The sequence below is a fragment of the Leuciscus leuciscus genome (genome assembly GCF_965113295.1).
Source record: "Leuciscus leuciscus genome assembly, chromosome: 25".
Lineage (NCBI taxonomy): Eukaryota > Metazoa > Chordata > Actinopteri > Cypriniformes > Leuciscidae > Leuciscus > Leuciscus leuciscus.
The window spans coordinates 15,400,960-15,528,147 of record NC_138724.1 but is presented as its reverse complement, the minus strand read 5'-3'; the positions used below and the strand labels follow the sequence as shown (position 1 = coordinate 15,528,147).

Here is a 127,188-nt window from a genome sequence, read left to right as displayed (position 1 = left end):
CCTAGCAGGGCGGCTAAAGCCTATTGCACACTGTTCTTCTAAGACTGCACAAATCAAACAAGAAAAACTACCATATGTAGCTAACATTTTACTTTTTGGCAAGAATTTACTATTTCCTGCAGATCTCAGCAAGAAAGACCAGAATCAAGGTAATTTCTTCATCTTCTGTCCATTTAAAATGGTCTAGACCGATCTGAATATTTGTGTCCATCTAAAAAAACACATTAATATACCTAATCAGTGAAAAACTGCAGCTTTTTTCAAGATGTAGAGGTAAAAGTATTGCAAAAACAGAGATGATCCATGCTGTTACAGTCAGTCCTCTTGTTTTAATTGATATGCTTGTCGGTCTTGGCAAAAAATAAGCATACATATTTATTAGAAGCTTAATTTCCTCTGGTCTCATCATGTCAGAGCCAAAACAGACACCGCTGTTACCAACATAAAGATGATAATTAGTATTTCTGATAAGAGTTTTTGTTGGAAAATTGTTTCCATACAAGTGGCAACACAGATCACAGGGTGTGTCTCTATCTCAGGGCTTCTCCGGTCTCTGCCAAAAGAGCAAAAGCTGTTGATGGTTTCAATTGCAACCATAAATCTTGTGGACACACACACACACAAAGAAAAGTCTTTCTCTGTCTCACTGTCTCTTTCAGAATAACCAGTGAAAAGACACTCCCACCAGTGAGTATTTTGGTTGTTTCCTTTCTCTGCTCATACACCGCCTACACAGGCTGGGCTGATTCACCTGCACAAAGACCTTTATGTTCTCCTCCAATCTTTCTAACATCTTGATCTTTTTTTTTTTTAATGGCTACACATAGACAATTAGTGTGCAAAAAAGGCCATCAATAGAGAAAGAAACTAATAAGAAGCATAGTTGGCATCAGCTTACAGGCTAATGAGGCCATGCAAACCTGCTAAACTTTGACTCCTTGCTGTAAATAGTCTACAGAAAAATGACAAGAAAATGTGTTAGTTTGCTTTTAGAAAATGCTTTTAGAACATGTTTTTTATGGAAGAGATACTTTAGCCTTTAGTATGCTAATCGGGCTAATATAGCCATGCTAACCTGCTAAACCTTGAACCCCTTCCTGTAAACAGCCTATAGAAAAATAAAATGGTTGGGGACATGGTTAGGACAAAAGCACATATTTGATGGAAGAGATGAGCTTTTAGCACACAAATGTACATTTACATTTATTAATTTAGCATAAGCTTTTATTCAATGCGACTTACAAATGAGGAATACAACATACTAACCTGCTAGCCTTGACCCCTTGTTATCCACCTTATTTTGCGATGCGGAATTAAGCAATTTTTTTGTGAATGTGCAAGACTTCAGATTGATTTTCTGATACATGACTTGACATAAACTTTTTTGCTAACCAGACACTGTGGCTAGTGGTTTTCTAAAGTTACTAGCCATTCAGAATTTTCACTGGTCACAATTTTGACATCGATAACATGGGGAAAAACGGCCATATAGATATTTTTAATATTATCTCATAATTTGGCAGCAGGTATATTAGGCTGGTGTCACTTTAAGATCTGACGTACGGATCCAATATACTGTTACACATGCGTTTTCTTTCTCAACCGTTCACTTAAAACATAACATAACACACACTTTGGGTGTGAGCACAAAATCTGCACCGCAATCCCATGCTGAAATTCAAGCCCTGTAACAGAACAATATTCATCCGGAGCAAATGAAACGAGTGAGTGAGGTGAGGATGGTTTGTGTGTCAACTTGCTGTCGGAGAGATAAGAGAGCGAGAACGCGCAGCTGGTATCATGTATCTATTCTGTGTAAATCGAGTATTGGAAGCGTTTCAGATATTCAATAGCCTATATATTGATACGTACGTATTTTTGACAACACTACATTGCACTTAGTTTATTATTTCAGATGCCTTTTTAAAAGACTACTATTGTAAAATGTATATATTATATAATTCAAGCTGCCAAAGTGGCAAGTAGGAGTGACTGTGTTACACGCCACTGTTGAAATCCACCCGCATTTGGCAGGTGTTAATGTCAAGCCTGGCTATAGGGAAATAAGGTGATAAACAGACTACAGACTAACGTGATAAACGTTAAAAAAAGGTGGATAAACAGACTACAGTAAAAGAATACACATGGGGGAAAAGTCAGCACAAAAATAGATTTATATGGAAGATCCTTTAGCTTTTTAGCATGCCCACCAGGCTAATGTAGCTATGCTAACCTTCTAAACTTTACCCCTTGCTGTAAACAACCCACAGAAAGGAGAGAGAAAAAACACACACACAAGAAAATACTTGGGAAAATGGATGGACTCAGAATTACATGGAGGAGATGTTTTAGCTTTTAGTGTGTTAACCAGGCTAAAATAGCCATGCTAACCTGCTTAAAGGGATAGTTCACTTTGAAATTAATTTTTGGTATGTTTTAGCTTACCTCAAGGGCATCCAAGATGTAGGTGTCTTTTTTTCCGCAGTAGTTTCAATTTTGATATTTTTAGGTCAAACCGTTCTTGTCTGTCAGTCATATAATGCAGGTCTATGGTCACCACCTCAAAGAGCATGCACAGAGTCCAAATTAAAACAATTCCCCGTCGTCCAAATTAAACAATTCCCCATCGTAAGTACACATTGATGGCCTAAGACACGAAACGAGCGGTTTGTGTGAGAAAACGAACAGTATTTATATCGTTTTTACCTCTATACACAGCATGTCCAAGTGATCTGATCTGACGTGTACGCAGACTGGTGCATAGATATATACACTAGATGTCGCCTTGTCTACGGCAGTTCATTGGAACGAATGTCTTTAAGGCGACATCTAGTAACTATATTATTTGACACAATTGAACTAAATTAATTGTTTATGCTGAATATTTTTCAAAAGAACTGAATTATCCGCACTTCTTTTCTTGTTTTTTATTATATTTCATTACATTTTCCAACACCGCACATACATAACAGACATTTTGTTTTTCATTCTGATTATTTAAATGAATCATTTTAATTATTTATTGAACATTTGTTCAACAAATAATACAAATGATTCATTTAAATGATCAGAATAAAAGACCGAACATCTGTTAGACCTATGTATGTACTGCGTTGCATAATGTATAATTTTATACATTAATTATAATATTTATCCAAATTTTTTTTATTGAACATTATTTATTGAAAATAATGAACACTTATTTTATTGCTGTTGTTGTTTTTATGATTTATTACTATTTTTAAAAGCAATAAGCCATTCAAGGCTGCATGTCACCATAAAATTACCACAGGCAAGCTTGTTTTACAGTAAGTACTCCGCTTCACATAATGCCTAAGAACCCCTCTTTACCCATGTTAAAGAATGGCTTATTGCTTTAACAGTATGAAATCTATTTGTGGTATCAACAGTCAGGAGAGTCACGATTGTAAAGTGTTTCCGCCGGGGACCGCGTACAATGGTACACTATCGCTGCCTCGTGCTGCTACGTACTGTAAGGCACAATAAAGCATTGGCTGCCGTGTCACAAGACCTCTTAACATTCAGTCCAATAAACACATGACGGCATGCCATGCCCAAGTTGAGCACATTCTCCGTCTTCCTCTCCACCAATGCAGGAAAGACATGGATCACAAACAACATTTTAGCAAAGAACTGCATGACCTTATACTGTCTCTCCTGTTTTTCTTCTCAAATTTTTCACATTTTTTTGAAAAACTAAGCCGTTGAAGAGAAAGTTGGATTATTGACAAGAGACTTCTGAGAAAAAAAAAAATCAGAGGCTGGGTGATGTTTTGAAGAGAGCTGTGCACAAACGCAAACTAGGTCATGGGAGAGCCGAGATCATGTGGCCTGCTTGAAAAGAAAAACATCTTTCCCCTTCTGCTTACCCCTCGAGAGGTCAAGGCGCTACACGTATGTCAGTAGTATTTTGGTTTTCGCATTCAGGAAAGGTCTCAGAGTTTTCTAAGAAAAAGATCTAAGTAAACTCACATGTCTCTTTGAGAGGTTCAGAAGAGATAACAGATTCTCACACTGCTTGAATTTGCCAAGTTTCTGATCAAAAGTCAAAGCAGTGGTGTGCACAGGGGGGGCTTGAGCCCCTGCCCCTTTAATCGCTAATAGTAAAGTGCCTTTTCGGTCGTATTGCGGTCTGTGCACGCCACAGAGTCAGAGGTTTTAATATGAACTCAAATACTTACATTTAATTAATTTGAATCATGATTTCAGAATTTTTTACAGTGCAAGTTCCAACAATCGGGAGGTTAGGAACGCACGTTATGGGTAATTTTATTTCATATCCACAGAAGCAGTGGAACACTAAAAGATTGTAGATAGATGACCTGGCGAGTTCCGACAACAATCCCATGAATTGTCGCAATTGTCGAAACAAAGACCAAAATCTCATAGTTAAGCTGCCCTTTCTTTTCTCCGACAACTGACAGACCAGAAGTAATTCATATACAATGGAGTACGGAAGCTGCATGAAGTTCTGATCTGCGTAAATGGAATTTTTTTCCAGGTGCATTGAAACATTTTACATTTTGAGGCTAAACTGTATGAGACCGGCAGTCCAGATGTGGTGTATTCTAATCAAAACGTCTACTGCCATTTCACAAGTTCACGAGGTAAATCGGCTCTATATATATGCCTGCTCTCGCACTGATTGGGGAGATAATCTGAATGTGCTCCTCCCTAACTTTGTTAATAACACATCATTAAGGTTTGATGCGACAATTGACTTTGCAAAGACCCACCCTCTTTAGTTACCGTTGCGTCCGACAAGCTTTTATAGCATCAAATAAACATCAGAAGGAATGTTGTTTCAACCGCGGAACACACCGTTTTTCAAGTTCAAGTCCACCGACCTTAATCTACTAAAGCCCTATTCGGATGGGACTAGTTTTCTAAACAATGTTTGAGTTACAATTCTGTTTTGGCTGTTTATAGTAAACCTACATACGTGAGCAGAGAAATCTAGACAAGTATTTTACTCTTACCTGATATTAAAATGGGCAGTCTTCGCAGTTTCTGCGTTTTGGCTCTATTTATTAATTGTATATGTTATTTTTTCATCGGATACCATCCATTTTGAAACTAAATGAAAGCATGCCAAGATTGGTGCGCAAACGGTAGCTTAGGAAGTCAAAAACACTCAAGGAAAAGCATTAGAATAATACAACATCAGCCATCACAGACATTCGCATTCGGACAGGATTAGACCACTATGTTTGCCGAAAAACTCAAAAGGTAATTTGCTCTGCAATTTTTACTGGGGTTGTGTGAGAAAAAACACAGACTTGGCAGATTCGGATGGGATTAAAATCGCAAAGTACGTCTGTGAAACACGAATTTCTCTAATGACCCCCTGGAAAACTAGTCCCGCCCGAATAGTGCTTTACTCTCCTGACTGCTTTGTCAGACAAAATGGTGGATATGGCGGAATATGATTGGTCAGATCACCTGTCAATAAAACTCCCGGCGAAGGTTGACTTGTATGCGAATGTCAGAGATAATGTATAGTCGTATTCAGTTGCTAAGCCGTGACGTAACCACTCTCCGATAATACTCTTTCCGGGTCCAAAGTCCAGGTCCTCTCTACCTACCTACCGCTTTCGCTAGTGTTTTGGTTATTATTGAGTGTTTTTACAATGCCGCAGTGCTGTGTCCCGTGTCCCGAGCTAACTCACTTCAACCTCGTAAATCTTCTTTTTCATTGATGCCTGGACTCTACCCTTAATTATGCCACCTGAGTGATGAGCTACACTAACCACTCTGTTGTGGTTAAAGGAATTTAAACCCTTTTTGACCGCCAAAGGTGCCTCACTAAGAAGGACGTGATCGTAAATAAATTTACAGGTTCCACCATTGTTATTTCTGGACGAGAGGAGCGCTTGGACCCGGAAAAGGCTAAACGTCACGCGTGACGTCAGACTTGTACGATTATAAGGTAAAAAAACCCTGACAGTCCACCCACACGAAGACCACAATGCTTTTAAATAAAACATAAATGAGATTTCCATTATTACTAAATTTAAATTTGTATTGTTTATTTTATCATCATAAAAGTATATAAATTAAAAAACCTCGACTCCTTGATACTAAGTACCTCTTTTTAAATTTGAAATCCACTGATAAAACTACAGTGGACAGGTTTGCTGAATGCAAAGTCATTTTTTACATCTTTATGACAGCTGGAACAGTTCAGTTCTTGGCAAAGTGACCTAGCTTCTACATCAGCAAAATTATATCTTCCCTTCCATGTGCCATTAGATCAGCTCTCAGTAAAACGTGTGGGTGTGTCTATGATACTTTTGCAAAAACTTGAGAGTATCTTATTTCAGACAGTTGTAAAATAACTCACGCATGATGCAGATGACATTTGTCAATAACAGATAAGCCACCGGTATATTTCGCAATTCATAATATCTCAGAGTCTCAAAGGTAAAGGGGCTTAAAATATGCATGATTAAAATTTTAGGGGTGACCCAAATTATTAAGCTATTTACCTCCCGTTCTTTAAAGTGACCTGATTTGTGACTTAAATCCCAGGCCATTAAAATCCTTCTATGTACAGTATGTGAAAAATGTTCATCTTAAATTAACGTACAACATAACAGAGAGTTCACTGTCAGGGCGAGGCTTTTCTGGCAGATGTTAGACAGGTGACCTGAGGGGCAGCTGTTTGGTGCTGTGTTTCATGCTAAAGCCATGTTCCACGACTGACAGCAAATACTGCAGGGATATGGAAGCTGACCACCACAAGACGTGCAGTTTTTATACTGGATTTTATTCCAGTTTCAAGGCTCAATCCTATGAGAAGGCAGACAGTCTAATATGGGTGTTGTATGCTGTAGCCTGAAACAACAGCCTAGGGCGCTGCTCAAGTTACAGAACGTTGAGGAAAAACACACACGCAGGCACGCAAGTCTGCTAGCACTCAAGCACACACCTTTCTTCCACAATAACTATTAAAAGAACCACACGGACACCACAGTTAACAACTAATCTTATTTTGTCTCTTTTTCTCCTGCTATTTACATCGGTACCTAATGTGCAAATTAATAATTTAAAGTAGTGTAAAACTCTCAAATGAATACAAAATCATATTTTACAATTCTAAGACAGTGAGAGTCCATGAGCTTGTCCAATATAAAGGAGGCAGAGGAAAAGCAGGAGGATGGGAGGCAAAAGACACATAATTGTGGAGGTGTAGAAATGTGGGAAGAGAACAAAGCAGTGGACATCCTTGGCCAGGAAAGACAAAACACTCACAGAGACACGGAGTTGGTTACCTGGACACTGCCACACAACAAAACACAACAAGCGCTGCTCTTATGATAATCTTGTCCATTGAGTAGAAAAGCACTTGGTGGGGCCTTTGCTTAGCAGAGGCACACAAAGTGGCTAACACGCTAGTCATGCTAGTTAACTTGATTGGTGCAGCTACCTGTAACATCCTGATTTTCTAGCACACAATGAGAACTAGCACTGTGAGCTGTGGTACATTTGTTAGCTAGTTAGTCAGTCAGTAGCTTAGCATGTTGTTGTATGTGACTGTTTTTGCACTGCCGTGAGCAAAATCTGGAGTGATTTAAAAAAGAAAAGAAAAGAAAAAGGTAGGCTTGTACCATTAAATGTCCAGTTTTTACATGTAGAGATTTGGTTAAACAACGTATACTACAAATTGACAAAGAGTAAATTAATATGAGCTTATGTCAAAACTAAATATTACTGCACCAAGCAACATATGGAAATGTTGTCCATAGCTTGGTTTAACTGGGCAGCGCCACCCAAAGTGCAATCTAATTGGTCTATTAAACGTAAAACATGTTCTGATTGGCTATGAATTTGTTGTGTCACCACATTTTTCATTTCCATTGTAGACATGAAAATTGAAGTTAAATATATATATATATATATATATATATATATATATATATATATATATATATATATATATATATCACACTGCCTTGTCAGAACACGATTTTACGCTGTTGTGTAATATACAAGTCAAAAATCTAAAATGCTTTTCAGAGGTAGATTTGAACCTTTAAATAACCAATTTTACATTTATAGATTTAGTTGCTTCTATGTATATGATCATCACAATTGTGTGGTTAAGACTAATATACCTGAGGACAAATTAAATGGAGGTGAGGGACCTTTTTGGCACATGAGAGGCAAGCATGGCAGTGTTAGCATGAGTTAGCTACAGAATGTTGATGACCAGTTGCCAGTTGCTTGTAGCCGAGCTGTGCCAACAGGTATTAAACAGTTTACACATACACAGTTTCATAAGCTTTCCAACTTCAGTCCACTGCTGAAGTATATACTGTTAGGGTTTGCATTTCATACTTATATCCTCAGATAAGGTGGTTCTTGTAACTTAGCATTCGCTAGCATGACTGTTATATATTGCAAATACAGACAGCAATGAGTGGAAGTCAAATGCTTACTGTATCGGATGTCAAGTAGCACACAATAGTGAGGTTTCATTTGATATCATCATGATGGAATGCAAACCCTCCTATGAAAAGGCTTTAAATTACAATATAGTGCATGATGGAAAGTCACAAGGTCAAGTTGAGAGCACACTTTGATATGCCACATATTGAATATTTTCCACCATAATAATCCTTGTACAGCAGACCTTTTACAATCACATCGATATCCCTTAGAATCATATGGTGAAAAGTAGAATATGGCTGACGTCATGAATGCATAGATAAAAGGGGGGAGGGGTGGCGGTTGTTAACAAACTTATTGCTTTCAAAAAAATCAGAGTGCTGAACAGTGGACCTCCCTCCCTTGTAATTATTTGCAATGCACAGCAAAAATCAATGTTATTCGGTATTAAGATTCCAAAGAGCTATGCTGTGAAGTATTGCATTATAATGACCTCTAAACTGAGTTTTCCTTTCTATGATTTGGGAAACTCCATTAGAGACTGACATATGCTTTTACATCTCTTTCTGCATGTACAAGGAGTTTTACAACACAGATTGAGCAAAATGCACAGACAAGAGCTTTTACTCTAGAACAAGTAAAAGACTGATTTCAATTGGACATAGAACAAACAATAACACAATCTCTGGCCAAAGCTGTAAACTGATTCTGGTTGCACTTCCTGTCATTGTAAAGCAATGTCTGTTCGCTATTGAGAGTAAAGTAACAAGAATACAAGGAGGCCGATCTTAAATATAGTAGGAAAATGTTATGCCAGTTCTTTGTATCACTTGCAAAGTGCAAAAAAGGTGGTGGTGTTGCTGTTCTTTTCACGCACATTGGGGGGTGGCTATATATGTGTGCATGTTTGCAGGGCTATCCAGGTCGGTGCACCTTCAACTCTCGTTCCCTGCGTTTCAGCTCCTCTCTATAACAGTAGGAGCAAAAGTTCTCTGTCTCGGGTCGGCCATAGAAGGTGCAGTTCTCCCTCCTGCAGCGTTTCTGCTGAAAACAGTACATTGGGCAAACACCACTCTGCCCTTTGGTTTTGTCCTGCCCAAGCCAGGCATTGGGCATCGGGTCTTCATCTGCGAACTCCAGACAGTCCCGGATGTCGCCAGTGTTGAAGCCGTTGGTATAAGTGTGGGATTTATGTTCCCCAGGCATGTTGTATGGTAGGGTGTCTACGGCATTGACAGTACGGATGCCAGACATGCGGGCTGGGCTGTAGCTCTGAGAGGACAGTGAGCGGTTTTGCTGGGGGTAGGTGGCACAAGTTTTGAGAGTGCCTATCATTGGCTTGTAGGACTCATCTTGATAGCTGGATGATTGCACATTGACATCCCTCAGGTGGATGACACTGTGCCTCTGGATAGGTGGTGTATGGCTATAGTGAGCTGAAACAGGGACTGGTCCAGGTCTCTTAGCACCGTTACTAGGGGAGGAGAAAGGGACAGGGGACATGGAGGATCCTGGTATGGAGACTGGGATGGGTATCGGGATGGGAGAAGCAGCAAGCTTTGGGCTTCCCCTTTCTTGGATCTTCACAGCCTGGGAAAGATTATGGCTAGGGTGCAACACCGGTGAGCAACTCTCAGGTGGAGAGCTATCTGAACGCTCCCTTTGGAAAACACTCTCCTGCTCAGGCTTCTTTAGCGCCACCCCATTGGTCTGAGGCTTCTTCTCAGCCTCAGCCTTTCTCTTCTGTTCCTGCTCAGCACTGAAGCGTTCTTGGGCGCTGCTTAGGTAGAAGCTGATCATCTCTTCATGAAATTGGTGTCGATGGCTGGTGAGCAGCAACCCAGCAAAGATGAATTTGCGCTCACCCTGCATGGCTGCTCGAAGGATGTTCAGGCTGAGTTTGACATCTGTGCTGTACTTCCAGTTGTCCAGTGTCCGATCACCCGAGATTTTGCCTGATCCTGGCGGTCTCTCAACAGGTGAGCTACCAGAAGCGCGGTCTGTAGGTGAGGGACTGGTTGTCTTCTCTGAGGAGGATGTGCTGGCTGACTGGCCTGACTCCTCTTTGCTCCCTTTTCGTGTTTTTGAGTCCTTTTTCTTAGATTTCTGCTCTCCGTTCTCTACCGTTCTACCATTTGTTGAGGTGGACTTGCTGATCTTGCCATGGACAAGTCCTCCAAGTCCACCCATATTCTTCTTAAGTTTGATACCCAGAGTCTTGCTGAAACTGCCCAGTTTGTTGGCCACTGAGTCTGCCCGTGTTTTGTCTTTGTCCTTTCGCTGCTTGTCCTTGTCTTTCTCCTTCATTGACTTTCCATTATTGAGGTTGGAGTTACTGCAAACAGACTCCCGGTCCGAGTCCATGGATTCTGCCAGAGACTGTACATCCTCACCTGCAGAGGCAGTTGGCGACTCGGGCTGAGCCAAGGGAGCCTGTAATACACAGATCTGTCATAAGGACTCAAAACTGAGATTACCTTTAACAAAGTAATGTTGTCAAATATTACAAAACATGGGGGAAAAAAACTTCTCCTGGAGGGCTACCATCCTGCAGATTTTAGTGCCAACCCTAATCAAACAAACCTGAACCACCTAACCAAGGTCTTTAGGAATATGTGAAAAAAACAGTGAAGTGTGTTGGAGCAGGTGTGGAACTTAAGGGGGTGGCCTGAAATGCCCCTCAAAATGTGCATGGCCCTGCCTCCAGGAGAATTTTTGTCAACTAATAAATGGATGACCACTTACCCTTGTTTCAGAAGGAATTCGAATCCATGTTACATTCATGTAGTTGTGCAGAAGGTTTAGTTTAGCTTCCAGTGATAGAATAAGACTAGAGTGAGAGGAGAACATAGTCAAACATCTTTTCTAAAAACCTTATTTGTAGCACAAAAGGTTTTTTATCAGCTCGAGTGAGGCATGCTGCAATTTCTTGTCATCTCTTACGTGCCAGTGAAGGAATGGTAGAAATTACAAACCATTTGAGGCATGCAACTAGGAACTCAATCAGTGCATAAATCTAGTTTCCAGAGAATGACAGCAATTAGTTTGTATTCATCAGTCCATTATGGAGCCAATGGAGTGGGGGCCAACTCATTACAGTTGCTTTATCGCAGATGTTTGTTTTGTGTCTCAGTTCTTCCTTCTGTAAATCATAGCTGGGGTGGTGCTGCTGCAATTTATTTATATGCTTTAATTGGCTGACCTCTGGAAAGTCACTGGAAACATCCTGCATAAATCTTTTCAACCATAAGACAAAATGCAAGAATATGCAACTGATAAAAGTTTGGAACATGCACAGGCTTTAATTGTTGAATGAGGCTTTAAGATGAGTCATTCAAGTTTAGATTGACCTCTGTGAGAATAATGTGGCCTGGTGCCATGTGCTGGGACCTTCTGGACAGATTTAACCCTTCTATAATCCCTCATATGGTAAAGATAACATATAGATAGATGCCCTCATTTGGCCCTACCTGACCTTTGTCTCAATTACCTCTCATTCAAGCTAGAGCATGCTCACAAGTTATTAATTTAATTTAGCTAAGCTTGCTGTAGTGGTGGATGGAGGATGAGAGAGAGAAAAAGTGGGGTCTTACTTTGCCAGCTTAGCATTGTCATTGTCATCCCTCCCCCACTCCCAGTCCCTCCCAGGGTCCACCGCGAAGTGCAGCGCTAGCAGCTTGTGCTCAGAGTCAGTCAGTGGGATGACGGCTGAAAGGGAGGGACATAAAGAAAACATGAAAGATTTAGATGTAACATTCAGAAATGGGATGCAAACCAGGTTGCAACTAGTTTCAAAACAAACTAGTTTCAATTTTTGAAGCAAATAGGTGGATATTACGACTAGGGAAAGAGTGTTCTTGCTCAGATTAATGACTACACTGCTTAGCTTCTCTTAAAGGGATAGTTCACCCAAAACTTAAGGTTTTGTCATTATGTTTGATTAAACTGACGTCCAACCTGTATCATAGGCACAATATTTAATTTAACAGGTGGAGATTATCAGTGCATAATGTTGTCTTTCACATAAATAATGTAAGATTTTCCATTTTTAGGGAATTATTCCTAAAAACTGACTCAGTGGGCTGCTCCTCACAAAGAATCATCCATTACTCCTTCACTACTTGGTATAAAAAAAACTTGTAAGAGAAACAAAAATCATATTTCAATGCTTCCAACACCCATTTGACAGGAAAAACATTTCAACATTAATCAAGGGGTACGCGAGACATACGTGAACAGGCCTGGGTGCGGCACTGTTTCCTAAAAAGAAAATAACACAGCCTTCCATCCGTTCTAACTACTTCCATTTCCCCCCCTTTCACGTCACTCTATTCATCACTGTACCTGACTAGTCTTTTCAGACCACAGGCATGGAATTGAAAAGAGAGAATGGGTTGAAGCAAAATAGATAAAGAGAGAGATTCAGTTCTCATGACTGTTGGAAAATACAGCATGTTTGAACAGAGGACATTCCAGCCCCTTCTGGTTGTGACCATCCTCTCACAAACATGCTCTCACTGATAGAACAAACTGTCTCCTCTCCTCATGAACGGGCTGCCATTTGCCAGGTGACTGCTGGGTAGAACTCACAGTGAACATAATGCTCTTCAGTGACTCATTTAAATGACACTATGCAGAGTAGGAGTGAGAGACATCGAGTCACAGTACTGAATGAATGTGTGTGTGTGAAAGAAAAGGTCAAGGAGAGATACATTTTGTGTAGTAAGGCAGAAAAAAAGTTTTTAAAAAATCAGTTAATGATAAATACATATATGATTATTTTACCACAAAATTTACACTCAAGATTTGCGCTTATGTTCAGGACACACATTTATAACAATTTATAACAAGTTATTATACAAATCTAATAATATGAAACAAGATCACAAACGGAGAAAAATACACCAGTATTTCACAAGACATGGACTGAGGAACATTTAAAACCTATTACTTGAAATTTTTTTATTTTTTTTTATCTTAGAGCAGTTCAAATCACAATATTTCAAAATAATCACAGTATGTTTTTTTGTCAAATTATGAATCTATGGTGTGTAGAGAAGTCCTCCCTGTTAAATTTTCTTCCTCCCTTCCTCCCTGTTAAATTTTCAATCAGCACACGACTTTGCCTCCCACTCACGTCTTTTAGTTCACAATCCTGGCAACAACAAGCGCCAAAAATGTCCAGCTGGTCTACTGAACATTCATATAATCCAAAATCTCAGTCCACCCTCTAAGAATTCCCAACTTTTTCACTTCAGCAAGACATTTTGTCTTTAATGTCCAAACATGCCTACTATTAAACTACTGATTTGTACTCGTTGATTATAAAGTAAAAAGTAAAAAAGTTTTTTGCAAAATTCTGATAGAAATATGTTGCTTAAGAGTATAGAGAGACTGCCATTCACACTATTTCATGGGAGTGGAAGGTCACTGCTGAGCTGTTATGACGTGGTTCTAGTTTTCATAGTAACATCAACTTCTCTGATTGGTGGATTAAAGTCGGATCTCGTGGGATTATGGGTAGTGTAGTTATACAACAGAAATTTGGCAATTAAACAAAAAACTTTGAAAATAATGTCAGAATAACACTGACTAACAGAAACATACATCATTTCTACACAATCTCAAAGCTCATACACAACTATGTTTCTTTGAAAGGAATGTAGTTCCAAGACCAACAAAAAATTTTGATCCAAGAAAACATCAAAGCTGCCAAAATCATTTACCCCAACCATCACGTTCTGTTCAATATTATTGAAACACAAACTGCTGGCGCATGTGAGGCTATGATGTTTCTTCCAGCATTTTGTGGGTCAAATTCTTGGGGAGTCACACCAGGACAAGAAAGAGCATCCAAAGTCCAAACTGAAAGAAATGTAGGTGGAATTCCCAAAGTAGAGCACACACTGTTCGGAATAACATACAATTCATACACATGGGCCAACAAGTACCCCATTGTGTTCCCCGTTGCACACACATAGATACAGTTTCCCACCAGAGTGGGGTCAGACGGTGAACGCTGGAGCTATGTGGGGTTGTGTCCCCACTCCTACACTGCAGCTGTCCTCCTTTCTCTGGCCTAGCATACACACTCACACGCTTCAGCTCGCACTGTTGTTACCAGTTGGGCTTATTCCAGGTCTAAACACCACCACTGCCAGTTCTACCCTGAGGGACAGGAGCATAATGTATTTTGTATCCCTTCTGGCAGTCATGCAGACCTGTCCTTGACTGACCCACTTGAAACGCATACGCTCGAAAACTGTGACGTCGAGGGCCGCTCTCAAGGAAGAAGGGCCGTTGATTCCTGGAATATTTGTTTGTATTCGGTACTGTTATTATAACCCAAATACACTGACTGAATAAACAGGAGACATCAGTGCGAGTGATAATAGACAAGTAACCAGAAGACGACGAGACTGTAAATAAGGTCTTTTGCCGAGCGCTGCCGTGATAATACAAACAGAAGTTGTTGACAGACAACATTGCTCATGGAGTCTGACATGCTACATTACAAGCGCATTACATGCAGAGTTTATTCTGTTGGCAGGATGTGGAGGTTGATGTATACCGAGTGGGTCTGGCTGCACGACATGGCACCGCCTGAGGAAAGTTAGACAGGCAATGAGCGGGAATATCTGTCATGTGCGGCATGTGTGATATAATCCTTTTGAGAATGATCCCAAGGCATTATTTCCTAGGATCGTTGAGGTTTTCTTGACTCTCCCCCCTCTGGTGGGTGATATCAATCACTGCAGTTGCGCCCACTAAGGAAAACAATTAGTCCTCTTTAGTCACGCAAACCGTGCTTGTGCTTGATGAGGTGTGAATTCAGGAGTTTCGTTCGCAGCTGTGTATTTTACAGCCATTGTAAACAATAATCATGCAGCTAAACAAAGCTTCGACATGAATCTCAGAGGGAGATTCTGAGAGGGAATCTGATTCCCTAACATATTTTCCAGGGCCACATAAACCACGCAAACTGTTTACAGAAATATCCGAAAGTCTCCTGATAATTACTGCTGATGGAATCTGCAGTTTGGATGTTTTTAACCCAAGCATGGTGTGAGCTGGTCATGGTACAAGAAGGTTTTTCATTCTTACAAGATGAAACTTTAAAAGCTGCCCGCCAGATGCCAAAGAAAATAGAGGTCTTCATAAAACTGGAGAGGCGTGACTCAAAATAGCAACACAAGTTTCCTATTGGTTGACTGGTGTCATATAAAGTGTAACCACAGAAAAATGAAGGTGCATTAAAGCATTATGGCACATCACAGGGAAGCCATTTAGTATGTCTGTAACCCGCAGGAAAAGTGCCTCTATTACAAAGATTCTAAAGGGCCTTTAAACACAAAAACAGCTTAAATTAATTGACTTTAAATCAATGACTAAAATCAATGAGACCAATTGCCCTGTGGTTAAAGAATGATTACACGAGTAAAAAGAGAAAATTGGATGAAAGGTATAGGACCACATTTTGTTCACCTTGACTATTATTTTGTAGCTTATGTCTAACCATAAGGAATAGGTAAAGGTTCTGCTATCTGTATAGTGCCTATATGATGATTTCATGAAAACATCTTAATAAAATAACTAAATAATATTTACAAAATTAAAGGGCATACATGCTGAGGTAGGGTTGAGGTATAGCTACTACAATTAGCTTAACATAGTCAATGGGAAGTCCTCACCATGATAAAATAACAAATGTGTGTGCGTATGTGTGTGTGTGTGTGCATGGGTGAATAAGAGTCTGAGGATTTGTTTTTATTTTTAGGAAGATTGACGACAGCAAAGAGAGCCAAAAGTAGACTACTAATGTAAAAACCCCATGAACTGACTTGACACAATTTTCTTCTTTTTGGTGACGCATTTTAAAACAGGAAGTTTGAGCTATAGACATACTGACAGGCTTGTCCCTTTTCTTTTTTTTACAAACAGCTTTAATTTACATCACAGCTGTTAACTATGCTACTCTGTATTGCTAGTCAGAGGAATGTGGTCTTAAAGGGATAGTTCACCCAAAAATGAAAATTCGGTCAATAATTACTCACCCTCATGTCGTTCCAAACCGTAAGACTTTCGTTCATCTTCTGAATGAAGATCTTTTTTAATAAATCGGAGACCTTTCTGTCCCTCCATTGACAGCTCCGAGACAGCTAAAGAGATCGTAAAACTAATCCATATGAATAGAGCGGATAAGTAATTTTCTGAAGAGATACGATCGCTTTATATGATGAACAGATTGAATTTATGCTTTTATTCACATTTAAACATTCATCAACTCACATCAGTTGTGGTAAACGGAAGCTCAAGCATGTTTGCTTGATGTGCGAGAACAATGATGTTCATTCTCCTGTTACGCAGCACGTTTGAGCTTCAGCAAGAACCAATGAGGTTCATTCTCGTGTTACGCAGCACGTTTGAGCTTCAGCAAGAACCAATGAGGTTCATTCTCGTGTTAAGCAGCATGTCTGAGCTTCAGCGAGAACCAATGAGGTTCATTCTCGTGTTACGCAGCACGTTTGAGCTTCAGCAAGAACCAATGAGGTTCATTCTCATGTTACGCAGCACGTTTGAGCTTCAGCAAGAACCAATGAGGTTCATTCTCGTGTGAAGCAGCATGTCTGAGCTTCAGCGAGAACCAATGAGGTTCATTCTCGTGTTACGCAGCACGTTTGACCTTCAGCAAGAACCAATGAGGTTCATTCTCATGTGTTACGCAGCACGTTTGAGCTTCAGCAGGAACCAATGAGGTTCATTCTCGTGTTACGCAGCACGTTTGACCTTCAGCAAGAACCAATGAGGTTCATTCTCGTGTTACGCAGCACGTTTGACCTTCAGCAAGAACCAATGAGGTTCATTCTCGTGTTACGCAGCACGTTTGACCTTCAGCAAGAACCAATGAGGTTCATTCTCGTGTTACGCAGCACGTTTGAGCTTCAGCAAGAACCAATGAGGTTCATTCTCGTGTTACGCAGCACGTTTGAGCTTCAGCAAGAACCAATGAGGTTCATTCTCATGTTACGCAGCACGTTTGAGCTTCAGCAAGAACCAATGAGGTTCATTCTCATGTGTTACGCAGCCACTTGAGCTTCAGCAAGAACCAATGAGGTTCATTCTGGTGTTACGCAGCACGTTTGAGCTTCAGCAAGAACCAAGCGGGTTTGGTTGAGCTTTTGTTTATGTGAATAAAAGCCTAAATTCAATCTGTTCATCATATAAAGCGATCGAGTCTCTTCAGAAAATTTGGACTAAACCGCTGAATGAATATGGATTCGTTTTACGATCTCTTTATGAACTTTTTGAAGCGTCAAAGTGCTGGTTGCGTAGCTGTCAATGGAGGGACAGAAAAAATATAAAAAATATATAAAAAAGGTCTTAATTTGAACGACATGAGGGTGAGTAATTATTGACAGAATTTTCATTTTTGGGTGAAGCATTTTCATTCTAAAGAATTTGATTGGACAAAAAATTGACCCGCCCACGAGTGCAGAATGAGACATCCACATTTTTGCTTTGCTTTTCTGCAAGAGAAAAAGTGTAATTTTTTTATGTGCATATCTGCCAAATGCAAATTGTTTTATAAACTTTCAGACTAACATATAGATGTTCAAAGATAGCAAACACCAAAAGCCACAAAACTCGTGAAAAATGTCACAGAGTCTTTGACACACAACTCTGACTCTCTCTCTTCTCTCACTCTCTCTCTCTTTTACACACACACACACAAAAGAGTCTCAGTGTTCTCGGGAAACCGCTGGCACCTGAACACACACTGGGCAGACGGGCACTCCCTGGCAGACCCGAGCGGAAGATCCGGGAGGGGGGGAGGGAGGGGGTATCACCCACCAAGACAGCCACACAGAGACAGACTCTCTGTCGGGAAGTGGAAGAAGGGAGGTAGGGGTTTGGGAGGAGCAGATTAGGGCCTAAACCACATGTAGGGGTTGGCCTGGACTGATCTGCCCTAAACGGCAGAGACCAAGTGGTTCTTTAGGGACAGAGAGAGAAAGAGGGAGAGGGATCGGGTAAGAATAGAATCCGGGGAAATGAGTCAGAGGGAGATGCCCTGTTGTGTGTGTACATTTGTGTAAAGGACTGGTAAATGTGTATGTGGAGCCTCATGGTACTAACTGTCTCCAGACACGCTGCATCATTTGACCTAATTTGGCTCAGAAGGAACCGAGGCAAACGCTCCTTCACGTCTCTGCATAGCACAAGCACTGATTCCCAACTAGGGTTACTTTTATTTATTAATTTAATTTTTAGATCATTAAAAACATAAATTAGAGTTCAATTTTAGGGTTGTTGATAGTTAAAAATTGCAATCTCATGCTTTTTCTTCAATGCCTTTTTTTTCCATCAAAGGAAAGAAAACAAAATAGTGTATGTTGTCAGTTTGTGTGGATGGGACTTCTGTGTGATTTTCCATACTTGTTGAGATAATTTAATTCCACCACACACAACTGCAAATGACTTTCCCATCTGGATTTCATTTATACATTAATTTGCTATTAGGTCATTCTTGAGGAAAGTTTCTAACCTGTCAAAACTTTATCAGATAAAGTAGCTCAGGTGTCTCATTAAAGCAAGAGGAAACTTCTTGGTGAGTTATTTAATCAATTTTGTTTATCAATTGTGCAAGAGGAAACTACTTGGTTATTTAATCAATTGTGTTTAGTTTAGTTTAAAAGTTATAACTGTAATATAATATAAAATATAATATATGAATGAATGTTAAATGATATCCAGTATGACACGTTTAAAAAAAAAAAAGATTGGCAACCCACCAATTTCCTGTATTCCAGACGGGAGTGAGCAAGGTGTTTTTATTTTATTTTCAGAGGAGTCAGTCATTCATATCCTGGAGAAATGGGACTACAGCGAAGACCTCTAATCTGTCAACAACCCGCTGCTTCAAACCGACCACATGCTTTTGGGGTCATCGGGTACGTGCAAGGAGGTTTCTTGCGGTTAACAGAAGGAGAGAGCGCCATCTAGTGGGATAAACACTCAACCAATCCGTTCTCTTATATATATATAAAAAAAACATCACCCAGACATGTTATTTACATAAACTACAGACAATGCAGTGTCTATCCATTTTTATGGCACAAAACTTCATCAAAAATGTTCTTTAATTAAACAAATCAGAGTTAACTTGGCAAACTTACATTTGGGGGCTAGTTGTCAAACTTTTACTTTTTTCTAATCAGGGTTTACTGAAAAGCAATTGAAATTTGCAGGTATTTTTGTAGGCCAAAACCCAGAAATGAGTTAGCATTTTAGCTCTTCTGGTTCCATTGTCCTGAATGGGTTTTTTGAAAGGGTTAAATGCTTGAAATAAGGTCTGTGGTAAGCACAAGCTCAAGATATTTTCATGTTTTATTCTACAGCATAAAATACACCTGTAATTTCCTCTTGTCATGTTTTGAAGCTTTTGGCAGTTGCTAACAAGTGGCTAAATGGGACTACAGAGGTTAAATTGGGTTTTGTTGCACTCTATTAAAGGGCATGTTATCACACGATGTGGGGCAAGTTGTCACAACTGCAAGTCATTACATGACTTTCGGACATATAAAAAAAAGAAGAAAAAAAAAAGAATGTACGCTATAAGGCATTCAACATGTGACTACTCCGTCCATTAAAAAAGTAAAATTTTCACAACAATTCACAAAACATATTCTGATTTAAAGGATTGTGTGTGTGTGAGGAGAACAGCTTTTACTGTATTGACAGCCTCAGTGTGTCCGTGAAATGGGGGTTGGAGAGAGAGAGAGAGAGAGAGAGAGAGAGAGAGAGAGAGAAGCATGAGTGGATCTCTGCCTGCATTCCCATTCAGCCCTAGACAACATCAGCCTGTTGTGTGTTGTTTTTTTACCTCACACTGGAAACACTGCAGTGTACAGACTATACTTCTGAGGGGGCACATTGTATTGCACATTACACCATACTATACAGATTACAAGATAAACCATAATGGTCTAGAATGGAGGCTCTAATTCAGACAGACATCGAATTATGTACTTAACTGGCAGCCAGACTCCCTGAGAGAGTCTGAAACAGTATTAAACAATATAGTTCCTTTTTTTTCTGTTTCAGTCTCTGATCGACTGGAGTCTACGAAATGTGCTTTTAATAATTGATCAAAGGTAATTAGATTTCAGGTCTGCATTATTCATTCAGCATGTGATGGATTCGAGTCGGTTCTTTGCTAAAACTACTAGCTTGAATTGGATGAATGAATCAGCAAATAAAATAATTAAATCTCACTGACTTCAGGTTCCCACACATTTAGTATTGCATACCAACAGGTTTTTCATACCATTTCTACAGTATGCAGTATACAAAATGTGCACTGTGATTTTTAACATTTTGGGCCAGATTTACTATTAACTTGAGCCAGCGCAAACCCTCTTTTGGTGTTAAAAAACTACTGTCAGGATTTACTAAAGACGCAGTGAAAAAATTGCGCTGAAAAGGCGTGGACAGTTATTTTTGCGGCTGACCTTATTGCAACTGCATTTGTAGGAGTTTCCTTTTCAGAAGCAAAATTTATGGGAGGAAAATATTTACATGAATCATGCAAGGTGATTTACTAAGGTTTGACCTCGTATTTAAACTTCTAACACTATTTAATCACTAAACATTCCTTCCTAAATATCTGGCTGGAATTAACCACTAAATCTGGAGAGTCTAGATTTACTTTGACCCTTAAACGCATACCTCAGGTCTTTAGTGACCAGGGATGACATTCACCACCCTCCCCCTCATTCATTTTTTAAAGTTAGACATCAACCTTCTTAGTATTCCTCAATAAATTCAATATAACAACAAAAAAAAAATTTCCCATTCATTTTTTGTACAAATTGTATAGGGTCGTTAACGCTAACGACCCGAGGTGTGTAACAGTGTAAGTATATTTTTCTGCACAACAATAATTGAATCATTGATTACTCATTGACTGAATAATTGCAATTCAATGTTTGATATACAGTGAAGTCTGACACAATGATGAAGTGACATTTCACTAATAGTTTTGCGAATATGTTTGAGTTCGAGAATATGAGGCAGATGCTGAATGTACAGGGAAATGAGCTCTGATGAGGGCAGTGATGATAAAACATCTGCTCAAACTGAACCCTTCCAAGCTCCAAAAGGTAACAAAATATGCTTTATTTTATTCTTCTGTATTCGTTACTCTAATATCAGGAGAGTTTTATATAATCGCGACAGGTAGAGATCCATCAGTGTTAGATATAGATCCGGGTCGCTAAAGAGCCGAATATGTAATAATGATTGGCGAAACATTCATGCATTTAAGGGTTAATATCAATTAGACATACCTACGTAACCACTGCTGTATCATCTCATTGTGTCATTGTTTAATTCAATCTGCTGAGATCGGTTGATGGTTTTGGTGTCTACCTTGCTCTCTCTGCTGGTCTCTCTGCTCCATGGACACCAGGGCGGAGAAGTGGGCCTGATCGTAGGCCAGTACCAGCGGGGAACAGTGACAGCGGTTGGGAGGAACCTCCAGCGGCAGGTACAGCCCTCCAAAGGGAATGGGGGCAAAAGCTGCAAGGTAAGCACAACAAAAATGGTAGAAGTTAATTTGTCTATATGAAACTTCAATTCATCTACTTTTAATTTAAAGACTAAATTCATACTACAATGTTTCGTTGACACTGGTGGAACTGAATCTTAAAGGAATAAGTTCATACAAAAATTAAATTAAATCGAATCTTCCGGGTCATCTTTGGATCATTGAAACAGCGAGTTGAAGGAATTAGTCCAAATTTGTAAATGAATGGAACCTGATGGAGTTTGGGTTCCTTGCCATTGTTGCCTTTGGCTTGCTTAATTGTGGACAATTAATGTTCTGCAATATTCTTGATCCAACTGCACTACACTATCGGATGAGAACAAAACTTGAACTGAATTGAGCTGAATAATGACTCTACTGTTTTCTGTAGAGCTGCTTTATCGCTGAATTTAAGTTGTCTCATAATGAATGAACTTTACATAGTTGTTGAACTGAAAAGGTTTGATTCAAAAGAATAGTTTGTTCATGAAACTACTCTCATTAATGTAACATGGAAACCTAGGGCAGAAGACAATATTTTCAGTGAAAAATGAAATAATTTCAAACTGTTTCTAACAAAGTTTTCATATAAAGACTGGTGCTAGTGCTCAAGTCATGTAAATAACAAGCTTTTGTTTCCTTTTTGAAGTTTTAAAGGTGTTTTTTTTCACAAAAGAAAGTATGGTAGCTTGTTTTCGCCATGAAATAAAAAAAATGTAAAAGATACTTTTTACCTCACAATTCTGACTTTTTTTGTCACAATTGCGAGATATAAACTCGCAATTGTGGGTTATAATGTCAGAATTGCGAAATATAAATTCGCAATTGCAGGTTATGTCAGAATTGCGAGATATAAACTCACAATTAAGAGTTATAAAGTCCAATTCTGAGGGGAAAAGAACTGTGCGTTTCTTTCTCACAATTTTGACTTTATAACTCGCAGTTGCAACTTTATATTACACAATTCTGACTTAATAACTCGCAATTGCGAGTTATATCACAATTCTGAGAAAAAAAAGTGAGAATTGTGAGTTTATATAAAAAATTTCTGAATTGTGAGATAAAAAGTTGCGATTACCCTTTTTATGTTTTATTTAGTGGCGGAAACAAGCTTCCATACGAAAGTCGTGGTTTGGTTCATACTAATCCTTTAAAAGCATTCAAGCATGTAATTACAGTCACACAAAGTTGAGGTATTTAATAACTCTTGATAACAGCTTTAATTGGAAATAAAGTTGTTTTCCATTTAAACAGGGTTAAAAAGAAAACGATAAAGCCCTCTAGTGGTCTGAATAAAAAATAAATGCACATATTCTGGCTGGAAAAGTGACTGTGGTTGTGAATCTTACCTTCCCCTCCGGAGTCTCTGAGCATGGTGTCAGCTATCACCACGATAGGTCTTCTCAGAACATGGGCCAATACAAACACATGGAACTCCTCCAAACTCTCGTAAACCGGGTCTTCTGAGTTGTCCACACTTTAGGAGAAACACACACAGACACATATAGTGGTATATTTGATGTACAATATAATTCTCATGACATAAGAGCGGTTGTATAATGGTGAAAGTAAGGAAATTAAAACAATACAGGCAATAATTTTTTATTAAAGCAGCATTTTGTTAACAATGTGTGCAGCTTCCAATTCACCACAATGTCACGTCTAATGATCTACAACAAATTTGAGTGAGCTTTAGACTCAGACAGCAGATACTTAATGCCTACATAAGAATCTGAAGAAGACATTTTGGATCATATTTTCTAAATGCATTGTAAAGCACTTAGAAATATGGCTGCGTTCAGAATGGACATCTTGCACACTGTTACTGCATACTGTACAGTATATACTGAATAATCTCGACTAATAAAAAAAAAATAGTATGCAAACTATGTGTAGCAGCTAAATAGCACAGAAAATGACCATGTGACTATATTCGCAGTATATACTGTAACATTTCGTACCTAATTGTTCATAAAATGTCACTAAAACATTTCAGAATGAATAAGGATTCAAATTTTACTACAGTATTGATGTAAAACTTTCCTCTTTCCATTGTGGAAATGCAGCCAAAACTCATAAAAAGCTTTTTAATAGGCAAACCGATCCAATTAATAACCTTCATGCCACTTATTACACTTCCCTTAAGTGTTGTATAGTATTGTATAGAAACTGTATTAGACTTTTAAAATACTGTACCAGACTTACAAAACATTGTATATAGCTGTTTATGTCATTGTTTATAGCTGAATAAAGTGACTGATGTTTCAGCCTTTTAGTCTTTGTAAACAAGTAAAAAGGAAGCCGTTCATATTTAGCTCACTATTGTGAGAGCACACATAACCCTGATCTCTCTGAGAAAAACAGGAAGCTGCATTTTCCAAGCCAGAAGACTGAAGCATGACCAGAGACATGGCGGTTGATGCTTTCACTTTCCAGTCAGCGTGACTTCAGAAGGCAGATTAAAGGTAAGGGGTACGTTTCCTTCTGAAGCAAGATTCTTGAATTTGCGGTCGAAACTTGACTTCAACCGCAGCGCTTCAGTTGACACTACTGAGGAGAAACCTGTTGACTTCCAGCGAAGAGTTTCCACCTCGCTGATCTGTGACCTGAGATCAACTGTTCTGGTTTTTATTCTGCAGCACTAGCGTCACCAAATGGAACTGCACAAATATTGACTGTTTTCAAACAGGTTACCCTAATACTCGCACTTTCTGCCATTGGTCGAACAAATAGATAGCTCCGCCCCAAATGCATGCAATTGGTTGAGCCACTGTTGCTATGCTGGGCTGGTCAGAATTCTCAAACAACAGAAAAATGTTTTGAAAACACCACAGAGACACAGAACTACATTTTTGAGAAGAATTAGCCAAGAGAAAATCAATGGTTTCCTCAGCATATAAAACTTAGAATTTTACAATTTTTAACATGAAATTACATCATTCATATTTAAGGTGAATTTTTCCACTTACAATGGTTATGGATTAACCATTATTAATCCATAATTCATCTTTCGGATGAGACGTAAAACCGAGGTCCTGACTCTCTGTGGTCATTAAAAATCCCATGGCATTTCTCGTAAAGAGTAGGGGTGTAACCCCGGTGTCCTGGCCACATTCCACCCATTGGCCCTTACCAATCATGGCCTCCTAATAATCCCCTTACATTGAATTGGCGCTATCACTCTCCTCTCTCCACCTATAGCTGGTGTGTGGTGAGCGCACTGGCACCGTTGTACTGTGGCTGCCGTCGCTTCATCCAAGTGGATGCTGCACACTGGTGGTGGTTGAGGAGAGATCCCCTGATATGATTGTAAAGCGCTTTGGGTGTACAGTAGTACATATGAAAGCGCTATATAAATGCCTCATTCTATTCTATTCTATTCTATTATAAGGACATTATAAAGACAAATCAGAATCAGAATTTTCTAAATGCTCTCAGAGCTATGGATGTTCAGGATGGAATATTAGCATATTGCTTATGCATACTACAGTACTCAGTGTATACTGAATACATATTAGTTTAAAATAAAAATAGTGTTAAAATAAATATAGTATGTGAAACAGTAATATGCAACTATAAATGCTTCTGATATTAGCATGCTACATTGTTGCTATCATCTTAGAAATTAAAGGGATAGTTTAAACTTTCCTCAATAACCTAAAATGTCCTAAAAATCCAGTTTAGTCCAAATTTTCTGAAAAGTCTTGATCGCTTTATATGATGGATAGATTGAATTCAGGCTTTTAAAGAGAAGTTGAACCGAACCTGCTTGACGCACGAGAACAAACCTCTTCTGGAAGCTCAAACGTGCTGCGTAACACGAGAATGAACCTTGTTGGTTCGTGCATGTCAAGCGAACATGCTTGAGCTTCCATTTACCACAAACGAGAGTAGATGAATATTAATATGTGAACATAAGCCTAAATTTAATCTGATCATCAGATAATTCAATCGAGTCTCTTCAAAAAAACTGGACTAAACCGCCCGATTCATATGGATTAGTTTTGCGATCTCTTTATGAAGTAGTTGCGTAACTGTCAATGGAGGGACAGAAAGCTCTTAGATTTCATCAAAAAGATCTTCATTTGTGTTCTGAAGATGAACGAAAGTCTTACGGGTTTGGAATGACATGAGGGTTAGTAATTGATGAAAGACTTTTCAAATTTGGGTGAACTTTCCCTTTAAGGCTGACATTACTTCTGGTTCATGTGTCCCACTGGAAATGGAAGTTCATTTCAAGCACAAATTATTGTGGGATACAATGTTCCACACAGCGTACAATTTGCCAAATGCAGTAGGGTATAGCCTTCCAGAAAATGTACATATCGTGCACAGTATACACTACAGAAAGAGTATTAGCAATATGCAATTCTGAATGAAGCCAAATACAATGTAACACTCCAATTAGTGCCACCAGGTGGCAGTGGCACACCTTTAAATGAGCATAAAGTGTTTTTTCAATCACATAATAAGCTCAATACCATGCACTGCATTATTCTCCATGCATTATAACAGTCCCTAAAATTGCTAAAGAAGGTTCTTGATGGGTTCTTTGTGTTTTAAAAATGACATAGTGTCTAAAAGTCATGTGTTAAGTGTAGCTGCTGGATGGAGTTAATCTCTAGTGGCCTCTAATAGAAGTCTGAGTGCAGTGTGAGTGATCTATGGGAACTGAAGATGGGCATGCTGGGACAGCCCATAGCTCGCCCACAGTTTGAGTGCATTGTAGTCATTGCACATTATCTCTGACATACTCATGTCTTACTAAATGTAATGTGTGTATGTGTATATTATGATGGGTAAATGTGTGTTGGAGGCTGATATGATTTTTTTATTCCGAAGCATTTGATGTTGTATTGTTGTAAATGGTTACAAAATTGGCATAAGACTACATGTTTGTAGTGAAACGGAATATCTATACAGCAGGTGGGAATGGAGAGACAACCGAAAGTGACATAACAACATAATATGTAAATGTGTGAGGGTGTGTGGGTGAGCATTACCCTCCACTGGAGTTGCCGTTCTTGCTAAAGTGTGTGCGTGGCTCACTGGAGGCCAGCTTCAGCAATTCGTTCCACTCTCTCTCCCATTCCTCCTCAGTGTACACCAGCCCCGACTACAGAGAGAAAGAGATTTCTGATTTACAACGTCCCACAATATCACTTGCAACATTTCCTCTTGATATTACTGGAGATGCTCTATTTATATCCATCACACCTGTCAAAACCACCTGTCCTTATACCATAAATTAATACTTTATACTTATTAAATTTAAACCCATTCAACAATTTTTTTTATATTGTGTATTTTATAATTTAATCTATTAAATCTGTTTATAATTTAATCAATGTTCTTTCTTTAGCTGCACTGTTTTATTTTACTTTATTATATTTATTAATTTTTTTATATAATATTTATATAATATTTTATATAATTTATATATTTTTTATATATTTATATTTTTTTTTTATAACGCATTACTTTTAATTTTACAACAAAATATCTGAGTTACTTTTTCAAATAAGTAATGCAAGTTACTTTGTTTTCCCGTTTATTGACTGACATCTTTCCTATTTTCCTTTTTTTTTATACATATGCATCTGCTTATGATGATGAATGATACATTGCATGTTTCTACATCTTTTTCGCCTGTGTTTTGCTCAGGAGATTTGGTACTCTTTCAGAAGATGCGTAATAGCGCCCCCTTCCGTATAACAGTGAAAACACAGAAAGCCGAACATTTTCGAACAATCACTTTTGTCACAACAACTGTAAAAAAAAAAAAGAAGGGATTTTTAGATGATTTCAAACATAATTTCTTATTCTAAGTATGTCCTATTTGCTATTTATTATCGCTCTGCCTGATGGCAATTCAATAAATTGGGCTGAAAATCAGTTTGAGAGCTGACTATAGTCTCAAATATTTGCTAAACTTCTCTTTATTTGTCAGTACACATAATTATTGTATACACTGACACTTACACGCTTGAGTTACAGCAAGAAAAAAAATGGTCACTGAATAGAAAAGCAGAAGGTTGGGTAAACATAAGAAAACACCTCTGAACGTATTCAACACATTTAAAATAATTCCTCTGCACATGCACTTTTATTTCTTCAGTTTTCTACCCTGTGTTATCTCAGTTGCATCAATATGCACAAGTTCTAAAGGAAACACACCCACTCGTTCACACTCATCCACCTCTCACACTCCCATATGCGCACAAACATTTCCACTCCATCCACACCCACTCATTTCATACGACTTTAATCAGTGATCCTCATTCAGCAAAAGCTGATTCAAGAGCTCTGGGCCTTCAGAACAATGAAAACAGTACCGCTAATAAAAAATTCAAGGATCTGCTATCGATCACACTGCTGATTGTCTGTCCTCCGGTATGCTGTAACAGCAATAAGCTCTTACGCTAAAAGCTGTGGAGGAAACGCACAAGCTAATCAGCAGGGGTGTTTATGGGGAAAGCCATTATGAACTGCAGGCTAATGTTTACGCTACTCACTTGGCAGACAGCTTCTTACCAAAGTACTTGCAAGAAGTGCATTTATTGAGTTTGTATTATCTAAGTAGGCAGCTAAGGAAACAAATCGAGAACTAAAAGGAATGTAAACGTCGACAAAAACCATCACGAACACAGTAATAGCATAACATGCAGTGCTGCTGTTTGATACAGTAAGGGAAGTGGCAGTTTATCTACACAAAAGTTTTTTTTAAATCCTTTGTGGTTAGCATATGTTTTGAAGGTTAAATCAAAAAAGAATTATTTGTGTGTCTGAGGCCTTGTTTAACAGATGCTAAAATAGCAAAAACTATAAGAGAACTTGATTTTGTTCTCTTATAACTGTCGATATCTATAACAGAAGTCGTCATTTAGAACAGAAAGAAAATTATAATGGTGATGCTAATTATATTAATTAAAAAATGTTGACAGGGATAGGCAATACTCCGACATGTAGTTTGAGTCCCGGTTTGTGATCCTTTCTTAACCCCGCCCCCTCTCTCTGCCACTTCGCTTCCTGTCCTCTCTCAGCTATACTATCTAAAAAAAAAGCAAAAATTCCCAAAGTATACCTCAGTTTTTACACATATATTAGGCTACATTGGCATAACGTGCGCAGCCAGCGTTTTCTCGCACACACCTTGATTATGATTTTTTTGCAACAATTACTTTGTCCACAAGGTGGCAACACTGGCCATTCTTAAAAAAAGAAAAAAAAAAGAAATGAATGAGACAGACCAACAACAAACTACCAGGGGGGCAGGGTTTCATATTATTTTGAAGTTTCCCCGGGCGCCGCCATTGGCTAGCGGACCATCACCTGCTGTTAGCATCCCATTGACTCCCATTCATTTTCACCTGCTGTTAGCATCCCATTGACTCCCATTCATTTTGGCGTCACTTTGACAGCGAATAACTTTACATCTGAGGCGTTTAAAGACTCCATTTGTCCATTATTTATTTCTAAAGAAACACGAAAATGTATAAAAGGCTCCATTACCTTGTATCTTACGTTATGGCCCCGTAGAAGCAGTTTTTGTAAAAATAGGCTAACGATTGCGTCATAACCACGCGACTCTCTGTCGCACAGTAGAGAGATTACCGTATGGACAGGAGGAGAAGCTCGCGCGCAATCGGGGGGATGTGGAGGCAAAATGACAAAGTAATTAATCAGAATACTTAGCAAAAGTTTCTCCTGCTCCTAGCTCATGGACACCTCCTACTCACACTCTCCGTCTCTGCAAGTTTCGGAAGGGAATGATTTAGATTTCTCTTGGTACAGCTACTAGTAGATAGACGGGTTGCTCACGTCACATCTACGTCGTCAAGCTCAGTTTGAGTCTGCGCAGTACGCTCGACCATCAGGAAGTTAGTGCTTCTAATTGACTTCACTTGTCTCCGTTGAATCCAATGGGGTCGCTGTGTCCAGTTTATATACTGTCTATGCAAACTACTGCATAGCTGAGCCCTTGTGTGAGGGGTTTAAGAGATACCTGTACACACAACTCTAGTTTATAAATACAAATATATTTTTAATTGCTCATAACTTTTGGAGAGAAATTTATGAACAAACTTTCTTCCAGTAACATAAATGTTCATAAGAAGTTATCTGGTCTTTAATAATGTTCTCAAAACGTTCACACAAAAACATTATTTATACATCGTTCGTTCGTCTAACTTCTTTGAAATTTATATTACTACTTGTTTCAGAATGTTCATAAATGTATAAAATGTAATGTTCGCCTAACGTTCGCATAACCAAGGAAAAACATGGACTTTTTGAACGTTCAAAGAAAAGTCAAAGTAACATTTTCAAAACTTCTTAGAACATATTCTTGTTAGCTGGATAGTTGCCAACCTCTTTGTTCTGTTGAGTCTGCTGCCACCTCCACCTCCTCTTCAGAGCTTCTCTCTCTGCTCCGCTCTTCATCATGGCATACAGACTCTTCCGCAGCACAAGATCCCGGTCATGGAAGCCCCACATTCCTGGAACACACGGAAAGTCAGACATACAACTCCATATTTATCTTGCATTTCTAATTAAAGGAACATCACATAAAATCTGAGACTTAACACTTCTCTTCTTTCCAGATATTACAGGTGTTCATGTAATACATGTGACATGCGAGTATGAAAGTGAATTGTGAAAGTCTCACCTAAAGAAGCTGCATGCAGAAGGCAGTTGCCGTCTCCTGTTGTGGCTAACGGTAATAGCTTCTTACAGCTGGAGCACATGGTGGACCACCAGTTCAAACGACCTTCGGAACGGTAAACACACTGAAATTACTTAAACATAGATTAATAAACACCATTCAACATTTCATCACACTCTCAAAGCTAAAACTTAGTCTTAAACTATATAAAGTTACTGGTCATAGGCCTACTGGCAATTTTCTTTAGTTAAAGGCAGGGTATAGCCTGGCTAACGTCAGACCTCATCTCATTGAGACGTGGTCTGGGAACCACATGTTCATTTTCTCGTATTTGAGGCGTGGTTTACGAATGCCCAGAGCCGTTTATTGGGCGCTACGAATGTCTATCAAATGCGCCTGTACGTACCTCATAGCCAATCGTTTCAATTATACCAGATGACGTATGGAGAACGACAGAAATTCGACGAGGAAGAAGACGAAATAAACTTGCGTTCTAAACTACTTAGAACACTATCTAAGACTGCGTCGAAAGGTAACTTCGTGTCTGCTGCCATGTTGGATCCATAGATATAAACAAACTGCTTCGGTGTGTCGCATAGACGTCGTCATCGTCTTGCTGCTCCCTCCCCGTTCTGTGATTGGTTCCCTTTTTGAGGGGAAAATCTGGTCCATGGTGTCCAGGCTGCCTAGCAGCGTGAATAAAATCGCGTTGCGCGCAAGGCAGCATGGGGAAACCCAGGCTAGGCAGAGTAGGTAATTTGTTCCAAAAATTTTTTTTGTTATGCTGGTTGAAAGTCTCTTCACACCCTGATAGCAATCACTAGGTTAAGAGGTCTAAATGTATTTATATGTGTATCGTCTGTGGAAGATGTTGGACCATAAAAAGTTTGTCCAATCATTGCATTCGGTCCGAATTTTTGTTAGCAACCTTTTATAGTTCCTCCTGAACCAAAACAACAAGCTTATGTTGCATTCATCCCATAACTACTGTCATCTGAAGATATGGAAACCCATGACATAATACTCAGAGCGGTTTGTGACTCGATTGCGTTTCTATATCAACACTATCAATGCTGAAATGAATCTGCAGCAGTCAGATCATACAGGTTAGAGCTCTTTAAGTTGTTTATGTTCATTATTATTTGAAATGTTATGTGCTTTCAAACATGAGGTAGTTTAGCGCTGTCTCTCATCTCGTATCGCTTTGCAGACTTTGTTGTGTGCGTTCATGTGTTTTAAAGGAGGCATGGCTTTGGAGACGCTCTGAAGGGATCTCATGCTTTCAGAGCTAATTTGCTATTGCTAGCCGCTCCGAAAATTGCCTACCCTACCTTTAAAGGTGCAGTAAGCGATTTTGCAAGAAACTGTTGAAAGTGGATTGGACCGAGAACCACAACATTTGAAGACTGTAGAAAGAGAGATGGCTGAGAGACATTACAAAAGAGAAAAGCTCAGAGGAATATCACTGGAAAAAGAAGGGTCATGATCAGGCAAGAGCTTTAGGACCAGGGTTTAAATTAGAAAAACTTTCCAGCACTGGAGAGACCTCAGCGGGAAGGCCTGAAAACGGACGCTAAGATTGCGTTGTTTCTGCTCCATATGTGAGTAACATGGTTTTGAGTGTGTGCGACTAACAACCAACTATTACTTGTATTAACTCTTGTGTACTGTATGTACATTTTTTTGTGCTTCCTTGTCATTCATTCGCCATCTTTGCTTTATTTTTTGCGAAGCATTATTTTGTCCATCAAGGTCAGACATGAGTAAAAACATAAACACACTAGAGTGCGCTTTATAGTCGAAATTTAGGTTGTAATTCTAATTGAAAGAGACACTGGAACTTATTTTTTTCCTGTTATATAATACAATACTATATATAACTGCTTGCATAAATCATACTATTGTAATCAAGTGGTCTCTAAATAAACACAATGTGACTTTATTGAAGTGCCGAATTGCAGAGCCCGTGCAAACATATCCTCTTCACTATGATCAGATGCTTTCTTAACTGCTGCTTTCTCACCGCTGTGTTTTTGTTCTGTTTATTTAGTCATTGAGAAGAAAGTGTGCAGTACAAATTTACATATCTAACAGTCACTCTCAGCTGAGTGGGTGGCGTCTTTAGGTACGCTAACATTATACCGCTGAAAATGTATTTATTACATTTTACATATAGCTCACCAAGCATTTAAAAAAAATTTTTTATGGCAAGCAGTAGCAGAATAAGTAGTCCTCTGCAAGCTCTCGGCCCTGAGGCGGTTTGCACTGGGCATTGACCTATCACCCACTCTTTTCTCTGAAGCTGGTAAAGCTCACCGCGAGGGAACGTCAGTGCCTCTACCCTCAGCCCTTCTGCCCTCCCTTGGGACAGGGTCTTCCTCCCACAGTCCAAAAGCATTTCCAAAGTCCCGAGGCCATTTCCAACCAGTTAACATATTGCTATATTATTATTTTGCTTGCACAGACTGGAATTGCATCCTTGTAATATTTGATCTTTTGCTAATTAATTATATACAACTCCAAATCTAGAAAGGTTTGGACCCATGAGCCATGACCCATCTTTGCTTGCAAAGACTGAGATTTACACTCAATCACAATACCCTCACATATTACTACTTATTGTGGACTGTGTAAAAAGAGTTTAACTTGGATATTCTATAAGCTTTTCACTTTTATTTTGCATCTGTCCCCACCTTTTTGGAGTGTGTTGCAGCCATCAAAATCAAAAGTTTGTTTATATTTACAAAATACAATTAAGATGGTCAGTGAACATTTTTAAAATCTTTTCTTTGTACTTTTGTCAGTTAAATACAAAATTTATAATTCTTGATTTTATTGCATTTTACAAAATATAATAACATTTCTGGATTTGGGGTTGTAGTTTAAATCTAGTTTAAAACACATGTGCCAATTTCTTAGAAACTTTGTTGGTTTCATATGATTTTGTACCATTTTCAAGAAAAGATTCAGTGTAATGACTCTAAAAATGCAAAGTGGTGTAATTATTTAGGGAAATAAAACATATTTTTCTTACACCCTACTTGTAACCTGTAAGTGCATCTTAATCATTAAAAAATAATAATAATCAGTTATCTATTTCAAAGCAAATATATATATATATATATATATATATATATATATATATATATATATATATTTATATTTAATTTAATATTACATTTAAATTATAATTATAATAAAAAATAATTACTGAACTGAACTAATCTTTCCTTTTCATAAAACTAACTTATATTTTAAGAGACTTATTGACTTTGACTTTGGGGTCCGTATGGGGTCTTCTATGATATAATTTCCTGTTTTATGATTATTATTATTTTTTGTGCATGTTGATTGTACTACATGCCTTAAATTGAATAGACATTAATTAATACATTTAAATAAGAGAAATGTCATTGACCCATACTTGTAAGTACAATCTTTAGAATTTCTCCTTTTATGTTTCACTGAAGAAAAAGTGATATGACAGAAATAAATTTTTGGGTGAACTATCCGTTTAAATCTTAAATTTTGGTGTTGGCATGAGCTATGCTATTTGGTAAGTGCATGTTTTTGTTCACTGGTCCGCTTGGCTTTGCAGTTGATCCAAGATCAGGGATTAGTTTAATTCTGTTGCTGCTGTGTTGCGTTGACTCTAACAATCTAGTTAATCTTGTGCAATCCAAGCTGACATTAGTACTGATCATAAACCTGTGTTTATCATCACTGTAATGAAAGGCTAGGCTTTGTATTCGCTCCGTCACTGATCTGAGCGCAGTGTTTGTGGCTCACCGGCTTGCTCCAGGGCCACCATGGTGGATTGCTCGATGAGGTCGCGCTCGATGAAGCTGCGGAAGTCCTCGCTGTACACGCTCAGGTCGGGCAGCTGGAATGTGTAGATGGGCATCTCTAGGGGGAACTGCTCCCTGCCACAATCCCCTGAAACCTGCAGCCGCGCCAGAGACATGATGGCAGAGCTGGCATGGGAAATGCCCCGAGACAGACGCTTCTCTAGAAGAGAGAGAGAGGGGCAGGAGATTAGAAATAAAGATTCACTTTCTTAATAAATGTTCCTGTAAATTAATCACATACTGTTAATTTGTTTATATGAACTAATCTGACTTTTTTTTATATATATACAAATTAAATCCTTTACATTTTGGTACTTTCAAAGAGTTTTATTCTTTCAAAAGAGTTTATACCAGACAGATTTTTATTATAATTTTCTACAGGAAAATTAAGTCATTTAGTGACACCAGAGGGGCCTAACTTCAACATCTGTAGGCATATTGTTAAGGAATCTGGAGCGCTGTCCTACTTACAAGAAAGACAGGTAGGGGGCGCTACACATGCATAGATGAATCAGATAAATAACGTATTTAGAAAATAGATCAGGTGACTTTTCATTTTATGATGACTTTAAACTGGTACAAGAGAAAATACAGAGAAAACACACCAATAAGTCAAAACAGGAGGAGCTGATAGAGAGCTCTGCTCACCCTGAGTGTTGTCCTCTTGTTTTTGGGGGCATTGCTCAGGCTTGCTGATGTGCTGCGGGGTGCCGCTACGTTCGGGCTGCTTGTAGAAACGGCCCTCATTGAAGACGTGGGGCAGGTTGGCCGTGTGGACCTGCCGGAGCTGCTCATAGTCATTGAGAGCGGCGCTCAGGTCCCAGTTTTTACCTGATCCACCACAGACAAACAACCGAATTCATGATTACATGGTGAGCATATAGTAATACTTAAACGTAAAAGGTCTTACTTTTTCATTTTCTCTTGCAGGTCAAACTGAAAACTGTCATGGCAGAGCAGCAAAGAAAATAATCTTGCAGAAAAAGTTAAAGGCTGCATCCTAAATCGCATACTTCCCTACTATATAGTAGGTGAAAAAACATGTGACCAGAAGTATGTCCGAAAGAATTCACAGTATAAAAGAGTAGGCAAAAAGTACCTGGATGACCTACTACCGGTGAGATTCTGAAGTGTGCATATGATGTACACTTTACTATCCCATGAGGCCACGGGAGAGGATTTGTGAATGACAGTGAAGCAACGCAACTGACACTGGTAGGATACATGATAATGAAAACATGGCGAATGTAGTACATCCAGATTACATTCATACTATATAGAACGTACATTTTTAGAGGTCGCTAAGTAAATACTTATTCAAATAAAAAGTACCTAATCAAGACGCAGCCATAGTTAGCTAACTCAACAACAGCACACCCTGTTTAATAATTCAGACAAATTAAGTCTATCGCCCCCTTGAGGGACGTAGTTTGTTAACGCCACATTAATCTGCAATAAAACTGATAAGATAATAGTACACACACACTCCAAACCATGCTGTGCACCAAATATCCCAAAATTAGTCCTTTGTTAACATTGATAAAAAATAGGATTTTTAATCTACACCAATTTACAAAGGAAAAAGAAAGTGAAATCAGACATCAGAACATTATAATAATGTTATGTACTATAAAACTATAATGCTTATAATACATTTAAATATTACACACACACACACATACATATAAGTAAAGCAATGTTGTCAACAATATAAATAAACTTGTCTTGCCTTGATCGAAAATCAAGAACAATGTTTTCATGCCCACTAAATGGGAGGTCATTGTTAATGAACGTTGCCTGGTCTTCCTCTTTCATTTCCCCAAGCCATTGTTTGTGTACTCCTGCCAACTCCCATAAGGCTTTTCAGTTTAATCCCAATTACATCATCTGCCAACACGAGTGCCACAAACCCTAAACAATGATGCTCAGCTTCACATCAAGCCTGATAATAAAGGGAGACAAAACGCTTGTCGGCATACTCTGAGTAAAGACAATTTGATGAGATGACAATAAAGATTTGTTTTTGTTCAGTTCGTTTTGTGTTCAGAAATAGAGAAAGTTCATACCAAGGAAAATTGGAGTAAGATCACAGGAAAGACACAGAAGCCAAACCCTCTAATGTGAAATGACAGTCACCTCAAGACTCCTACGCACAAACACAGCTGCTTCCATGTCCTCCAGCTACTGTCTTATCTCCGTAACCCAAAGGCCTTGCAGGGACCAAAGAAACAGGTCCTTCTAACCGTCGAGAGCCTGTGTGTGTGTGTTTCAGGATTTGTGGAAACCAAATGTCCCTGCAAGAATGGCAAAACCTAAATTCCTACATAATGTAAAATGTTAACTTTTTGTATAATTTATACTATATAATATACTACATAATTTTTTATATACCCACTGTGCAGGTCCAATATATTTAAATGCCTATATATTTTTAACTGCACATTTATAATGCTAAAGTTGCTTAAATGTAATTTTTCATGTAAATATTAAAAATATATTTAAATACATCATAGTTAATGACCAGTGACCCCAATTTGTATGGATTTAATTTAGTGCTGTTGAATCGATTAATCGTGATTAATCGCATCTAACATAAAAGTTTATATATATATATATATATATACACAGTATATATATATATATATATATATATATATACTGTACATTTAAAAACGTTTATGTTAGATGCGATTAATCGTGATTAATCGATTTGACAGCACTAATTTAATTACATAAAATATGTATAATTTACAATAAATTTTATATAATAAATAATATTAAAAAACAAGTATAATATAATAAATAAATAAAATCTTACTAAAACTCAAATCTTTTATAATTTGAAGCCTAGCATACATTTTCCTGCGAACTGGCTAGATTTCTATCTGGCAGTCTGAACAGGGTTATTACATTCACTGTAATCTTAGTAGCACCAGAACCCACATCAATCAATACAAATCTCATTGTAGTTTATGGATTTGTACATCCTCTGACCAGCCTGAAATTTTAAAAGACATTTTAAGGTTTAATCGAATGACCACTCAGCACCTCTGATACATGCGTTTTGCGGTTTACTAAGCATTATGTGTCTCAATCAATGTGCTGAAGGCAGTGGATGGAAGCTTCCTGTTGACTATCACTCCTCTGTCTGTCCTTTAGGTGTACAATTTGATTTTGTAGACATTATCACATATTGCGGGTACAATCAGACCACATAAATATATGAAATATGTCAATAATCAGTGCTTTTAAATTCTAGAGCTGGAAGTTTTCCGGTTCCAAACATGGTCAAACACACAATTTAATTAAACAAGTACCCTTGGGAGCTTTGACAGCAAAAGGTTTGCAGGGTTTTAAAGGAAAACATCCTGTTTAATTCCGTTAAATTAAAAAAAATCAGCTATATTCAATAATGATATTGAACTGATTCCAAATATCCTTATATGTGAGTTTGAGACTTGAGAATTGAGTTTATATATATATATATATCTTTTAACAATTTACTTTTATTTACTTAATTAAATATATATACATATATAAAATATATAAAATTAAATAAATTAAATTAAATATTAAATAAAATTAATTTATATTTCCATATATATATTTCAGATAATACTATTTATTTCTAACAATATTTTGCAATGTTTACTGTACTGCTTTAGTACATATGAATACAATAAAAATATAAAATTCATGTTATATTTATTTATTTTTATTATATTATATATTATAATATAGTATATTATATTTGGTGGTGTCAAATTGATTATTTGTCTCATCTAAAGTAAAAGTTTGTAAATATATAATATATGTGTCTATATATATATATACAAACTTTTATGTTAGATGTGATTTAACATGATTAGACAGCACTAATTATAGTGATTATATTATAATTATTAATATTATTAATATATCTTAATATTATACACTAATTATATTATAATTATAGCACTATATTATATTATATTACATTATACTGTATTATATTATATATTCTGAAAGGGCCTGGCTGTAATTTAAAGTTAAAGCAGTACAACCAACTTTCAGTGCTAATTTCCTTGTTCTAACAAGACAAAATGAGCAGGTAAAGAATGGAACTGGACAACTGAACAACTCTAATTTGGTGCTCCTCTGTGTCTTTGCTAATGATTAAAGACATTCGCAGTCCTTCTGCAAGATGTTCCTTCAGTAATTAACCTTTTCTTTTCCCATTAATCAGCTACTCCGCTTTATCTACGTTGGGGAGACTTTGTTAATACTTTGTGCGAATGGTCAGTCACCCATGTGATGTGAAGGGACGACACACCGAATATCTCACAGCGACGATCACTATGAAAATCTTTAAGCTTACTGCAAACTGCACACTATACACTGTATTCAACTAGTATAGTATGTAAAACACATTATTTAACAACAAATGTTTCAAACAGTAGTGTACTACAGAAATATAAATATTTGCATACTATGCACTGTGTACAGTACATACTGCAGAAATAAAACAAGTAGTTGTGATACCTTATCAGTCCTTTAGAGGGTGATACAATACACCCCTCACAAACCCCAAATGTAGATTCATTGGTGACACAACTAAAGAATTTTAAATTTAAATATTTATAATGGGCCTTGTTGAATTGCCATCATGAAATGTAATCTCTCAATCACAATAGTGACTCTCTGAATGAAGCTCAAGGCTCATACCAAAATGTCTGCCAGTGTCGACTGAGTCATTTTTCCCAGAACAACCACACAAAGGGCCTGTGCCTGAGATGAAACGCCGAGGCCCTTCCCACTCAGCTTTCCATAACAGCTTCTGTGACGGTGGTTCCGCAGGGAGCCGTTGGAGGGCAACGACAGCCAGGTGGGATGACGTGTTAATGATGAGTGGCGCTGACAACCAGGGACAAATCATTCCACTGCCACAATCAATCAGTCAATCCGACCTAAACACACACAGCCAAGGATCATTTGAGCCTTGTGGCAGATCTTTGATCTGATCTGAGAGCTGTTTTGTGAGGTTTGGTAGAAATTTAGTTCTCAAAGAGCTCCAACTATTTGTCTTGTCAAGGTGAAAGAGTACGATTTTTGTTGTGAATATATTAGCTTTATAACAGTATTGGAGAAGCAACACCCGCCGGAATTTCCCAGCATGCTCGGGACATGCTAAAAACACTTAAGTTGCATCCCAAATGACATTCCAAACTATGTACTATGTACTTATGCACTAGTATGTACAATGTATGAATTTGATAAGGTTATTTTGTCATTGGAGTCTGATGTATTTAAAGCTGCGACAGTCGAGTGCATGAAGTGTCCAACATTCCATACTTAGTTTTTTTTCCGGTTAATTAAAGGTGCTCTAAGTGATGTTGGGTGACGTCACTTCTTGTTGACGTTCGAAGTATTGTCAAACATAACAGAGGCTAGCTCGACCCTTTCTCCCCCACATCCGGTCCCCTCCCCTCCCCCTCCCTTCCGTGTTTCCTGAAACAGTCATGAACCATTTAGAAAAAACAAACTGGATTTACCCACCTGTCCAGCAAAAACAGAGCCACCTGAATGTCGGATAAGAAGCCCTTCTGCTGGCGGAGTTCTCGCCACCTTTTGAACGCTTTTCCAATGTAAATTCGGGACTTCGCGTTCCTTCTCCTTTTCCCTATTCTTTGTTATTTGTTCATCGGAACGTCGTCTCTTTGGTCGTGTGTCGGCCATATCAAAATTCTCAAGAATATACAATTTTAACGTTAGTCGTTGTCTAGGACATCTCTCCTCTAGCTAACTTCCCTCTTCATGCTTCTCTCTCCTCCACTCCCCACACCCCCCTTCATGTGCACGCGCACAAACCCCCCAACCCCCACCCCCAAATCATTCTTATTGGTTATTGGCTGGAACACTGTTTGTTATGTTTCGTGGCCAAGGCTGGGCCAGTTTGTTTTTCTTGCCGTTTGTGGAGCTTGGGCTGTCTACAGAGACCGCGTTTTTTTTTTTTTTTTTTACAGTGTGTTCAGGGGACAGGCAGCTAGCGGATAGTGAGGAGATGTTTGCTGGATGTGACAAAAAAAAGGTTTTGGCCTAAAAAACGCGTGACATTGCTTAGAGCACCTTTAAGTGCATCTTCCAGGTATTTTAAAGTGCAACTTTTCTTTTGGGAATAGTGTGTGTGAACACACTACTCTCACTATTTATACTACAAAACAGCATAGAATAGTGCATAAGTACACATCGGATTGGTATACCGTATGCACCATTAGCAACCACATAGCAATACTACCAACCATCCACGCCAGCAGGTGTCAGTGCGAAATCCAAGACCAATGTATTACTAAGTGCACTTTTACAGTAGTTAAGCTACTGTTAAGCTCATATTTGGTATGTACAGTAGCTAGACAACACTAAGTTGCTAACAAAAAGTAGCTAAGTATGTTAGCTTCCCTTGTGAAAAAAATAGGCCTATTTCATAAACAGCCATGAGTGTACTCCCTTTAAGTGGTCTTTCATTTAATTCATATTATAATATCTACAAGTACTTTTAGGATTTGAAGTGCACTACAAGTGCACACTCAATACAATTAAGTGCACTTCTTTTTCACGTAGGGGGCAATGTGTATTCAATTATATAAATATCAGATATTGTATATACAGATATTTTATATATCTTAAGAATTTACTTGAAAAAACAGCTGTATATTCTTGGTTAAAAAATCTAAAAAGCATGTCAGAAAGGGTGACAACACATCAAAAAGATCAGACTTCCCAATGCTACTTGGGAAAGAAAGAGAGACATTTTTATGAGAGTGAATCTCTAGAGTGTGTCTTAAGAGATCTGAAAAAGAAAAAACACCTGACCTACAAACTGCTGATCAGGAGTAACTAGCATAAAAGCAGTTATGCTAGCTATAAATTTTTCAGTGGCATGACTAGCCCAGCTGTTTTTCCAGTTTGATTATTTCCTCAGCTCACTTGGGCACAGAAAATACACTTCTTTTTAGCATAAAAAGGCAAATTACTAGCAAAAAAAGTGTCATGCTAGTCATGCTACTGAAAAAAATAGCCTAGCTAACATCCCTGCTTGTATGCTATTACTCCTGATCGTTAGTTCGCAAGGTGTTTTTCTGTTTAAACTGTGTGTAAAACCATTCTTATGTAAATTCTTGCAATTAATTTATTGTTTTTACAGAAACTTCTGCTTGTGTTTCATGAATGAGGTCCAATATGTTGCAACTGGATTTGTCCCGAGGATATTAATGGAAATGCAGTGTCCGTCTTAATTGGTTGAATTGAAACAGACATTGTACGACTGCATTCTTGTCTCCTTTAACGGTGAACGGGATTTCACCAAGTACGTGAAATTCACTAAGTATGTTCCTGATCCTGGAACAACATTTCAATCAACCAATCAGATTTGAGGGACAAGATTACAGTTTATGTTGAGTTTAGGTTTACAACCAGGGTGAGGTGCTTCTACATCAGTGTTATTCACCTATCATTTCATTTTGATTTTAGACGCGCTTGGACCGTGCGCACTATCTAGTGGACTTTGTTTTCAAGCGCTCAAGTTACTCACGCATGGGCACCTTCCTCCTGATGACGAAAATTGAAAAAACTGTCACACAGACAGTGAGGGAACCATTGCGTGTCCTACTTGGCAAAATCACGGTGACCCTCTTTTAACCTAGTTTTCATTTCTATAAAAAAAAAAAATAGGAACATAGTACTTTATCCAAATGGATTGCACAACAAGATGAAGTTCGACAAGCAGACGTTCAAAAAGTCGGCTGTAAAACCAAAACCTGTCTTTTTTGAGGAAGACAAGATCACATGCTGATCGGAGGCGGCAGGAAAGGAAATGGAATCAAACCCATGGATTTATGATTCCTGTAATTTTTTTCCCCAAACATTGGCCCTGTTTCACAGAAAAGGCTTAGATTAAGCCAGGATTAGGCCTTAGTTCAATTAGGGCATTTAAGCAGCTTTTATAAACGTGTCTTAGAAAAAAACATTACTGGTATGCATCTTGAGACAAAACAAAACAGTATTTTAAGATCTGTCAGTGCAAGTTGATTTCAGTTAAAACAGCTCAAACATGCATTTTAGCCTGGGACTAGATTTAAGAGAACGTTCTGTGTTTGCTAGGATGCACTCCAGTCAGCTTTAAACAGAGTGCCTGGATCTCTATGACTGACCAATAAAGGGCTGTTCACACTCACAGTGACTTGAAGTGAACAAACCGCTGGCATCAAGCGGCATGAGCAACAGAGACCATTAGTGGCGTGTTTCCAAATAATCTGTGATCAGACTTTCAGAAGCTATGAACAATTCCACAGGCCACAAATAAAACATTCAGCGGCAAAAACGCCTACTAGTAATAATAGCAACATGGCGGCACAAACAGGGCATTGCAGACATATACAGAGGTTATTGAGTGCATGTTACATAAATATCAAGGTTCGTGCAGTGCTTTGTGAACACTTGGAGTGTGCGTGATGGCGGATGGGATGCTGTAGACATGCTCCCGTTCAATAGATCCACTTCTTCCTGCACGTATGCATGAAGGAGATGGAGGTGAAAGGTTCTCGACATTTGATCTGTTCAAGCGCATGTGCAGGATGATGAGGACTTCCTGCTGTTCACTTTCTGGGAACCGCCTCGCATTTATAAGCTTTGCATGATACGGATTACATAACAGCACATTGGGAGAAAATCACCATTTAGTTTTTAGACCTAATAAGCCATAAACTTGTGGAAAAAGATGTTTTCCCCAAGCTTTTTCGGATACAAAGTATGTTTTGCTTGACTGCAGCAGAGCCATTTATTTGGGATCTAGGGGGAGGACTGAAGGCACTTCATAACCTTTTCATTCACAACTACGGCTTGTTAGAGGCAGGATTGTTTTCGGTTTCAGTGAAATGTCAGCAGTGGGGCCATTAAAAGAGCATTAACAAATTGCTAATTCTGAATAACAAGCCTCAGCCTCACTGTTTTTACAGAAGTGCCTCACAGTAGAGCAGTTAGTACTGGTCTGAGAACAGTCTTGTGGGTTTTTTGCAATTGCTATGATAGACTGGGGAATGAAGGTTCTGATCCTAGATCTATTTTCTGAGGAACATGCTTGCTATAAGCATTCAACAGCTATCTATCAACACAGTTCTCAGAGAGGGCCTTAAATGCACATTAGATAGTAGGATTGCTTATGCAACATCTAAAATAGCTGGTTCAGTGCATTCACTCTATGACATGATTTATAGAGAATAAATGCTGGATCAGACAAAACACTCAGCAACCTGCTTAATCTACGGAAATGAAGTAGTGGTTGCATCGTGTGTGTGTGTGGTTCAGGTATACCCTTCATCATGGGGACGTATCAAAGATGGCATTATCCATACTTTTTTTGTTGGGGTCCTCATGAGGAAAACAGCTAGTAAATCATAATAAGTGATGTTTTTTGAAAATGCAGATTGTTTTCTGTGATTTGTAGGTTTAAGGTTGGGGATAGAAAATAGAGTTTGTACCGTATAAAAAAAAAACATTATCCCCCGGTTTCACAAACAATTTTAAAGCCTAGTCCTAGACTAAAATGTAAGTCTGAGCTGTTCCAACTGAAATAAACTTGCACTGACTGATCTTAAAATATATCAGTGCCTTTGTTTTGTCTCAAGATGAACACCAGTAATGTTTTTTTTCTAAGCATGTTTATGAAAATTATTTAAATGTCCTAATTGCACTATGGACTAATCCTGGTTTAGGCTAAACCCTGTCTGTGAAACCGGGCCTATGTCTATGGAGAGTACCCACAAAGATACTGAAACATAACATAACCTAAATTATTATACAATTTAATGATAATATACAAGACTAAATTAAATAAATAATGCTTAATTGCTAAAATCTGAAAATGTTATTATAATAAGTAAATAAATAATTTACAAATAATACAAACAATATACATTATATTATAAATTACAGTACGTAATAAACTATAATCATTAATTTGAGTATAATGCATAAAATGTGTTACATAAATAAATAATAGTATAGTACAGTAAGATTTGACAATTGAGATATAAATAAATAATACTGCTTAAATGAATCTGAACTAGTGTTTTTATAATTTATAAATAATATCAAATAATAGTACGAATTCGTACGAATTTATACGACCTCACTCGTACGAATTTGTACGATTTGTCTAAATCGTACGAATTCAGTGAATTGGGCAACTCCTAAAATATGTACAATTTTGCACAAAAAAAATAAATAAACCTTTGTACGAGTGAGGTCGTATGAATTCATACGAATTAGCCACCTCGTAAAATACGTACGAATTGCAGTGAGATCAGGTTGGTTTCTCCTTACTCCAGTTAAAAACAGTCCTGCTCTATCTGTGTCAGGCTCCAAACAGACAGGTATATCATTACGTGATGATGTCTGATGGTCTAAGGTGTGGGCCTCAGATTGAGGTGGCTTTGGCCAGGCAGGTGAGGACAACACTTGCAGCTGAACAGCCAACGGCAGCTGATGCTGAGTGAGGGCCTAGCTGAAGCAGGTGTGTGTTTAGGTACATATGTACACTTATTCAGCCATTATAACCTATAGCTGATGCTGAGTGAGGCCTGCGCTGAAGCAGGTGTGTGTTTAGGTACATATGTTATTCAGCCATTATAACCTATAGCTGATGCTGAGTGAGGCCTGCGCTGAAGCAGGTGTGTGTTTAGGTACATATGTACACTTATTCAGCCATTATAACCTATAGCTGATGCTGAGTGAGGCCCTTGCTGAAGCAGGTGTGTGTTTAGGTACATATGTACACTTATTCAGCCATTATAACCTATAGCTGATGCTGAGTGAGGGCCTAGCTGAAGCAGGTGTGTGTTTAGGTACATATGTTATTCAGCCATTATAACCTATAGCTGATGCTGAGTGAGGGCCTAGCTGAAAGCAGGTGTGTTTTTACGTACATACATGTGTGTACACTTATTCAGCCATTATAATCTGAGTGCCTTAAAAAAAACTTAAAGTCATACTGGAGTCTGTTCTCTTATTTTTCTACTTTCTTGTTGTTGTATCCCCTTTTCTTTTGGCCTTGCAAAATCCAATGAGTTGCCTCACTGTCTGCCGTCTACATAGGGTGCTACCTTCTAAAGCAGCATCCTAAGTCACGTCTGCCATTATAAAAAAATGTACAATGACTTTCTAATATGTAATTCTGTCTATGATGCTGTAGGACTGGAACATAGCCATATTGTTCATTCTTGTCCACCTTCATGTTCTCTTGTTTTTCTTTGAACACCGTTTCTCAAAAGGCTACACTTCTTTTCTTTTGCTGGCTCTATTCTCCGTCCTGATCTTTTCTAAAGACAGAATATTTCTCTCCCCTTGGCCTTGCCTTTTGGTTTGTGGATCTCTCTCTCTCTCTCTCTCTCTCTCTCTCTCTCTCTCTCTCTCTCTCTCTCTCTCTCTCTTGGCCCGTCTCTTCAGGACAGACTGCACTTGTGTGCCAGTGTCTGCGGCCCTCCACTCCTCAATGAGTTCCACTCAATGGGCACAAAGGTCTCCTGGGGGGAGCCTGGTCGTAAAGCCATCACACCGGGCCCTAAATCTGCCCCGTCGCCCATCGTGGCAGGCCCTCCTTGCTGCCAATCAGAGCAGAAAGTGGACCACCACAAAACCCTTATCACAGCAGAAAAGCAGAAGCCTTGGGACCTTAAAGTGAGTCTGGAACGAGTCGAAAGCATCATCAACAAGCCTAAAGGAACCAGGCAGTTGAAACACAGGTCCTGAGCACTGGCCTAGACAAAGGTTATTATAATAGACATCATGAAAAGAGAAGTTGCACATCAACATATTACACTAGAGAAAATAACTTAGCTTGAATGAAATCTCAAGCACAGTGCCACTGTAGATTTGACGGTGCATTTTGTGCTTGACTGAACCATAAACTCCACACAAGCACACTTGGGGCAAAAATCATGACCAACCCCAAACATATATATATATATAACATATATGATATATATATCAAAAAACACAAAAATAATCTATGACGTGATGCCTTATTTCAGATATTAGGTGAGGTACAAATCTTTAAAGATGCATACTTTCTTTAAAAAGTGTTGAGCTGCAAAAAATCATTGCACATAATGTAGCTGACATACTATTACACGTTTCTTGCAGTTAAAATAGCCATTAAAGAAATAAAAGCAAACTCAGCATGGGGACTGTAAATCAAAAGCACCGTTCACACACTGAAAATTACATTCTCAGTAGCATATACTGTACGTATATTTTAGTGGCACGTAGTGATTTTCTGAAATGAAACTGCTTTTTATCTTTTCTAATCCAATATAAGTTCATGTTCCAGTTAAACTTACTGTTTATACTTACTTGACATATTTTCAGGTTAAATAAATAAACATTATTACTTACACTATCACAAATTACAGTTTTTGTATTTTTACATGAACAATGTAATAAATGTTCTCTTTATTAAAACCAAGTATATTTCTCATTAAGTTTTTATGTATTCTAAAAAAGTAACTTTAAAAAACGCAGTTACAAATTTCAGATTACCTCTATTTTATTTGTGAACAGAGGTTTAGCCATTCTTTTTAATTAGTCAACATATTTTTAGATCATCAGTCATCAAAGCTTGGTAAACACTGCAGGTGTTATGGTGGTCACAGACACAGAGATGCACTGCGCTCACTGTGAGCATCTTCCTCTGAGGACGCTCCCGCCAGGCCCTCTTTGATGAGAGTGGCCAGGTTTGCACCCCTTGTAGTTTGGGATCATGGGGGTCGCAGATGGAGCTCGCAGAGGAGTTTGAGACGGGCCCAGCTCTCTCTTTCTTAGCTCTCACCTGCAGGTTCCAACGCTTTCACTCAGGATCCGGAAGCCCGCCCTTCTGCCCCGAGTAAGAACCCGATGTTAGTGTTATCCAGCTCTGAGGAGGTGGATATCGCTAGCATCGAGGCAGGGGATTTGGAGAATTTGCCACCTCTATCCTCTGCTTATGAGGAACTGGTGGAAGTTGTTGCTTGTGCCGTGGCCAAATTGAACATTGATTGGCCAGTCGAGAAGCAAGAGGCGTGTTGTAAAAGCAAGCTAGATGAGCGCTTCCTGCCCTGTAAAACACAACCTCCACGTCTGGGCCTACCATTCTTTCCGGGCCTCCAGGCAGAGGTGTAGAGGTTCTCTTGCATCTCCAGCCCCAAGAGAATCAAGCTAGGTCAGGCCATACCTGTGAAACAGTTTCAAAAGCTGTTGGGACTCATGGCAGCTGTGTCCAATGTGATTCCTTTTAGCCTTCGGTAAATGATACCACTGCAGTGGTGACTCAAAACCAAGGGGTTTCCCCGAAGGGTAACCCATTTCATGTGATCAAGGTTAAGCACAGATTCCTTCGTTCCCTGGTGATGTGGAAGAAACATTGGTTTCTGTCCTTGCGACCTGTGCTGGGGGTTTTGTGTCATTGCAAAATGCTAACGACAGACGCTTCCCTCACAGGCTGTGGGGCGATCCTAGACGGCCGCTCAACTCGAGGTCTGTGGAGATGGCATCATCTCTCATTGCAAATAAACTGACTGGAGATGATGGCTTTATGTCTAGGTCTGAGGAACTTCTACCCAGATCTCAGAGGCTATCATGTTCTTGTCTGTACAGACGACACATCTGTAGTCTCGTACATAAATCATCAGGCGGGTCTGAGATTGTAACCTCTTTGCAGACTGGCACATCAGACCTCCTGTGGGCTCAGGGGAAACTGCTCTCGCTTAGAGCAGTCTATATCCCTGGGTTCCTGAATCAGGGAGCAGACATCCTGTTGAGGCAGGGGCTGAGGCCCAGGGCTTGACTTCCCCACACACATTTATAAATGTTTACAGCCTGGGCCTGGACTATATACCTGGGGTCTCAAATGCCCTTGTCCTAAGTTGTGCCCAGAGAGCTTCACATTAAGACAGGCATTTGTCAGTATAGCACAATTGGGTATTTCGTTCCCCATAGCATCAATATTCAGACACAGCATGGAGTTCCCTCAAAAGGAACGTCTCAGGTTACAACTGTAACCATAGTTCCCTGAGAAGGGAAAGAGACACTGCATCACCTTGCCATTCTTCCTGCATGCCTATGAGTGGCTTTCTTTAGCCAGTCAGAAGCTAGTCTTGCGTAGCCAGACCTTCAGACTGACAGCAGAAGGCCTGGACTCTATCGCAGCTTTCATTGGACAAGGACCGCCCAAGAGGACATTTGAGTGACGTGTAATGCAACCAATCACAGTTCGTTTTGTCCCACATCATGTAAAATGTAAAGTCGATGTCCCTACAATAACAGACGGTGTGCATCTAAATATTATTAATTCAAGAACATTGTGCAAGTTTCTTGCAACAATGGAGCTACGAACTTTACATTCTTTTGAAAATCCAACATTTAGTTGATCCTGCTAAGCGCTCATTGTCACAGTTTTAAACACGATGGTGTTCTTCTTCCAGGAGGGGGTTTGGCGTCACGCCATTTGTTTCCAGATGGACCATTAAATAAATTGTCACAGAGACAGCGACACAAACGTCTCCCGGACATCGTGTAGAACTCAACCACCCAGATGATGACTTCGAAAATCCAGTTAAGTGTGCCATATGCATCAGACGTTCAGTCAACGGTCCGTGGGTGTGACATCTGAGGCTGAGACTAGTCAGGGTTACCTTTATAGCTTCCGTGGTATGCCATCACGTGTCACAGGGTGACGTTGCACCAATCAGGATTTGAATAGTTGAGGCATCCCCATAGTGTCAACATCAGACACAGTATCTCATTCCCTTCTCAAGGAACCATGGTTACATTTAAGTAATTTAAGGTGGCATAAAGCAGTTGTAAAGTGTAAAGGCATAAAGTTGGTGAGTTCTCTTTACTTTTTAATTACTCTTCCCATTAACACCAATATTTGTTCAAACTGATTTGTGGATGCAGAATCCACATAAAAACCATGGGAGGGATTTATTGCGTGAATGGCCACGATGGAGGCACTGACACTTCTCACAAGACTTTTCCCCATTCATTCTCAATTACCCCCCACCAAACCCACAGCATGCTTTAGAAAGTATGTTACAACTCAATGGGCTTGAAGGAACAAGGAACAATAGATTTAAGGTTTAAAATTAAGACCAAAAATATTTGGATTGGTTGTTCATAAGTTAAGTTCATAAGGTCGGACCTAAATATTTTTAGGGCCCTTAAATGGGGTAACTTTACCATTAAAGGTAACATTAGGTATCTACAACTAATAACCAATAAAATATTAAAAATAAGACATCTGAGCAAAATTATCATCCAATACTTAAGCATCATAAAAAAAATAAAAAAAAAAGGTACAGATCAGGTCTCTTACCTTCTAGCAGGTCTCGTGCCAGACCCGGTTCTGCCCCTGTGGACCGAACAAAGTCTGACAGGACCGCATCCATGTCCAGAGTCATGGGATCATGTGGCTGTGCTGCCTGCCCTGCAGCTTCACACTCTCATCTACACAGAAATAACATAAAAAATCATATACATCAATGTAAAACATCATATTAAAGACAAAACATCAACAAAACAACATGGGCCGAGCACAAAATGAAGTATTGCCAGTACATCAAGCTAGTATTTGCACAAAATTTGCCGTTGATCACATTCAGATTAATCAGAGATGAATAGGACCTGAGGAATGAGTGATACGACTATGAGGAGTGTCTAAAAACTGATCTCACAACAGCTGACGGAGAGACACCTGGGTATGATTAACCCACCGAACTGCTAGGAATACTAACAAACTCCAAAAGAAAAAGTGAGATATATTGTGCTTTACTAAGGTCACAGTGTTGCTAAAGAATGTTACTTTGATATCAATAACGATAATGATATAGTTTAAAATATCCTTCTAAATGTAAAAGAATAGCAGAGTCCACACCACAACTATAACGATAACGGCACAGAGGAACGATATCGTTGGAATCGCTTTCAAAATAATTTTTTTCCAGCTGAAAACTGATAAAAACATTGACAGCCAATCAGAATCCAGCCGACTTTAAAGTGCTCAAGCATTTAAAGCGACAGACAGCAAAACTGCAGCACATGCTTATAATAAACAGGGCCCGGTTCCCCAAAACGTTCTTATCGCTAGGTAGTTCTTAACCTATTCCTTAACCTCTCTCTTAACGTTATGGCACGATTCCCGACACGTTCGTACGCTAAGTATATCTTCTGTAAGTCACACTTTCGTAAGGTTGGTCTGGACCACTCTTAGCTTTACCTTATCACTGTTGCAGGTCTATATGAAAATAATTCTGAAGTTTTAATACACACAGACAGTTCATTTAGGCTAATTCAAGTGTTTTCATGCAAAGAATAAAATTACAAGAAGAGATTCAAAATTCACTGTTTAAATCGTTTTTGATCACTGCCGAGCACCGTACAAAAGATGTAAACTTTTATTACTGAAATGCTGGAAAGTATTTACAAGAACAATATTTCATCGCAGCTCCACCTCAGCGAACAAAAATGGGAAAGAGAAGAAATCACGTAAAATTTTTGAAATGGTTATTGTGGCAGCAATATATGTTACAATTTTAAAATATGTAGGCTATGCTATTATAGGCTATTATAGTTTGGATTATTTTTTATAATATCCAATAGTTCTAATAAATGTATTTTCAACTATTTCTGAAGTGCTTCTTTTATAAAGAACACCACTTTCTAGCATATTATAGTGAAACAGCGCCTGGACAAGAGAATAATTGATTCTCGAGTCATCGATATCAACAGATTCAGCACCATCGCCACGGACAGCACCGGGTAACGTCGCACGTAAGAAGGTTTATCTTAAGCAGCTTTCTAAGGTATAGTTCGGGGAACACGCCTAGTAATGGTATACCTTTAGTTAAGTTATACCTTACGAGTCTTCGTAGCGCGCTAAGAGACAACGTTATCGGGAAACCGGGCCCTGATTAATATCATGCATCGGTGAGGACACAAATAGTTATTCTTATAGACATGGTTATCTATAGTCATTCTTGGTATGAATAGGCCTTAAGACATTATGGGCCAGATTTACTAACCGCTTGCGCCAGCGCAAACCCTCTTTTGGCATTAAAAAACTACTATCAGGATTTACTAAAGACACACAGTGAAAAATAAGCGCTGAAAAGGCGTGGACAGTTATTTTTTGCGGCTGACCTTTATGCATTTGTAAGAGTTTCCCTTTAAGACGCAAAATTTATAGGAGGAGAATATTTAAATGAATCATGCAAAGTGATTTACTAAGGTTTGCGCTTTTCAATTTACTGGTATTTGCGCCATTATTTACCGCCCCCAAAAAAGCATGTCTTAAACCAGAAGTTAATTTGGGCTGCTTTGGTAGATTGCGTTGGTCATTATGGAAATGATCTGACTGCGTCTGTGATCTTCAATTTGTCGTCAGTCGCAGAACTTTTTTCTCTCCCATCTGCGCTTTTATGGAATTGCGCTCTTACACTAATTTGCCCTGTTTAGTAAATCTGGCCCTAAGTTGTGGTGAGTCAATAACCAATTGTGTGTGTGTTTTGGTGTGTTCGCAGTGTCACATGGCCATGTGAGTGAGTCATACCACTGGACAGACTGGTGTGATGTTTCAACACTGTGATGACATTATGCCGTGTGGAATTTTTATGCTGGGCTACATTGGCTGTGACATTCTGCTCAAGGCCATTTTTGTCATTGGCTTATGAAATGCGCCATTGTTTGATGCTGGTGAGATCAGTCCAAACCAACTATGCTGGCAGGAGGGCAACACCTACAGGTTAGCTGCAATAACAGAGGACTGTTTATCCGCGCGCGTGTGCCGTGTGTAAGACGACCGGACCGATGGCCAGCAGCTTCCGCACCATGCATCACACAAAAATTAGAGGAATGTGGAGCTGCCCATAGTGGAGAAAAGCCTTAACTTCCCACTAGTTAAATTATTAGCAGCAGTGCTGTATTTAGCATGCTAATAGCTAGCTGTTTTTAAAAACAAGAGAGCATATTATGCAAAGGTCCCACAGAAACACTTCCAATCTAATTTTTACCTAATTTTTGCACACTGGCATGAAGCATGTTTTCAGTCACTAATCTAAACTGAACAGCCGAGAGCGAATTTCCAAACGATTCAAATCCACTGCACTTTGAGTGAGACTACAATACCTGTAATAACATTCTGCTACAGCCATTAGAGAAGCCTGACTAACCCTGCAGAATTAAACGCAAGATTAGATCATTCACCCTCTAAGAGACAGAGCACATTAACAATACCGGCGGCTGGTTTCTTTTTGTGCTTTTTGATAGGTCACATCTGTGCTGCCAGATCTTGTCAGGTTCCAACAGATGGCAGAATGACATAATCGCAGAAAGCCTTGATGACCTTTACTCAACTTGTGTGGTTAATACATGTGTGAAAATTAAAAATAAATGTAAAATATACAAATATAGAACATAATATAAATATAACATATATACATAAAAATAAAAAAATTACTCAATATTCAGTTTTTGAATGTGCTTTTGAAATATGATTGTATTTTTTACGGATTTAAAATAAAATAAAATTTTTATAAAATATTAAAAACACCAAAAACATATATATCTCCATCATATCCAGATAAGGAAACTTTTCTCTTGTCATATGCCTTGCATTATTCATCAGAAAGCCCAGCACTTTAGCAGCAGTTTAGCTGACCCACTTTCATCCTGCTCTTTGCTTTGTGAGGTACGTGTGGGGCTGCGTTGGGCCTAACCGTAAGCAAAAGCAGTTCAGTAATGCACTCAAACCATTAGCTCAAAATATCCAGCGGTTCCATATTTAAACCACTGGAATGTATGTGGGTATAACCGTTTATAAAACACCTCACTTGAATTTAAATTACGGAACCACTGCCCACCGAATGACCCGTTCTGTAAGGCACAATGATCTTCATCCAATAAAACTCAAACATGAATATGTCAAAAGCCACAGCCCCAAAAAACTGTGTCCTTGTCCTTGCTAGCATGTGTTTAAGATCTGGATTGAGAGTGATTTATGTGAGTTTATCCTAACAAGTGGCCACAGCCAATTTATAAAAAAAAGTAAAAAAATAATTAAAAACGTTTCAAAATGCATTTTAAAAATGGTTTGTGCCCATCTGGGTTCTGATAACAGAAATAGCCCTCTAGATCTTCAGTGAACATGCTAACTTTCATTTCTGAGATCTCTACAGCATGAAATGACAGTTGCTGTAAGAATCAGCCAAATAAAAAAAATTAACAGTGTTGGTATCCACATCCACCATTATAATATAATATAATATAATATAATATAATATAATATAATATAATATAATATAATATAATATAATATAATATAATATAATGGTGCATTTGTAAAGTACATATAATTAATAATTCTATTGTAAATAATTCTATTTAATCATTAGTATAAAAGTAAAAATATAAATGTTGTATAGTATTTTAAATAGTATGTCATTTATAATATAATATAATATAATATAATATAATATAATATAATAATGTTGTACTGAAGCATAATTTATTACAAACTACTTTTTTGTAATATTTTGACCAATGGATTCCATTTGAAACAATGAGTTCCAGTTGTATATGATTAACAAACATTTATTTAAAATAATTATTAGTAAAAATTATTCTGAACGTTTTTGTTGAAGATTGTACAAAGAGCAGTTTCTAGCAGCTGAAATATTAGAGTTTGTCATACTATAACTATAAAATGTATATTATTTTAACATTTACACAACTAAAGACTTGTTTTTTTCCGGGTAAATCAACACATACAGTGCAGGAAAATGTCAATGAAATTATGCAATGACCGGTATTAAAATCCTATGTAAATTTGCTGAGCTTTTATCGAGCTTCCGCGGAAACAGATTCCGCGTGGGCCTGGTGATGTTCCTCTGAAACCATCGAAATAAAAGACGAGCACATGAATAAAGGCATTCTTACGTTCTGTGTTCTCAATGGGAGTTGAGCAGCCATCTCACCACCATGGTTATGTCTGAGGTCACACACTCCTCTTGTCTAGTCCATGGCTGGCAGGTGAGGAAGACTCGGGCTCAAACGCAGGCCTAGAAAAAGAGAGCGAGAGAGAAAACGATTAGTGCACAAATCTCACATAAACTCTTGTGCCCTATAAACCACAGTAATGTTGTCTGACTTAAGGCACATTATGCAAGTGTGACCCAAAATCCCACTGACCCTCTTAAAAACCCTGCAATTTTATATTGCTGTTTTTGTTCAAACACAGCAGTCATAGCTAATGAAAATTGAAAAGTAAAAAATTTAATTTTTACAGTCACTAACATCACTAAACAGAGAGTGAAAACTGTTGAAAAGACTTAATAAATGTGCAGGAAGACACACGTTTATCAACAAGATACTCAAATTGTGTCAAAAACTTTGCCTTTGTTTATTTAAATGCATATTTTTTTTTGTTTACCCCCTGTTTCAGTGTTGAAATATGTATATATATTATTTAATAAATATTATACATGTTCAAATATGTGTTCCAAAGTTTGGTGCTCAAGTGTTGAAAGTGATACTGCGGGGAAAATGTTCATAACGTTCAGGGGGGAAAGCAAAAGTTTATAAAATGAGATCCATGTTTGATAGATGGACCATTTGATTAGATCAGAATTGAAGTAGTAGAGATGAGGAATGTGAGAACCGAGTGAAGACCGAAACTTGAGCCCAGTATTCACTGATCACAGTGATGTAATGCTTTACATGAACTAGTCCTCGTGTCCCATGAGAGAGGAACATCGTTCTCCTTCATGACAGATGACAATGTCTGTCAACCATCTAATAACAGACATGAATCACAGCGAATTTATTAAGGTATTTCTGAGACGACGGAGCAAGTGTAGTGAGTGTGTGTGTGTGTGTGTGTGTGTGTGTGTGTGTGTGTGTGTGTGTGTGTGTGTGTGTGTGTGTGTGTGTGTGTGTGTGTTAGATAAATTTGCTCACATTAAAGTTTTTGAACAAACCACAGGACCAGTTCTACTGATTTCAATATATACAGAAAATGAGTAGTTGTTGCTTATAGAACTATTTCTTGTGAGAGGACACAAGTTAAAATCTAGAACTTAATATCAATGAATCATGTGTTTATAATAACGAATAATGTAATTTACACCACTGTCATTTACAGTCATTTACACTGTTTGTCAGTAAAAATCTTCAAAATCAAGACTTGCATTGAAAAGAGTAAAGAATATCATTGCAATTTTTTTACTCTGTGTTTTATTTGATTTAATTTGATCATTTTGAGATAAACATCTGAGATATTTATTTCAGCCCTTAAAATTGGGTAGGTTGGTTAATAATGTATACAGTTTACCAGTGTAATATAAAATAAGAAATAAAACCACAGAAAAGAGATGCCATAATAGTTTTTCAGTAGTAATTGTAGCAACTAAAGTAATTTTGTGGAAACTATGGCATTTTTTGTAAGCGATGTGTGTGTGTGTGTGTGTGTGTGTGTGTGTGTGTGTGTGTGTGTGTGTGTGTGTGTGTGTGTGTGTGTGTGTGTGTGTGTGTGTGTGTGTGTGTGTGTATACTATCAGCGATGAGGTCATTCTACAGGCACAGAAACATTATGCATACACAATACATATTTGATGCCTCAGCAGGCCCAAAAGTCTCAGACGGCAGCAGTTTCTACAGCAAGAGTCCTTTGAGCGGCTGTAACCTCGACAAGCAAGAATCACAAGACATAATTCACAGCTATGCATGCTGTACATTTCCCTCTCCTCCCTGTCATTTCATCCAGCACACAGAAGAACGGCTCACAGCTCTGACAAGACATTTATAGAATGGCTGAGTCTGGTTTCACAGCATTAGACTGGGGAAGAGATGGACATCTACATTAGCCCAAGGGTCAAAGGTCAGGGAAGGAAAAGAGGTTGAGAGAAGAAGAGAGGAAAGACGACTACTAGGAAATTCTACCCCATTTAAGGCCCTCTATATATGAATGTACGGTTACACTTTATTTTAAGGTTTCCTGTGTAATTATATAATTAAGTACTGAGTAATATTAAGAAACTACATGTACTTACTATAGGGTTAGGGTAGGATTTGGTTGAGGGTTAACTATGCATAATTTACTGTTATTACTACGGTAAGTACATGTAACATATAGGACACTGTAAAATAAAGTGTTACCAGATATACTCCTAAAAACTGACAAAACTATTTTTAGTCAACATTTGAAGTGGATCAGAACCTTTCATCAAAGTTATACATGAATTTTTAAGCAATACATGTTCTTGCCCCCCCCCCCCATCCCCCCATCCCCCCATTCCCCCATTTCCATTCATTGATGCCAAATTTAATAAGCCAAACTTGCAGCTACTGCTGAATTTTAGTAATAAATGAGGAATAAAGTACAGATATACCACCTCTAATGGACATCCACGGTTTCCGAAGAAAGCTTTTAAAAGTATATAAATGGAGTTAATTAGAAAAACTGAAAAAAAGAACATACTTTATTTATCAAACAAATATAACTTCCACCCACACGTGTATTCACAGAAAACATGAACCAGTTTGTTTACACATCATCATGCCGCATTGACCTGGGAGCACAAGGACCTGAAGGAAGCCTTCTAGTATTTATGAGCCCACGTTAACAAGCTAGAAAACATTCACAGTAAAAGTGTGAGCGCGAGAAAGACCCTCGCTCTCACCTCCATCTCCGATTTAAAACACTTTCCACACGGGCCTCACCCCTGCCACGGTGCCACCGCTCACAGTCGACAGAGAAGCCGTTGTCACCATCAACAACATTTCTCATTCATCACATTTCCTTGTTCTCCCGCTGATCATCAATGTTTCCACGGCTAAATTTAACACAGTAACCTTCAGAATTGCGCTCAGAGGCTGCGAGGTTTATTTTCAGAGTGTCAGACGTCTGGCAGCGGTGGAAAAATGTGCCATCACACCCAACTGATATGCAAAGAAAGTGTGAGAATTATGGGAAGCAATTACTCACAATTTCTACATAATATGTACATTGAGTAAGTGTGCATGTGTGTGCGAGCGCAATTTTTTTAAGTATAAAGACACAAAAAAATCTAATATGAACTTAAATGTATATAGACATATATTAAATATATTTTTGTACAAATGCAACATAATATACAGTATTGCAATGATATGCTGTAGCAATGTTATGTACAATTATTGTTAAAAATTTAATTAAATAAAAGAATAAAAACTCAATACAATATGTATCATAATCATATATTATAAAATATAATGTTATATGTTCATAAATTATTATTTTGTATTAATTAATATTGAATTATTATTATTTTATTATTATTTATAAATGGAATATTTCGTATTAATATTAAATTATTATTAAGCACTATGCAATTAAATTTGACTTGATAATAATATAATCTAATATAAGTTAAATATAATCTAATATAAATCTCAAACTTAATGTCAATGAATCATATGTTTATTAATAATATAATATTATATTATATATATATATATATATATTGCTATATAGATAATAATCTATATAATAATATAATGATGTATAATGTAATGTAAAATTTTACATACTATAACTTAATATGTATTTACATATGTACAAATATATGTAATGATATAGTATAATGTAATTTAATTAATATATTATATACAAAATAACAATATTAAATATAAATATAAATATTAAATAAAAAAATATTAATCACAGAAATGAACATGTGATATTATATTATATTATATTATATTATATTATATTATATTATATTATATTATATTATATTATATTATATTATATTATTAGTTCATGCATTTATTTGTGGGTTATGTTCTGTTCTGTTGAATTTTATTTTTAATTTTCTGTCCTGTTTCCTTAAGTTCCTCTTTCCCCGTTCTGTTTAGTTTAGGTTCCTTGGTTACTATTTATTCCCTGGTTTGTTTCTATATCCACCCATTAGTTTCACCTGTATCTAGTTTAGTTGCCTTTGTTCAGCACTGTTTTTTTTAATATACCCCTGTGTTTCTTTGTCAGTTCTCATTTTGTACTTGGTGTGGTTTGCGATTTCTACTAATTACCTCCAGCGGTCTACTGTGTTTTGAGTGTAACCACTGTTTTTGTGCGTGTGTGGCTAACACCCTAACAATACATGCCCAACATATTTTATTTTGTCTAGAGACATGGAACCAACACTCCTGTCATGTCTATAAAACTTGATGAATGCACATACTCAAATGAATCCATCGCTGATCTATGAAGCTTTGGTAAAGACAGGTTAAAGAGCTCTGCGACACTCCTGGACATAATGAGCAACATCGATCAAACCTGCCAATAGAGACACAGCATTCACACACAACATCTGTGTGTGTTGCATTATTCAAGCGTTCCTTACTACCGCTTCCACAGGTGCTCTTCAGGTACATACGCATTACACACACACACACACACACACGCCTGGCTGCGTTCCCTGACTCTGAGCCTTCAACATGCAGCCGATTACCTCATAGACCTGCAAAGCCAAAGAGACACAGCTGCAGGTCTAGCAACCCCAAAGAATTCTGGGATACAAGCCCAGCGATGAAAATAAGACTCAGGACATGTCACGCAGTGCTCATTCATCCATGTGTGCTTTAACAAGGCCAGACTCAGAGTTTACAAAAGTGTGTGCTGCCTTCTCTATGACTCGCACACTGACTGCATACAAGGAGCCATTCAAACCTTCTCATGACTCGCTTTCTGGTTCAGTCAAAGTTGTTTTTCATATTAATCGAGTCATTAAAGGCAAAATATTGCAGGTTAAGCTCTATTGACAGCATTTGTGGCGTAATGTTGATTAAAGGAATTCATTTGGATTCATCCATCTTTTTTTGTTTTTAGAGGTCTCGATAGAATCATAATAAAAAATGTTTTTCTCATTTTTCAATTCAAAGCAACAAATCTTCATTCTGTTCTCGTAGCATCTGTCATTTCCTACTACACTGTGGCAATTATGTTTTTGGGATATGTACTATGGTAATACCATGCTATAATTTGAAATAACTTGGAGTAACGTAAAAATGATAGGTGGAATATGGTAATCATTTAGTAACAAAGTAACATGGTATTAACATCTGCATCATCAATACTACTATATATATATATATATATATATATATATATATATATATATATAAGCAGAAATAATAATTATGTAATAATTTTCACACATTTTTAATATGATGTCACCAACCGCCTGTCATACATACAGTAGATACAATAATAATAATTATTATCTTTTAAAATAATAATACATTTTTATTGTATTAAAAAACAGACAAAATAAAATAAAAAAATTTGTTTTAAAACATTACAACATTATACATTACTTTAATATAATATAATATAATAATATTTGTAAAATATATATATATAGATAATAATCTATATAATAATATAATGATGTATAATGTAATGTAAAATTGAACATACTATAAATTAATATGTATTTACATATTTATGTAAATGATATAATATATAATATTATAATTATAATATATAATGATTAATGATATAATATAATGAAATTTAAAATAAGTATATAATATAATATTTCAAATCTCGAACTTAATGTCATCTGTTTATTAATAATATAATATAATATAATATTTTAAATTGTTCTATAGATAATAATATAACCACAACTCTTGATATGTATCATGTGAGAAAACAACTTGTTCCCCGATGTTCCCATGTGCCTTGTACACTACTGAACACACATTAAACACAAACATTTTCCTCATAAATCACTTTTGCAGTTACAGCATAAGACGATTATGAAGATAGAACAAATAGATGAGTGTAATTATGGCTCCAGCGCTGGCTCATTTGGCTCAGTCTCTGATACAGTGTGTTTTTGCATAATGTTGAGGGTCTGTTGTAGGTCTGCGTGTCGTGCAGAAGCTTCTCACGACCAGAAGAACTTGCTTCTGTGCTGAAGCTTGTGTCACCACAAGAAAAAGCATCAGGTGAGAGGTAGAGAGAAGAGAAAAATAGACCACAGTAAAACCACACAGTAGCCTGTTTACTGTTTGGCAACACTGAGAAACTAGTCCAATGATCAAATGAGTGATAACTTAATACTCAGTACTCAACAGAGTGAAAACTCGAAACAAACATTAAGTGAATAAAATATCATATCGACTTTCGTGGTGAACACTTTTGGTTTAGGCCAGCATGTAACCACCTAAAAACCATTTAAAACATCCCAAACAATAGCCAAATAACTTTCTACATAACCACACTGTAAAAATGATTGTTGGTTTAACTTAAAAAAGTAAGTTACCTGGTTGCATTAAAATTATTAGTTCGTTGAAATGAAAAAATTGAGTTAATACAATGCAAGACATTGATTTATTCAACAGAAACACAAAATATGATGTTATCTAAACCACGTTCATTATCTAAGTTGATTTGACAAAAGAAAAAAAGTTGTAATAACAAATCATGTACAGTAAAACATTTTTTTTTTTACAATGCAGTGTTGCCAAGTACGTGGTTTTCCCGCCGAATTATAGGCTACTTTTACACAGTTTTTTATTCAGCGGGTTAAAGCGACAACCAACTCTCATTTTCTACAGAAAATGTAAGAATCTAGTTCTGTTACAATTAAATTGTTGTTAATTGCTATAGTTGTTAATTGAAGCTAAATTCCAATTCTCAGCTTGAATCCCTGTAGACATGCTTATAGGCTGTAAGGTTCTGGCTGCACGTTGCTTGTGGCAGTGTAGCGTTTGTTTGCGCTGCTGACAAGTGAGAATTTCACTGAAACTAAGGTGCTCGCACTGCACTATTTCCGTCAAACATCACCTCTTAACATTAACACTGATTTCCCATCTGGTGCCTCCTACTTATAATTATTCATACAGCAAAAGGTGTGGCCTAATAATCAATGTGTTGGAGGACAGCAGTTAACGAACAATACTATGTATGTGGATGATGACCGTTGATGAAAATATGGACTCATAACATACCAAAACATCCTCACGGAGACACGTAAAAAAGGACATGGCCTGATTTGTATCCAGAAGCATTTCTCCAGAGGATGAGTCAGCAAAAACACACAGGATAACTATGCTAACTATGCAAAACAGATGGTCTTTTATTAAACTATCTAATAACCAATTATCAGTCCTAAATATTAAAATATTAAATCCAAATTGCCATAATATAGAGTGGATAGTATGCAATCTGTTGCTCAGATTGTTAGCATGCTAACGTTCAGAAGCCTGTTGTCATCGCTAGCTGTTACTGTAGGTTACAGATCCCAGCTGACTGCTAATTTCAAGCACCTAATTTATCCATGTTCATCGCTGCTGTGAGACAAATCAGAATACACTAAAGTGGACAGGGATTTAAAAGAAGAACCAGCACCCTCCTGTGAAACGGCGCCTCCTTTATATTTAGCAACAAGCCGGAGAAGATTCAGTCTCTCAGACCTAGTTAGAGAGAAACACTCCTCTGTTCAAGTGAAGGCATGCTAACAAGGACTCGAGGAAACAAAAAGGGAAAAAGGCAAGTCACAATGTGAGATTTTACCTAAACACTTCGCAATAACATTCAAAATCGCAACTACTTGAACAAACAAGGTTCTTTTTTGTCTATATCTGGTAATTTATTAAAAAATACGTAAAAAAAAAATCATACATACAGTGACTTGAATACTTCTACTGTATGATGAGCGATTTTAATTTCAGTATTAAAATACATTTTGACATTTTCGGGAACGTGAAATAAAAAGTATCAGGATCAACAACAATTTGTTTTTGTTTTTTTTACATAAAATAACATATCATTGATCATGAATATCATACAGAAGTGTCCCAGTAAAGATGTATAATATTACAAAAAAAGTTTCGGTAATACTTTAGTTTAGGGTCCAAATCTTACTATTAACTAGTTGCTTATTAGCATGCATATTACCAGTATATTGGCTGTTTATTAAAACTTATAACGCACATATGAATGCCTTATTCTTCAAGACAATATCCCTTTATCCTACCCAATACCTAAACTTAACAACTACCATACTAATTATTAATATGCAGTAATTAGAAGTTTATTGAGGCAAAAGTCGTAGTTAATAGTTAGTTAATAGTGAGAATTGGAACCTAATCCAAAGTGTAACCAAAGTTTCTATTTCCGATGAATGTTGTTTATAAAATATTAAGCACCAGAACTATATTCAACACTGTTATAAGAAATGTTTCTTGAGCACCAAATCAGCATATGAGAATGATTTCTGAAGGATCATGTGACACTGAAGACTGGAGTAATGATGCTGAAAATTCAGCTTTACTATCGCAGAAATAAATTACTTTTTAAAATATATTAAAGTAGAATACAGTTATTTTAAATTGTAATAATATATCATAATATTACTGTATTTTGATTAAATAAATGCAGCCTGGGTGAGCATAAAATCCACTGAAACCCAGGCTCGTAAATCATCTGCTGTGTTCCTCACTATATTATCAGCATGTTTGAGTTTGAGGTTGAGCTCAACACTAAAGTACAAGTCTAATTTTCAATGTAAATCTGATTTGCAAACAAAGCAGGTTTAAAACACAAGCGCTTGATATGTTGTTAAACCTCTCAGTCTCTTGTCTCAGACGTGAATGGTTTGTCTCTATGGGCCGCACGGCCTCATGGGTTCACCTCACCCACGTAACCTGCACCAGCACAAGGGAGGTATGGGGTATTTTGTGTTTTGCTGACTAAAATCGGCCAACAACCCAGCTGCTCGAGGCATCTCGATGAGTCAACTAGCCCAAAACAAACACTACAGTATATTCTCAGTATTCTCCACTATGTTACAGTTGTTGTTTTTTGTTAATAGAAACTGTAAGCTGTTTCTTCACTTCCTACATGTTCAGAATCAATACATAACATTCAAATTGTCTGATTAATATAACACCAGTGTCGGCGCCAGGACCCACAAAGTGACCTCATGGCGCTGAAGATGTACAACACACAATGTTTTCCACTAGTTCAACCAGTCAAAATATAGCGATAGTGAAGAATTATACAGTATTATACATGGAATTAAACATCTTACGGGTTTGGAACGACATGAGAGTGAGTAAATGATTACAGAATTAAAAATTTTAGTTCGCCCATGTTTGAGCTTCCGCAAGAACCAATGAGGTCAAGTAAATTCAGTTGAGCTTCCGTTTATGTTCGCTGATCAATGTTAATAAGTGAATAATAGCCTAAATTCAATCTGTTCATCATATAAACAATCCACTTAAGGCCCCCTAATACAACAACTCGTCATTAAAGTTGGCATGAAACGGAAGTTACAATAGCATTTTCTTCCCTATTGTGACGTATATCCGAATTAAATAGTTGAACTACAAAAAATGTGGGTGATTTTGATTTTGTTCATAGGGAATTGATTGGATGGTTGAGGTTTGCTATTGTTCAATCTCATGTGACTGACAGGTTGTCCAGTCCTCGGGCCAGTAAACACATTTTTTAGAGAAGAGATGATACTGCAAGTGGGAGGGGAAGTTAATTTGATTAAAGATTAAGAGGGCACATGCATTTAAAAATACTGTATATATATATATGTGCACTGATCAATCATTTACAATAATTACTGCAATATTCCAGAACAAAATTTAAAAGGGTCAACTTCATGGTGACTTTAAGTACCTGCAGAAGCATGTGTTCTGTGTTTCTGGAGATCAGTGAGGCTGGGCAGGGCAACACTGTGCCCACTGGATGCCAGGAACACCAGATGGAGTCTCCACACCCCTCTGCTGGGCTCAGTTTAATGCCAGCTTTTCAAGTTAGACTCTAATGTGCAATCTAATAAGGGTGATGATGACATAATATTTTCATTAGCTACCGCTACTCTTGGTTTCGGAAAACAAATTCAAAACAAAATACCACTAAGCATGGCATCATGACATCAACTTTTTCCAAGCATAAATATAAACAAAAAACACTTATGAAACCACTTTGGATTGTAGGATTTAGATGTAAAAAAAAAAAGAAAGAAAAACCTCTTTTTTTTGGTTACACTTTAAAAATATTTTTTATTATGAATTAAATAATAAATAATACAAATATAATGCAAAATAAAACAAATTAAAATATCCAGCCTGATCTCACGGCAATTCGTACAAATTCTACGAGGTGGCTAATTCATACGAATACACTCGTACGAATTAGTACGATTTTTGCTAAATCGTACATATTTTACGAATTGCCCAATTCGTATGAATTCATACAAATGACATACCCCTGACCCCGCCCCTAAACCTACCCATCACGTGGGTTTAGACAAATCGTACAAATTCGTACGAGTGAGGTCGTACGAATTCATACGAAATTAGCCACCTTTTTATCACTCGTACGAATTCGTACGAATTGGTCGTGAGATCATGTTGAAATATCATATATCATTACATTCTAATATATAATATAAATATATCATTAGATACGTTTTTATTTAATTATATATATAATGATATTTATATTTACAGTTGATTCTTGCTATATATTTTATTTGTATAAAATTATATTTTTATAAAAAATAATCATAAAAAAATTGCCAGAAAAGAAATTAAATAATAATTTTTATATATTTAAATATTTGTAGCTATATATTTGATACATTTATATTTGTATATACTCTGGCAAAGTATTTTATTATTTATAATTATATACATATTTTTAAAATGATATATTTAATGATACATTTATATCACATTATGACAATATTACAATAATATCCTTACATGATCTTAATAATAATAATCTTAGCACGTTTTGAGTTCGTATTGTGATCGAATAGAAATAACTAAGTGTAGTGAATGATGGTCAGTCTCCTTTTCATCAAACATATTCACCAACAAGACACGCATTAAACGTGCCATTTTTTCAAATTATATTAAAACAAAACCTGTGTGTCACTGCAGCAAACAAATGTGCGAGGAAACGACAAGCCAAGCAACATTAAAGACAGTTATGAATAAATTGTCTCTGTGATCGTGTTTTGCGTCCCTTTGCATTCTCAGGAACAGATTCTTCACCGAAACAGATCTCCACAGATAACAGACTCATTCGCACTTCAGTTTACACATCTGTCATGTGGTTAAACACTTCATGTGCCATAACAAAAAAGGGGTTATTTTCATGGCCTCAATACAGAGAACCCATATGCTTTTGTCGATACAAATGATTAAAAGATCTATTAAAAAACAATTTAAAGATCACTAAGATATCTAAGTTACAGTTTTGTGGCCTTTATAGTCTGTGTCAGTAAATTCCATATTTTGGTGTACTCCAAAAAGTTGACAAAATTAACTCTAACAAGATATACAGATTTAAGATTTCTGCTTCTTGATTTCTCTTCCCTGGGAAAATGGATAAAAATGATTGATGACTCATCATGCACTGCACAGATTGTTGTCCAATCAAATGCTCTCCAGAATGAGAATGCCCCGCCCCCTAAAACCTACAGGTTAGGTTTTTTGTTTTGTTTTGTTTTAAAAGTGCTCCTCGATGTGTTACATCCAACCTTACTGTTTCAAAAGAAAAGACCTCAACACAGATACATTTATTAGGCTTGTTGAGCGATTTTAATGGGGTCTAAAATAAATAATTGCTAATGCAATTATAAAAATCAGTAAATTCAAGCATGTAAAGACCAACATAGTAAAAATTCAGCCAAAAGACATGCTTGTAAAACGAAGTCTCTGGCTTTTAATGGACTATGAAATCACGCATTTATCTTTGTGTGGACTTGAAATCAAGTTCTGGACAAGTTGTGCTTTACATCTGTGGTAAATGTACAGACACAGAGAGATCGAGATTTAGATGTGACATCTTGTTCCAGCCTAATATCGTGATGTCTGGTCTACACATGACTGATGAGGTAAGAGGCTTATTCAGTACATTGAGTCTACGGTACATTTGCCAAACCAGACATTTTATGATAATGTGCTCAGCTGTGAACTGAAAACCTCTTTTGAATTTCCTGACAAAGACAAAGCAGCAATAAAAAAAAACTGTGAGTCTAAATGGCTGAAAGGTCAGCGAAAGTCTTAGCTCACAATAAAATAGATTTTAAAAACAATTAATCACAGCCGTAAATGCACTTAAATCACTTAGAGAGTTCTGATGGTTCAGCTGTTAATAAAAATGTATGAATGGGATAAGAATAATCATAGATATCATCATAACATCATCATCAATATTATCATAATATCATCGTTTTCATGGATACCATACATATAAAATATCTAAAAGATAATTTCACAGTTAAAAACATGAACAGATGCTTAAGTGGCCTCACTAGATTGTTGTAAATGGCGTTTAGAAATGCATTTTTATTTTGCGTTTTAATAAAATGTTGTGTAAAACTGATTTTTTTTTTGTAGTCTGGCCACAAAAGTTTGTTTCAGGTTCATTCATCAGACTGGAAAGGAAGGTCAAGCTAAATATACTGCATTGTGGGATAATAATTATATTATATTATATTATATTATATTATATTATATTATATTATATTATATTATATTATATTATATTAAACATAATAATAATAAGTTATTTCAAATATATATATATATATATATATATATATATATATATATATATATATATATATATATATTTAAATATATTCAGTGATTGACTTTAGAACCGGATCAGTCTGATTTATGAATGCATTTTTTAGACAGGTTTTGTAAACTGAATCAACTGATTCATTGAAAAGATTTGACTAAAATAATAATAATAATAATAATAATACATTTACAATTCGGACAACTTCTCCAATAAACTAGATTGTCAAGATTTTCAGTGAATATATTTCATATTACAGTATATGAGTAAAAATCTCTTACAGCTGCTCTATTACAAGATGCACTTATTTAAAAAACATAATGCAACATTTTTAAGGTCCTCTGTTTTGAATAATTCCAGTATTAGTTCCCTATTTACTGTGAAAAGAAATATTGAGGTCCTCTGTTTTGAATAATTCCAGTATTAGTTCCCTATTTACTGTGAAAAGATATTATTAAAGAAATGAAACTGATATCAATCACAAACACATGCCTTATTATTATAAACACATGTTCCAAAATGTTATCCACACCATGGAGTTTGTGAAGGGATATTGTTACAGTGGACACTCAGTCACGGGAAGTGCTTCTGCTGTTGGAACCTGCTCGAAACCAGCAGATTCAATGACTGAATTTCAATGCAGGATAGAAAAGGCTATTCAGCCTCTGAATCAATCACTCACTTCCAATCTCTCCTCCTCCAGCCACAATGGTTAGCTTGTGTGTGTGTGTGTGTGTGTGTGTGTGTGTGTGTGTGTGTGTGTGTGTGTGTGTGTGTGTGTGTGTGTGTGTGTGTGTGTGTGTGTGTGTGTGTGTGTGTGTGTGTGTGTGTGTGTGTGTGTGTGTGTGTGTGTTAAAAGCCGGATGGAAGTACGGGAAAGAGCATACCGGATCTGCTGAAGACTCAAGTCATTATCAAGAGCATGTCAATGTGTTCGGTAATAACTCCAGTCGTACAAGGTACGACCAAACAACTGATTCCAAATCTCAGTGTTCATTATTTTACAGTACACTGTTACGTAGATGATAATCAGGATTCCATTAAAGCAAATGGGAATATTTAAATGGATAGTTCATCATTTATTTTGGTTAAAACCCTTATGGCTTTCTTTTTCTGTGGAACACAAAAGGAGATATTTTAAATGATGTGCTAGTTGCTCTTTTCCAATACAATGGGAAGTGGCGCTTTAATAACAGCGTTTGCTCACACAAAGTTCACTGTAAAAATTATATGATCAATAAGTTATGACAACATGTTTTTACATTGCTTTACCTCATCAAAATAAATTAAGCAATTTTCAACTTTTTTATGTTATACAATATTTTTTAAAGCTACACTGTGTAGGATTTTCTCCCATCTATTTATGACTACCAACTGAATATTACTTTCTAGCCCCTCCCATTCCGAGGGCGTTTTAACTCTTACAGTCGGTGGCCGTATTATTTCAAAACTGCCGGCAGTCGCGAGTAATCTCCCTCTCGCATTCGTCACGGTGCCACTGAGTGTAAAAACGCGAAAGGCGAAGATTGAATTTCCAGGTATGTCCCTCTTTGGTATGTCCCTCTAATGTATTTTCAAGATGGAGAGTCTCACGCATTGGCCGTGAGACACACGCAATTCAACCAGTTCACACGCTCACACAAGTTGTCCTGCAAGCTTTATATATAACGTTGTATACGAGGCGCAGGCACACAAAGTGAAGTTTCCTGCCGCCAGCACGTATCTCGGCCAGATTGCGTTCGTTACTAGGCAACATAGATGCGCGAACACACGGAAGTTGACGGAACATTCTCGGCCACTGTACGTTCGTTACTAGGTAACCAACAACATCGCGCGAACACACGTCGTGATGGAGAAGGTAAGTTGGAAGAAAGCTCGTCTAACATTTTTAGGCTAGAACATTTAATATATAGCCCATCGTATACATTAATTGATGCAGTCAAAAACTCTACAACTACTTTGCAACCAGGCCAGAAGCTTTGGCTCAGTTTGGCTAGCTTAATACGTTATTAATACGCTTAATACGTTATCTGAAACTAAGGGAAATGTTAGTGGGTATGGGAAGGAATGAAGATGTATGTATTCATTTCATTTTAAATTATATATTATACTGTATTAATAGTCTTTCTAGTTACATTAAGGCATTAGGGCTCCTCCCCTAACCGCATGTGATCTCACTCCAAGCTTTTGATAAAACTTGAGAACCCTGTAAACATCCAAGTTGATCGTACTTAAAAAATTTAAGGCAGCAACTTTTTTTTTTACAGTGTATCATATCATGTCAAAAATCATATGGACTACTTTTATGGTGCTTTTATCATCTTGAAACTTGACAGCCCTAATCCTCATTTACTTCAATGAAACTAAATAGAGCGTTCAGGATATTCCTCAGAAATTCACCTTTTGTGTTCAACAAAAGAAAGATTTGGAACAGTGAGAATGATGACAGATTTGTATTATATATTTAATTAAATGAGAACTAAGCATCATGACTGAGCATTGTGTGAGAATGACTAAGAACCACTTTGAAATGAGTGATTAGTTCTTACTAGCTGAGAAAACATCTATCTGCATATTTGATTCCTTTTCACATCTATGGCATTTGAGGAAACGGCTTCATTAATTTTAGACGGGTTTATTAATGCTAGTTCGTCCGACACATTAACTTCATTTCTGCACAAATATTCCCAAAGATCAATGAGGTCGGCCACGGTGGATCAGTCTCATCTCTTGCATGAGGACTAAGAGGGCTAACTTCTGCTTGTTCAGGTCAAGTCTTTTCGCATGGAAACAACGAGTGGGGTTAAGTGTCGTGAGGAAAGCGCTTTTCATCACCCCCTCCTTCCCTTTCTAACTTCGTCCCTGACACCTCGACTCGTGATCTGGATCTGCATCTGCAGCCGCCAGTCAGACTGTGCAAGTGTTTCTTCCAACAGCTGACGGAAAACTCAAAAATCCAGTTCTCACAGTCAGCAAAGGCGTCTAAACAAACCTGACGGAGAGAGATTGGCATTGAAGGCGCAAAAGTGCACGTATTTTTCACTTGATATTCATCACACTGATAAATACATATTGGTGAAGTTCATAAAACCTATAAAAAACAAAAAATAAATAAAATAATGTGTTATATACATATATGGCTTGCCCGACAAATCATTTTACTAGTCAAACAAGTAACTGGGTCAAATGTTTTCCTTATGTAAATAAGAGGTTGTGTTAGATTATTTTTGCTCATTTCCACATTTTTAAAATGACAACATTCACCATCATTTGGAGAGATAAGAAGAAAGACATCCATTTAAAACATAAAGCATATGTTTCCCTATTATTAAATAGGACATTTAAATAAATGTTGAACGTGACTGACAATGTGAGAAGCACATTTCCGGGTTTGTAGGATCACAAACAAAACTCCTCCAATGCGAATAAATCATCATCTGAATGCATGAGTTTTATCACTGAGGAGCCATGATTTTTGTTTTGTTTTTGTTTTTACAAATCCTTTTAAAGGGATATAGTTCACCCAAAAATGAAAATTATTTCATAATTTACCCACCTTCATGTTGTTCCAAACCTGTGTGAGTGTTTTTCTTCTGTTGAACACAAAAGATGATATTTTGAAGAATGTTGGAAAGCCATTGATTTCTATAGTATGAAAATAAATAAATAATAATAACTATGGAAGTCAACGGCTAATTTGTAGAATTAGCAAAAGAAATTAGCAGAAGATGGAAACTCATACAAGTTTGAAAAGACATGAGGGTGAGTGAATTATGACAATATTTTCATTTTGGGGTGAACTATCCCTTTAACGAACAAAAGCCAGGCTCTTAATGACATCATTTTCCGGGAAGTGACATAATGGGTTTGATTTTGTTGGGAATCTACACAAACATAATCAAAACTTCAGCAATGCTAAACATAGTTAGCATTAGCATCAACATATTAGCAAAATGTTAATTGGATTTTCTCACTCTAAATCAGTATGGTATCAATAATCTCAAAAGTTGATTAAAAATATCAAAATTAAAGTTCCGTCATAATGGGCTGTTGCATAAAGGCAGTTACAAGCAGTCCTATCAGACAAACAACCATTCGGCGTCATTTCTTAATTTAATAATATTAAATTACTTGTAGAATTAGTAAGCCGTAAACTGGCTAATTTCAGTGGTCAGTCTCTCCATTTTACGTAGATTTGTGGATATCTTGGATGTGCAGAATTTGCAATATACACAAAATTATGTATAGAAATGTGACAATTATTTTATATAGGAAGACATCAATCAATACGCACACAAGTTTTTTGGTAAAAGGCTAATTAGTTGGAAATAGGCTGGAGACTTTTATTATGCACCTTTGCTTTGTCAAAAACAGAATAGTGCAAAAAGTGAATGGAAACTGTGGTATTGACACACAAACTCTTCTTTTTCTTTTTTCTCTTTCTGACGGTAACATTATTTTGTTCATGTACTGTAGTTATTGTCAAACATACTCATTTTCATGCACAGCAGTTGCCCTACATTACAACAATAAAAACAATTCCAAAAATATTTTCCTAAAATTAAAAGGGCCAATTTCTTCCCCCAAAATAAAATCCCAAGCTAATGCCTGTAAATGGTGATATTTTCCCACATAAAAAAACAAAACAATACTGTCCACATAGAAGTAAAGGCAGAAAACAGACTTAGCTTGCTAGCTTTAGCATTCTCTGTATGCATGGCTCTGGTCCAATCCTTTTCTAGTAAAGGCTCTGTGTTTAGGCCTGGACTCTCTACGGATTGGCATGGGAACAGACAGAACCAACATGGCTTTGAACGCAGCGGTAGGTTGGGCCGGCTGAGCCAGAACCGGGCCTCTCCTTTTCTCTCATTGTGTCTCTCTCTTGTTTCTGTCCTACTTTTCAGCCATCTGAACAAGAGCTCAGCTAATGCAACATCAGTTGACCCAAATCTAGAGGGGTCCATCAGGTGATTTACATGAAGACAATTCCAAAGATTTCCCTAAATGAAATGTAATTTGTTATAGAGTGACATATGGAGCAAGGTGCGATTTTTCACAGCTGAATGTCGACACTGAGGTGGCAGGTTGTCTGGAGCGGAAAATGTCTCAAAGTGCAAATGAGATTTTAGCTAAACCTGTAAAGACATTTTGATGTGATAAATCAAAAGCAGGGCTGTACAATAAATCAAATCATGATATGGACAAGTGTCTTAGAATATTACAATACAAAAGACTACTATTTAAATATGAGGTTTGCATGTTCTGCATGTCTCTGTGTGAATGAGCGCCACAGTTTCGTCTAATACACACATACTGAAGCACAAATGATGCTCACCTGCCGTCTCACTATGAGGACATGAACACATGAACTTCATCTGCAAAGCTGTTCTGAGAACCACTTCACCAGCATTTCGCCATTTCATTTGAGAAAAACTCGTCATATCATATATTATACACATAAAAACGTAAAGATCTTCATGACAACCTGTCAAAATAAAAGTTTGGTTAAACCTAAATAAAAATTGTGACCTATTGTACAGTAGAATTACAATTTTCCCTCCATGTTTTAGTTTTAAAAGTAAACCTTTATTGTGTCGCATGTTAAAATAGCTTTTGATTACATTTTAGAAGATATTTAAATTGTTAAATGTTTGATACCTTCCTTTTATTTCCACCATTTTTGATAATACATTTGTATCATAATTCCAGAAAAACTGACAACACAGAAATTCTGAAGATTTTCTTCGTATAAAATCATTTTATACGGCCCTATTACTGTAAAAATTGTAATAAACTATTAAATTGTTAAACGTATATAAACTGAATTGGTTAGACATGCTTTTTGATTATTACCAATTTAATTAAACCATTAAAATGGACTCTAGAAAATGTTTAAAGGAATTTGGGAAAAATAGAACAGAATTTGGGAAAAATAAAACAGATTTCATAGGGTCCTTTTTTGTTGTTGTTAAATTGTATACGTTTCATAATTTCAATCAAACAGACATGCTTTTTGGTTTCTAATATCTAATTTAACCATTAAACAGAATCCAGAACAATCAAAACGGAAAATCAAATGTATTTTATAGGGCCTTGCTATCTAAATAACGTGCTTGTCCACGTTTGAGGGACGTACAGTATACATAAACAATGCTAGCTTGTTAGATTTTGTCAAACATGACAAACTAACACTGTAAAACAGCAAAAACTAAAACATCCTTAAAGGTCGATCAAGCATATCTGACTGATGACATTACACCGCATTTACAGACAGTGTGGGTGAGGGTTGATCATTTCTCAACTTTGTTGGTTCTCAATGCTTAAATACTCGACTTTGAAATGATGTAGTAGTGTTGGTACACAACAGCTCGTTGTTGCCTTCTGAGACAGTGCTGATGGGAAACAATGGCTCAGAGGCACATTGGGTGGAGGTGACGTGTCTGTTGAGCTTGCTTTGCCTGCTACGTGTCAGTTTGTGTCTGGCCTGTCATTTTCTTGCACCCATCCCCCATGACAGAGTAAACGCCACAGTACGAATGTCACCGCTGGCCACCAGCCCTTCATCATGTGCCTGCGTTTGTCCAGCGAGGGTGTGTTTGTTTGTGCCAAAACACCCAGCGTCCCTCTTAATTGAATTTTCACTGTCTCACTTATGTGTCTCAACATGGCTTTCTTCCAGATACGATTGACATTGCCCCCTCTCTTCCTTTAGAGAAGAGCCCAAACATCCGTATCCTTCACCCCTCCTTCATTCTTCTCTTTCCGTTCTCTTACGCTACTGAGAGATGCTTTCGGTCTCTTCGGATTGTTTTAATTCATGTCCTACTTCTGCCTAGTTGAAGTATGCAGAAATTCTCCAAATGTAGTAGAATGGCCTACTTAAGTCTAGTGAGTATAATATAGAAAGAACATGAAGTTTACTTGTTCACCCCGCTGTATTATTAATGCCAGGCCAGTAGGTGGCGATGTCACTTTGTAAGAAAGACTACGCATCTATAGACTAAACACGTAATATCACCATTTTCAATCTTGAATCTTGAAAACTTGACAATAACGGTATAGTTTTCAAAAACTTGCACTTTGAAACCTATTCCCAAAGGTCTTTGCATTTTCAGGCCCCCGGCATGCCGTTGTCGTGTAAATGAACGGCCAAAATGGATTAAAAGTTTTCCTTTTTAGTTAAGAAATGTGTCACGTAAACGTCCCCTCAAAAGGAAAGTAATTTAAGAGATGGAAGAGATTTCAATGAAAGATTTCTGTATTTGGAATAACATGCAACAGTGAAGAAAAGGCAGAAAGAGCCCATTTTAGCTTCCTTATTTGCGCTAATCCAACACCACCCTCCACAAATTTGAGCTATTGTTCACAAAACAGATGAACTGGTGTCAAATAAAACCAAAAGCAAAAAAGCAGCCTCAAAATGTCCAAATGCCTCCTCAATTAGAAGATAAACAACAATTGATGATGTTAGCATTGTTAACACTAACATGTGTGGCCATTACTCAATATTGAAAAGAAAAGGGAAATACTTTCTGTTGTAAAAACGTAGTGTATGCCACAAGATGCTCAAGATACAGTGCATGTTGACTAAATGTTGACACAAGGGCTTAAATATGTTTAGCTGTAACAGCAAAGTCAACAAAATTGAAGACAGCTTCTCAATGTGGATTTTACTGTGCTGTCTAAGAGCTAAAGCCCAACACTAGCATGCTAACTGTGTGGGAAAATGTATAGGAGACAAAGCAGCATAAAGACATACCACTATTGAACCTCTTAGGCAACTTCCGAACTATTTACTTCTGCAATCATTGGGAGGGAATGAAATACTTCTTAAAAGTTCATGGTGATAAGATGACATGTGCTAACAACAGTATTACTGCAACATCCTGTAAAACACTGGGTCCACTTGTGACATCAAGTACATGGCTGGTGTTACTGTGGGTTAAATATTACAAGTGTGTACTAAAAGTCCCATTCAGATTTGTATTCCTGCAGCTGTTCTTGAACAACAATGGAATCAATGCCAATCTCGTTTCCACATCCTACTCAAACATCTTGTAGATTCCTGTAAATGCACCAGTGTTTGAGTCACACATGAGTCTAATGTGCGCAACCTGTTAAAAATCAAAACGTCAGCTAATTAAATTTCCAGGCCCACACAGAATACAATTGTTTTCACATTTTCTGAGCTCATTCTAAGGGGAAAATCAGGGGAAACACCCATACAATTTTACAGAATGTACTTAAATATGGTAATAAAAACTTGATCCTTTTTATTTTTTCCTGGTGAAAGAAATACATAAATGAAGAAGAATGGCAAAATATTAAATGCCATGGATTGATATTTACAGAGTAATCCACTATTTTATAGAGGGGGAAAACTGACAAGGAAAATCAATAAATATTCACTCATGGCATTAAAATTGTGTCTTTCATCAGAAAAAAATATTAACAAATAAAAAAAATAAGTTTGGTAAATTATACATGAGATGGCACGCTTGCAAATTAACCAACAATATTTACATTTAATTGAACATTTTAATAAAATGCAAAACAAAATATTTCAAATGTTATTTAAGGAGCTTCTGTCAAAAACCCTTTCAAAATACAATTATAATTGTCTAATCATGAAACTAGTCATAGAAATATCTAGTCATGAAACTCTAGAGGGCACAGGCTCTGTAAGCAATCACATCATTACCACATGGCACAAGCTGATTGGCCTATGATGATACTGCAGCCAATGAGATTGCTTACTCAACATTTAAATAGTCTGATTCATTTGTTTCTGTAGGCTAGTACAGCATCACGCTATCAGAGTTCCTCTGAAACCCTCCACCTGCCTAGATCTGTTATGGGATTTATGTCTATTTCTATCATGACAACTCTTGGAAGATTTTTAGCATGATAATGGGTATGACGATGTTAATGTATTTGGTCTTGGTGGAATAGATCTGCTACATTGCTGTTGTAGTAGATTATTGCAAACCACTATGGTGAATGCTAACCAGCCATTCAAATGCTGAGAAACAAGCTCATTGGCTCCAGATGTGCCATGAACCAATCAGCTTGTGCATTAAACAATGTGAATATCATCAGTGCTTGCCTATGTAATGATTCCACTGATGGCAAGTTAGAAGAACCCAAGAGCAGTATTTATTAAATACAAACATGAACAAACTCAAAATAAACAAAGACTTGGCTTGACATGAATTATACACTTAAACATTAACAGAAAACTCACAAAACAGTGGTTACACAAACAATACTAGAGCAAGACATGAGGCTTAAATACACAAGGACTAGTGACTAAACAAGACACACCTGTGAACATAATCAAGACAATTGTGACAACTTGACACAAGAGACTAGGGAAGAACATGGCAGGATCACATGAGGGCAAGGTAATCACATGACAATACAGGAAACATGACTGTAACATGAAACGTGAACCCAAACCAAACTATACATTACAGCCTACTTATTTTTAACGATGCACCAATGAAGGAAGCAAGATATTGCTTCCTTGGTTTAATTATAAATCCAATCAGATCCTTATATGAGTGTAATATCTGTAGATCCATCAAGAAGCATCTAGATCAACAAACAAATTAAAATTCATAACCTCTACCTAAAAGGTCAGATCACACGGCTGATCTCAGAACTGTATCCTTCAGTAACCCTGTCCTCATACCTCCATCATAAGAACTTCTCACCCTGTCCGTCTCTAATATGTTCTTCAGCCTCACACCAGCGAGTCCTGACCTGACCCAACGTCTGTCGGATTGAGGGGCATATTTAACCTGTCAGGTCCTCTGTCCCATGGCCTCTGTTCCTGGTCCAGTCTCTGAGCTGTCAGCTTGATTCCTCACCACACTTTGAGTTTCTCCACAGACTGTCAGTCACATCTGAAGTTTGACTCGCACTTCGGCTCATGAGGACAAGCTGATCTTTCTTGAGGACATCTCTACTAGGTAATACAGCAAGTGACTTTTTTCAGTTCTGTGACGTCATGACGTTTGGTTACAAAACACTCAAGAACTTAGTTAAGCGAATAGTGACATTAAATTGTTGGGTGAACTATTTCTAGAAAAGCTATGAGTTGTCAATATTTGAACTGTGGTATGATTACATCATTTGTTTATTTTTGTATCTGTATTTGGTTCAATATTGGATATTTAATTGTACTGCTCATTTCTCCTATTTTTACATTTAGATTACCTTTGCCATCATTTAACACTGCCTTAAAGTTACATTTTAAAAACACTAATACTTAATAATGTTGTTAAATATTATCTTTAGCAAATCTCAAAAATGAGAGAAAAAGAAATACATAAAAGAAAAAGACAGACCAGATCTTTTATTAATATTAACTGTGTAATACACTATTTTGAAGAGGGGTATTAATAATAATAATAATAATAATAATAATGGATTACTCTTTAATATATTTATCCGTGGCATTTACAATTTGGCTTGCATCACAATTTATGTTTGTCTTTCTTCAGAAAAAATATTAACAAAATCAAAAATTTTAGCTGGGGAAGTTTCTAAAATTTAAGTGAATCTATAAAAACACTAAATGAATATCACTTTTAAATGTAATCTTTAAATTAATATTCATTATTAACTGCACATACTGAAAATTATAATGTTGTAAAGCCTAAACTCACTTGTAGTATTTAAAATATTGACTTTGACAATATATATTTTTTAAATATATATATATATATATATATATATATATATATATATATATATTTATCATTTATTTAGACCAAATAGTATAGATTTTAGTTTCTGCTATTTATCAGTTCTTGGCCATAATTTCAAAATAACCAGTTTATTTTATCTGCCAAAACTCAGTATCCCTAATCTCAGGTCAGCATAAACTTTACATAACGAAAGAATGAACTGTTTGAGAAGCGGCAAATTCATTAAAATTTCTCAGACACGGTCACATCCCACAACAAGCTGCTTGACTCGCCATATTCTCCTCTATAAACCTCTGCACTCTGCTTCACACAATCTTAACCTCATCAGCACACATCTGGTCAGTCGTCACTTTTAATTCAAGATAAGAACATTATCACAAAGGTCGACACATACACATACTACAACTCTAAACCATGTCTAAGTTAAATTAAACGTCTTCAGGTAAAGCTAAGTTCAAACTAAGCGTAAGAGTTATATTAAACTTGGTCTACAACATTTAATCGATAATGAAAATCGACGTTATCCATCAGGTCTGTGCACAGAGAACATCCACCATCACATCACTTTAACAGTAGGGAATAATGCATTTAGTTTCCTGGTCACAACCATCCAATCAATTCCCCATGAAGTATATCACGTCCCGCCCTACATTTGTTCTTGTTTGAGAAGCAGTTTCATATGTCACAATAACTTAATGCTGGCTATAAAATTTGACTTACTTGATGTTATGCAGATTATTTAAAGGGATAGTTCACTCAAAAGGGTAGTTCTGTCATCATTTACTCACCTTCGCTCAAACCCGCATGACTTTCCTTCCTCTGTGTAATGCAAAAGGTGAATTTCTGAAGAATTTGCTGGCAGTCAAAAAGACCAAAAAGCTGCCGTCGGCAAAATTTTTTTGATCATATTCAGTGAAATTGACACTATAATCCGACAGAACAACATAAATAAGGTGGTTTTAGAAAAAAAACCGAGCTTCTAACTCCACCTGGAGCGTGTTATTTGTTTTGCAAAAATCCAGCGCTCCCGCTTCATCAGGTCCAATCAGCGCAGGGGGGGGGTGAGATCTGACTGTCAATCACAGGTCGTGCACACGCCACAGATCCCCCCTCACTCGCGCACGTTAATATCACATGCACACGCCACGCCTGAAGTTCGCCTGGAGATTGCATGAAGCGTGATGGCGGAGAGAAAATCTACTAACAAGCTTCCAATTCCTCGGTTATTGCTATCTATGGATAGATTAGCCAGGGCAGCCTACCTCCGAGTCCATGGTGTTGATAGATGCTGAAGAGACGGATGCGTTCACAGAAAATCAGGTACACACGCACAGTGACGCACTGACGAGCACGACCTCGATGGGAGGGTGCTCGCTGGTAGTGGGGAGGGGCATGAGAGTTGTAAACATTCAAAATTTTGGCTAATCGACCCAATCTGCCAGACTTGCCGACGGCAGCTTTAATACAATAAAAATGACATGAGTGTGAGTAAATGATGAGAGAATTTCTATCTATCTATCTATCTATCTATCTATCTATCTATCTATCTATCTATCTATCTATCTATCTATCTATCTATCTATCTATCTATCTATCTATCTATCTTCCTTTGAGGCCTGATTTGGCCATGAAACTATACTGACAAGCTTTTACTTGATCTATCTGAGTGTCTGTATGCATGGCCCAACAATCAGTAAGAACGTTAACACCGAGATTAGAGACAGAGATCGTGAACGAGAGAGATTTCAGGAAATTAAAAGTCATCACAGAATGACCCCGTCCCACTCTCTGACCTGTGCAACCCTTTCTGATTTTCTCCCGCTGTCTTTTCAATCCCTTCATTCCCTACTTTCTCTCTCTGGACCGCTCCTCCCGACAATCCCTTTTGCCCTCTGGATGACCTCTCCCTTCTTGTGGACAGACCACTTAACATTGCTTCCCCACCTGTGGAGCCGCGGAGGGAGCGGGGAGCACTTCAAAAGCCCCGTGCAGTGATTGAGCACTGATTGCTGTGGGCCACTTGACTCATTTCATCTCATCTCAAGGACTAAAACTTCTGGAGAATGAGGTGGGAGGCAGATGGAATGCCGTGGAAAAACAAGAAGCTTCTGCCTTTGATGGGATGAGCTTCCTTTGTCTTTGTAAGCCCATTTGAGTAACACTGAAATGGTCTTGACAACTTTTACCAAGCAAAACAATCAAAAAGGACAATACATTATACTTTTCCAAAAGTTAAATGCAAAATACAACAGTTATGTCCTATATTTAAACCACTTTCATGTTGACACACTAAATATAGCCTAGTCTAAAAATGTGGAGGATGTTATGCTTTATAGAGTTACAACTTAGGGAAAAGGTGGTATAGTCAATTTTCCCTCACTCTTGGTTACATTTGCATTTGTTCTTGGCAGATACTTTCCTACTACAGGGACTGACAATAAAGTGCATACAATGTGTTTATGGCAATTGGTAGTTAAATTTCTCTTGATGTGCCAAGTTTGCACACGAATAGACAGAGAATAATGATGGAAAATTCCAATGGACCAGAATTGAAATAAAAAAAATCATTCAAAACGGACTAACTTTTATGGTGCTATTTGGGGCTTAAAATAGGATTTGTTTTGGCTTTTGGATTATTGCAGAAATTAAGGTCTGTGACTAACAGAAGCTTGTGGTTCTTCTTACGTGTTTTTTTCTAGTTCATCATTATAATCTTCACAAATGAACACAGCTTTTATACATTTTGAAGTTTAAATACAATCAGCAGAAGTCAAAAGCTAAACGTAGGCTATAAATGAACTACACCACGGTCACGTGACTTCAACCTCACCATCATTAAGCTTCCAACAACTATTTCAGTCTTGTTTTAAAAACCTTTTCCCTGAAAGTTTGAGTTATATTAGTTTGCAAGAGCACGATAACAAACACAACGAGGCTGTGAAAGTGGACTAGTGAGTAGATGAGATGACGTTTAATGTCCTGACAAGCTCTGTAGTCCCATTTAGCCTCTTGCTAGCAACCTCCTTTTACAAGTAAAAGCTTCTTTTTTTTTTTTTACAAGAGGGTATTTTGTATTGTAGAATAAAACATGAAAATAACTTGAGCTTGTGTTCACCACAGACCTTATTTCAAGCATTTAACCAAAAATAATTTTTTTTAAAAAACATTGACTACAAGACGACGGAACCAGAAGTGCTAAAATGCTAACTCGTTTCCAAATTTTGCCATATAAAAATACATCATCCCTGCACCACTCTACTATAAGCATGCAACTCAATCTTTCTAACCAGTTCAACTTCCTTGCACATGCGCCTTACATTTTTGGCACTTATTAGTTTGTCCACAACTTAGCAACACTCGCCCAGGCTATTGTTTCACAGTCGAAAATGAAACCGATGAGACGGAACAACAACAAACTACTGGAGAAGCAAATACATGTGTTGAGGAGAACTTGTATGAAGGGGTTAAGAGTTACACACAACTCTAGTTTAAAAGATATCAAAGACATTATATCGCTCATAACTTTTGGAGAGAAATAGTGGAGACACTGGACAAGTGGGAAACTTTCTTGTGCGCGTGTGTTGAGTCGTGCCTGTGTTCCCATACACTATTAAATGGAGTATAGGCCTACATTGGTGCCCTTGCTCGGTATAACTTACCAATCAACTGACATAATCATTATTAGAGTATTTAAAACACAAAATCATTTACTTGCACATTTAAGAATTGGAATATCAAGTATTTCACAATCTTGCTAACAATATTTTGAATAATTTGAACAATACATCAGTCATAGAGTGCAAAACAGTGGATAATATTAACTGGTTTAGCTTCAAACCCCAGAATAAATATGGGACATCAAGCGGCATTCCAACAGATCAATAAATATTTTAAAATTAGAGATTTTTTAAAATAATAATAATTATTATTAATTGATTTAGCATTGTTTGTTCTCTCTGGCCACGTCCCAAGTCTGTGAACTCTTGTAACAAATGAATGAATTTTATGTCAGACTGTGGAGCCGAACACCAGACCGATCTCAGCGACCTCAGCTCTGTTAGCGACATGGACAGAATTACATGTAGTAACTGATCAGTTGCCAAACATTGTCCCCTGGTGTCGCGTTGCACACAGGCCCTCAGTGGCTGCATCGGCCCGGGGTGTCCACTTTGGTGCCTTGCCCTTATCGTTCCATCTGTCTCCAAATCATCAATGTTTGCTGGAGTCTTGCAGACTGGGTCAATAGGGGCATGCTGGATTGTATGGCAGCATCTGAAACAATCAGGTCAAGGTCATACGTATTCTTGTGTGCCACCTACTTGGGTGAAGGTCTGCACAGACACAGACAGACGGCAACAGACACTTCGTCGAGTTTTGTCGGATCAGTGTGTTACTCCTGTCGGAGCTTGTTTTCACCGATTCACAAAATGTCCCCTCTGGGATCAAGAAAATATCTCTTTATCTTTTTGCTATTTTCTAATGCTTTGAGTTTAACCTTCCGTCCCTAGTAGGATTAATGGCTGTCAACTCAGATTGTAATCCAGTTTGCAAGGGCCTACTTATATTACAATATCAGAAATTAATATTGCTGGATAATTCAGGTGGTTTAAATAATATTATATATACACTCACCGGCCGCTTTATCACGAACACTGCTCGTTAATGCAAATATCTAATCAGCCAATCTCTATCAGACTGGTTCAGCTGATAGAAAGACAACAGTAACTCAAATAACCACTGGTTATAACCGAGGTCTGCAGAAGAGCATCTCTGAACTCACAACACGTCGAACCTTGAAGCAGAAGAGCTACAGCAGCAGAACACACACCGGTGACACTCCTGTCAGATGAGGACAGGAAACCGAGGCTACAGTTCTCACGAGCTCACCAAAATTGCACAGTAGAAGATAGGAAAAACGTGCCTGGTGTCATGAGTCTCGGTTTCTACTGGTACATTCAGATGGAGGGTCAGAATTTGGCGTAAACAACATGAAAGCATGGATCCATCCTAACTTGTATCAACAGTTCAGGCTGCTGGTGGTGTAATGGTCTGTTGGATATTTTCTTGGCACACTTTGTGCCCTTTAGTACCAATTGAGCATAATTTAAACACCACAGTCTACCTGAGTATTGTTGCTGACCATGTCCATCTCTTTATGACCACAGTGTATCATCTTCTGATGGATACTTCCAGCAGGATAACACACCATGTCACAAAGCTCGAATCATCTCAAACTGGTTTGACATTGACAATGAGTTCACTAAACTCAAATAGCCTCTACAGTTTTGGGATGTGGAGAAACTGGAGATTCGCATCATGGATGCGCACCCGACAAATCTGCAGCAACTGCGTCATGATTTCATGCCAATTTGGACCAAAACCTCTGAGGAATGTTTCCAGCACCTTGTTGAATCTTTTAATTGAGGAATTAAGGCAGTTCTGAAGGCAAAATGGGGTTCAACCCGGTACTAGCAAGGTGTACCTAACAAAGTGGCCGGTGAGTGTGTGTATCCTAAAATGCACATAAATATACTGTATATTTTTTAAAAATCACCATTACGAAAAACTCAAAGACAAAACAAAGGGTTGCTTGACACATACCATTATAAAGCCTGTCTGCACATTGCCAGAAATGTCTAATTTCAATGGATGAAACAAAGTCTCCTGTTACAGAAAGCTGTTAATAAGAAAAGAAAATATTTTTCTAGGAATTCAATGCGTTCTTGTGAGTGCTGTTTGATGCTAAAACAAACTGACAAGAGCGTTAGAGGCCAAGCTTGAATTCAGGCCTCCAATAACTTCCCGAATGACTTCCATTATTAAGAAACTACAAGCACACAATATTAACAGTTATATAAGTTAGAATCATTCAGGAGTCAACATCAGGAATCTAAAGGCCATGTTCAGACAGCAGCAGAATACGGTTGTCAGTCCACTATTTGACTCCTTAATACGCTATGTTCACACACAGTTCAGTTATTTTAAGGACTCCGAAAACCTGTGCTGTGTGAACGCAACTGGTCTGGACAACTAGTTGTCTGTCATGTCATACAGTGTAAGAGAGCTGCCCACAAAGTAACAGTGTAAATATAGCCTAAGATATGGTCTCTGATTTTACAAACATACTCTTTTGGCCAGCTACGAAATTCCAAATATTTTTTTTAACTAAGGCAAAGCAACAATATTTCATAAATCAAATGAAGCTTAAAGGTGCAGTCAGTAATTTTTTGTCATAAAGGCACACGTAGTGTTGGACTCTATACTGACACCTACTGGCCTGGATGTATGATGTTTGTTTACTAACTGCAAAAGGTACATTTTTTTGGAAACTGATCTTGCCTAGAGCAGTGATTGTCAAACTTATATGATTAAACAATATTTTGAACAATTCAACAATATAGACAGCATATTTACTTCTGGAATGATGACAAATGTCCTCCATTAAAGTTACAATTTAAGGAGTACAATTTCGGGAAGCAGTCCTGCGCAGATGGTCTCTACAAGATAATATAATATTGTAAACTCAAATATAATATTTTTTCAAAGTAATTTTGTTTTGTTTTGTAACTAGCCACTTTGTGACCAGCAATAATGCCCAACATTACACTTTATGTACATTAATTTATTTGTAATAATTATAAATAAGTAATCTTGAAGCTCCCTAGAAATTTAATGCAACCACTTGGTTGAGAACCACCAGCCTAGTGTAGCCTAAAATTCATCTCAGCATTTTACAGATGTTTTCCAAAACTGTTGTGCATTTCTAAAACTTTGCTTGAGAAAAAAAATGACTGAGTGCACCTTTAAGCTCAAATAAAAGAAAAAAAAGAAATACTGAGCTCAACAGCCCGGCTCAGGGCCTAAACGCACCATTGGATAGCTAGTAGGTTGTTTACAGGTACCTTCAGCCCATAGCACCTAAAGTAGACAATAAATTAAAAGCATCTATAGGTCGAATAACCAAAGAGCCTTATTGACACACACACACATGCTGATTTCTGCCAGGGATTTGTGCATACAGAGGCAATGAACATGAATGCATCCACCTATCATCCTCCTCTTACATCAAATACAGCCTAATAGGATATATTTGATTATTATTTTGTAATCCACAAACGGCTTTTTTCCCCTGTCAGCCTGTTACGCAACAGTCCCAACCCATACTGATATATAGTCATATAATGTGTGTACAGACAAAGAAAATTCAATCCCCAATCATATGCATTTGATGATGATGCGCTGGAAAGACGCCCTTACCTCACATCCAGCAAATAATCGGCTATTTATTATGTCACACAAGTTCCTTTGTTGAAACCGGCCTCGATTGAGAAAATAAATAAATAAAAACACTGTATACCCGCAAGATGCGTCTTATAGCGGTCCGGCCACGTACAGAAGACAGGTGCACCTGCGCAAGGATCCATACAGCTCTTATTGCACACACAGATGCTCCTTATGCCAGTAGGCTATTATTTAAGACGCGTCTTACCGTTCCTCAGTCAGTCCTTAGTGTATTCCTCATCGTCCATATATAGGTCCGCTCGAGAATGGCTTTAAAATCATATGCCCAACCCGCTGTTTTCTTTCACATCCTCATGTCATTCACTGATGCAGCAGTGCCAGCGAAGACACGCCCACCTCATCTCTTACCCCCACTTGAATGACGTAAAGAAGCAACAGACTCCGCCCACGTCCCCTTTCATGCCTATTGATTGACGTAAGAAATGAGCTACAGACCCCGCCCACCTCTGGAAAACAGCTGCCTGTTCTGCCTGGTTCAGTTTGTGGAAGCCTACTTATATATATATATATATACATTTCGCACAACTCGCACAACTTTTCCATTTTTTTCTTTTATAAAACAGAAAAGTAGAATAGAAAAATAAAACAAATAATACAAATATTGTTTACATTGTCTTTTAAAAAAAATGTCTCAAAACATTTCTCAGAATAATTTATTCCTTAAAATTGGATTTCATTTTAATGGAAAACCTTTCTCAAATGTCAATCAACAGAAAGAGGGTGGTACTTGGCGTTGATTGGCTATTCATTTACATTGCAATATTTGTTAGTTATGTACCAATTGGATGTTGTTGTTTTTAAAACGCAAAATATAGCCTACACTGTAAACAATAATATGACCAATAAGTTATGACAACATACGTTTTTACATTGCTTTAACTCATCAAAATAAGTTAAGCCATTTCAACTTTTTTTTATAAGTTATACAAGATTCAACAATTTTGTTAAGTCAGTTTAATATAATTTAAGTTGAAATAACCAAACTTTGATTGTACTTAAATAGGCTAATATGTAAGGACAATAATATGGCCATTGATTATAATGCCACGGCATTGAATTAAATTGAAGCATTTTGGTATTTTGTCACAATCTGTCTTCTGTCATGTAACTGCAGAGAGTATTATATTTTATAAGCCTAATAATAATATTAATAATAATAATAATATCCCTTGAAAAAAAACCTCTTTGTTTCTCTAAATAAATGTGAATTATTTTGTTAAGTGTATTGCCATCGTTTAGCAAGTAAAGAACAGAAAATATTTACAAATCCACTAAGGCTTTCTGCTAAAGCAATGGAGGCCCTGTATTTTGAACTGATAAGGCCCCAATACTGTACACTCTGACGCCCTCTACTGGTCATTTGTCTTCATAGATTTGCACAGAGGTCAGTACACACTCTAGAATAGGATTTACAGGTTATGAATCAGGGTCCTCTAAAACATAATGTTTCTCTTCTTTGAAAGCCCTTATAATGGATATAAGACAAGAAATATTAAATATTGCAGCTGTCTATAACATTTTTATTTATAAACCTATTTATACTAAAATAGTGTCAACATTTAGGAATTTTATATGTCAAACTATGGCAAGATATCAAAATGATCCACAGAGAATATATTGTTTTATACCTTAGGCTAGCTAGCGCACACAATCTGTTTACCAATGAAGCCAAGACAGCTTCACAAGAGCTGAAGTCCTCTGGGACAGAAATAAGAGAAAGGCATTAGACAACAATATCATGCAGCATGTGCATTTCATAAATCTGGAATATGAAGTCAAGGAAAAAAATCACATCTCATGTGTGTAAAAGGCTTGAAAAGAAGAAAATAAAGTGAGATTATATAGTTTGTGCTAAAAACCCAATAAGCCCTGAAACTTGCAGACTTCCTTCAACCCAAAATATTAAATATTGCCTTGTTAAATAATTTGTTGGTCCATTATTTATTTAAATAAATTATACTTATTTATTTATCTACAAACACACATTTTAACGTAAAATAAAATGCAGTGCCTTTTAAAATATAATGTTTTACCATATGGTAAACATTTGTATATAATTTAGTCATATTAATAAAATGATTGTACATTATGCAATACTCTATACTGATTACTGTTAAATAATCTCAGATGAATTAGTTTATCTTAAAGTTTATGGTAAAACTTTCCAATAAGGTTTCATTAGTTAACAGTTAACTACATTAGTTATCATGAACTTACAGTGAACAATTATTCTACAGCATTTCTTAATCTTAGTTAATGTTAATTTCAAAATGTATTCACTATAAAAAAAATACATTTGTTTGCAATGTTTTTACATTGCTTTAACTTATCAAAATAAGCTATTTTAAATGTTATACAAGATTCAACTATTTAGGTCAGTTTAAGTTGAAATGACTCAAACATCCAAGTTGATTGTACTAAAAAATGTAAGGCAGCAACGTTCTTACAGTGTTAATACAAAAATTAGACCTTATTGTAAAGTGTTACCTTTTTTACCATGTTTTTTTTTTTTTTTTAAGTGGGCTACCACATAAAATAAAATTAAATGTATAGATTACGGTATTATAGGCTACAACAATATAATTATTACTATTAATACATTATTGTTTAAATATTAAGAATACTATATTATTATTATTATACATTTAAGTAGGCTACTGTAGGCTATATAAAGGGGTAGCTTATGAACTGTGCATTAGCCTACTGTACTGTTAAATATTCTCAGTTAGATAAATTATGCTTTAACAAAATGTTAGAATGGAGGTTGAAGCACTGACTAATTCAGTGTTTTCCGTTTGTGCATAATATTGTTTTTGTCCTTTAGATATCAAATGCGAAAAGGACCAGAGGAATGGGTGGACCCCAAAGGCCCGTAGACCAATCCCCTTGAAAGCAACTTGTTGAGCAAGTTTTGTTATTTAGACGCTCGTTGTCATTTGGCAGTGCAGGACTGACCCACTTCACTGAGTGTGTGAGTGTGTGTATGGCGAATAGATGCGCTGCAGAACATCGCGAACGATGAACACCGGTCTGACACTGTTTACTTTATCATTATGTTGTTTCGTTTTTATTCAAGCCAAATCCCCGATGCGGTCCTGTCCCAGCGGACAGTTCTTACTAAAAAATCAGTGCGTTCTCTGTCACCCCACCTGCACGGAGTGTGAGGGTCATGAGCTATACGAGTGCACCGCTTGTGGTTTAGGTAAGTGATAGTTCACTATTATATTCTTTAGTTTAACACTTAAGTATATATTGAATAAAACAGGTGCCTCCGCTTGGACCGTGCATTTCCCTGCTGTCAGCGCGCATGCGCAACTTTATTTATTTAATTTTTTTTTCTATCACAGCGATGTCTCTTTACTTTGTGGTTACATTAGCTTGTTATATAATTAAAATCAAGTTATAACAGGGAAAAACTTATGTGATGCTGTTTGTAAGTCGGTAGTGTGCTAGTTAAAATTGAACTCAAAATCATTTTTGGGTTGTTTTGGTCATTGTGGTACGAATCTGTGGTAGCATTGTGCAGGTTCACAAAAGGGTTTTCCAAGAGACAATTGGGAAGGCAAACCTCCCAGTCCTCCCTGCACAGCTGCTGCGGAAAAACAATGAAGCCGCTCTCCCTATTTATCAAAGTGACAAAGAGTGCTTTACCTCAAAAGAGAGTTTGTTTAGTGACCTCAAACATGAAAGTGTCGTGCCCACTTTTAATTACAGGAAGAGTTGAAATTAAGGTAATTTTAAACACAAATTAATCGACTATGCTTTTGAACAGTAGGCCTTATCAACCTAAGTATTCTTTTAACTGCCAAACATGGGAGTGGGAAAAACTGAGACCACTTCCTTTTCACTATCGGGAAAGCTGATAATGTTTCTGGTAATGTTTGGACATAGTAAAAATTCCTCAAGTTATCTGATACTTCTGACAGTAGCTCCTGGCGTTTTCTTTAGCCTCAGGTCCCAGCAATTTCAGATTCACTGTGCCTTAAAGCCAGCCTTTTGGTATAGAAGTAGGCCTATACTAAAGTGTAAAAATTGTTCTGTTGTGTCCCAAATGATGTACTGTACATGCACTTATACTATGCACTATGTACTCTACCATCTACATTTTAAATGGTTAATTTGTTATAAATATATAGCCTTTTCTTCCCCATTGTGACATATGTCCGAGTGAAAAGGCTTCTCAAACAAGAAAAAAATGTAGGGCCGGACTTGATTTTGCCCATCGGGAATTGATTGGATCGTTGTCATTTTCAATTTTCAGTGTTAACACATTAGTTACATTGTTTATACTACAAAATGGCATAGAAAAGTGCAGAATTAGGTGCGAATTGGAACACACCTATCTCTACGTTTTTGTTATGGCACTTCTTTTTCAGTGGAGGAACAGTTCGAAATGTAAACCATTGTTCAATAATCTTGCCATACACTATAGCTTTCAAATCAAATACAGTACATTGTGAGGCATATAATTCAGATTTGGAACGACATGAGTGTGAGTAAATAATGGCAGAATTTAAATGTTTGGTTGAACCATTCCTTTAAAAGTAAAGAATGAATACGCAAACTCTTGTCTTTAGCAAACCAAGCCACTCTTTTGAATTCTGTTAGTAGGCGTTCATGGTTGCCATCCCTCCTTTTCAAGCATCTCAAAGAAGAGTGCTGTAACTCTTAATCTCGCTCCCTGCAGCCCGGGCCGGTTGAGGGGGGAGGCCTTGCATCCATCAGTGTGTGACAACAACATTGCCAAAAGTGCCAATTCACTCTCCATAGCCCTTGTTTATGTGTCCTGGTCTTGGCAAAACCTGTCAGCCAGATAGTTACTACTGTTTCTATTTAAAGAAGAGTTCATGATGGACACAAGCAGATGTTGATATTTGAGTTTCATATAGTAGCAATTTGTTTGCAGAAAGAATACGCATATAGTGTGGCTTCTAATCTTTTAGTGCATTTATTTCACAAAACCTGCCAAGAACATGTAATACTTCACTTCAAAATCATTTTCAAATCAGTGCATTAAAAAAGTGCAATCTGTTTTAGGACAGCAAATATTTGCATTAAATGTTTTCCCCCAGTTCTCATTGCCAGAATTAGATTTTTTATTTTATTTTTTATAAAATCATGATTATTTCAAAATATATTTTAAAAAGTTTGGGTTCGGTAAGACCTTATAATATTTTTGAAAGAAGTCTCTTCTACTCACCAAGGCTGCATTTATTTGATCAAAAATACAGTAAAAAATCTATAACTTTGTAAAATATTATTACAATTTTAAATAACTGTTCTCTATTTTAGTATATTTCAAATTTGTATTTATTCCTGTGATGGTAAAGCTGAATTTTCAGCATCATTACTCCAGTCTTCAGTGTCACATGATCCTTCAGAAATCAAATACTGATTTGCTGCTGAAGAAACATTTCTTATTATCAATGTTGAAAATAGCTGCTTTATATTTTTGTGGAAAGTATATAATGATTTGTTTTACTGCAACATTATTTTTTACTGTTGAAACTACAGAATTGCAAAAACTCGCAAGTAAATCTCATAGTAATGACAATTGGGAGTTCAAATGCACCAAATAGTCATGGTAATAATGTCAAAATACAAAAAAAAAGTCTGAATCTTAAAAATATCACACATGCTTTCTCATGCTTTCATGACATTCACCCAAGATTGCTAGTGTTGGAATGACCTCCGACCAATTTGATAATATTTAACATGCAGTAATTTATTTAGAGGAAGCTAGTGAACCATTTGACTGGTAGGACATACAAAGGACATACAAATGTCTTACAAAAGCTCCTGGCATTATAATACTCTTGGTTTGATATATATATACTAGCTGAGCTTCTTATATCCAAAATCAAATATTATTCTGTCCTCTGATTACTGTAACTGGATCATTATTTAAATAAGTTCATGAGTCACCGTGTCATGTTAAATGGATTTTGTGGGTCATTGCAGATGAGGAGGGGAAGGAACGCTTCCTGTATCAGGGTCACTGCAGACTACACTGCCCACGAGAGTTTTATCCGGACCGAGACCAGTACACTTGCCTTCCATGTATGCCTAATTGTGAGATCTGTGCTGATGCCAACGTGTGTGCCAAGTGCAGAGAAGGATACAAGCTTGAAAGTGGCATCTGTCTGACAGTCCTGTGTGGAGTTGGTGAGTTTATCCTGTAATAAAACTAAAGGTGAATTCTAACATGTAGCAGTTCCAGATGTCACTTACCGAATTTGAACATCAGTTTAAACGAATCAAACAAATGAAAACAAACTGGAGTTGGAATCAATTTCGATGACAAGAACTAGCTATTACATAACTTCTACATAATCATACAAAAAGTCTGATACTCACAGACATTTGCTTGAACAGGTCAGGTTCAGGACCCGGATACGCGAGAATGTATAGACTGCGGTATCGGCTGTAAAACATGTTCCACGGGTAAGTAACATATACTTTTAATGGCTATGTGTATAGTATTTTATGTTTCATTAATAGTGCAGTATTACGTAATTTCTGTAACATTATGATTAATTATTCATTAATATGCATTTCTTTCAGCCAATTGTTTTCCTGTTGTTTCTCTTTATGTACTAGTTTTGTGCTTAGCAGAATAACCTGCATTATATTTGCTGAAATCCAATCCAAATTGTTTCTTACTATTTTTGGGGTGCTGGCTCTGAAAAAAAGTGTGAGAGTCTTCTAGAGTCTGTTTTGCTCTAGAATGTCACACTTTTTCACCCAATATGATTTGCATTCTGTAGCATTTTTGCTTTTGACAATCATTTTTAAGGTGAAGAAGTCTTGTATTATCCCTTAATCACCAGAAAAACTGCCACAAAGACACGATTCCTGTCTTACTCTGAGCAAGTTTACAACTCTTTGTTCAATTCTCAGCTGATTTTCACATGTATGATATTATTTTATGCCTAATCCTGATTTCAAGGTTAGAATTATGGCCTGTGACAGAAGAAAATGCAAACATGACCTAGACTGCGTTTCACAAAAGCATCGTGAGCTAAGTTGATCGTAGAGACCATTGGAGGCAATAGTTCTATGATCTACTTAAGCTTACAGTGCTTTTCGGAAATGCAGCCCCAGATGTTTTTGTCTGCAGTGGGTTGCATTGAGTGCACAATGATGAAGGAGATAAACAAAAACAGTCTTTAATAATTTATGCAATGATTATGGAGTCCAATAGAGGAGAGAGGGTGGAAGCTATGGAGGAGGATGTGGAGCTAGAGAGGGATGTGACCAAGGATGGGCTGACAGAGGAAACCCTTATGGAGGAGGCGATAGAGAGCTGACGACCCTGAGGACAGCCATGATAAAGGCCCACGGTGAAACCGAAGGTGGGAGGAGCCAGGGTAGAGTCAGAGATCTGACCACCAGGAGAGTTGGAGACTCAGGCGGAGCAGAGGAGATACAGAGAATGGGCAACACCATAGGTCATGGAGGCCAAGGTGGATCTGTGGTGACAAGCGGCCGAGGTGGAGCCAGGGTGCTGGAAGACTGAGGCAGAGCCAGTGGGACTGAGGACCAAGGCAGAGCTGAAGGTAAGGAGAAGCCAGAAGAAGCCGAAGGGGTGGAGGGACGAGGCGCAGCCGAAAGTCCGGAAGACCGTGGCGTAGGCACAGTGATGACAAGGGACCCCTAGTGGAGCCAAGGTGGAGCCGACTGGTCGATGGGCCTAGGTGGAGTGATGCGCTCAGCAGCCCAAGGCAGAGCCAGGGGATCCATTTGCTAAGGTGGAGCTGGAGATTAAAAGACAGAGGATGAGCCGAGGGACTAAAGGGAGCCAGCGGAGGTGGGGCTGAGGTAGTGGTTGGCATAGGCAGAGGAGGCAGGAGAGGGAGGCTGGGTGGGACCGATTCCTAAAGTTGTATTGACCAACGGCGCAGGAGCATTGGAACTGTGCGGAACAATCGGAGAAGCAGGAGACTTGGAGCTTTGCGGGACCACAGAGAAGCAGGAGACTTGGAGCTGTGCGGGATCAGCGGAGATGCAGGAGACTTGGAGCTGTGCGGAATAGGGCTGTCAACGAATATTGTAAATTCGAATATATATTCGAATAGTTTTAAAAAACAGAAATTCGAACGTGAAAATTAATATTCGAATGTGAATTTCGAATATGGAAAAACACGCCCGCGGAAGCAGAGGCGCGGCTGTCTGCTTTGCGAGTGGGCGCGCGCGCTGCCTGAAGCCTTGTTTATACTTTCGCCTGTCTCCACAGCGCGAGTCTCCGCACACTGCGCGCGCACCTCCCCAAACGGACGAGGCGTTTATACTCGACGCGCTCGCCGTTGTACTATTCTTTGAAACGATAGGGTGCGATTCGCGCTCGTGCGGACGCGTCGAGTATAATTTATAAACAAGACTTGAAGGACAGGTCACGAGTCGCACTGTCTAGCACAGCGTCACTGCTGAAAGTTGACAGTGCACTAAAAGACAATGGAATAAATTGCAGTCAGTTTTTCCTTTTTTTAATACAAGCACCAATAATGTAAGTAGCCTTTTTCTTTTTTAATAGCACTTTATTTTTTATGAACCTCAGGGTAAAAGTTCTTTGTTGTCACATTTCTCGGAATTGTGTGCCTCATTTTATTTAAAGTTAAACAGAAAAGTTCCATGTTTACCACAGCACAGCTCGCTCGGAGCTTTCAATGTCGGTTCTATACTGTAAAACTTCAATTAATGTTAATAAATTTGTTTCAATCACTGAATGAAGCCTGCTATATTTGGGACAAGAGTCGCGACCTTAAATTGCTTGCACAAAACTCTTGATCAGTACTCAACATGTGCTTATTGTTGTTCATTTAAACCGTTATGAGCAGAGAGAGCGTGAGCGCGAGGGCGCGAGAGAGAGAGAGAGAGAGTGCCTGCGAGTGAGCGAGACTGAGGTCTGCGGTCTTGGCCATTAGTTTATTTACTTGGTTTTGTGTTGGTAATACATTGTCAAATATGTTTAAACTTAAATTAACTACCTATACAAGTTATGTATGTCTCTTTGTATTAATTTGTCCTGTTATTGACGTAATGCGCGTCATTGAAAAAATGCGCAACCAGATGTTCGAATAGTTCGAATATTCGTGTGTTTTTTAGAGGGAATATTCGAACGTCATTTTTGAGCAATTTTGACAGCCCTTGTGCGGAACCACAGAGAAGCAGGAGACTTGGAGCTGTGCGGGATCAGCGGAGATGCAGGAGACTTGGAGCTGTGGGGGATCAGCGGAGAAGCAGGAGACTTGGAGCTGTGCGGGATCAGCGGAGAAGCAGGAGACTTGGAGCTGTGCGGGATCAGCGGAGATGCAGGAGACTTGGAGCTGTGCGGGATCAGCGGAGAAGCAGGAGACTTGGAGCTGTGCCAGATCAGCGGAGATGCAGGAGACTTGGAGCTGGGCGGGACCAGCGGCAACAGGAGACTTTGGATTCACATTTTCCAATCCATTAAATAAAGTTACAGAGACCCTGCACAGCTCACAGGAGTATAGGTGGGGCTCTAGTCCATTCCCTCAAACTCCAAGAGGACACCAACAGGAAGAGATGATTTTGCCAGCTCACGCACCTGGTCAGTAATCGGCTCTGGTGCTGGCATCGAGGCGGGCTCGGGCTCTGTGTCTGCACCTTATAATGCATTGCAAGGTCTGTAACCATAGTTATAATAGATTATAATACTTATCTATTCATTATTACACCTTTAGAAAGTATAATTCATTAAAACACATGGCAAACAACCAGTTGGACTCTGGAATCCTGTCCTTGATGGGTTTGGTTGGTGGCTGGCTGGGCTCTGGGTCCGGATTGGGGCTAGTGATTTCTTCTTCTGTAGCACAGAAAGTGAATAAAGATCCACAACTCACCAGCACCCACTCTACATAGGCGGCGAAACTCCCCTAAGGAACATCCACAGGCATGTGTGCCTTGGACCACTCGCTACAAGCTAGTGTAGAAAAAAATGCAGAACTAGCAATCCGATAGTAGGTGAGGAACGCCAGATCTAAAAAGTCCGTTGTGTGGTCCTCGAGGGAGCCTTTTCTGTCAACAACGGGTTGCAGTGAGCACACAGTGACAAAGGAGAAAAACAAAAACATAAGTAATAATTACTATAATATTTAATAACTGAATCATTAATCTAAAAAAGGTAAGACGCAGGGGATCAACAGAATACAGAATAGCACAACCATGTAAAAAAGAACTAAGGGCTTAAATACACTAGGTGATTAATCAACAGAACTAGAGATAGGTGCAAAACATAATTCAAACACAATTTTACATCATTTTACATAATGCATTTGCTTACAGTTGCAAAAGTTGTATTGATATTTTTTAAGTCAGCATCATCAAATCAGGTAATACTAGGCTTTTTTTTGTGCAAATTTCAGCGCTGTGTAATCATTGCCTATTTTGTGTCCACAACAGATGAGCCGGAGGTTTGCAACAGCTGCACAGACGGCTACTTCCTGTAAGTTACTATTGTATTTTTAGAAATATTTGTCTGTTTATTTCTGCTGCTATGCAATTTAAGTCAAGTCAAGTCAAGTCAAGTCAAGTATATTTGTATAGCGCTTTTCACAATACAGATTGTATCAAAGCAGCTTCACAGTATTAAATTAAAATAATACAACAAGGTTTGTTTCTAGTGGAATTTATTGATTGATAAAATTAAATTAAATATCCCCAAAATATCCCCAATTTAAGCTATGTTGAAGTCTTCTGGAGCATATTGCGGAGATACTTTGAAGAGAACAGAGGTTTGATTGTGTGTTTCTCCCTGTGTTATGGCCTCCAACTATTGTGCGCATCAGATTTCGCTTTCAGTTAAGTCTCACGCGGTTACCTGAGATCCAGGCTACTCGACATAGAGGCACCTCTTATGAGTTTTTCCCTCAACTCACTCAATCTGTCCTTCTCTCTCTCTCCTCACTAATTTGAGCCCATCTTTTCCCCGCTCGGTTGAAGCTGAAGGACTTTCTTTGCTCAGAGAGTTGGAGTGTCTTGTACGAGAGTCCTGACTAATGAATGTCCACTCAGAGAGGAAAAGAGCAATGTTAATCCCGCTGAACATTCCTCATGCTTTCATTGTGCTTGCGTTGTTGCCATGGCTGCTGTTGTCCGCCGTCCCACTCAAACATCTTGCTTAAGTGTTGAGTTCCAATGTGAGGCACCTGTGTCTCAGACGGAGCACTTGATCAGCCATGCTTATCAACTGCTTAACTAGAGTAAGACATGTTTAAAGACCCCTTGTGGTGAAAATCAAGGTTTTAAAGTTGTTTATATGTCTATAGGGGAGTTTTTAATAAGTGTTAAAACAAACCATGTGCAAATTCCTAAGTTAACACCATTGCTGAGTTATTTTCTCCTAAAAACTGCAGTGAAAAAAGTCGGTCTTAAAAACGCGGTTTGAAATCGCTGGTGTTTCTTACGTCACAAACTACCTTGTAACCAATCACGTCAATGTGCAGTCGGGCTTTAGCATTTCAGACTTACTGCGAAGCAGGGGAGTCTCAAGAGAAGCCAGGTTATTCTGGTATATTTTTCTGTTTTCATTAGCAACACATTATTAGTTCTTTGATAACGTAGTCAAGCAAAAGGCTAATCATAATTAATTATTGTGTCCGACGTTGTAAAGAGTGATACGATTGTGCAGCGTTTACTACTGTCAAGTTGACCTAGTGGATCAGGTATTCTGAGCTGGTGTGAGTGAGTGGAGGCGGGGCTAATTAGCATTTTCATAGAACCACATATACTAAATGAAGCAAGCGTGTCACATTCAAGCTATTTTAAGGCATGAATTCACACAACACCAGTCAGACATTAAAAGACAGTTATTCTTTATTATTACTATTTTCCACATTTTAGAATAATGATTTAGAATAATATATTGTTTTAAAAAGTTAAAAATAGTTTTCTTTATAACTTCATGCTGTACATACACTAATTAACATGCAAACCTTTGACTTGTACTGTATTAATTGCTTTTATTTTCAGGATTGTTGTGCTTTACTAGATGTATATAGGAAAAGTGATATTGGAATTATTGGGAAAAGGATTTGGGGAATAAATACTATATACTGTTCAAAAGTTTGGGGTTGGAAAGATGTTAATGAGTGTCTTCTTCTCACCAAGGCTGCATTTACCTGAACAGTAATATTGTGAAATATTATTACGATAAAAAAACAAAAAGATTTTCTATTTCAATACATTTTGCAATATAATTTATCCCTGTGATGCATAGCTGGATTTTCAGCATCATTACTCTAGTCTTCAATGTCACATTTTTTGCATAGACACTGATAATAATCAGAAGATTGATTGGTCAATTTGAAGATACTGTTCTTCCCAAATGGTCTATACAACAGGTTTAAGAATCATGATAGAATTATTATGACAAAAGACTTTGAATTAAAAGCCACTCGGATGATCTTTCATTCTGATGCTTTCATTTATCAGAGGTCTATTGCCGAAAGGTTGATTTGAAGGATTGATGGCTTAATAATTCCAGCAATGCTGCCGAGGGCAGGTGCGTTGTGGTTTTGGGATGGTGTTCATTTCTCTGGTGTGGTTAGTGTTCTCTGGTTACTCTTCACCCAGACTCCCTCTGTCAAAGCACTGAAACAAACAACCCCAAAGTCTCAAGTTCATTATTTCCCTTACCCTGAAGGCGGAGCTTGTGAATCAGAGTGCGTCTTTGATTCAAAAGTAAGTCTAGAAAGACAGTTGCTGCTCTGAAGCTGTTCCAAAGTCACCTGTGGTTTAGTGCGCGCAGACAAAATTGCTGCATGTTTTTTGTTTTTTCTATGAGCAGATTGTTCAGTCATTTGACTATTTTGACGCCCTTTCTAGGAATATATTGGGTAAAAACTGTAACTTTTTTGATTTTCATTGTTTATTATTTGGATATTGCAAAGAAAATCCTGAAGGGAAACACCAACTATTAGCATCTTTTCAGCACAAACCAGTGTTTTTTTTTTGTGTGTGTTTTTTATCATTGAGATACTAGTATAGTTTTATTCATATTTTGAATTCGTTTTATTTCTGTATTCTTTTTCTCTTCACTTTTAGTTTTTGTCATTAAAAAAAAAAAAATCTAGTTGTTATTTTTTCCATTTTAGTGCATCAAGTTAAACTTAATGAAAATTAGAAATATTTTCTTGGCAACAAGCCAAGCTAAAATAAAATAAGTTTCCGTTTTTTTATATTTTATTTATTTCAGTTAACAAAAATGTTTATATATATATATATATATATATAAAACATTTGAACATAAATATATTACTGCTAATGGAAAGAAGTAAACACAATGTTATTACAACAAAAGATGCTGCATTCTCCACAACCACACTCAGAACTGACCTGCAAGATTGTGCAAGGCTGTGTGAATTGCTGTGTTTTTGGCATTACCTGAAAAAAGCTCATGCTTATTCTACTAAACAGCCCTCAAATATTATGTTGAAGGCCTGCTCACTTTTTAAACAGTGCAGTCAAAATGTGACACGCCTTTGTTGTTTGTTCTCTATCCATACAGATACAGACACCAGTGTCGTCAGCACTGTCCCCAGAGAACGTATGAGGACCGGGGTAGAGGACTGTGTATCAGCTGCATTGATCCGTGTGTGGACTGCTGGAGCGATGCCCTGTGTCTCACTTGCCAGAGCGGATACTTCCTGAACAGTGCGTACTCTACTTCCTCGGAACGTTCGCTCTCATTTTCCTGTCTGATAGCCATAGCTGTTTCAGTCACATTACTTTGGCTGGTTAAGTCTAGCCTATCAAGCAAACATTATTGTATAATGTTTATAGATGAAATCATTCATTTAAATTTAAACTACATTAAAGGAATAGTTCACCCCAAAAACATCATTTACTCACCCTCTTATTGTTCCAAACCTGTATGAGTTTCTTTGTTCCAAAAGAAGATATTTTGAAGAATGTTGGTAACCAGACAGTTGATGGACCCCACTGACTTCCATTGTAGGAAAAAAATACAGTGTAAGTCAAAGGTTACGTCAACTGTCTGGTTATCAACATTCTTCAAAATATCTTCTTTTGTGTTCAACAGAAATAAAAATATATTTATAGAAATGGAAATATATTTAATAATATTTAAATGAATAATAAATATATGCAACACTTACATCACCAAACAGATTTGCAAAAAAACATTTTTTTTTAATTAATTGAAATTTACATTTATTGTCCATTAATTTACTGAAAGATTAAAAAATTGCTTATATTATTACATTCATGCATGAATAGTTCAGCCATGAAACTATTCACGTTCTAAATGGCTGTTTCAGTGTAACTTCCAGCAGCCCACCAAGACGAAACCTATGTACGTTCTATTTACATTTAATAAAATGTTTCATAAACTATCCAGAAAGTTATTATGACTGAAACCCCTTTATATTTTATTTAATGATTATGTAAATATGGTCCAACAAGAAAAAAGATTGAGAATGCCTTATATAGCCTTGCATGTGCTCTTTATTGCAGCACTCACTCAGTCTTGCTCACTTATTTGAATAGGAAATATAAATGGGATGCAAATATGGTTAATGCAAAATGTGAGTGGTTCATTCATGCAAATTCTATGAAATTCTATGAAATTCTATGAAATTCTATGAAATAACACAACTGACTGTATTTATTACCTGTGAACCTCTACCATTCAAAAGTTTGGGGTCAGTAAGATTTTGTTTTTGAAAGAAGTCTCTTAAGCTCACCATGGCTGCATTTATTTGTTCAAAAATACAGTAATATTGTGAAACGTGTCACATGATCCTTCAGAAATCATTCTAATATTTAAACATTTCTTATTATTATCAATGTTGAAAACAGTTGTTATGCTTTATTTTATTTTTTGTTCATTTCATGGAATTTTTTATTCTTTGATGATGATCAGACAGCTCAATGAAACAGCATTTATTTGAAATAGAAATCTTAATATTTACATTACACAGTACATTATTTACTGTCACTTTGATCAATTTAATGCATCCTTGCTGAATAAAAGTATTAATTTATTTCACTGTAAAACTGATCAGTTGACAACTTTAAAAAAGTGAGGAAACCCATTGCCTTAAAATTATTAAGTAATAAACTTAATGCGTAATGGAAAAAATTAAGTTATGTGAGCTTGATAATTCTATATAACTTAATTTTTTCAATTACACATTAATTACTTAATAATTTCAAGGCAACGGGTTTCCTCACTTTTTTTAAGTTAAGTCAACTGATCACTTTTTACAGTGTACTGACCCCAGACTTTTGAATGGTAGTGTATGTCACACTTTCTGAAGAAATTGAACGCAGTACGTATTGTTCATACCTGTATAACTATACATGAAATCATACTATGAAAATAAGAGGATAAACAGTCTGTGGACATACATTTACATCTTTTTGCATTCAACCCTTCAGATGGCACCTGTGTGAAGGACTGTCCAGCAGACACATTTAAAGACACCAGAGGGTGGCGCTGTCAGCCCTGTCACAGCTCCTGCCTGACCTGCCACGGCCCAGGAGTGAGAGACTGTGACAGATGCAGTGGCTGGAGCCGCCCAGTTTACGGGAAGTGCCCGGTGATCAGCTGCCTCGAAGGCCAATATGTTGATGGTGAGAACTTCTATATATTTACATTTATAGACATTTAATATAAGAACAATAAAAAGAATAAGTCTGCCCTCATTTTTATATTTGCTCATGCCTGTTACAGTTGGTGTAATACTGCCCTCTGTTGGTAGTACGACACTTAAAACGCTGTCCTGTAATTTAGCAGGGATTCTCACTGTTCTACACCTTAACTTAATATATGCATTTAAAATTTGTAATCAAATTGATGTTATATAACAATATATGCAGTGATGTTTCAAGTTTGAAAATATTCAAATCCTTAATTTTTTTTTACAGTATAAAACGGGGTTACTAATTTGCTTTGGCTTTCATTCAATGACAATACATATCCAATTATTGGTAACACTTTATTTTACAGTATACATGTTACATGTAGTTAGTTACTATAGTAACAACTATAAATTATGCATAATCACATGCAATTAACCCTAAACCAAACCCTAACCCTATAGTAAGTACATGTGTGTGTGTGTGTGTGTATGTATGTGTATATATATATATATATATGAATACAGTGAAAGAAGGACATTTAAAATAAATTGTAACCCAATTATTTAATTTTGACACACTTTATATTTTTTATAACACAGTATAAAGGTCTATATGAAAAATGCTTTTCATATATACACCTTAAGTCTGACAAAAGCTGTATATATGAAAATAAACAGCTGCCTTTACATTAAGAAGATCCTCATCAATGTTATTTGATTATTATCTATATTCTATTACAGTATTTCTATTATTATAGTGTAATTATTATAGTATTATAGTATATTTTGAATGAGCTTTTATTTAATTTTTAATTCATTTTAGTTTAAGTTTGCTTTTATCATTTTTAACATTTCTATATTTTTATTTCTATTTTAGTTTTAGTAATTTAAGTAACTTAACTTGTTTCAGTTATCAAAGCAACATTTCAAATTTTCAAGTTTTTAATCAAATTATCAAATTTGTCATCAAAAAGTTTGAAAATCCCTGTAGTAAATCAAGGAAAACGTCTAGGTTACGACTGTAACCTCTGTTCCCTGAGAACAGGGAACGAGACACTGCGTCGATGACGCTATTGGGGAACGCCCTCCACGTGAGCCGGTGTCTGAAAAGCTATCCAATCACGGCAATCGATACTGACCGGCAACAGCCTATGACGTTACTACTAGTGCGACCCGGAAGTATAAAAGGGGTGCCTAGAGAACATGTCATCCACTTTCGTCTGAAGGGACTGTTCAGCAGGCATCCCCGAGGCATGTCTAACGGCGCAGTGTCTCGCTCCCTGTTCTAGGTACTCTAACCTAGACGTTCCCTGTCGATGGCGCTACTGGGGAACGATGTACAATCTCACCATGCTGAGGGGAGTGCATGCCAATTATGGCTCGTGACAAAAACGTCAGAACTGGCAGTTTCATCCTGAAATGCCAAGAACACATTCCCCCTTTGGGTCACACACAGTGACATTATTCCCTGCCCAAGCTATAAGCCTCAAAGTCGCCACAATGGAAGGTCTACCAAGGCCGCTCAAAGGCTTGGAACCAACAGCTTCCACGGAAGGGGTTCCTTTATGGCAATATGGCTAGGGGGTCCGAAAGGAGTCCCATCTAGTCACTTTCTGAGGGAAACATAAAGTCAACCCCATATGCCACCATGCTCAACCTGATAAGTACTGACCAGGCTCTGGGCTAAAATCAGGGAGGCTCCATGGGGCCTGCAGCGTGATATTAAATCTTATGCTACCGAAGTATCCAGGAGGCCTACTGTAAGGCCTACAACTTCTAAAGTTATAGGCATCAGTGCTTTGGCTCTAAGGGAGCATACTCAACCTTCCCAAGTGGGAGGGAGTCACTAATCCGTCTCTACCTGAGCCTGGGTGGTGAAGGATGATAACATACGAGCTATGGGTAGCAAAGTACTCTAATTAATTACCCTAACAGCACTATCAGCATGACCCTGAAAGATGTATCAGGGAGGGTCGAGGCCTAATATCTTGTAATTTTACAAGACAGATTTTATATTCTCTACTAAACCCAAGGGAATGGAGGCCTAGGTAAGTGGCCAACGACATGCAACCATATGACTTGAACTTGACAATTTGACTTGAACTTAAGGCCTTGTTGCCAGCTACCACACTCGATGCTGTAAAGGGCGGAGGCCTGAGCACACTGCCTAGACCTCTTTCCTCTGGGTTTCTTTAGAAACAGCTTCAGTCTGTTGTGTGAGAGGTGTTCTGCTAACTTATTTATTCAGCAAGTTCTTATGAAGCACCAGGAACCCATTAAAAGGAAATGTTTACGTTTATCAGATGGGAGGGAAAGGCAAACTAACCTATACGTTACGGGGTATCAATATAATGATTTTAATGAAATCATCATATTTGGCATCAAAAAGTTTGAAAATCCCTGTAGTAAATCAAGGAAAACTGTATATAACCATGTATTTTCTTCCTTCTCCAAAGGGGAAAGTCGCACTTGTCGTTTCTGTGATGGATCCTGCCTGACATGTTATGGCCCCAAGGCTCAGAACTGCATCACCTGTTCTACCGGTAACGTATAGGTTAGCTTTCCTTTCCCTCCCACCTGATAAACATAGACATTTCCTTTTAATGGGTTCCTGCTTCATAAGAACTTTCTGAATAAATAAGATATTGATAAAATGTTTGCTTTTTTCAACCACTCTAATAGCCGTCTTTTTTGCTAGGATACATGTTGGAGCAGGAGTCTGTGTGTGTAGACCGCTGTCCTCTGGGTTTCTTTGGAAACAGCTCCAGTTTGTTGTGTGAGAGGTGTTCTGCTAACTGTGAGGCCTGTGAGAGCAGAGACGAGTGTGTGAGCTGTAAGACGGACTCTTACCAGCTCTATCTGTTCCAGGGCAGCTGCTGGTCTGAGTGCCCAGAGTGAGTCACTATGGTTGTAACTTCTGGAATTCTAACAGTTTATTTTACAGTGTCTTTGTTACATATGTACAGATGTACTTACCATAGTAATAACAGTAAATTATGCATTATTACATGCAACTAACCTTCAACCAAATCCTAATCCTACCCTATAGTAAATACATGTAGTTGCTTAATATTACTCAGTACTTAAATATATAATTACACTGTAACAATGATACCTAAAAAAAAAAAAAAAACAATTTATTAACTGTTTTCAACATTGATAATAATAAGAAAATTTTCTTGAACATCAAATCATAAATGTAAATGTATATACAGTGGGTACGGAAAGTATTCAGACCCCCTTAAATTTTTCACTCTTTGTTATATTGCAGCCATTTGCTAAAATCATTTAAGTTAATTTTTTCCCCTCATTATTGTACACACAGCACCCCATATTGACAGAAAAACACAGAATTGTTGACATTTTTGCACATTTATTAAAAAAGAAAAACTGAAATATCACATGGTCCTAAGTATTCAGACTATTTGCTGTGACACTCATATATTTAACTCAGGTGCTGTCCATTTCTTCTGATCATCCTTGAGATGGTTCTACACCTTCATTTGAGTCCAGCTGTGTTTGATTATACTGATTGGACTTGATTAGGAAAGCCACACACCTGTCTATATAAGACCTTACAGCTCACAGTGCATGTCAGAGCAAATGAGAATCATGAGGTCAAAGGAACTGCCAGAAGAGCTCAGAGACAGAATTGTGGCAAGGCACAGATCTGGCCAAGGTTACAAAAAGAATTCTGCTGCACTTAAGGTTCCTGAGAGCACAGTGGCCTCCATAATCCTTAAATGGAAGATGTTTGGGACGACCAGAACTCTTCCTAGAGCTGGCCATCCGGCCAAACTGAGCGATCGGGGGAGAAGAGCCTTGGTGAGAGAGGTAAAGAAGAACCCAAAGATCACTGTGGCTGAGCTCCAGAGATGCAGTCGGGAGATGGGAGAAAGTTGTAGTAAGTCAACCATCACTGCAGCCGTCCACCAGTCGGGGCTTTATGGCAGAGTGGCCCGACGGAAGCCTCTCCTCAGTGCAAGACACATGAAAGCACACCTGAAGGACTCCAAGATGGTGATAAATAAGATTCTCTGGTCTGATGAGACCAAGATAGAACTTTTTGGCCTTAATTCTAAGCGGCATGTGTGGAGAAAACCAGGCACTGCTCATCACCTGTCCAATACAGTCTCAACAGTGAAGCATGGTGGTGGTGGCAGCATCATGCTGTGGGGGTGTTTTTCAGCTGCAGGGACAGGACGACTGGTTGCAATCGAGGGAAAGATGAATGCGGCCAAGTACAGGGATATCCTGGACGAAAACCTTCTCCAGAGTGCTCTGGACCTCAGACTGGGCCGAAGGTTCACCTTCCAACAAGACAATGACCCTAAGCACACAGCAAAAATAACGAAGGATTGGCTTCCCAACAACTCCGTGACTGTTCTTGAATGGCCCAGCCAGAGCCCTGACTTAAACCAAATTGAACATCTCTGGAGAGACCTGAAAATGGCTGTCCACCAACGTTTACCATCCAACCTGACAGAACTGGAGAGGATCTGCAAGGAGGAATGGCAGAGGATACCCAAATCCAGGTGTGAAAAACTTGTTGCATCTTTCCCAAAAAGACTCATGGCTGTATTAGATCAAAAGGGTGCTTCTACTAAATACTGAGCAAAAGGTCTGAATACTTAGGACAATGTGATAGGACCATGTGATTCTTTTTTAATAAATGTGTAAAAATGTCAACAATTCTGTGTTTTTCTGTCAATATGGGGTGCTGTGTGTACAATAATGAGTAAATTCAATACACGTTTCTGTATTTCAAATGAGACATAAGAAAACTACAAATTTGACTTGCTTTACATCAAGCGTTACAATAGTCATTATTTAGTTTTTCTTCGTTTCTGATGTCGCAATACATCATACTTTCATGAAATCATGCAACATACTCTACCTTGTCTGTGGACATCGTTCATTCAAAAGCCGGTGCTAGATAAACAGCGAGCGTGCGTGCGACAGGAGGCTGCGGGCGGCGAAATTATTTGTAATAATATTTTACAATATTTCTGTTTTACTGTATTGCTGATCAAATGCAGCCTAAAATGAGCATAAAAGACTTACCGAACCCAACAATATATAAATATATAAAATTATAAATATTCATATTTTCTATGAATTCTGTGATTTGACACTCCTGAAGGATTTTTACTTCTTCAATATTGTCAAAATATTTAGCATGCAAAAACACACTGCCATTGCAATATTGAGAAATATGTGAAATCTATCTATCTATCTATCTATCTATCTATCTATCTATCTATCTATCTATCTATCTATCTATCTATGTCTGTCTGTCTGTATGTCTAATCACTTAGATGAAAAACAGTTAGAAATACATTCTAAGAAATACAGCATATATAATATTTTTTCCTGTGTCACTTAAAGTTGAAATTTAGCTGATTGGATCATTTGAAAGTATAGGGCAACACTTTATTTTACAGTGTCCTTGTTACACGTTACATGTAGTTAGTTACTATAGTAATAACTATAGATTATGCATAATTACATGCATCTGACCCAAAACTGAAACCTAATCCTAACCCTATAGCAAGTACATGTAGTTAATTATTATTACTCAGTACTTAAATATATAATTACAGTGAAACAAGGACACCTTAAAATAAAGTGTAATGGAATGTAGCACTAAGAAAATAAGCTAAACTGAAAGCCAAATTACCTTTTAATCCTAACCGTTGCTCAGTAGCATACATTGATCAATGCACTGAAAAAACTTGTATCTGTTGTTTTTCTTGCAGAGGTTATTTTGAGACTGAGCTGGGGACATGTGAACCCTGTGATGAACTCTGTCTGACCTGCGATGGCACAAGCACGCAGTGCCTTTCGTGTCGAGAAGGCCTTCATCTGGCCAACGGGCAGTGCAAGCAAAACTGCGCCCCCATGAGCTACGTGGCAGAAGACGGCACATGCAGACGCTGTGCTCCTCACTGTGACGTGTGCACCAATTTTTACACCTGCGCTAGTGAGTGATTGTTACCGCTGAATCCTGTGCAAAACGTCTCTAACAAGAGTAGAAACAGTTACAGTCAAAATGAGCCCTGAAAACCTGTCAGTGTCACTTCTGTAGAATGACATTACATTCATTTTCCATATTATCTTGTTTGCTATCTATCCATGTGCAAATTTGCAGATCAGTTAACACTCTTTGATTACTTTCAGTGGAAAATAGATTCAAAATTATTTGACATTCAAATATATTGTGTAACTTTAATTTCAGGGTGCAGTTTTCTCTATTTGCTCTTAAATGGGGCATGTAAGGCAGTCTGTCCGAAGGGTTACTTTGAAGATTTGGATAAGGGGGTCTGTGTGAGCTGCCATCCCACCTGTACCACCTGCTCTGGTCCCCTATCTGACGACTGCGAGACCTGCTCTTCCCTCACCCCAAAACTCTACGAGGGCACGTGTTTGGAGGTGTGCCCAACGGGCACTTATTACCAGACCTCTGATAAAGAATGCCAGGGTGAAGTATTATCTGTAATGTAATGTATTATAAGCAGGGGTGCACATAGTCTCGCGTAGCCAGACCTTCAGACTGATGGCAGAGGGTCTGGACTCTATCGCAGCTTTTCTAAGCCAAGGAGGACGTTTGACTGACATGTAATGCAACCAATCACAGTTCGTTTTGTTCCACGTCATGTTTAGGGGCGTGACAATATAATGTCGATGTCCCTACAATAACACACCTGCCTGCATCTAATAAATGATTCATTCAAGAATGTTGTGCAAATTTACTGCAACAATGGAGCCGCAAACTTCACATACTTTTGAAAATCCAGCGTTTAGTTGATCCTGGTAAGCGCTCATCATTGTCACAGTTGTAAACACAACGGCTTTCTTCTTCCACGAGGGGTTTTGGCGTCACCGCATTTGTTTCCACATAGACCGTTAAAGAACGTGACACACACATCTCCCGGACGTCCTGTAGAATTCAACCAATCAGATCGCGACTTCTACAGTCCTGAAGTGTTTCCAGAAAAGTGTGCCATATGCATCAGACGTTCAGCCAACGGTCCGTGGGCAGGACGTCTGAGGCTGAGACTAGGTTGCACATCACTTTTTTGGTCTGGTTCTCAAGTGAGCACCTGGAGATGCTGCTTGGTACTCAGGTATCCTACAAGCTGCCTATATGTAAAATAACACTATTTGTTCACTGTACAATTTAAATATTAGTATTAGTAATATTAAATATTATATTTAGTTCATCTTTGTTAGAGCTGTATTGTTTTATTTTATTAACATTAATGACACAGACAAAAGCATATTCCTGCTTTGCTATAGGCTGATGTCACTTTAAGACCAAATGCAAGGACCGAATAGACTGATACGCATCTGATTTCTTTCTCAAATGTTCACTTATGACATAACATAAAGAGAATTCTTGCCGAGACGGGTGTTTTGAAACCATGGGTGTTCCATTCAAGTGCAAGTAAACGCGAAAGAGGAATCAATTTGGTGTTCGAGCGTTGTCTGAAACGCGTCTCTCTCTCTCTCTCTCTCTCTCTTTCTATCTGCGTGCGTACACAGGTTAGGGTTACGAGTCCAGGTTTTCGCCTCTTCTTCCGCGTTTAAAATGGTTTGCATGTGTAAATTGGCAAGACAAAACACTTCTAAATGATAAACTTTCACTCCATGATGGTTAAACTTAATTTTTTTTACATTTCTGTACATTTTGCTTGCACACATCATGAAATGAAACTGGATGAGACAAAATAACAATAAACTATTGGAGACGCAACGAAAATAAATGCTTGCGTTGATGAACGTGTGAAGGACTTAAGACATATTGGCAACTCTAATTTAAAAGTACGCCCAAAGTATACTTAGAGCTTAATGTTTATGGAGAGGTATGCGTACAGTGTGCGTGAGGTACATTTCATTATCAGCATAGCATGCGCAGCCCTTTTTTTTCTAAGAGTGCATATGTACACTCGCTCATCTTGCACATGCGCCTTGAATTATTTTATTTATTTTTGTCCACAAGATGGCAACACTGCCCCTGGTCTGTTGTTTCACAGTCAAAATTCTATAATTTGTTTTTGTTTTTTACGCGTACGTGATGTAAGTTTTGTCATCAGCATAGGACGCACATACTGTTCACATTGTGTTTTTTCTAACATGGAATACTATGTTCAGCTAAAAAAATGTGCACTAATTAGTTGTCAAAAAAGAAACGGATGAGATTGAACATCAACCAACTACACAAGTGGTTATAAACTGGTTATATGAATTACTGGTTATATTTTATAATCACAATAATTGAATATATGTAGATAAATGTGGCTGATATGCAAACAAATATAAAAATGTTCTTAAATGTCCCATATTTGTCTCCGTAGAATGTCACCAGACCTGTGCACGCTGTGTGGGTCCTGAGCCCACCCAGTGTATGCAGTGCGAAAAGGGTCTCGTTCTTGATCCCAACACCATGATGTGTGGGGTTACCGGGGATTCAGACTGCCCACCCAGAACGTTCCTCCAAAATAACCAGTTCACTTGCCAAGCATGTCATCGGCTCTGCCAGTCCTGCGAGGGGCCGGGACCCACTGACTGCCAGACCTGTGCCCTGCCCAACTACCTCCACAGTACGTATGACTTGAACTTGTGTCAATACGTTTCTATTTCTTAAGTCATGCTGAAATAGCTGAAATAGTTCTGCTATTAGATGTGGGCCTACTATTACCTAAAATTCTGTCAATAAAATTGTGTCGGATGTTTGGGTTGATCAACTAGTTCTTCCAATGTTTGCGCTCGAAATATGTAAAATCGAAGCCATTGTTACTGTTCTTACACTGTGTACAATTGCTGAGGATTGAGGAAGCCTCCGGAGCTGAAATTAAGATATGGTAATGGGCGTTTCGTTTCCATCATGCGCTGTAAGCTATAGCAGTGGTTCTCAATTCCAGTCCTCGTGACCCACTGCTCTGCACATTTTGCATGTCTCTCTTATCTGACACACTCAGTTCAGTTCATGGAGTCTCTCCTAATGAGCTGATGATCTGGTTCAGGTGTGTTAAATAGGGGAGACATACAAAATGTGCAGAGCAGTGGGTCACGAGGACTGGAATTGAGAACCACTGAGCTATAGACCAATCACAACAGACTGGGCCATCTGACCAATCAGAGCGGAGTAGGCTCGTGGAAAGGAGGAGTTCAGAGAGGCTGAATCTTCGAACAAATGGTTTCAGACTCATTGAGAAATTAGGTGATGCTGCAATGTATTAGGAAATTAAAATGTTTTTTGATCTTGGATGCATGTAAACCTTTTTGTAGGAGACCAAAACAAAATTAGGAACCTTTAAAATAGCATAATAGGGGCTCTTAAAAAATATATATATTTTTTTTTTCTTGTGTTTATAATTAATAATACTGAATTAAAATGTTCATCAGGCTTTTAATCCCTCTCTTGGATCTAAAGTGCAGTAGAAACAGCAAAGTGGTGTTTTAATGTACAAGTTCTACTTAAAGTTACTGGTTTAAATAGACTGTGTTTGTGTTCCAGATGGTTCGTGCGTGAGCAAGTGTCCTGTGGGAACTTACAGTGCCCATGAGGAGGCCGACGGGGTGGATCTGGGTTTCTGTATGCCCTGTGATCATGTGTGTGCCACCTGTACCGGGGCGTCTCCCAGAGACTGTCTGAGCTGTGCACCAGGCTACCTTCATCTCCTCTCTCATCTCTGTGTTAGCCACTGTCCCACAGGGTGAGATCATCTTACACACACACACAACAAAATGCCATCCATCCACTGCTAATTAAGAGCTAAGAAAGCCAGTACCAGAGTTAGATTAAACTGATTTTCATAACTTAAAGTAGTTAAAGACTGACTTTAGGTAAAGAATGACTTTGACAAGGGTCAAATTGTTATCGGCAAGGTTTGTACAGCTACCAGAGCCGTGCCCTAGTGGCGTGGCTACAGGTATGTTGAGCTGTGGTGCCTGAATTGGAAATTCAGGTTTTGATTCTGGCCTGTTTTGATCTTATTCCACAATAACTTCCTGCCTTCTCTTCATTGTCTGCATATAATAACAAGAGATGCATGTCTTGATGTCCCGTCCTCAGGTACTACAGCTCAGAGGAGCGCTGTGAGAAGTGTGACCGTTCCTGTGAGCAGTGCACGGGCCCAGGGCCGGAAGCCTGCAGGGTGTGCACACCTCCTTTGTTGGACCTGCAGGGCACCAGACAATGTGTGGATCAGTGTCCACAGCGCTTTTTTGAGAGCGGGCACAGCTGCAGACAGTGCCACACCAGCTGCAAGTCCTGCACAGGTGCTTCTGTTATCATTGTTCTTACATTTTATGAGATACTGTAATGCCAACATCTACTACAATCTTCATTCTTATCATTATATGGCGGCCCTTGTTTGATCTCAAAATGTCAGCGCAAACAGATATTCAGTTATAGAAACCGCTATGAAATAAAACCTGTTGACTTAACCACCAAGGAAGTAAATCATTCCTGGAAAAATCTATTAGCATTCCTATCCATCTCTAAGGAAGTTAGGCCAGAACAGGATTCCCTGAATAGAAAGAGATTTGAAATCTAGTAGTTATAAGGTGCTCATACTTACTAATGACCTCCCACTCTAAAAGGAATATTTTGGGTTCACAATTTAAGCTCTATCAACAGAACTTATGGCACAATGTTGGTTACAATGAAAATGAATTTCTACCTGCCTACTTTCCCTTAAAGGAAGTGAAATTCTGACCTCAAAAATAACTTCAGATTAGCATCTCTTTGAAGGAAACCGTATACGCCTCGCCCTTTCTCATCTGCGTGTTTCTGTGTTGTTTGCAGATAGCACTCCTCAGGGATGTGTGACGTGTGACTGGGGCAGCGTCCTGCAGGATGGCGTGTGTTACCCTCGCTGCGAGGAGAGTCGATATTACTCACAGGGTGTAAGTGCTTATGTCAGAGTTTTTATAGTAGTACCTCATCATTTACTGCTATTTATGTGAAAAGATGAAAACTATCATTACTAATTCTTGAAAAATTTGTAATCCAAATGTGAGCCATCATCACGTGGCTGTTGTAGCTAACAAATGTTCGTCTGTCATTGATTAGGAAGGAAATATAATCTATAGCCATTTTAAAAGATAACAGCTTCTTGCCTGCAAAATAGTGTCATGTTCATTGTGCAAGACAACAATATCTGTGACTAAAACATGGAAGCATAGTATGCAGTGTTAAGTTTACACAATTTAACAAAGTTTAAACAAGTCTATAGACTATAAAGTAAATGTTGAACTATAAAACTCTTTATAACAGAATTTACACTTTAGATTTATTTACCGTCATTACCAAGATGAAAATGTGTGACTGGAAAATATGTTTCTTAAGAATCTTTTGATCTAAAGGCACTACAAAATTCCCAGAATAGTCATTATGTCTTATTTGTAATAACCACTTATTGAGTTTCTAATTAACAGTGTGTCCTAAAATACATCAGATTTATAATAAATGATAATGATCTTGTATTCCCATGTCTTTACAAATCATCAAAACTGGTTCTTTAAGCAAAATCTAGGTTACAGTAAGGTCTGTCCATAAACATTAAAATACTCGATGTTTCAATAGTGTAGGCACAAGACATGAATAATACGTGAACACAAATTAAGTGTGACGGTATGTATAAGGTTATATTCCAATTTTGTCAGCATACACAATCATACCAACCCTGAAACAAAAAGGGGTAATTTTTTTAATGGCTTTACAGATCAAATAATACAAAAATGTACAGAACAATTAATGTTTTTTAGAAAATTATATGCTTCACATTTCTGTGAAGCCCTTTTGCTTTCATTGTACGTTTCTTTTAATAAGCCAACAATACACTGCAACTTTCAAACAGAACAAAAGATTTAATTCCACATGTATCTCTTTCAATGGCATTAGGGAGTTTGTGAACCCTGTGATGAGTCCTGTAGACATTGTTCCAGTTCCGGGTCCAGGAGCTGTCTCACCTGTCATTCGGGTTTTGCCCTACATGCCACTGACAGTCAGTGTTTGCCCTGCTGCCAGTCAGGGCAGAAGGACAGGACGTGCTGTCTCTGTGATACAGGCTCAGGTATTGCTCAAGTTTTTACTTAAGCCTTTTAAAAGGTTATTCACATAGACACACAATGACATGCATTTTTTACAATGGGAGTCATATATTTCCCGTTTTACTTGCAGTACCATTTTCTATGACTTGCTTTTATACAACAGCTTTTTATGAGGAACAGATGAAAAACATATGCCATAATTCCCTGAAAATACTCCTTTCTGCTATAGCTGTCAAATTGTTGTGGTTGTTTAATTGAAAAAATTGTCACAAAACACTAAAAAACGTATGTTTTAGTTATATATATATATATATATACACACACACACACACACACACATCGATGAGCCAAAACATTCTGACCACCTGTCTAATATGCTGTTCATGCATGGCCTCTACAAGAACCCTGAAGGTGTCCTGTGGTATCTGGCACCAAGACATTAGCAGCAGATCCTTCAAGTCCTGTAGGTTTCGAGGTTGAGATGCCGTGGATCGAACTTGTTGGTTCAGTAGATTCCACGGTTGCTCAATTGGATTGAGATCTTGGGAATTTGGAGGCCAGGGCAACACCTTGAACTTCATCATGTTCCTCAAACCATTCCTAACAATGTGTGCAGTGTGACAAGATGCATTATTCTGCTGGGAGAGGTCACTGCGATCAGGGAACATCATTGTCATGAAGGGGTGTGCCTGGTCTGCAACAACGTAGGTGGCACTGGCACATGTCAAATTTATGTCCACATGAATGGCTGGACCTAGGGATTCCCAGCAGAACATTGGCCAGAGCATCACACTTCCTCCACCAGCTTTTTGTCATCCCACAGTGCATCCTGGTGCCTTCACTTCCCCAGGTAAATGGCACACATGTAAATAGCCATCCACATGATGTAAAAGAAAACGGGACTCATCGGACCAGACGACCTTCTTCCACTGCTTAAAGGTTCAGTTCCGACTTTTGCATGCCCATTGTGGGCGCTATTGACAGTGGACAGGGGTCATCACAGGCACTCTGATTGGTCTGTGGCTACGCAGCCCCAATGAACTTTGTGTTGTTGTGAGTGACACATTCCTCCCTAACCATCATTTACATTTTGTGTGACCTGTGCAGACAAGTAGACTTGGCTTGGACCAGACGGGATAGCCTTTGTTGCCCTCATGCATCAATGAGCCTTGAGTGTTCAACATCCTGTCGCCGGTTTGTGGTTTGTCCCTCCTGTTGGTAAATTCTCACCACTGCTGACCGAGATCAACCCACAAGCCTTGCAGTTTCAGAGATACTCTGACTCAGTCGCCTTTCCATAACAATTTGGCCCTTGTCAAAGTCACTCAGATCTTTATTCCTGCTCATTTTCTCCTGCATCCAACACATTGATAATAAGAACTGGTTGTTTGCTTACCTTGATTGAAGATGATCAACAGTAGGTGACTGGTCATAATGTTTTTGCTCATCAACATATGTATGTGTATAATATTAATTGTACAGGTTTTACAGTGAAAAAGTCCCTTTAATGCTATTCTTTTTTCTTTTTACTTTTTTTTTTACAGCATTGTGTCTTGAGGCACCTGTTCAGAGTAAAACTCAGGATGAAGTTATTCTAAGGTCCCAAGCGGTACAGCACGCATCTGCAGCCTTACCTGCTGCTCTGCTGCTAGCTGTAGTGCTAGCTCTAGTTGTGTTTGCTCTGGTACAGGCTAGGGCCAAAAAAAGGTTATGCTGGAGACAGAGCTATGAACGGCTGAGCGGGGAGGCCAGTTCCCGGCCCATGCCCCATGGAGTACCAGAACCAGAGGACAGCGGAGACGAGGCAGATGTGGTCTACACCAGCCGAGATGGATCTGTCTATCGTCGCTACGGTTTCATCCACGAGCCAGACACGGAGGAGGAGCAGGATGAGGAGGACGCTACTGAGAATACACATCTCAACAGAACCTAAAATATCGTCACTAAATAAATTCTACTAATTCTTTATACGCACACTTCTGTGGTCAAAACTAGTGGTCGACCGATATTGTTTTTTTAAAATCTCTGATGCCAATGCCGATATTTTCGCTCGTTGGCCAATGGCCGATATATATCACATTATTCAATTTAAAGATAGTAAAAACACATGCTAATGGTTCAAATTAAATTTATATGTATTTTACATAATGTTTACTAAATTAGAAATAAATAATTTGAAAATGAACATGAAATATTTTGAATTGCGAAATAAACCGATATATACTTTAGATCGCAACTTCTCGCTTTTGCAATCCCATTATAGTATATTTCACAAATAAAGAAATTGTTAAAAATATAAATAATAAGAGTTCACACGTTTTTATAAGGGCTATAAATTTACACCTCAAGATTTCACAGCTGGATTTGCCAAAGTTTGCAAGGTTTATGAAATGAAAATGTTTTTTTTAGATTCAAAGACTTAAATTTTAATTATATAAAGGCGTATTGCTGTATGCTGACAGTACGAGAAAGTATAGTGTTTGTCTTTCAATTATTAATAATAGCAAAAACTTTTTTGTATATACTGTTTACTTTCTGTGTTTAACAGCTGTTTATAATTTATTAGACAGGACTGTTAAACAGACAGCAAACTAATAAAGACGGAAATGGGAGCTCAGATTCTTAGGCGCTGCCATTCTCAGGGCTTTCAAAATTAAAGTCTTGGCTGTCAAAAAAAAAAAAAACCCTGCTTCCAACCTATCAGCCAAACAGAAAAAAATTATCGGGTGATGCGATCATTAAAAATCGCCAAATATTGGCTGATATATCGGTCGACCACTAAAAACCCACTGGACTGGAAGATGGTAACAACAGACAACTCTGTAATTAATGCTAAATCGATACATGATAGCATCTTTTTTATGTTCTTTCTTGATATGTTTATTCTTATATACTGTATATATTTATCTGGAATTTCAGAATATTGATGCCAGCGTCTATGTAGACTGTTATGTTATTGTAATATAACTCTGTCTGTAATGTAATGTTTGTTAATGTTATTAATGATGGTTACTAAAAAGTGGTACCAAACATTTTTTTGGGGGAGGTGATTAGAAGGTGACAGTTTATTTAGAGATCCTATATTTTCTTAGTAAAGAATATTCAATCCATTTCAGAAAAATATTATTTCTGTGTCTTTATTGGCTGTTTTGCTGAACAGTAAGTCTTGAGAATGTCTTTGCATACACTGTAAAAAAGAAATAAAATAAAATCACAACTTATTTTCTTTTGTCAAATTAACAAATTAACTGTCCTTCCTGGGACCAAGCATTGGTCTTAGGAGCCTTAACGGAAGCCCCATTTAAACCCTTGGAGTCAATCTCAGAAAAAATGCTATCAACGTGGCTTTGTTATTAGCATTAACATCACTCAAGAGAGTAGGAGACCTCCCTCTTTCAGTAGGCTCATCCTTCTTAGACTTTGCACCAGGAGATGAGTTATTTTGCACACCAGACTGGACTACAATCCAAAAGTACCTTCTGCGGCTCCTCAGGAGGTCACTTTGGGCTCTTTCTTCCCTTTGTCTCATGAGACACTGGAGCAAGAGAGATTACACCTGCTATGTTTGGTCGGTTTTCTGAGAATCTATCAACCGCTCAGGTCAGTGGCATATCAGTGGTTCCGAAACTTTTTTCCAGGAGACCCCTATTTTAACAATCAAAATTAGCTTGATCAAAATTGACTTGTAGCAAGTCTCATTAGCTTGTTTAAATTTACAACAGCACAAAAATTTGGTCTGCTCAGACAGCCTAAATGAAAATGTAAATCCACATTAAATGAAAAAAAAAAAAAAATGTTATGGAACAGCAGAAATAGAGCAGTCTTCCCGCGCAAAGCAGCGCATCGCTTATAAACACTATTTTATTCATATAATTTTCCTCAGCATTCGGATGTAAAAACCTTTCACTTCTTTCAGCCATGTTTTCACACAAAACATCTCGGTTACATATGGTAACCCTCGTTCCCTGAGGGAGGGAATGGAGACGCCACACAGAGACCGACGAATAGGAATCTCGCTAGAGAGGCCAATCTACTTCGAGTGAAACTAAAACGAGCCAATACATATTGGCATGCAATCATTTGCATCAGCTGTTCAGCCTCGCAGCGCGGGTATATAACGAGCAGCTGGTGTGATTGCACTTCAGTTTTTTGCTGAGGAGCCAAGCCTGAAAAGCTGGCCACCCCAGTGGGCAGCAGCAGACGTGGCGTCTCCGTTCCCTCCCTCAGGGAACGACGGTTACCATATGTAACCGAGACGTTCCTCTTCGGTCGGTCAGTCGACGCCACGTCGAGACCGACGAATAGGAATCCCTACTAAAGGGCCACAGCTGTTGCACCCCATCCAGCGCCCTGTGTAAGCCTCTATACCCTCTTGCCTGGAAGGACGATAGGAGAGGGCTTACACTGAGTGTATCTGTCACTGTTGTTCCGTGATAACCCATAGAGTGAGCTTATTGGATAACCCTGGGAAAGCATGCCCGATCTGAGGCAGGGGAACGCTGTGGAAGCAACATTTTTGTGGAAAAATGTGGAAGCAACGAGTAATGTGGGTATACACATATGGACTAACCTGAGGGTTGTACTGCATATGAATAGTGGGTGACTTAGTCCAAGGGAAAGACACGGGCTTCCGTTTAGGAGCAGCCGTGGAGAATATACACATATGGGATCCCCGTAGGGTCACACATATGGGACCCAGCCTAGACCCTGTTCTCAAGGATTCAGCGGATAAGGCCTGGCACCGGACGCTCCGCCATGTCCGGGCCGAGAGTGTTGGAGGACTCAACAGGTTTTGACTCTGGAGCAATAAGGGTGCACAGTAGGGTGCAGCAAGCCGACAGAGCCGGTTCTCACAGTGCTTCTACCCGTTTAGGGTGAGAACACGGGAGGAGACTGGCTCTACACGTAGGCTATAGTATCTAGCGAACGTGTTAGGTGTCGCCCAGCCCACAGCTCTACAGATATCTGTTAGCGAGGAGCCACGTGCCAGCGCCCAGGAGGATGCAACGCCTCTCGTGGAGTGAGCATGCAACCTGAGCAGGCAGGGCACGCCTTGAGCTTGGTAAGCCAAGGCGATGGCATCCACTATCCAGTGGGCCATCCTTTGCTTGGAGACAGCCTTTCCCTTCTGCTGGCCTCCGTAACAGACAAAGAGCTGGTCTGAGGTCCTGACGCTTTGAGTTCTGTCCACGTACATACGCAGAGCGCGAACGGGACAGAGCAAAGCCAGGGCTGGGTCAGCCTCCTCCAGGGGCAGCGCTTGCAGGTTCACCACGTGGTCTCTAAAGGGAGTGGTAGGAACCTTGGGCACATAGCCAGGCCGGGGTCTCAGTACAACGTGGTTGTCACCCGGCCCGAACTCTATACACGATTCGTCGACCGAAAATGCTTGCAGGTCTCCTACCCTCTTGATCGAGGCCAGTGCAATCAGCAGCAAAGTCTTCAAGGAGAGAAGCTTTAAGTCTGCTGACTGCAGATGCTCAAAGGGAGCATCCTGAAGTGCTCGAAGCACCAGGGAAAGGTCCCAAGAGGGTATGGAGGGGGATCGAGGAGGGTTTAACCGTCTCGCGCCCCTAAGGAACCTGAAGACCAGGTCGTGCTTTCCTACTGATTTTCCATCTATTTGGTCGTGATATGCTGAAATAGAGGCAGCATGGACTTTGAGGGTGGAGGGAGACAGCCTTCGCTCCAAGTTGCAACATGCGACGGGAGAGTAGACCGCCTTGATGGTTGATGTATGCAACGGTCGCAGTGTTGTCCATACAGACCAGCACGTCTCTGCCCTGTAGCGGCCTCTTTAAGCGGCTCAGAGTGAGACGTACTGCTAGCAACTCGAGGCAGTTGATGTGCCAATGCAGTTGGGGGCCCGTCCACACCCCTGACACTGAATGCCCATCTGTGGATACCACAGCATGCCTGGACACCTGTTCCAAGGGGACTCCTGCTCACAGGAACGAGGGGTCTGACCATGGGCTGAAGGTCTGGCGGCACGCCGGTGTGATTGCCGTGATACCACGCCCATCTCGGGACTCGGCCGGGAAGCCAATGCTGAAGCGGTCTCATATGGAGCAGCCCGAGCGGAGTTACTGCTGCTGCCGCTGCCATATGCCCCAGGAGCCTCTGAAAGAATTTCAGTGGGACCGCCGTCCTACCTTTGAACGTGTTCAAGCAGTTCAGCACCGACTGAGCGCTTTGCTCTGTGAGGCGTTCTGTGTGTGCGACCGAATCCAACTCCATACCGAGAAAAGAGATCCTCTACACGGGGGCGAGTTTGCTCTTTTCCCAGATGACCTGAAGGCCCAGCTGGCTGAGGTGCCTGAGCACAAGGTCCCTGGGTTCGCATAACTGTTCTCGAGAGTGTGCTATTATGAGCCAGTCGTCGAGATAGTTGAGAATGCGAACGCCCTGTTCTCTCATGGGAACAAGGGCCCCCTCTGTGACTTTCGTGAAGACACGGGGAGACAGGGACAGCCCGAAGGGCAGGACCTTGTACTGATATGCTCGACCCTCGAACGCAAAGTGCAGAAACGGCCTGTGCCGAGGAAGAATCGGGACATGAAAGTACGCGTCCTTCAGGTCGATCGCTGCAAACCAATCTTGAGGACGGATGCATTCGAAAATGCGTTTCTGCGTGAGCATTATGAACGGTAGCTTGTGGAGGTTCCGATTCAAAATTCGCAGGTCCAAGATCAGTCGTAACCCACCACCTTTCTTGGGTACAATGAAGTAGGGACTGTAGTGCCTGACCTCTATCGCGTCCTTCGCCAGTAGGACTGCGATCTCCGCTCGCAAGACATGGGCATCGGCTGCTCCCACTGTAGTTGAGTGGATGGCCCGAAACTTGGGGGGACGCCGGGCGAACTGAATCGCATAGCCAAGCCTGATGGTCTGAATGAGCCAGCGAGATGGACTGGGGAGCGCTAACCAGGGTCGCAGAGACCGTACAAGCGGACCAAAGGGACCGTTGGCGTACCCGGAGTGGGGCAGCGAGGTGGAACATAGGGACTCTGCTCGGGAGGCTGTCTCTGGGAGGTGCCCGGTAGCGGAGTCTGAGTGTGCTGTGCAACACTTAGCTGGTTCCACGAGGCAGGAGGTGCAGGAGGCGGCTTGGTTGCGTTCTCGAACTACACACTGCTGCCTGCTGGCGATAGAAGAGGCGGATGAGAGTGGTGCTGCCACGAAAGCTGCCTCGGCGTGTTCGAGGCCCAGACACACGAGGCAGCGATCGTGACCATCCCGCGATCCCAGGTAACGACCGCAAAACCCAGAAACACACAGTAGAATGTTATCTTTGTAAAGACGCGTTCTATCTGTGCAAGCTCTTTTAGGGACTGCTCTCACTGGTGCTGAGACACACAGGGGAACAGTCACGCAAACACAGACAGGAATGTGCACCTTCAAAAAAGAAAGCAAAAAGCTGAAGTGCAATCACACCAGCTTCTCGTTATATACCCGCGCTGCGAGGCTGAACAGCTGATGCAAATGATTGCATGGCATGCCAATGTGTATTGGCTCGTTTTAGTTTCACTCGAAGTAGATTGGCCTCTCTAGCGAGATTCCTATCCGTCGGTCTCGACGTGGCATCGACTGACTGACCGAAGAGGAACCTATGCTCAATGCTGCGCCAGCATGCGACTGTTGTTAACTTTAGTTATTATGCCACAGTGGGACTACTAATGCTTGGATGATGAGTCTGGTAGCAAGATACCGAAATTATGTTGGTGGAGTTGGGGAGGTGAAGGGATGACAAAACAGCTGATGCCAGAGCAAAGTGAGCGGCTGCTTATATGCTCCGACAGTTAATTGAAAGATTAGATGGGTTCACTCCTCCCGAAATTACGTTTGGGAACTTCATTTAGCAACCCTCAGGTTGGAAAACACTGGCATATATCTTCTCTGCTTCTGGTATGCTTTGGTGGTGGCAATAGAGGTAATGCGGTCACCAAGCAGTGTATGTCACATTGGATTACAGATGCTATCACCCTCTCCTATGATTTAGGAAATTTAGGAAAGAGTTTTTCTTTTTTTTTCTTTTTTTTTCCAGCTCATTTGACTTCAGTAGTGTTAACTACCTGCTGGGGAAAAAAATCTGTTAGTGGAAAACAACATTGTATTCCAAACAACAGTCATCTGTCAAGCTACAAAACTGTATCTTGAAAAGTCATAAAATGTTTGATGTGAATCTGAACAGACGTTAATGCCAAGAAATTGTTCACACCCTACATGCCAAACACTGTTAATTTGCTCTGATGTACAAACATTGTATTACACTTGATATGATGACAGTGGGTATTGCGAGGAAATGAATTAATCCTAAACCAACTGTTAAATTACAGTAAGGAGTGTCAGAGCAAGATACATTTTATGGATTACATATAACTCTGATAACTGGTCAGATCTGATATATTTAAATTGTCATAAAGTGCTCATCCTTGGGTTGTTACAAAACTTTATGACTTGTAGCTAAAATTTTACACAGCTTTTTTCTATAGGCTACTTTAACATTTTAGTAGCCACATCTGCCAGACCACATCAGGCAGGCGACAATGGAAGAAAACATAAAAATGTAATGGAATACATTTACACAGTGGAGACAGTGTTGTGTTCCATTTACACAATCCATTCAGTTACTGTTTACAGGAGCATGTTCTCTTCTGAGTTACACAAGTTACACATGTTACGCAAGTCTGTGTTAGCCAATGTCCCACAGGGTAAGATTAGTTTGCACACAAAAACATTTAATCTATTCATAGGTAATTAATAGCATAATTACTGTAATAGGAAAGCACTTGCTTTGATAAAAAAATATTGGGAAATCTATTTTTAAGCTTCTCAAGACTTAAAGTTTATAAATTACAGTCAAGCTATATTACTCTACATTCCGATAATTTCATTCAGATGGTTAATGTAAATGAATGTCAAGTGGTTCACCTTTACTGTATATCAATTGTCCGAATGAACTGATTCACTAAAATTAATTTGATGCTCCAGCGCTACTGTCATATATTTCACATGTCTTGTCTGGACTTTTGTTGTATTTCCTTCCTAGTGCCCAGTTTGTAGTTCATTATAGTTTTTCATGTGTATTACTCTCCCCAGGTGTATCTTGTTACCTTGTTAAGCTTGTTTGCCTCTGTTAAAAAAAATCACAAAATTCTAACCTTTCATTTAAGTAAAACAATTTAAAGTAGGGGGAAACTCACATTATGAAATAAATGTTTTTCTCTAGTTCACGTTGGCCATAATTATTGTTACCCAAGTTTTCTTCTATAATGTCTGATGAGTTTGGAGAACTCCTGACACAAGACCAGAGAGCATTCCTTCATACAGAATCTCTCCAGATCATTCAGATTCCCAGCTCCATGTTGGTGCTTCTTCTCTTCATTTTGCCCCTTTCATTTTCTATAGGGTTCAGGTCAGGGAACTGGGACGGCCAAGGCAGAAGCTTCATTTTGTGCTCAGTGACACATTTTTGTGTTGATTTTTATGTTTGTTTTGGATCATTGTTATGGTGGAAGATCCAACTACGGCTCATTATAAGATTTATAACAGAGGCGGTCAGGTTTTGATTTTTTTACTTTTGGTATTTGCAAGAATCCATGATCCCATGTATCTGAATAAGATAACAACAAACAAAAAAATAGGCCCACATCATTAAAGATCCAGCAGTATATCAGTCTGGTGGGTGTGCTGCCAAAAAGCAATTTTTGTTTCAATCTGACAATAGAACCAGGCCCCTTTTTAAGTTCCAGTATCTGACAACTGAATATAGGAGTTTTTTTTTTTTTTTTTTTTTTTGATGAGTGAATAGATTTTTTCTTGAGTTTTCTGGGGTGCCTCAGGGCTCAGTGCTTGGACCACTTCTCTTCTCCATCTACATGTAGATGGAGAATGACTAGGATCTGTCATTCTGAAACATGTCTTTTCCTATTACTGCAGAGCTGACAGAGCTGCTTGTGGTCCTGGCCAACCCAGCACTCCATCACAATTCAGCTAGGTTCGTCAACCATAACTCCATCCAAGACAGCCAGGAACCTTGGAGTTGTGATTGATGATCAGTTGAACTTGACAGACCACATTGCTAGAACTGCCCGGTCCTGCAAATTTGCCATATACAACATTAGGAGGATTAGGCCCTTCCTATCAGAGTATGCTACACAACTCCATGTCCAAGCTCTTGTTCTATCCAGACTGGACTGTAATGCTCTCTTGGCAGGCCTTCCAGCATGCACTGTAAAACCTCTACAAATGATCCAGAATGCTGCAGCTAGAGTGGTCTTTAACGAGCCGAAGAGAGCGCACGTCACCTTTCCTAAAAAACTTGCAATGGTTGCCAATCACTGCTCGCATTAAATTCAAGGCACTGATGTTTGCCTACAGAACAACCACTGGCTCTGCACCCCTATACCTAAACTCACTACTTCAGACCTATGTGCCCTCCAGAAGCTTGCGTTCTGCAAGTGAATGGCGCCTTGTAGTGCCATCCCAAAGAGGCACAAATCACTTTCACCGGACTTTACCTTGATTGTTCCTACCTGGTGGGATGACCTGCCTTGCTGAGCTGCTGAGTCTTTAGCCATTTTCAAGAAACTGCTGAAGACGCATCTTTTCCGGCAACACTTGACCCATTATTACTAACACTTACTATTCTATATCTATTTATAAAACAATTAAATAAAAACCTTGCTACGTGTACTGTGCTAGACTAACTGGGATTGGTCACAGCACTTGCATATTGCTGCCCTATTGTTAGTTTTGATTTGATTGCTTATATTGTTCTCCTCATTTGTAAGTTGCTATGGATAAAAGTGTCTGCTAAATGATTAAATGTAAATGTAGCCCTCCCAAACAACTTGTGGTGATGAAGGTACTGTTTGTTTATTGTTTTTAGGCTTTCTGACCCCAAGACTCAACTAATCTCTGCAAATCTCCAGCTGTGATGCTTAGAGAGTCTTTATCCAGACGAACTATCCTCCTCACTTTGCATTATGATGATATACATACACATGTTCTCCTTTTTACAGGCAGATTTGTAACATCTTTCTGTCAGGGTTCTGTCACTTCTGTCTAGTGTATTTCTTGGTTCTGTGACAGAGCTCTGACACTCCTGATTTGTCATTTATTTGTGTTGGTGCGTGGCTTCGAGCGTCCTCGAGCCGTGCGCTCTCGGCTGTACGCCTTGTTACATGTGCGGGGCGTGGTGTTTGGATCCCGGCACATCTATCTAGTTTGGTTTCGGTTCTGTGTCGGGATTCGGACATTCATGCTCCGAGTGTTTGTCCTCTGTTGTGAGCGCACAGGATGATCTTTCGCTCGTTCTCGTGTGCTCTGTCTTGTCGTGTGAGCGTGCGGTTTCGAGCTCGCTCGGACCTTACGCTCTACTGTCTGCATCTGTTGTTGTGTTCTGTGTAGCACGCGGTTCATGTTTTCATCCGCCACCTGCTTTCATGTCATGTTTTGTCTTGTACTGTGTAACAAGCAGCTTGTGTTTTTCATGTTGTCATGTTTTGTGTGAACACGTGGCTTATGAGTGTTCTCATTGGCTGCGTGTTCATGTCTTGTTTTGTGTGAGCACATGGCTTGTGATTTGTTTTACTGGCCATGTACTTGTGTTTTTTTGTCATGTTTGGTGTGAGCACATGGTTTGTCACTGCTTTGTTTGCTCTCCCTATTTATTCCCCGTGTTTGCAGTCCTGTACTGGTTCGTTGTCATATGTACGTTGTATGTTTACCGAAGTGAAGTGAAGTGAAGTTTTCCCCCTCGGGGTAGTTTTGTTTGTATTTTGTTTAATTATTTTGCTTAATAAAAGCCTTTATTTCTTCTGCGTTTGAGCCCTCACCTCATCTCCTTAAAGGACAATTCCGGTATTTAACACTTTGAGTCTATTTTGTAGTTTGTTTTGGATGAACAAGAGTGGTGGACAAAGAAATTTTGACAATGGTTCCTGTCTCGACTTTTTGACTATTTTAGAATTGCCCATGACCGCTTTAGAATGGGAGTCTATGGCCATGCACAAACATGCCCTTAAACAACCCTTAACGTTCGTTTTCAAAACCCCACTTTCAATTGTTTTTGTTATTTTCACAGCCACCTTTGCTCATATTTACCATGGGTGCCAATATAAGTGGAGGGCACTGTATAGCCCTTGTGGTTCACTTGTGTTATGGCAGTTTAATTCACTAAACAATCATCTTTGGCGTAAGAGACAGTCTGGAATCAAATGATCATTAAAAAGTAATTTATTGTCTTGCAAGAGGCCCAATTGCCACACAGAGGTAGACAGTACAGTCTGTGAAACAAGTGCGACCAGGAGGGAGGGGCAGGCCAGTCTTTATACTCTGTTATTGTTATCTTCCAAGGTTCTTTAAACTCCAGAGATGGATAAGACACTCCACCAGTGATCCTATTATACACTGAACTTTAGTTTAGCTTAACTTACAGTCTGCAAGTCCTAAATTGGACAGCCCTTTGACCTTAGGGGTCAGGGCTTCGGCCTTCAAAGCTCTCCGCCTCTTCTCCTGCTTCGCAGGCGTTTCACATCAATCATTATATCACATAGTCAGCAGCACACATAGAAGTCAATCCTGTGTATGTTAATGAAAATCAAAGTAAGTAATGAAAATCAAAAATCTCCCATTACACTCCTCCCTTTTTATCATTCATTGATAATTGTTTCATCAAAACACTCACACAGTATAAATAATAATGAAACGTACCAAGTTTAAGTCTTACATCACCCTTATAGTTCTCATTTCTGAATTTCATACAACTGATCATACCCTTAAACTTAGTAGGCAAAAAGATTAAAATTAAAACTAGTTGGAAAAAAGATTAAAATGAAATAAGCTCAGGCTATTTTCCCAAGGATAGGCCCTTAATTTTACAGCAAGCAGATAAAGGTTTATTCTGAAACCGGGCTAGACGAACGAGCTCTGTCATTGCATCCCCAACACTATAGGTCGGACCCTCAGTCATTACAGTATAAACAAGAAAAAGTTGGATTAATATTTAGTAGGAAAACAAAACATGCTATAAAAACACAGATAAAGTAGATAAGAAAATCCCTCATGTCCAAACCCTTGTCCTTGTATGCCATCTCGTAACACGGATGGCTACTGCTTTTAACCCTCTTTACATATCATCGTTCCATAAAATAAAACACCAGAAAAATTTAACAAAAATGAAATAAGAAAATAAAAACATAAGAGAAACATAAAGAAAACATTCATTTAACACATGTTACTATAGCTTACGCTATCAGTATCAAAGTCACATTTTGTTCACCAGTTTCATCATCAGAATGGACTGTCATTTTCGCCAATTGAACATTCATTCCCGCACTCATATTCAACCATGAATAACAAAATTATCAGAATAACACATACAATCATCTCCTATACATTCAGCCTTTTCCATTAATCCACGCCCATCCACATATTTCCTAACCATTTTTTGTTAACTTTTAATTCAATCGGGCAATGGTTTTACTTAGTAAGCTCTATTTAATACCCTATTTAATAAAATCTAACCATAAAAGTCATCATTGAATAGATTTTCTACTTTTCCTGAAAACATTTGCACCAATCAAATCATTAGATCCATATCAATACTAAGCCCTAGTTTGATTTAATCAAATAAAATCATCAAAATCGTCACAAAACAAATTATTCTGCTAAACTTAAACCATTAGTTGGTCCACATCCTCCTCCAGGTGTGTTGATCTTCTCGTTCGCCCCATGGACATTCCGTCTTCACCAATATGACACTTTGCGTGCCGTTTCAATGGGCTTTCCCTCGCTGGCAAAGGAGGTACGTTACTAGCACGTCCTTGATCCCTCACTGCCCTCCGCGTCGGCGCGTGGGGTTGCTGAGGTTGGTTGGTGTAGTCTAAGGTGAGAGGCGTGGACCCAGGTGTCACCCTCTCCAACCACTCTCTGATCATTACAAGATTTTCCCTCAGATCCCGACCGCAGCTCCACTGGAATGAACCATTTCCTGCCTGCTGTCATCTGTGAATGCAGACCCTAGCTATTTTATTATTGACCGCTTGTCTAGCCGGTCGTCCCTTTTGGTGTGACCTGTGGAATCAACCGCCTGAAACATATTGTCACCAGATAATTTTGCTCACTGAATAGCACTCAGGGTCCTTGTTTTACCTGAAAAACACTCAACCCACTTTGCTCATGTCAATCAAAACAATATTTCTACATTTGGAACAGAATCAGTTCTGTTCGACACAATCCATCCTGACATTCTGCCCTGTATCAAAAGTCTGCATGCTCTGTAAAGAAAAACAAATGTCGAGG

At 38.2% G+C, this 127,188-nt stretch overlaps 2 protein-coding genes across 4 annotated transcripts; one reads left to right on the top strand and one right to left on the bottom strand.

Annotated features, from left to right (window-relative positions):
• Positions 1-6,997: 6,997 nt before the first annotated feature.
• Positions 6,998-85,529, bottom strand: otud7a (OTU deubiquitinase 7A). 2 transcript variants are annotated; one of them, XM_082159835.1, is made up of 13 exons: positions 85,383-85,529; positions 54,512-54,633; positions 49,896-50,026; positions 35,162-35,344; positions 34,455-34,673; positions 30,669-30,770; positions 30,371-30,498; positions 27,004-27,116; positions 23,350-23,477; positions 21,844-21,993; positions 12,006-12,120; positions 11,158-11,242; positions 6,998-10,845 (listed from the first exon to the last, which is right to left on the bottom strand). In XM_082159835.1, the coding sequence occupies exons 3-13, from the start codon at positions 49,978-49,980 to the stop codon at positions 9,328-9,330; spliced, it is 2,826 nt and encodes a 941-aa protein (XP_082015961.1). In that variant the 5' UTR covers positions 49,981-50,026; positions 54,512-54,633; positions 85,383-85,529; the 3' UTR covers positions 6,998-9,327. The 2 variants fall into 2 exon arrangements, with proteins under 2 accessions (XP_082015961.1, XP_082015962.1); XM_082159836.1 differs by having other exon boundaries at positions 85,151-85,509.
• A 2,578-nt stretch (positions 85,530-88,107) lies between these two features.
• On the top strand, positions 88,108-116,004 carry LOC309490957 (proprotein convertase subtilisin/kexin type 5). Of its 2 annotated transcripts, XM_082160293.1 has the most exons (16): positions 88,109-88,397; positions 91,157-91,360; positions 91,571-91,639; positions 95,618-95,660; positions 98,724-98,869; positions 100,619-100,813; positions 103,278-103,364; positions 103,520-103,715; positions 106,581-106,804; positions 107,060-107,302; positions 109,179-109,424; positions 110,342-110,540; positions 110,900-111,105; positions 111,635-111,735; positions 112,733-112,904; positions 114,426-116,004. In XM_082160293.1, exons 1-16 carry the CDS (start codon positions 88,190-88,192, stop codon positions 114,812-114,814), a joined length of 2,928 nt encoding a protein of 975 aa, XP_082016419.1. In that variant the 5' UTR covers positions 88,109-88,189; the 3' UTR covers positions 114,815-116,004. The 2 variants fall into 2 exon arrangements, with proteins under 2 accessions (XP_082016420.1, XP_082016419.1); XM_082160294.1 differs by lacking the exon at positions 103,278-103,364 and having other exon boundaries at positions 88,108-88,397.
• Positions 116,005-127,188: the final 11,184 nt, after the last annotated feature.

Coding starts and splice junctions, on each gene's coding strand:
- otud7a (XM_082159835.1), bottom strand. CDS start 49,980: ATGACTCTGGACATGGATGCGGTCCTGTCAGACTTTGTTCGGTCCACA. Junction 30,499..30,668: donor TCTGCATGCAGCTTCTTTAG/GTGAGACTTTCA, acceptor CGTGTGTTCCAG/GAATGTGGGGCTTCCATGAC. Junction 12,121..21,843: donor AGACCAGCAGAGAGAGCAAG/GTAGACACCAAA, acceptor CCTCCCTTTCAG/CCGTCATCCCACTGACTGAC.
- LOC309490957 (XM_082160293.1), top strand. CDS start 88,190: ATGCGCTGCAGAACATCGCGAACGATGAACACCGGTCTGACACTGTTT. Junction 95,661..98,723: donor TGCACAGACGGCTACTTCCT/GTAAGTTACTAT, acceptor CTATCCATACAG/ATACAGACACCAGTGTCGTC. Junction 103,716..106,580: donor TGCTGGTCTGAGTGCCCAGA/GTGAGTCACTAT, acceptor TTTTTCTTGCAG/AGGTTATTTTGAGACTGAGC.